The 118,949-nt window shown below is 38.8% G+C and overlaps 3 protein-coding genes across 7 annotated transcripts; 1 reads left to right on the forward strand and 2 right to left on the reverse strand.

The window, feature by feature from the left end:
• Positions 1-2,048: 2,048 nt before the first annotated feature.
• EIPR1 (EARP complex and GARP complex interacting protein 1) lies at positions 2,049-61,560 on the reverse strand. Of its 2 annotated transcripts, XM_015859354.1 has the most exons (10): positions 61,453-61,560; positions 52,618-52,701; positions 46,730-46,862; positions 25,181-25,337; positions 16,871-16,970; positions 15,654-15,790; positions 11,909-12,076; positions 10,488-10,655; positions 10,380-10,403; positions 2,049-4,259 (listed from the first exon to the last, which is right to left on the reverse strand). In XM_015859354.1, the coding sequence occupies exons 1-10, from the start codon at positions 61,492-61,494 to the stop codon at positions 4,085-4,087; spliced, it is 1,188 nt and encodes a 395-aa protein (XP_015714840.1). In that variant the 5' UTR covers positions 61,495-61,560; the 3' UTR covers positions 2,049-4,084. The 2 variants fall into 2 exon arrangements, with proteins under 2 accessions (XP_015714840.1, XP_015714839.1); XM_015859353.1 differs by lacking the exon at positions 10,380-10,403.
• Positions 61,561-61,577: 17 nt separating this feature from the next.
• TRAPPC12 (trafficking protein particle complex 12) lies at positions 61,578-104,420 on the forward strand. Of its 2 annotated transcripts, none has more exons than XM_015859351.2 (12): positions 61,578-61,660; positions 62,165-63,374; positions 65,266-65,382; positions 70,578-70,691; positions 72,169-72,307; positions 82,539-82,651; positions 87,752-87,824; positions 90,832-90,905; positions 99,746-99,844; positions 101,217-101,317; positions 102,009-102,096; positions 104,063-104,419. In XM_015859351.2, exons 2-12 carry the CDS (start codon positions 62,169-62,171, stop codon positions 104,303-104,305), a joined length of 2,367 nt encoding a protein of 788 aa, XP_015714837.1. In that variant the 5' UTR covers positions 61,578-61,660; positions 62,165-62,168; the 3' UTR covers positions 104,306-104,419. The 2 variants fall into 2 exon arrangements, with proteins under 2 accessions (XP_015714837.1, XP_015714838.1); XM_015859352.2 differs by lacking the exon at positions 61,578-61,660 and adding an exon at positions 61,669-61,739 and having other exon boundaries at positions 104,063-104,420.
• A 7,320-nt stretch (positions 104,421-111,740) lies between these two features.
• Positions 111,741-117,782, reverse strand: ADI1 (acireductone dioxygenase 1). Of its 3 annotated transcripts, none has more exons than XM_015859380.2 (4): positions 117,600-117,777; positions 115,280-115,399; positions 114,113-114,335; positions 111,741-111,942 (listed from the first exon to the last, which is right to left on the reverse strand). In XM_015859380.2, coding segments are annotated over exons 1-4 (465 nt in total). In that variant the 5' UTR covers positions 117,720-117,777; the 3' UTR covers positions 111,741-111,940. The 3 variants fall into 3 exon arrangements, with proteins under 3 accessions (XP_015714866.1, XP_015714867.1, XP_015714865.1); XM_015859381.2 differs by having other exon boundaries at positions 114,156-114,335; positions 117,600-117,772; XM_015859379.2 differs by lacking the exon at positions 111,741-111,942 and adding an exon at positions 113,396-113,983 and having other exon boundaries at positions 117,600-117,782.
• Between the last annotated feature and the right edge of the window lie 1,167 nt (positions 117,783-118,949).

Consider the following 118,949-nt stretch of genomic DNA (forward strand, 5'->3'; position numbering starts at 1 on the left):
TAAAAACGACAAGCAGCTCATTAATTTCCTGGGCTTCAGTATAGGTCAGGGTAATTTTAGCACTGACACCACAAGCAAAGTCCAGGTCAGTACTGAGGGGTATTGCTTCCCATTTCTTCTTTTCAATTTGAAGTTAGCAACTTTTTTAGCTAAAGTGAACCAGATTGTTATATTTCAAGATTTTCATTAAATGGTCAAGATTTCTATTGACTCCATTTAGATCATGTTCAAAATCCCCATAAGAATACAACTAATTCCTTTCTCCTTTAATAATTCACATTCTGGGGAATACAAACATGACTTCAAAATTATTTCCGTAATTCTATACCAGGCTCACATACTGAATTGCTGACAAAGAAAAGATTTCCAGCACCAAATCTGAAATAAAACAAATTTTTAGGTGGCAACATTGACAGTCTGACATCTTTTAAGGAATACCACAATACAGCTTCTCAAAAGCAAAACATACATGTTCTGCAAAACAAAACAGTCATTTAGGAGGTGATTGTTTGAAAACGTAACTACATGCTTACCATTCTCTCTTGAACGATGAAACAAGCCAGTGCAGGAGATCAGACACACCGCAATTTCCATCTCAGAAGAAATGATGGACACCATTGTACAGAAAGCAGTTTGCCTCCACAGTCTCCTTGCCAAGGAGCGTTTCACAATGTAGACGTTTTCCAGAATTCATACTGAGATTCTATAAAAATTTCACTTGAGATGTGAAGGTTACCTAAAACTTCCTAAAACAGAACTTACAACCAAAGTAAACAGTTGTGAGAGAAACATGAAAGAGTTCTATCTGAATCACAGACAGAACCTTATAGAATACACTTCTATTATTTCAAATTTCTTTCTTCTTCTTTTTTTTTTTTTTTCTTTAAGCTTATTTATTTATTCCTTTACTGGCAAATAGCTCACCCAGGAAAGCAACTAAAGACCAGGTAAGCACACAAGGAATCTTTCCAAGTATTCTTGGTGGTGTCCAGCAATTCCTGGTTCAAAAGGATTTTCTGAGCCTTTACTTTTAACAAACTCAATGCATTCTCCTTTCAAGTACTGGTCCACTGACTTTCAAGCCAAGTAAACTTGAAGGAGATTTGGATGTCTGTTTGGTGGTTGTTTGCAGAGGAGTGGGGATGAGCTGCAGCGTTATGGAGGAGTGCTGGAGCTCAACTGCATGCCTGTGAAGAGCAGCCTCACTTTGCATACTTGGAGCCACCACCTGGAGACTCCATTTTAACAATCTACCTACGTCTCTGTCTTTTTAGTTATCCTCATACACGCCATTCATCATTCCTGCCACCCCTTCCCTAAAAACTTTCCCAGTTCTACTGTATCAATTCTAAGACAGAATACAACAGAATTAGATACCGTATGAAGATGCACATAACTCTATGGCTTTACAAATATTATGTAACGTACACAGTACTTTATTTTCTTCTTTGCTTGCTTTCTAATAAATCCCCTTATTTAGTTAATTTTAATTTAATTAATTTTAATCTACTTTAAGGTGATGTTTTTAAAGATCTGTTATAACCCTACAATCTCACTTTCAAGCCATAACAACAGTAACTGGAGTCCACCAATGCATACCAATAATATCAGAGTTTTCTTTATATTTTCTGCATAGAATTCCATCTATCATTTCATCATCCAGTCACCCCATGATGTTAAGATCCTCCACAGTTCTCCACTCAGTCATCTTTACTACTCTGAATACCATTTAATGTAACTCCCCTACAATGTACAAAGGACACTGGAAGCCAGATCTAGTTGCTCAGAGCCAGGTCCAGATAGCTGAAAACGATTACAACTTGATCCTTCCCACTCTCCTGATTCTTCTGTAACTCATTTTATTCAAATTTGACCTGCCACTCCTACCCCTCTCAGCATTCACTGCCCCTCTTATTCCCTGTTACATGATATTACACACCATTTGACAGAACTAAAACAAAAGAAGATATTTTTGTTACTACTTGTTTGCAGGTAGGGCGGTCACATATAAGCTCTCAAATATTAAAGAAAATGCAGCTACATCAAAATTAGTCTGAAATCTGTCCCAGATTTTATTACATATTATAATCAAACCAAATCCCACATATGGCTACATGATTTCCTGTCACCTTCCCACTACAAGCCATATACATTAACAGACAATAAAATTTCATTAGACCTTTATTCCTAATGTTAATGAGGTTTTCAAGAGCTCCGCTGTACACTGAAGAAAAATCACAGGGCTTTTTGTGAGGAAGAAAAAAGCAACAGGGTTTTGTGTCTGAAGACTGAAAGCTCCACAGAAACTGCAGCTCCTTCAATGATTTTGATATTCAAACAACTGAAGCACTACTGAGTTAGAGAAGTAATTTTTCTTACAATGTACAAGTGCATAGCTCATGCCTTATTACAGATTGAGGCAATTTCAAACAGCACAAGTTTAAAACCTTAACACAGAAATGTAGACCATCAGAATTTCCACTGAAGCATTCACTCTGGAGCAGACAGGCATCGCAGTAACACAAACAAACAATAATACAGATGTAATTAAATTAACTCCCTCACATGAATTCTTCCAAAGAAGTTTTTCAAACAGCTAGGAACAGAATTCAACTTTGGACACTTTGGTCTGTAGCAGCCAGCAATACCCTCAGAGTGTGTTTCCACACACACAGTTGGGCACATTTCAATCCAGGCAGTGGGTAAGCACAAGCAGAGGTTAGGAGCAGGCCCTCCCTCCAGTATTTCCAGCAGTTACTATAGCAATTTTGTCAGGAAGCACTGGAAGAGGCTGGAATTGGTCTGTCCATTGGTCTATGCCAGTGGCCTTGGTATTTCCCCTTCAGAATAGCCTTAGAAAATGCCACCACAACCAACACCACCACACATACACAAGTCCTGAAGACAATAAGAACAAACAGTGATGTAAAGACAACAAGGGATAACTGCTGTTAAGTTCAGTCTAAGTATACAAGGAATAGGCAGCAGAATTTTCATCACGTTGAGGGGTTGAGGATCTATCAGTATGTGCAGGAATATATTACCACACCTTCCATCTACATTTCAAGTTTTCTGTGCATCCTCCTGCAGGGCAACATCTGTTATCAGCATTTGCAGCAAGACAGTCACTGACGCCTGGGTCACATGTTGCAAAAAGTATGATGTAGCAAAGGACATTTTGTGCTTACTTGAAAGTTTGCTACGTCATGCTGCAGAATGGCACCGAGTCAAAAGGATAAGAATGACATCACTTACAAACAACAAAAGGTTTTACATGTTAACAATGATGTAGCTCCAGAGTCCCTCAACATATACTACAAAACAACTAAGTTTTGCAAACATGGTATAATACATCACATGAGAATATAGGAGTTTTTGGTAGAGATAGATGTTTCTAACAATACATGCACAAAAGTGCATTTAGTCTGCAAATTACAGGGAGGGACTTTACTTTTGTAAAGCTTAAACGAAAACTCTGCTTTGATGGCTTCATCTTCATGATTAACATTCCTTCTTAGGATACACAATGAGAAAAACTATTTACAATACTAGACTAAATTATGACAACCTTTCAGGACATTCCCAACTGCATTTACAGTAGTTAAAGTGTGAACCAGAACAGTTAGCAGAATGTGACCCTAAGTACAGAAGGCTGCTTATATAAGGAAGAAAGATAAAATATTGTTGGAAATGACTAGATGACTTCTGTTACATGCACCTTGTTCCAGTCTTCTAAGCATTAACTCCTCTGTAATCAACTATATCTGCATAAAGCTAAAGTAATAAATCAGTAGTATGGAAAGCACCTCGCACCTCCAGAAATTCTGCAATCCCTAAACTCAGTGGCTACAAACAAAAAACTAAAGAAGAACAATAACCAGTATGGCCTTTTCTAAAATAGGCATCATACTTTCCAGGGTAAATACAAAAGACAAATTAGAAGCATCCATATAAGTACAAATTTTCTTAACAAAGATGTATATGTGTTTAATAAAAATGAAAGTAGATCCTGAAAAAAAAAATGTTAAACAATACCTACCAATTGTGTACATCAAGACAACAATCCCATCATAACCCAAACCAATTATAATAGTATGTGATATTTAAGAGCTCTTGGAACCCTATTAATAACAAGTCTCCCATCATAACTTAAAGAGGCAAACAGCCATGGGTCTGCTGAGGACCACTCAACTGCATATACGCTATCTTCATGTTCTTCATAGGTAGCTATTACACTGTCCTGAAGGGGCTCTTTGATCCTATAATTAAAAAAGAAAGAAAAAAAGAAAGAAGACAAGAAAGTAAGCGTCCATCAACACTCTTGATTTAAAATGCAAAGTTAAGCATCACTAACACCTGGAGCACAAGTTCCTATTTAACAGCACAGTAGTGTGGGTTCAAGGAAGTACCCTTCTACACCTGGTGTCTGCACATCCGTACATTTCAGATAACACAATCATGTAAAGTATAAACAATTATAAACATGCTATTCTCAACTTCAGTGCATTTTTCCATGTCTGTCAGTACCCTCTTGAAGCATTTCAATCTCTTCCACCCTTCCTCTCATACTTCAAGCATCAAAAGACAAGTGTTGTTTTTTCCCTTAATCAACAGCTTTTCCTGATCATGGTCCACCTTATTTGTTGCCAACTGAATTATTCAAAGCATATAATCTCTTACATGAGAGCAGGCAGATAAGTTTTGGTCCTTGACACTGTGCTCTCTTCTGTGCTGCAACCCTGGACCCATTCAGAGTAACAGAAAAGAAATAAAGGCACCCCTCCAAGCATGATCATTTTTCCTTCTTCTCAGACCTTTAGTTATAACACCAGATGCACTAACAATGCAAATTCTCACTTATTATCACATACTTCACCTCTCACTACCAAGTTCCTAGTCATCCACATCATCAAGAGAGACAGACATACTCTCTTCTGCAGTGGAAATATTTCAAAACTGATTCAGGCTTGTCTTTAAATTTCAAACCATTCAAGAGTCAATGGCTGTGCTCTGCTAGTTGAGAGCAGCCCTTCTCTTCCCCAGACACAGAACCACTCCCTTCTTTAAGGGCACCACAGTACATTGTTTTGTAGCTGCAGGGTAGGTGAGTTTGTAGGAAGACCTTACAGCTCCCTTCCTCCATAGAGAATCACTCCTGCCTCACAGCGATCAGCATCCACCCGCCTCCCTGAAAAAGACTTGTATTACAGCCTCAGTCCTGCCTGCAGAAAGCAAAGACAGAGGGCTTTGCAAACTACCAATCATTTAAACAGATACTGCTGTTGCAGAAATGAAGTGCTGATCACTCTTTGCCCTTTATCACTTCCCTCTGGAAGTACACATCCTTACAATCACAAAGCACACACAGCATTATGTTCAAATTGCTTGCAGGATATCACTGGTCCACCTAGCCGGCCTAACCAGCTGTGAATCTAACATCACAATTAAAATTCAATTGAATTTAATGAACGAACCAAATGCAGTCTGATACTACAGAATAGCTTCAAATATTTAGTTCCAAGGTCTATTATCATTTACTTGTGCTGCGTTTAAGGTCAACTAACAAAAAGGGTGCTGGCACAAACAACATACAGCCTCTGGCTAATTACAAAGAGTAGGACTGTTCTGCAATTCTCCTGAATGCGTCCTTTACTACAAACCATCTAACAGCAGAGAGCTAATAAACACACATATGCAGACACTTCATCTCCCACAATGTGTTTTTCTAACTTCCTGTTAACTGACATGCCTGGTTAACTGAAAGTTGGTCATGTCCCTAGACAGCAATGAGCCTCATGCAGTGCTCACCCACTTAGCCAGAACTCCATTATTCTGAAGGTTTCAAATGTCTCTCTGGAAAAGCAGGGGAGTAATGCATGGTGAATATTGCTGTCAGGGGACACGACCGACTTTCAGTTAACCAGGAGTCTCAGTTAACCAAAGGTTGGATAAACAAAGGACAAATACGCCTCTAACTCACACTAATTTCTGTATCTTCCAATAAAGCATTTCATCTAAACAATACAGTTTATCTGATTTATTTCACAGAATTCATAGTGGAATGAGTGTTTAAGACAGAATCATAAAGTTTGGTATTGCCATTTATAACTACAAAGATTAACTGATCTTTATTACTGTCTATACATTTACTTTCATACTCAACAAGACTATTTTTTACCTTCCCATACAAGAAAGTATGCTATCACATGGTTCTTCAGGTCACATGAGATCATTTTCTTTTACGGCTGTTTAAGCAGGTAAGGCCTACTTATTCTTTTAGCCTACTTATGCACATGACTGGCATAAGTTTGGAAAGTTGTCAAGAATCTAAGAAAATCCTAATGGAAGTGATCAATTGATGTGAAGGAGAGAGATACTATAGAAGATAATCAGAAGGAAAAAATAATCTCAATAACACAACTCATGAACAAGACCTGAAACAACCTGTCCAGAGGCATTCTATATAAACACTATGAGAGAGAAGAGACGCATCATTCAATTCTGTAATGGGCAATAAACCCAAAAGGTTTCTGCAAAGTGGGATAAAGAGCAGAATTCATTTTGTGCATCTGAAAGATTGCCCAAAATAATTAGAAAAGCAGAAAGAGGTGGTTTTCTCTTCCTCATCTCTTCAAGACAGATCACTTTATCCCATGCTGACTCTTTCAAAGAAAACATCCCAGATTCATTTGCATTTTAGCAATGTGAGCACTTTTCTGGTAATCCAAGACTAGGCTGGGGATACAGGTTTTGATGCTACATGAATCTAGGATACTTAAAAGTTATTCTGTTTCCAAGTCCCAGGGCTAAAACTATTTACTCTTGATGAATTTTTGTACAGCTTTTGCTTCTTTTTTTTTTTTTTTTTTTAATCTGTTAAAGAATGAACTCAGAATCTTAATCCCTCAAATACTAAACAATTTGGTTACTGCAAGAAGGTATACACTTAACAGCTATGACACTGACATTTATTTAGTCAAGGCAACAAATACTTAAAAAGAAGAACAAAGTCGCATGTATAAAAAGATTACATAGAAAAAGATGTTGGTGACAGCAAATACTAGTGGAACACAAAGAAAAGCTTATGTTTTACATCATTTTTACTACACAGATAATTAATTTATGTGGGCTTTGTTTGGCTGGCTTTTTTTTTTTTTTTAAACTATCTGCTAAAAATTTATTAGCAGAATTATAGAATTGTTTAAGTTGGAAGATACCATAAGAGTACCAAGTCCAACTCCTCTGCAACAAATAGGGAGACCTATAGCTAGATCAGGTTCCTCGGAGCCCTGACAAACCTGACCTTGAATGTCTCCAAGGATGGCGCATCCACCACCTCTCTGGGCAACTCGTTCCAATGCTTAACATAAACAACTTCTTATATGTAATCTAGATACCACTTCTTTCAGTTTGACACCATTTCCCCTTGTCCTGTAAAATCAGACCCTGCTATAGAGTCTGTCTCCTCATTTGTCATGGCTCCCTTTAGATACTGAAAGGCCCCTCCGGTCTCCCCAGAGCCTTCTCTTCCTCCAGGCTGAACATTCCCAGCTCTCTCAGTCTGTCCTCTCAGGAGAGATATTCCATCCCTTGGATCACTCCCATGGCTGTCCTCTGGACATGCTCCAACAGGTCTATGTCTCTCCTGCACCGAGGAATCCACATCTGGATGCAATGCTCCAGGTGAAACCTTACCAGCACAGAGTAGAGACAAGATCGCCTCCCTCCCTTTTGCCCTGCCGGCCATGCTTCTTTTGATGCAGCCCAGGATATGGTTGGCTTTTTGGGCTGTAGGGGCATATTGCTGGCTCATGTCCAGCTTGTCATCCACCAGAACCACCAGGTCCTTTTTGTCATAGCCACACTTCTTTCATCACCCAGCTTGTATTGATAATGGGAGTCTCCATAACCCAGGTGCAAGAACTTGCACTTGTATTTGTTAAACCTCATGAGGTTTTCCTTGGCACAGCACTGGAACCTCTTTAACATTCAACAGTTTGAGACTAACACGATAGACCTTATAAGTGTATTTCTTAACACTGTATACATAACATAGCAATAATTTTAAATACTATTATTTCATGTAATTTTATCTGAGAAACCATCCATTCCATAAATAACAGCTCTCAAAGAGGTAGAGGTACAGATCGCTCTGACTGCTGATTCCTAGATAGTGAAGTCTGACAAACTTTATTTGATGAGCACCCTTTGTAATCACTTGTTAAGCCTGGCAAGCTTGGTGAACTATTTTCCTCCTTACTACAAATTTTTCCCTGCCCTCGAAAAGCTTCACAACTTTCAAGTTTTCTTGTACTATTTCAAAGATTTTTTTGGAAAGAATTTAGTACCTTTTTCTCTTCTTGTATTTGCTCTTGCCTGCATCAACTGACAAGGCATCAAGCTTTTCTGTCATCAAGCACTTACGTTAAGCAATGTGTAATCTATACCTACATCCTGCATAAATTTATGACCCATGCCAGGCAGTGCTGAAACCAGACTGATTTCTCTTCGTAGCCTTATTCACACCGCACAACCCCTACCATCTTCTACAAAAGGAGAAGAGTTTTCATTTTACTATATAACACAGAGGTTAATTGCACTACTGACTTGAGAGAGAAGCCTGTTAAGCCTTGGATAATTGTTTTCATGTAGAGAGCTGTTATTTCCAATTACTGCTCATGCTAACAACCACTTACATTTGCAGAGCTAGAGATTCTGTTTTGTCATCATAATGTTTATTAAAGTGTTTTTCAGAGTCACCAAAAATCGTTAATTCCTTATCACAGTAAAGTTAAGGAGGATTTAACATAAAAGTTACTTGAAACAGATGTGATTCAACAGAGCAGCAAAATGTACGGAGTTCAAAATGCAACCAAAAGAGTAAATGCATTGGACTCTACAACAAGCCTAGTGGCCGTCCTTTCCCTTTAACTGCAGGGCAGAACTTTACAACTGCAGAGTTTGCTCCAGGTAAGCTCAGGTGGCACACTATTTTCTTTTTTACTCCATTCAGTAATGCAGAATTCAAAGATTTTTCAACTAGAACAAAATTTCTAAGTATATTAGCTAGCCATTCATTTCATTATAAATAGTGTTTTCTTACACAAGAAACAGCCTTCTGAACTGTTTTGACACAAAAACCTCATCTTTAAAAGAAGGAAATAGTTTTGTTTTGAATATCAGATTTCATATTTGTCTTACCACAGTAAATTAATTCATTACCAGATACACTGTACAAAGAAAGAAACTGCAGGGGAAAACTACACCTGGAAATTGCACTGCACCTGATTCGGCCCAACTTGTTTACGTATCCTATCAAGTGAAGTGTCTAACACCCGGTGTTCTCCAGTACCTACCAGAGTACCTATTTTTGACAGAATGCTGAAGGTTTTCCTTATTTCAGCACAAAGACACAACACAACTGGCGTACTCATCCTGGATGCATTTCACAATGGCAGTATATGCACTGCATGTTTTGGAACAATCAAAAGCACAGCTAGTGAGAAAAGAAGCTCATGAATATGGCTAACAGTAAAAGCAAACTCTAGAGGGAAAAATCAGAAGACTCCAAAGATGATTCAGAAAGTAGTAACTGTCCCTTAAACTGCTCACGTTCTAGGACTGGAAGCATACCCAGGGGAAATAGTGTGTTTTCCTGTTTCTATAACATTTCCTCTTAGTCGCTATGATACAGGCTGCAGAGACCTTTGATATGATACAGAGAGGCTGTTCTTCCATTTATATGATTGATGGAAGTAACCAAAGTAGCAGTGAAAAAAGCAAGAAAGGGACAGCAAACTAGTCTCTTGATCTGTATCAGCAGTTGAGATGAAATGAAGGTCAGTTGTGACAAGAGAAAAATCCTCAGGTAAAGTCCTAGTTACACTGCTTGCAAAACTATCTTCTGGTCTCCAAGATGAGATACAAGATGGACACAGACTCCCAAGGAGTTGGCATGTATGTGGAAAAATACACAAAAGAGAAACTTCAAAGAAAAGTTTCTTATTAGGAATAGAAGATAGCATCTTTTTTCGTACGCGTGCTGTCTATTCATTATCGAATAAAAATATTTTCTTAAAAAGCAGGTACTTACTCCAGAAAAGCTATCAGGAATAAACGAGTAGACTACTCATTCTCTCTCTCCCAAACAAACAACAAAACACCCCCTTTTAACCCAGATTATTATGTGTACATAACTTGATTCAGAGCTCCATTAAAGTGATCTTTTCACTCATCCAGATGACTTTAGGACTGGTCCTCAGCATCACCATCCCCCTTTTCCACCAGTGCAAATATAGTGATTGTGCTCATTTGATAAAAAGAATAGATTCCACCCATAACTGTGAGTAAAGAATCTAGTATTAATTACAACTACTTACCTGAAAGGTCTGTATACAAAAATCCTAGTCAGCAAAGAATAGCACGTTAACCATTTTAACACAAAGACAAACTATAACCATACTCATAAAACCCAGGAAATTTCATACTTCTCTTCTTGATGCTGTTCCTCTTGGTCACTCAGTTCATCGTCATCTACCATATGTCCAAATGGCTCAGAAGAAATTGATACCATATTAGACAGAATAACTCTACTATCACTGCTTCCCGTAAGGATCAGCTGATCATGAGAATGATTGTATCTGACATTCCAGACCCTAAGAAGATAAATCAGAAAGAACAAGAGGCCATGTTTGGCAGGTTGCAAGTGCATCAATGTTGTTTAAAATGATTTCCATCTTAAAAATAGAATTAAAGGTTCATCTTTGATTTGAATGTGGTAAGTACACAAAGTCTCATTCCAAAGACTATATTTTTGTGTTTTCATTTGGCCTTTAAGCTTCTATATCATTTGTTTCCTATGGAGTATCTTCAAAACTCAACAGCTAAACTTTAGGGACAAAAAAACAAAAAACAAAAACACACCATGCAGTGATAACCATTTCCTGAGGGTATATGCAAGATTAATGTTTGATACATAAGGAAAATATTTAAGTTCTAAAACTATAAAATCAAACAAAACACAGATTAGAAATCACCTATTAGACAAAAAACTCATTTTCACAATAAACTTTCAATCACAGTTTAAAAGAAAAGAAGGATTATATTTATCTTCAATTTTGATACTTTATATAACAAATTAATACTAGATGCTTTACAGATTGTGCTTCATTATTCTCCTTCCAGTCTTCTAGGAAAGAAAAAACAGCACATACAAGTATTCCTCCTGTTAATTCTCATCTTCATTCCCCTCAAAGTAGCTTCAGGGTTCAGATATCTGGTAAGAATTACTCTAACTTGTATTTCATTGATACAAACTGTTCATCTAGTCTTAACAAGAGCCTGCAAATTTCAGACAAGATATTCTCTTGGCTCCAATCTCAGGCCAAACGGGTATATAGAATACATATAATATACATAATGTATACTTTCAGAAAAAAAAAATGACTGACTTTCTCTGGCTTACAGGATGCAAAGAGTGCGAAAAAAGTGAGGCTGACATATCTACTACTCCACACTGGAAGGACAGATGGCAGCTGCGGCAACCAAAACAGCTCATGTGCTTTTCTGCATATCAGGTGCAGCAGATCATGCTGAAGTCTGGCAGGCACATCTGCATCTCATCTGCACCCCACAAGCCAACATCTCTGCTGTGCTTCTCAAAAGGTGTACCCAATCTCCCCAGTGTTAACAACAGCATCTTCCCAATTAGACTATAAGATTGCCTAAACTTCTTACTGACAATCACACAAGGAATGTTTACATGTTAAAACCTTTCCTCTGTGCAGAAAAAATGTTATCCAAAGTAGCACAAACGTAGCTTGCATTGTTCCTAAACAGTAAAATAATTAGCTGAATAAATGATATAAGCTATCCGCCCACAACACAGCATGTAGATAATTTGTTCTACCAGTGGGAATGCTCCTCTAGCGTCTTCACTGGTTCAGTGACATTTCTTGTGTCCCAGAATTTCACCTTGCAGTCATCTCCACAGCTAGCCAGGTAGTACTGTTTATTGGGATTAAAGTCGAGGTCTCGTACCAGCTGTCCATGTGCATTTTCTATGGAATATATCTGCCTGTAAAACACATAGAAAAAAATTAAATGGTCTGTAAAAATCTAACTGCAATCCATTGACAAGAATCTGTTTCCCTGGAAACTTGCATAATACCCTCAACACCCGCTGACCTCAAGTTCTCGGTGCTAGTGCACAGTCTGGGGAAACCCCAACTGTTAACTGCAGAGACTTATGTAGATTTCTCAGCATGCTTCAAAGTTTCCCTCTCTACTTATTTGTATTGAGATCTTCTGGAGCTAAAAATAAATATTAAATCCAGCTGATTCTAGCACAGCACTCCAGCAACCATACAAATATCTGTGACTAACCTACAATATGGTCATACTAAAACTTTTCCATCCCTAAGTAGTTATACCACTTCTATTTATTATGTCTAGCTCTCAGAATCACACAATCATCTGGGCTGCAAAAGACCTTCAAGATCATCAAGTCCAACCATCAACCTATCACTAAACCACTTCCCCTAGCACAACATCCACATGCCTCTTAAATACCTCCAGGGTTGGGGGACTTGGTCACTTCCTGAGGCAGTTCACAATGCTTCACCACTCTCTGCAAAGAAATTCTTCCTAATATCTGACATAAACCTCAGCTGCTTTAACACTTTCTCAAATCTCATCGCTTATCCCCTGAGAAAAGAGATAACACCCTTTCCACTGCAGCCTCCTCTAATGTAGTTGCAGTGATGAGATCTCCCCTCCCCTCAGCCTCCACTTCTGCAAGACTAAACCACCTTAACTCCCTCAGTCACTCCTCACAGGTCATGTTTTCTAGTCCCTTCACCAGCTTTGGTGCTCTTTTCTGCACATGCTTGAGCAACTCAATGTCCTTGCAGTGACAAGCCCAACACTGAACACAGTATTTGAAGCGTAGTACCATCAGCACTGCAGAGAAGAGACAATCCATTCCCTAATGCAGCTGGACACACGATTTCTGATGCAGGCCGGGATGCCATTGACATTATTGGGTACATCGCTGGCTCATGTTCAGCCAGCTGTCAACCAGCATCCCCAGGTCATTTTCTGCTGAGCAGCTTTCTGTCTCTTCCATGAGTCTGTACCACTGCATGGAGTTGTTAAAAATCAAACAAAGAACATGCCAACAGCCCTGTTGAATGTCATGCAACAGGATTTGGACTATCAATCCAGCCTATCCAGATCCCTTTGCAAAGCTTTCCCACCCTCAAGAAGACCCATAAGAAGAAACTCAAAGTATATCACACCTAGTAATCCTTCTCCTGACAGCTACTGCAATCACCTAGGATAAATGATATCACCCAGCTAACCAACTTCAAAACACTGCTCAAATTTTGAGAGACTAACGATATGACTCAGGTATACCTTTCTACCAGCTACTCCGGCAATCAGAATTTTACACTCCCTTCTCATTTCCTAAAACATCCTGATGAGATTTTTTTTTCTTTTTCAAATATAAAATACTTTCCCCTTCATTATTAGCATTTTTCATTTTGTTCTTGACTGCACTGCTCATGGCAAAGTGTGTGAAGTTTTAAAAAGAAATTCCATTCTCTGGCTACCCTACATTCAGTCATGCTTACCACGAAAGCCTTTATGCCAACTTAACTGTTAGTTTGACCACTTGATCAATTCCTCTCCTTTCCAAATCCAAATATTCTTTTTCACTCTATACAGCAATAAAGCATATATTCAATTTCCCACTTACTCTATAGATTAGTAGGATTACACAAGGCCACACAAATATTTTCTCCAACTAGTCATGCTCTCTTCTCATACTCTTCTACATTTTTTTTATAATTTATTTATGGACTCCAAATTTCCCTGATATAATCTCTCTAAACATTCATTCAGCCTAGTTGTTTTTCCCCTCTGCTTCAAGAGCATAACCAATCTTGGTTAAGTTTACTAATGATCAACTTCTTCCTAGTCTATTCTAACAGTCTTCTTTCCAACTTCTTGTGTTTTCTTCTTTGCTACATTCAATACCATTTACACTCTCTTACAGTTGTCTTAACTGTACTCTCACAGAAGCAGCTATTCAAGATGCTTTAGAAACTCTCCTCTTTGCTGGTATAGCAGTTTCCTGACCTTGATTTTTTTCTGCTCTCACAGAAGTAGCTATTCAAGATGCTTTAGAAGTTCCATTCCCCTCTTTGCTGGTATAGCAGTTTTCTGACCTTGATTTTTTTGGTGTTTTATACTGCCATAGTTTATATATCTCAGAGTTTAAACTCCAACTTCTAGCCAAGATAGCCCTCATCAAATATTCACATAATTCTAGTCATATTAATTACAGTGTGGTTGGAGATGAGACAATCTTGCATGTATTTCTTCAAGTACATTGCAAACAGCTCTTTGACATAGCCTTGTTCTTTTAAATTTGTTCAAGGGCAGTGAAATATGAGCTCCTGGTAAAGCAACTTGAATTTGGTAATGCCTGGACTATCTTTGTTACAAGTTATTCAGAGAATTAATTTAATACAAGATAGAGATGTTATTCTCTAACAAGACAGAACATGAAGCAGACTTCACAACATTTAACACCATCTATTAGAAATACAGGGTTTAATCTTAGTGTCCTACATGCTCTATGTTACAAACAAATGAACAGCCTCACCTTTCTCCTTAAACCTTCTCTCTTCATAAATGAGAATACACACATGTATCAAGTTATATTTTTATCTTTTTACAGGACTAAAAAAAATGAACTTTCAAATACAAGAACAGGCACACAAAAGGAGGCTTTTAATCATTATATTTGTATTTTAACTTTTGTTCATTAAATTAAACAAATCTATAAGGCAGAAGCATACAAAGCTGGCAAATATTGGGATTTACTGCAATACCCCTGAGCTGACAGGAACCTCAGAGCAAAATTTAAAGTCATCCCCCTTTAAGGCAACAAAAGTTATTAGAAGACATCAGCCTCCTCAGTTTAGCAATAAATTACTATGTGCTAAGGGATAAAGTGTACCTTAAAATACCTTGCAGAAGCTTTAGTCATCATGAAAACAGATGTGCACAACAACACTCCTTTACTTATCAAAACCACAACCACATAGGGAAGAAAACACCTTAACAGGGAGATTCAAAGCCTGAATTAATACTGATGATTTTGATAGATTTGGTAGTTTCATATGACTGGTATGATACAGTCTTCAATATACTATAGTATATTACTGTTAAAATCAGAAAAATGAATAGTGAAATCACCCTGTGAACTACCTTCAGAGATTAAAGTTAGCTTTGTACAGTATGCTACGAAGACAACTCATAGCATACTCAGGTCTGATGCTGCATCCTGGCTTTCAGGTTGATACACAGATTATCTTCATTCACATAATGCCTATGCATTGAAGAAGCAGTCTCAGAACTAGCACACAGTTCAGTAAAATACAACATACAAGTCAGATTTGGAACTGAGGGGAAAAAAAAACAGAAAAAGCTTTACTAAACCGTGAATACACCAGTTATGCAATCCCGAACATTCCATCTACAATTGATAGCTCTGCCACGTTTCTAATCTTTTAAAAAAAGTTAGGAGCAACAAAAAATTCCACCTCCTGAAGAAAAGCTTTTTCACTGCTATTGCTCTTTACCTCATGCTTCGTGTATCCCACCCGCGAACAGTGGTATCATTGGCTGTTGCAATCTGTGTACAATTGTGGTGTGGACTCCATCGTCCTGAAGTAAATCTTAATTGTCCTTTCCCTTCTAAGGCTGCAGAACTAGAGAGCTAACAAAGAAACAGAAATTAGCAACGTTTCTAAACGTAAAGTTGAAGTTAAAGTAGTTCCACTAAAGATAGAACACTGCACAATAGCCTAACATTTCAGGCATAACAGACATTCAAAATCCTAGTGTAAAAGTGAAGAAAACTAGGAAGACTGATTTTGTATCTCAAAGTAATTTTTACAAAGGCTTACACAGTGCAATGCTTTCAGAAGTATAGTGCTTCTTGATAACATAAATTAAGCAGTTTCATATCTGTACATGTTGAAACTTTGTACAGACAATATAGACATACAGCAGACATACAGCTGTCTTAAGCCAGCAAATAAGTATATGCTTTCAGTTTCATAATCAGCTACAAAAGTCTTATGAAACATGTGCATTTCCATGTCAAGACGCTGCATTTTATCTACAGGAAAAGAATTAGCATCAAAAGCTCTTCAATAAATGTACAGCAGCATACTTGGTTATCTTGCATGTGATATTCATATTTAGAAGTCTTTCACTGAGAGGCATTCCACACAAGCAGATTAAAGCTCTAGGTTCTTTTTGGATCTCCACCCAGACACAGAATGCATACTTTTTTTTTTTTAAATGTTCAGGCAACAAACAACATGTAGACCTAAGGACAGTGAAGGGAACTTTCATGCATATATGATCCTTGCATAACAGAAGGAAGCGTGCAAGAATCCTTCTGTAAAATCCCAAATGAGCATGAACATAAGCCATCCCACATCTTTAAAGGCAGAAAAGTTTACTATATGACTATGCAATGTAAAGGAAAACATGACAAAGTTTTCCTTTCCAAAAAAATTGCTTTTCTTCAGAATCAGTACGAAAGGGAAACTCTAGTAAAAAAGAAATAATTAATGATTAGGAACAGATAAAAATACTCAGTTACCTCTTCTTAAAAGCTATCAATTGATTCTGCATTAATTTCCCCCAGAGCCCACTGAAGACAGGATACTTTTGAAGTCACTAGTGAAGAAGTAGTTAAAAGTTGAGCAAGTCTGGGGTTGATGAGTACTGTTCATGCTACATTCAAGTATAGTATCAATTCTTAAAATAAGAATAAAATTCTTACCACAGCTTTGGCTGAACTTTCCTGCAAATCCCACAGTAATATGTTATTATCAGCCAGAGAAATGATCTTTTTACCATCTCCCATTGGTTCCCACATAACACTGTAAAACAAAACAATAATAATAATAAAAATTTTTAAAAAAATAATTTTAAAAATCTATCATTAGAACCAATTAGAGTCTGAACTGGAAAGACATTTGAATTTTGTGGATCCAATCTGTTTCAGCTCCTAAATGATTTTGACTACTGTTTCCTTCAGCTGAAACCGGCCCATAATTTAACTACAAAACCTGCAACTTTTACACATCACAGATGTACACTATTGCAGTGTCACTTACTTAAACTGCATGACACAAAATAAGGTTTGGTTATGGAATTTTTTGTCAACTCTAGAGTATGCATCCTTCTCTTTTCTTTTTAGAGTCCTTTGACATCTTATCAAAATTTGTCTGGAAAAGGAATGTCATCCAGTTTCCTTAGATGCTCGCCTAACTGTAAGAGTTCTTTGAAACCCATACTTGATTTGCTATCCATCCCATATACTGAATCATGAAAAATGATTTTGTCATTATAGCACAAATCACTTTGCATACATACAGAGAACAAAACAAAGGGTTTTACATGCACTTACTACGAGTAATTTAGCTTGAAACCATGAATTGCACTAAAAGACCTCTAAACCTTAGACCTCTGATGCAAACCTCTTGCACTTCAAGGCTGTCATCACAGTTCTAACACACATTTTACCAGTGGTTCTCCATCTGTGAGCTATACGTGAAGGAACAGAAGAAATCTTCAGTACTCTATTTCTAGCTATGAGAAGCAGCACGCACTGCCAGTGGGTAAAGGAAGCACAGCTAAGTGTATGCACAAAAACTCCAACATTTTGTTGGGGATTACAGAAAGGTTAAAAGGATAATACTTGTCATTTGATGAGAACAGGCTTTTGTACTCAATAATTCTAAAAGTTGAGCAATCTTCTATCTCCACAATGCAGTGAAAGACAGAGATCACAACTGATATGAGTAGAGAATATAATGGAGAAACTTTCTCCAGTCTCTGAATAACTTAAGTCTTTGGTCTAACAGTGTTTGACATGCTGTTCTCATCTTCAGTACACACATGAAGAAAAACTCCTGACAAGCTTCAAGAGATCACTAGAATATCACCAGATATAAACTTCCTTGTCTAACTTCTTGCATGAATCAGATCAGTCTTTGGATTGAAAAGATGGAACAGGGTTGCATGAGTAGATGCACTCTTGGGTAAGCAAGCCCAAGATCAGGCAGCCACTGGCTACATTCCTAGCTTGGCACTTGATACAGCAGCATTCATAGTGTAATCTCCAAATTTGCAGCACTTCTACCTTCCTAAGACCTGGATGATCCCAGATCCAACCCATGGGACTTCATTCAAGCTTAAAACAAAACACTAGGCAAAGGAAATAGCAAAGAACAAGAAATGGAAAGAAGTGATACACAACCTCAGTCACAACCTTAGCTATGAATTTCCACTCAAAATCCCCTTTGTTTCTTCCATGAACACATGAACAGTTTCATCACTTCTAACGTAGTATATTTAGAGAAACAAGAATTTGGATTTGCATACAGATCCATGAAACAATAAAGAGAAGCCAGACTGAGAAGACAGAACCATGTGGGGAAAAAAAAGAAAAAAGAAAAAGAAAAAAAAAGAAAATTAATGCCATTCAGATGAAAAGATTGGAACTAAATGAAGGTGTGCTGCTGACTCCTCACACACTGAAATTTTCCCTAAGGCAAAGGAGCAGATCAAAGAAAGGACTGGCTTCTGCATTGCCTGAAACCATGACCTGCTACACTTCACAAGCACCTAAAGGGATAAAATATCAATACCTTAGGATCTTCATCTGACCACACAATGAGCCTCCCCCTTTCCAAAATAAAGGGCATAGTTTAGGGATTATCAATTTAAAATACATCAGAATCATCACTTTCGAATTGATAGCTAAGAAATCTTCAAGATTCTAATAATAAATTTTTTAGTTTTACCTTCCCCCCTCCTTCCCCCCCTTTAATTTCTCTTGTATACTGCTTTAAGTATTATATTGGCATTCAGTATCATTATATGTAGAATTTCTTTCAATTAGCACAATAAAATTAGATTTCAACAATTAACTCTTCAAGTGTTCTTCCAGCCAGAGATCAATATTCTTGATGCCTGTTGATATATTTGCCACTTTTCTACACTGACCACTCACAGTCTTCAGTTATAAAAGCTACAGTGAAAGCAGTTTCTTTGATGTTTTCAAAGGTGGGAAGAAATTTCACATCCCTGAGTGTCACTGAGCTTCAAGGTAAAGAATTTTTATAGTTGAATAGTGTGCTAATTAGAGCCAATTATAATCCAGCTGACATTCCTTAGAATGAAAAGGTCTCTGCACACTCTGTCCTTGTGAGATGATCATTCTGCTCCTATTTAATTTATCACTTACGAAAGTTCATTGTTTCAAGGGTGTGGTTACAGTGATCATTCACATTTTATAATTTAAGTGATTATTCAAAAGACTCTTCATAACACGTTCAGCTGTACTAAGCATTAACGACTGAATATTAAACACATGAAATAACAAGGAAAAATATACTGAGTGAAAAAAGCAACTTACTTTCAAAACAATATCTACATGCTAGATTTTTATTTTTTGATGCAGCAGAAGTGGTGACAATCTTTACAAAAGAAAAGAGATAAACCAGGCAATACTGTTGTCCTGAGTGTGATAACAGCTGTTGATGCTTACAGCTTTCAGAAATGGACAAGATACTTGTCAAAAATCATAGCTGCCACTCAGAAAATGAGTGCCAACTTCACCACCACTCTTTAGAGACTCTATAAGCAGCAGATAAGGAATTATGTGTGTTTTCTTTTACCTTGTTTTGTTATTATCTAACTCCTGATGCTTCAGATTAGCTTTTAGTTTAAATAAATGTAAAAATTAAAATCTATAGAGAACATTTTCCTAATGAAGAAAAAGGAGAATTTAAATACTTACTAAAACGTACACATATAACAGACAATACAGTCTTCTTATTCTAAAAAGATAATTAAAACCATCTTTTACTAACACAATGAGCTTTTACAAATGAAGAACTCAAAGTTATCTACTATAGCCTAAAGAACAAAGCAACATGTGATCAATTTTGTCAGTGTGAACTGAAGCTTGGACAAATAAAGGTTTAATTGTTGCTTATATGTAGTTGCAGAAGTCACAGCTATTTATTTTTATAAGTAGAAAAATTGTGTTCAACTGAAAATTCTGCACAATGCCCAAGCATCCTATTATGCAGCAGAACATTCTGCAGCCTCCATGTAGCCCATCAGAAAAGTTAATGTATTAGGCATCCAAATATCCTTCCTTTCTTCACAATACAATAATTCAAGTTTAAAGGTGGTTATCTGATGACTAGGATACTTCTCTAAGAATAAGGGTCAGAGCGCAGCCTGGGATCCACCATTCTTATGCCTTAAGTACTCTACAGAGTGGGCACATTTCTTGATTAAAATAGTTCTGGCTGGATTTTGATTCTGTTGGCAGCCATGCTGTTAGAAGGAAATGTTTAGTGCATACAAGCTATGCTTTATCTCAACATTCTCATCCAGCAAGGTATATGCTGGTATTCAAGAACTCAAAACACAGTAAAACAAAAAACACTGTTACCTAAAAAAACCTGAACGTTAAGACAGATGAATTTAGGTACCTTTTCAGGTTAAGAAACTGCTAAGAAGAATGAAAAAGTTAAAGGCTCATTTGGACTAGACCCTAAAAGACACCTACCTTGTACTTGACTGTGGTTCCAAAAATTATTTTTACATTTGGACAAACATAATTGCTGCACAAACAAATGCAAGAGTGTTCTGATGACACAGGAATGCTACGTACTCTAAATTGTTTTTAACTTCTTCCCTTAAGTCATGAAAACTCTGGTGACCCCAGAAGACTTTATAAAGGAAAGGCAGAAAGCAAAATAAAGTGTTCGCCTTTGTCCATATTCATCTCACTGCATCCCCATTTACTGCAGCTGTGCAGTAAGACAAGCTTACACTGACTGGGCTCTCCTCAGACAGAGTCACACTTAAAGCACTGAGTAGATATTTGTAAAAATATAAGCATAATAAAGACAGCCTGAATTCCAGAAGTTCAGAATCTTACAGGAAGTATGGCAGTGAATTTGTTGCATGAAATCAATATATGGGAACCATTTGTTTTTAACTAAAAAACAAAAACAAAAACCATTAAAATAATATTAAATTTCTACTGAACTATTTGTGATTGGAAGCGGTGATCAAAAATGAACACCACTTCAGCTGATTAACAATCTCAAGTTTCCATCCGGACTATGTGTTCATTGCAGTACAAATTAGTACATTTTAATGTTAATAAACCTTACAGAAGCAATGAAAAATTAAGTAAACTAATTATAGAGGTTGTACATATGAACTAAAGTGACCAAAGCAGTCATGAACAATTACAGTTACAAATTAACATCTCCAGTCAGTAGCTTGACTGGCTTACCTATGTCCTGCATACGAAGGTTGAAATAAAACAGAACAAGCCTATGCAACAACAATTTACGAGACATTCAACAGCAAGACCTGCTCTCAGTAGAAAGAAAACAGTGACTTACAGTTTTCATACTGAAGACAGTAGGTAGCCATGCTCCACTGCGTTCATCTTTCAGCAATAAAATACACAAGTTCTACACAAGGACAGTCCTTGTGGAGTACACTAAGAGCTCTTACTGAAGAGCTTGCAGATCTTCAGATTGCAGTAAGTTGAGAGATTTAACCTAAGAGATTTTATTTAGTGCTGAGAATAGCTAAATTAAAAAAAAACACTTTATAAAAAGTGTCAGCTTTCTTTCAGTTAGGGAAAGTCTCAACTTATTCAGCAGTTAAACTAGGGAAAATCACAGCATAGCAAAAACTGAAATGGAAAAACTTATCTTCAAAGTTAAGGAGAAGTGAAATAGTACTATACAAACTCATTGTTTTAGAGTAACAATATTTCTAGACTGCTTTCCATACCTTGACTTACAGATCTGTGGTAAAAAACTGCAAAGACTTCAACAAAACTTTACTTCATTTACATCACTAAATTAATCACCAGTGGTAAAAACTTGACTGAACACATCTCACAAGCTGTACACGCCATACTTAATGAGCTTATTATATTTCCTCCAGCATTCACTTCACTATCAGATCTTGTTTCCATTAAGATTTCCTGTGCTCTACCTGACTAGAGCTGAATCCTGGTAAAAAACCAACGTTATAAACTGGACACACAACAACTTTTTATTATTTCATTAGCCAGTTGATACCATAATTCCCTAGTATTTGTAAACACATAAATAGCTTAATGTTTTAAACTTGCACAGTCCTAATGATTGAAAATTAACAAAAAAAGTAAGTAAATCAAAGGGATGAAAGAGACTTAAGGGTAATCAATTCCTCTACTACTTCTGGTCACATTTTAGAAGATGTGAAAGGTGGGAATACGAGAGGGGGAAAAAAAAAAAAAAAAAGAAAAAGAAAGATGGAACATTTCTATTGATGTATATTGTATGGATTTATTTACAATAAAAGCTAATTGAAGACTCAAGAGAGCAAATCCTGTAGAGAATTAAGGAAGAAAAAAAAAAAAGAATAAAGTTAAAGCTTTCACAGATTTAGAAAGGAACAAAATAAAATGGAGAGAATAATAAAGAAAAGCAGCTCATCTGTAAGTTACATCCTTAGCTCTTATACAGAACATTTAAAAGAAAATCTATATACCTCATTGCTGTGTAACACCAGTGGTGGGTGATAGAGGATATAATAAGCATGTGGAATTGAACAGGTGTGCAACAGCTATTCTAACAGGCTGACAATTATTTGAATCATCATCTGTACTGATATGCAGCTTCTGATAGGGCTCATTTGTTTTTGCATTATGTTAAGAAATGAAAGTCCTGTAACAAACAATTTTTATCAGCTAGGCAACAAAAAAAAAAAAAAAAAAGCCTGAAAAACAGTATTTTATGCCTTATACCATTTGACTGGCACTCCTGGTACTCATTAAACCTCCATATAAAAATCAGAGGGAGCTCCTTTCTCACAATTATATTTCTGATACAGCGGCATATCGAGTATTAAAGTTTTTACTTCGAAAGAAACATTTAAAATACTTTAAAAAACAACAACAACAAAAACCCACATGTGATCCTCCTAAAAGAAGCATTACTTCCAAGTTTCAATTTATCAGATACAGATCACTGAATTGTTTTGGAAACTTTTTTTGTAATAAATAAATAGTAAGGTAGAATTTTAATATATAAATCCAGATTGCTAACAAAGTTGCACACGACAGAAGAATTAATGTTACAAACATCACACCAGTAAATGCAAGTGTTACCCGAATACAGCCTGACAGTGTTAAAGTTCCTAAAACCATCAATTTTCAAATATTTAGGATTTAATGTGTGGGATACAAGGAAAAAAATCAACTTTGGTATGTAGAGAAGCTCACTAATGTTATTAGCTTTACCTACATTACATATGTATAATATGTTATATATGTTTGCAAACTACTTTTTTTCCTAACATATTCATCCCTTTCCAAATTTCTATAGCAACTCACAGTTGTTTGCTGCTTAAGAACAGAATTTTTCATTCCTCCTCTTTCTGGCCTCCTATGATTAAGCTTCCACTTATTTCTGTAATCTCTGTTCATTTTCCCTTTACTACTGTACCTATGTTGCCCATATGATGATCTGACACTCAACAGTACTAGCTAAGATGCATACAGGTACGTAACCTAATGAGAATAGCGCTCAGTCACATACACATGTAATGTTCTAAAAATATTCCAAAACAGAATACTGAACAAATGTAATGGAAACATGCCTTGAAGAAAACCCACACAGATAATGGGTAGCAGATATTTGTAAGCATTAGTACTGGAGCAAGGCACTGAAGCTGCTATCATGAGAAAAAAAAATTATAATTAGCTAAACTTATTTTAGCATAAAGTAGACTGAACAGCAATGTGAACCTGAATAGACAGTGACTGGTCTTTTCTACAGAACTGCCTAAGAAAATATTAACTTCTATTTACTTTTCTTAATGTTAAAATTTCAGTTCTAATCTACAAGGAGTCTTAGAACTCAGTAAAAATGTTGGCCATCAAAAATCAACTGATTTAGCTATTATTTCTAAATTCTACATTTTTTTCGTACTGTCCAATTAATCAAAATTTCACATAACTGGATTCTGAAAAGGAACTGAGATTGATTTTAACTATCTTTCCCTTTTGGTATAATGTAAAGTTACTCCTACATGCATATATCTAAGTATAATAAAATTACAATGGATATACCTCACACATCAGGTATCAGACACAAGAAGCCCATCCCACTCAAACACATAATAGTCTCAAAATTGATGCTGCTTTATCCTTGCCTAGTTTCAGATCAAAAATGTTGCATGTAACTTGCAAGAATCTGCTATAATATTCCAGTCTGCTTTAAATTCTTTTAAAAATTCTGAAAGAGACTCTGCAACTTGCACTATCATCTTCTACTCCACTCTATGAACAGATGAACAGGAATTGCTGAGACCACTGCAGACCATGTTCTCATAATTCCAACTTGTCTTGCCAGTGGAAGATGGCCTTGTAGTCCACAAACGCGTAAAAACAATACTGCAGCTGGTGAAATATGAATCAAGCGTGTTAGTGTGCTCATTCAGGAAGCAGCTGGCGCACATCACAAAGCAAAGGACTAGGATTAGCAATTTCAAAGAACAGAATGGAAAACAAACCTCAGTAATTCTCCCTCCAGTACTGCAACTCTCCTTGTCTTTTCTTAGGCCACGTAAAAGACTAGTTAAACAAGAATCAAATAATAAAACAAATTTTTACCCCTAACAAATGACTTACACTTACAGTCTTTGTTTTACGGTACTTACTCACCTGACACAACATCAAATTTATATTCCACAAAAACAATAAAGTGCTAAGTATTATACCTTTGTGCAGAGAAGGTTTTAGACGAGGGCAAGTGGGGAGAAGCACATTAAAACAGTACAGGCTGTTACTCCATATGTGTTTGCAGGACTATAATGAATGTTTTCTACCTATGAAATATCTGGGACAAAAATCTGATTTGTACTTTTTTCTTTAAAGACAATAGCTTTAAAATGTATAGTGTAGATTCTACAATATAAATCTGCACAAAACTAACAGCACAGGTCTTTCCTGTAGGCTTTTTCTAGGACTATAAAATATGCAGAATCCTACCAGGCCATATTGCCATGGGCTGTGTTGTCAAGGTGACAGAGTAGCTCCAGGGTTTGAGTGTTGCTTGATGAATCATCAGGGGATTCATGACTGCCTGATTCCAATTCCTTCGGCATCCTCCAAACAGCAGCACATGTCACGACTTTACTGTCTGAAGCTAAGCAACAGAGAATAATGTCAACAGATCATCGTATGGCAGACATATTTTGTATACAGTGCATCGACATTTACACAAATCTATAAGCAATGCACATCTCCTGTTTAAAAAATTCAAAAAGATTGTAAGTTGAATGCAAAGAACACAGAATATGGGTACAGTCAGACCTCAAGCTAGCAGTCAAGTTACTGCAAAACTCATAATTAGCATGTATGCAATTCAGCCTTCCCTGTTTGAAAGGTGATCATGAAAATATACCTGCTTTTAAGGCAAGTTCGCCAAGCATCAATCCCCATAACAATGTTAATGAAAACGACCCATAATTTATCTTACTTGAGGCCTTAACATCAACAACTGAGAAACAGTTATACTATTTTCCTTTCAAGGGCAATCTTCAGTTTAACCTATAGTATTATGCTGTACCTTTTTGCTACTAATAAGTTTACTAGAAAACTTCAGTATTCCACCCAAGTACACTCCTCTAACTCAAAACAAAAGCAGTTTCCAGAACTTAAACAGAACTCATGTGTATAGCAAAGTATCACAATATATGAAAAAGAAGCCAACTGTAATCAAAGGGAACAAACACCACATAGTCTATGCACATAAAGTATTGCCCATCGCCTCAAAATAATCAGACTTTGCATCAGTGCAGAATGTGAAGAGACCAGACCAGCACTGGACATGTCCACAGTGTAACAGCTTCTGGTCCAGGATTCAAAGCAGAAGGATGTGTCTACTGCTGCAGGAACAAAGAAACCAGCTACAGTGACACTGGGGAGTGAAATCTTTGGGTCGTTACCTTCTGGAAAATGCTTTCAAAGCAAAGTCCCAAGGATGGGAAATAATTAGTCAAATGTTTTGTATTACAAGGTGATATCACAAGCCTCTCTCATTGTTCTATCTTCAAGTGCTGATTTTAGTCTAGAGTACTTGATAAAAGACCCATGAACAGATGTGATCAACTTAGAGGTATGTTCCTATTTTGGAACAACTATAATGAGAGCGTTTTCAAGAATAAGGATGGTAAATCAGAGAAAGAATGACACTGAGCCTGAGAAAGCCTAACAGAAATGTCTCCATCACCAAGGTGACCAATCTGGATATTATAACATAAAATAGCCACTCCCACAACAAACAATAGCACGAAAAACAATGTCCATTTCTAACAGGAAAAGAACTTAAAGACACAGAATTCAAAATACATGAACACTAGGTATTTGATGAAAAGCACCAAATATGTAATATAATCATGTGACTATTTTAGCGTAATTGGAAGTTGTAAACAAATTGAATATATAGTATCAAGAGGCCATACCATTATCAAAAGATAAATAAGGGGTAATCCCTTATTTATTAGCACATAATTGAGCTTTTAATAATCAAAGTGCATGCTAAACAGCTACTTCCAAACCATCTGAGGGAAATCTTTCACTTTAAATCAATGTGCCACTGAAAGACGAGGAAGCAACAGCAGATGGCCACCTTTCTTAGCAAAGGGCAAGTCAATGCACAGCATGCCTTCTACTCTATACAAATAATAAATAACCTCAACAGAACACACAAAGTAGTTTGAGAAATTAAGATTTATTGAATGCTTTGCCTAGATAGTCAATATATGACAGAATGTTAAAGAACAAAACAAAGAAGTTTCTGGTGGATTAAAATTACCTAAAAGTCCGTTTTATGGATATAAAGTTTTAGCTTTTCTGCTATTACCATGACCTCTGTAAAGAACCACAAAACCAATTTTGAAAAGTTAACTTATCAGAAACCATCTTTTCTCTCACCATAGCATGAGTTTAAGGAAGCCTTGAAATGTCATTTTAACTCTCCAAAATATAAACATTTTGGCATTATGGTGGTATATTATTATGAGAAAGGAAAACAACAGTACTACTAATAATAAAGGTGTAGAGTGTCATTCACAATCAGATTCCCGTGTTAGAACAAGAACCTCAAAACAAGCAAACAAGCAGCATTTTGAAGACTGGCTGAAGCTGAAGAAAACATACTGACGTCCCTCCAAAATCTGATGCAACTTGGGCTCTTTTAACAATTTGATGCTTTGAAAATTTGTTGAAATCCACCAACAAAATGGATCTGCTTGAATTTTTCATGTATGTAGTAATTATATAAAATTTCTTTTCCTTTTTTTCCACTCCAAATTACAAACACCTACTGATGCTTATAAGAAGCAAATGGAAATGTACTTTGATACTCCAGGCAGAAGAAAAAAACAGATTTCCATACCTTGCAGAACATGTCATTCCTTGGTGTCCAGGAAATGCTGTGCTTTCCAGAAAGCTGCTCTGATGCTACAATGTACATCAGATGCCATTTGCCCTTCCAGATTGCAAGAGAATATTCTCTTTTTAAAATATAATTTAACCACACTACGCTTATTAATGGTCACGACTTTAAAGGAGTTACCAAAATTTTCTTTCATAATTCAATTTTTATCACTAAAATTCCTTAAGATCTGTATTTTAGCATATGTCTTTTAAATACAGTTTTACCTATTAAACTTTCTGCAGATCTCAACAGCAAAGAATAAATTACTGTTCTCTCACAATCACAATTGTTATATTTTTCTGTCCATAATTAAAAAATAGATATTTTATTTCTATTTCTCTTTTTTTATTAATATCAAGAAAGACTTAGTGGGGGTAATCATCAATTATTTTCCCTACAGACAAGAAAAAAATTAACAACAGAAACTAAATTTTCCCCTGCATTATGTCCCCTTACTGCACAGATCCGTTGGGTAAAAACTTGGTTTGCATCTATAAGCTCTCATTATTTCCCTAAAGCTAGTAAGAGATCCATACAAATGAATGGATTATTTAAATGACAATGCCAGTTACCCTGTCAAAGAAATGAAAACAAACAGATATTCTGTGTTTTAATTAAGTCATACCTATGCACCTTAAACCTATTCATACAGTTGGAAACTACTTTTCTAATGTTACATCATACTTAAACCAGAATTTTTATTACACAGCACCAATGCAAAAAAAAAAAAAAAAAATTGATAAGCTAGTGTATTAAATAAGTTGTTAGTGGGTTTAACTAAGCTTTAAGTAACAATTAAGTTACACCTTCATAAAGTGTAAGTTAGAGTTTCACAGGAGGGAGTCCTGTAACATTCCTGAACTGCTCAAAATGGCCAACCACGAATAAGACGATGAATTCTTAGGCTGCTGTCACTTTTGTTCCTTACCATTCAAGGAAAGTCTCTAGTCTAATTCACTGTGCACCTTCAGTATACCTCTCAGTAGTTATGGCTGGAGTAAGACACTTTCCCAACAGCAACAACTCCCTGTTATGCATTGCTTCCTCACACTCATTAACACGACCTCCTGGGCTGAGGCCACCATACTCACACATCTGCCAGAGTGACTATACACAGTTCCGTCTACCTAGTTCTGTTGAAATGATCCAAGCTTAAAAGGCACGCAGGCAAGAAGTCAGGAATAAGCAAATAGTCCCACATTCTTAAGAACTGTATTTTAGCGTATGTCTTTTAAATACAGTTTTACCTATTAGACATTCTGCAGATCTCAATAGAAAAGAATGACTGTTTTCTCACAATTGTTATATTTTTCAGTCCATATTTAGAGAAATAGAAATATATATATATATATATATATATATTTTTTTTTTAATTAACATAAAAAATGACTTAGTGGAGGTAATCATCAATTATTTTCCCTAAGAAGGAAAAAAAAATTAACAACAGAAACCCCACATTTTGACAGAATTGAGATAGAAAGAAACCGCACACACAGTTAATCTGGCAGCTCTGAGGGTGCAGGAACAAACTGCAGGAAATAAACTTCAGCGAGTTCGTCCTTAAGTTCGTCCAAAGCTTGAGAGAGTCACAGAGCTCACAGCCTTTTTCAGATGCCTACTTTGCAAGTTAAGCAAGTGAGAAAACCCTCTGCATACAGAGTGTGCAATTTGCAAAAGGTCACAACTTGGTCAAATCAATACCAATTTTCACCACAGCACTTCACAATGAGGGCTACTTCCAGGACAAGTTTTAGATTTCCACTACCATAAGTCTCAACACTGAAAAAGAGAAGTTGTAGACAGGTGAAACATCCTGTTTATCTTCCTACCTTCAAACACTGCTCCCCTTAGAGAGTTGTTCCGGCTTAATCACCTCTGAGAGGGAAATAAGCCCCTCGAAAAATAAATAAATAAATAGATAAATATGACATGTAAAGTTATCAGGGAGCTACTAATGACTGTACAAAATGAAGCACACAGTCTCAACTGCAAGTACTTCTTACTCCTTTATAGAATTATGTCACATACAACAGATCAATTCACTGAACCATTGCTGGCTGAAATGCAGTAACCATCTGACATTCCTAAACAAATACACAGTTATTTCAAGCCTAGAAGAAAAAAGAAAAAGGTGAATCTAAGAACACAGACTGCTGATTCCAGACATGATACATCTGCTTACGACACTAAAAGTCAGTCCCACCCTTGCAAAAATTTCAACTTCTACTATATTCAGATTTTTAAGCCAGAAAGAACTGTCTAAGCTGCTTCAGAAAAGGTGATTTGCAACCCCAGTAAAAGCACTAAGAAATGAATTGATACACAGATTACTGACACAGTAAATAAGAATAAACGCAGAAGGAAGAGATGCAGTCTCTGTAATCAGCACAGACGGTAAGCAGTCTCAATCAGACCTCTATTTGTTTTTGTATCACTGAATACAAAAAGTCATACTTTTACACAGAATCATAGGGAGTAGGAAGGAACCTTTAAAGGCTATCTAGTCCAACTCCCCTCCAATGAAGAAGGACACCTACATAACTGTAGGTTATGTAGGACCAGGTTGCTCAGAGCCCTTTCCAGATGGACTCTGAATGTCTCCACAGACAGAGCATTCACCACATCTCTAGGAAACCTGTTTCAGTGCTTATTGTAAAATAAAATAAATCATGTATCTAATCTAAATCTCCCATTTCCCTGTCTTATCACAACAGATCCTGATAAAGAGTCTGTCTCCTTCTTTCTTACAGCCCCCCTTTAGTTACTGAAAGGTTGCTCTCAGGTCTCTCCAGAGCCTTCTCTTCTTCAGTTTGAAGAACCCCAGCCTTCTCAGCCTGTCTTTGCAGAAGAAGTGTTCCACCCCTTGGATCACTTTTTTGGCCCTTCTCTGTCTGCATTCCAACAGGTCTGTGTCTATCCAGTACTAAAGACACCACATCTTATGCAGTACTCAATATGAGGCCTCACCAAAGCAGAGTAGAATGAAATACAGATGGCCAGAGATACCAGAGATGTAAATGATTCTGCAGTCAGAAGAAATCCAACAACGTTACTGTTTTCTCAAACTTGATTCCTTCACTCAAACTCTCCCTCCCCCCAAAATTTCTGACAGGGACAAAAAAAATCCACTTAAATGTTTAATGGTCTAAGATTTAACAGGAAAAAAAACCACCCTAAAAACCCACCTGAAACTACTATGTCTATGGAAACATTTCTTTTAGTCAAATAGTACTAAGACAATGACAAAGCAGAAAAACAAAAGGAACACTTGCAATGGATAAAAAAAGATAAATTGTCTTGAGAAGTATGGATCCTAATCAGTACTCAGCATTTTCAGCAGAAAAGAGGTTTGAGCATGTGTAGAAATCAACCAATTCTGTTTCTGCCTTATTCAATCAGGTGCGGATTGAAGACATCCTAAGCTCAATAAAAGTCAACCTGTACTATCACTTGTCCATGTTCTGCCTGCCTCCAGTTCACCCATGGCAGTTACCCTTCCAGAACTGAAGTTATAATCTTCCATAGGCAGCAGAGATATTAGAAAATATAAAGAAACCTATTTCAAGAAGAGTAACAAAACAATTTCAATTTTTACCATTTTATAACAGTGTTTAAAACAGGATTTCAAAACGTGAATCTTCCTTAAAGGTCTTAAGCAAAGTGATGCTTACAGGCAATGGTATAAAATGAAGGTCAAAACGTTAAGACAGTTAAATGGACATTCAGGAAGCATCATCAACCACAACCCATCCCGTAAGTGGATTCTGATCCCAATTACAGAGGAACACACCCGCCAACATTACAACACACAGCTGTTCAATCATCCACCTTTCATTCCTTTGGCACCACCTGCAGAATAAACGCCCCATGTCACTGAAGTATGCTCTGACATATGTAACCACCACACAGTGCACTTGTCATGGGCTTGCAGCAGTCACCTAAAGCACACTGAGGCCAGCACTGCACAGCCCTCCCTAATTACATCATTTTACTAAGCACTCCAACCTTTATGTTCAATCATTCTTTACCATTTTTCTTAAGCATGCGATAAACCACCCTGATTCATGTATCGTTTTGGAAGAACTAAAACAAAGACAGCTCCTGCTAGTCTCCTGCTTTCTTTTAAAATCATTCTGAAACACATTTTTATATGTACATTAGCACAGAAGTATTTTTACATTGATTTTTTTAGAATCAATAACTACATACATGAGATGGCAGCACCTACAGGAACAATGTTTACATTTTATTTCTGCTGTCATTCTGCTTCATTCCCCCGTGTTTAACCTTGAAATCCAAATGACAACGCTCCCTACTTCACTGCCTGCAGACATTCCCGCTGAAGCTGGAGGAGCTGAAGTATCAGTGCCTGACAGGGTTTGCTCTTTGATCAGCTCAGGTGGTGCAGAGCCAGCTGGCTGCAGTTATTCTGTTGCCCAGGGAACAACAACTCAAGTGTATACTTCCTAAATCCGCACAGGCGGCCCTTCTGCAGCTCTGCCACAGCAGCTCTTGCTGTGCGAGGCTGAAGTGGTGAAGCTGCTATAGCTGCAGCCCAGCTGGTGCCCATTAGTGCTCTCAGTATGACAGGAACAAGCAGCAAGTGTGCAGAAGCCTCTTTCTCACCACTGACAAACAGAGTTATCACTCTTCTTTATTAATGAATGTAAACATCCTTCTCCTAATAAAATGAAAAAATTCAAAACCAACATGATTTAAGTACACTTCTTTCTAAAGAATACCCTTTTCAGTTGATTCATAAAAAGATAAACCATATTCTCTTTAATCAACTTGTCTTTTAAAGGCAAAAGAAGATGAGGGGGAAAAAAATAACCCACCATTCTGTCTCTGGGTTAAGAATTTCAACCACAGCACTCCAAGCCCATGTAGCCTTTCACTTAACATATTTTAGAAATACATGAACTGAGGTAAAGATAAGAATAAAAAATTGTAGGCAGCTTAATTTTTCTTTTAATCATTGAAATGTATTTTTAAGCTACCACTGTACAGCTTCTTATTTTGTAAATGTGTGCACATAAACAAAGCAGAAATACAGCAGCTCACTATTTATCTTAACAGAAGTGCATTTCCAAGAGAAGCTGAAAAAAAGAATTCATTAATAGAAACCCGCTCCAGTCAGGTCCAGCCTACGCATATATTCATACAGAGGACATATTCCATGCCTACCTGATGTCTCATGACTCCAACACACGGAAAGCCCAGGGAAGTGGTGGAGTCGCCATCACTGGCAGTGTTCAAGAAGCATCTGGATAGGGAGCTAGAAGATACGGTTTGGGGTTTTCTGTAGGTATGGTAAAGGGAGGATGGTTGGACTAGATGATCTTATAGGTCCTTTCCAACCTTGTGATTCTATGATTCTATGAAAGCACTGCACAAACAAAGCTTTACTATTAGCATGCAGACCACAGGTGCCCATAAACTCACACCTAGTGCACAACAATACAACACAGATATGACTTGGGCTAGACACTGGCTAGACACCAGGCTCCCACATTTGTACTGTATTTACAAATGTATAAGGAAATTTTAAAACCCTTGCATGATGGAGAGAACACAGATAACAACCTAAAAGTGTGCAAAGCAGTGGGTATGATGTGAAGGAACAGGTAAACCAGTCCTGCAATATGGGACTGTGAGACAGAACCTGCAGAAAACATGCAGCCAGAAGGCTGAAAAAAATGGAAAAAGGAATAAACGGAATACTTTTATAGTCTGATGTTTCTCATGCCATCCAGAGGTGATTTGAGACTATTTCAGCACATACTTTTTTTCTCTGGGATGTGCAGATGTTTATATATCTGTCTGTGGGAGCTCAAAATTTACTGAATGCGCCTCTGGAATTCTGCCATTGGAGGACAGCCTAAGAGAAAAACTGTAACCCTCACTATACTCATGCACCAAACTTCACTCTTCAGGCAAAATTTGTCTACTGTAAAAGCTGCTTAGCAGCACTAACAGGCATGCTTGCTTTCTGAAACTTAAGAGAATCAGATCTCATAAGTCGCAACTGCGACTTATGGCATCTTTGATCCATCAAGCTCCCTCTCTAGGCAGCAGAAAAGAATGAAGATGGCTCTAACTACTTGCTTTTGTTTGTTTGCTATGATCTTCCTGGTACTGTTACCACCAGCACACCATAACTGCAGCATCAGGAAACACACATGAAGCAAGGTATCAGCTGGCCATACAAAAAGCACTGCTAGAGTTTACTCTGGGCTGAGGAGATCTGCACAACACACCAATAAAAGCCAATGAAGCATACACACTGGCTTCCATCATCACTAAGGCTAGTGAAGCAGAACACTATTATCAACATTGCCCTTTTTCGCATGCAGAAGTACCAAAGAGAAAGCTGCAGTCTCAGAGGCACTCACTTGCATCACCACCAAAGCCACAGCAGCTGTCCGTTAAGTAGGACTAGATGATAGCAATGCATTAACGTTCCCACTCAATGCTTTGTGAGATATTAAAACACTACACTCCTTAACAATTTAATGGCAACTGAGAACCACTTATCCCCTCCACTGAATCAGGCCATCACCAGACAGTTGCACATTCAGTGTTCTATTTAAGTAGCCTTTAGCCTACAGTTTTACTGCATGTGAGCTCCAAAGACAAATAAAGATGACTTGACAGTTCACGGTAATCTAGTTCAAATTGGACAGATGTCACTACATCCAAAATCAGTTGTTCATGAGGCTATCTCGAATTTGAAGGATCAAGTTCTTGATTTGAAAGGACAGGTTTACTACACCTTACATAAGACTTTTGCAATTACTACTTTATACTTAATAGATATCCAAAATAAAGCTACTCTATCAACATACATAGACTTTCTTTCAGCAATGGCTTGTGACTGAAACAATAGACCTCAGTCATAATTTGACTAAGTCTTCACATTACCTGGCTGACAACATTTCTGGGCAGATAAATTGCAGATGTGCTCCCACATCAAGCAAAACTAGTCAATGGAAGAAAAATAATATTCTAATAAACTGAATACAATTCAAGATATAACACATAATTGTTACTGAGAAGCTAGTAGGCCATTGTGCTTCAACTCTGGTAGGAGTTAGGCACCACACAGGCACTCACTTGCTACCCCTTCAAAGAGATAAGGGAGAGAATCATAAAGATAAATGCACAAAAACTCATGGGCAAAGATAAACACGATTTACTAGGCAAAGCAAAAGCTAAGTACACAAGTAAAGCAAACAAAGGAATTATTCACTACTTCCCATCAGTAGGCAGATGTTCAGTCACTCCTAGAAACGCAGGGTTCATCACACAATGGTTTCTTGGGAACAGAAATGCCACCACTTCATATGTCCCATTTCCTTCTTCTTTCCACAACTTTTATGGTTCAACATCACACCACCATGGTATGGAACATTCATTTGGCCACTCTAAACCAACTGTCCTAGTTCTGTCCTCTCCCACTCCTTATATAGCCCCAGCTCCTCACTGGCAGGGCAACACAAGAAGCTGGAATGTCCTCTGCTATGTGTAACACTGCTCAGAAAAAACTAAAACATCTGTGTGCTATCGTTTCTGTTTTCATCAAAAATCTGAAATGCAGCACCATACCAGCTACTACAAAGAACATCAAAGCTATTCAAGCCAAAGCTAGGACACAGCAAGATGCAGTATCACTTCACTTTCTGACATGAAGTGAAGTATAAATACTAGGATAAGAAAATTGATTTTGCTAATACAAGAAACACAAGTTACTAAAGATTTTATTATTATTTTATTCAATTTACCTGATGCCTCAAGATATCAAGAGCTAGTGCATCCAGAACGTCCAGAAAGGTCAAAGAATAAATCCTGTCCTACACTAGTCAGCCACTTTTACTGGAGCAGGCTGCTAATAACTATTTCGTTCTCATTTGTTTACATCTCTAAAGTGTTCATAGGAGAGAAATCCTGACATAACTTTTTAATGAAAATGGAGTAGAGAGTTACACAGCTCTTCCCTAAGTAGTTTGAAATTTAAAAAGAAAAGGCATAGAAATACAACAAATTCAAAACAAACCTGTAAAAGCCATCCCATGGTCAAATTTTCAGTGCAGAGACAAGGTACTGACTTCGCTGTTACTGACCAGATACACTTTATGCTTACGGCATATCTACAATCTCACTGGGACTGCAAACTCACAGACAAACACAGGCTATTCAGGAAGAGAAGGCTGAAATGGAAAACTGTTCTTTCTAAAGAACAGCAGATAGAATGGAGCTCTATCAGTGGATGGATCAAAGCCAGCAGAAAGTTGATAGTTTAGGAATAGACAGCAAACCAAAGTAGCAACATCTTGGTGGGTATCATGTTCTTTCACGAAGAAAAGACAACAAGAGACAACAGATAGCAAGAAAAAGCCTCCTATTAATGTGGAACTTCAATCACCTCACTGCCCACAGGTAGGAAAACAGAGCAAAATACAAGCAATTCAGGAAAAGAGCATCTAACATTGATGATGATCAATGAGACAATATGGGTGAGGTGTTCTGTTGGACTTCACAATGATGCAGCCACAAAAACATGCTCATAGATACAAAGGCTTCACAGAATCATCACAGTCCTGTAGGGATTGGAATGGACCTCTGAAGATCATCAAACCCAGCACCCCTTAACTAAGTTACAGGTTGCACAGGAAAGTGCTCAAGCAGTTTCTGAGTATCTCCAAAGAAAGTAGACTCTATAATTTCTGTGAGCAGCTTGTTCCAGTGCTCAGTAAACCTCAAAGTAAAAAAGCTTTTTCTCATGTTCATATGCTATATTCAAATATTCTCTGAATAGCTTTAAAACAAACCCTCTGAAATGTTTCAATTGAAGGTAAAATTTCTCTGGTTGATAATGCCAGCCTTTGAGGACTCTCGTGCTACACTTTGCACAAACCATCTCACGTACAAGGCAGACAACAGCTAACGTATGGTGGTATAACAATGGAAAAAATGACAACATTTTTTAAATCATGATAACAGATGGCAATTTCAGTGCATTGTTATATTTATGTTCATTTTTTGGCCAGTAGACCAGCAAAGGAGGGAGTCAGAAGGAATTTGAAGAATGAAATACCTTTAAGTTGAATCCTATCATATGCAGTACAAACATGGGGGCACGGGGGAGAGGGGAAGAAGTTATTTTTTCCCCTAACAATATGAGGTAATAGGCAACATTGATTAGATATTCTGAAAAAGTGGTAGGAGCAGATGTAAAATTTTAATCAAGGACATGGGTGAGAAGCAGGTTGACTTAGTCAAAGTCAGAAACTAGGAAAACCACCTCCATATTTCTCTGAACAAATGTGGTTACAAGACTTGCTTAAGAACTGCTTAATATAAAAAAATAAATAAATAAACATAGATTTATAAGATTGCAACAGGCAGACATACACTTTATGATCTGAATGGAATTAAGCTGCAAAATATTAGCATATACCCAGGCACCAGAAATCTCACTTTGTGATGCTGATGGACAGAAAGCTAAAGACACACTCAATGACCAGGACAAGAAATGAGGACAAGTCTGAGGAAACAAGCCTAGTAAAATTGAAGGAAAACACACATGACCTCAAGAGGCAGACGGATCCACTAAATCAAGACAGAAGACATTCTGTTCATTGACAACGGACATTAGCATTAAAAAAAGTCTTTTAGGCTTCTGTTTGATTAAGAACTCAGCAAGAGAAAACAGAAGGACTACTCTAGAATCAGGGAGTCGAGGTCAACAAGGAGCAAACTGAAACAAGAGAGGTCTTGATTGGATACAAGCCAACAATTTTTCCATCATTAAGACATCCAAGCAGTGGAATCACAGTTACTCAGAGTGCTTGTACAAATTTCTCTCCCAAAGCTTTTCCAGAACCAACCATGTAGGAACTTGAAAAACCTGATCTGAACTCACTGCGTACTCTGCTTCACATAGGATGTTGAACAAGAAGCCTTCTGGCATCCTTGACAACTCAGACCACTGTGCAATTCTTAAACTACAGAAAAGTGCTGTTTGTCTACTAGATGGCCACGCACATACACAGCGGACATCATAAGCTATGCTGAGCTGCAAGAGTCTTTGCAATGCCAGAAAAGGCAAATAGATATTAACCTCAACTTCTCTTATTCTGTGTAGCTGTCTGCTATTTCAGTAGCAGAAATATCTGCAATGATTCTTCAGTTTCTTGTCAATCAGTCAGAAATGCTTAAGGTTGTAAGATACAACCTAAAAACTAGGAAAAAAATACAAAACAATTACTGTCACATTCTAAGCATTTTAACTAGTTGTCATGTATGTGCTGAGGGGAACAGCAGGTTCTACAGAAACAATTTTCATTTTAAAATATAAACTGAAACCTACGTATCAGTAAAATTCAATATTATCAGGTGGTTAAACCTAAAACTAGATTTGTTACTTTACACATTAGAAAATATAGCTATTCATTAAGAGTTATAAGATGCTCAGGACATGAATTCTGACATTTATTAGATCAGTAGGAGAAGGGAAAGAAAGTATCTTTTGTGTTCATTTAAAAGCCCACCAGGCAAGCAAATCTCTTCAGCAAAAGCAGACTACATTTTCACTTTAGAAAAAGGACCACAGAATGAAATGTAAAAAACACAAAATTACAATATATTTTAATGTTTAACTGATGGAACTTGCACATGATACTTGGTTTCACTTGCATAATTCAGGAATAACTCGGAAGTCTGACACACAAAGGAAAATCCAGCTTTTAGGTTTCCCTTACTGACAAGATAGTGGGACAAGAGTGCTTAAATGTACTACAACACAATACGTGTCATACACCAAATGTTACTTACTGCAGCAACGTGCTGACTAGATATGCAGAAAGAACATCGGTGGGTTGGTTTTTTCTCTTCAGTTACTACACTGGACTAGTTCAATATTTGAAAACTGAACTAAAATAAATAAATAAATAAATACTTGGAGATCAGATCCAGAAAATAGTTTTTCTTGGTGTGCTTTCAAAGTAAAAAAGAAAAGGAATACAATGACATCTTCTAGTGCCAAAGGGCAACTCAGATTGTCTCTCAGTGCAAGTTCTAGTTCAGCAGCAGTTTATCCACTTTCTGTATTTTAGAAACATTCTTTTCAGTATTGTGACCATCCTGTAATACTCTAACATTTCCATACTGGTTTTCCATCATGTGCATCAGGTAGTCAACTATTTCATTTAACACCTCAAAGGAAGCCCTTAGATGGGAATGCTACAAGTGTCACATGACTAGAATATCTAGAAAAACAGTAGGTACAACCTAAAAAGAGCACAGAGAACAACAATAAAAAAATACAAGTAGGTCCATTACTTCCCTCAAACTACAAGAAGCTTCTTCCATACAGTTCTCCAGTAGTGCTATGGAGAGCACCGGGCAATATTTAGAGAGATTCATTCAAGTTCACTAGATCCCAGCCCACTTCTGCATTGTGACTCTATCACAGTGCTGGTCAAAGCTTTCCCTACACAGAGCATTTTTACTACAGAGAAGGGTAGTGAAACCAGTGAGGTCCACGTCAGCTGCTCTCTTCACTACTAAGCAGCAGAGAGCATCACCAGGAGCATTTTTCTAATTATCCCTACTGGTGAGATTTCGCTGCTGGAAATCTAACACAGTTTTATGCCGTGAAAAGTGTGATATGTTGCACTCAAAGCAGATTTGATGTTTGAAATTAACGGATTTTAAGTAAAAGTTTAATTTTGATTTTAAAAAGGAAAATAAAACAGCAGTTTTGAATGTGTAGGCTCTGAATCTATAAAAACACACTGTTTATACTGAATCTCCATAATTGCTGTGCAGTGGCACCTATCTTGTTTGCAGAACAAAAACAATAAAGAGAACATTTGCACATGTGCATGCCTGCATGCGTGAAAACTCAGATAACAGCCTCCTCCATTTGCACTTTCGCCCTCTGGTGGCTTTGTGTGTTCCTACATGTAATTGAAGTTAAATCCTAATTACAATAGTCAAAAAATACATTTGCACTGGAAAAACAAACTGTATTCCAAATACGTACTAATAGATTTGATTAAGAAACTGAACTCCTTAAGGCTAACAAGGGCAAGCACAAGCACGATGATATAAAAATTATTTTTCAAGTATTTGATTTCAAAATAGTCTGAAAGTTTTAACCAGCTTTATGAGTGTTGCTTCCTTTTGTCATTCACTTTATACAAAGAACACCTTCCTGGCAGTGGTGAAAAACTGACTTTAAAAAAAAAAAAAAATCCCTTAATTGTTATGCTTGATAAACTTGATAACCAATTTTGACCTCTACCTTCTTAAAACCACATTAGGTTCCCATTTCTCCTTATCTATTTAGGAGGTAAGTAGAAATCATCTCTAAGTAGCTCTTCATCTTTTCCCCCTAGCTCCCAAAGCAGAAATGGATAGGAAGTAAGTACTATGATGCTTTGTGATAGTCTTTAAACAATCTACAATTCAAAACAGAAGGAAAACACAGACAGAACTGAACATGTGCATTGATTAATTTACATTCTTTCTTTCCTGAAAGTTCACAGTCTTACTACAACATTCAGGTGAACTGCAAATAATCAGTTATGGAGGAGCGTAAAACAGAGTATAGCTTGTACATAGCAAACTACAGTTTTTTTGCCCTTTGGAAAAGGGTGCTGGATTTAAAATATAAAAATCAAAAGACATAACTCCAATTTTTTTTAGTCATTAAAGTGAAGTAGGTGTTCAATAAAACTGAAAACTCTGAAAGTAGAAGAATCAACAGCACTCATCCTGGGTTGCTCATTTCCTTGGTTATCCAGTCATCAAGACAACTCAATTTGTTTAAAAACATTAAAAAGTCAAGCAAAACTAAACTAAGATTTGGTTTGTTTGCCATTAGGGAGATAATGGAAGGAAAAGGATAAATAAAATAATTAGTTTTCCTTTTACTGAAAAGAGATCTTGCAAAATGGATTTTAAGTTCTCCACACTTAAAAGGCACAAAGGAGATTTTCTCTGATAGTTGTTTTAAACAGCTCCTCAACTGATATACTGCAGTCACACTTCCCCTCCTTGAAAAGAGATCTCTAGTTTCACTCTCAGTAGCAGTCAGAGCACACACAACGGCATACACCAACATCAACAGCATAATAGATGTTTATTCATGTTAACATCTGCCTAAGACTCTGCAAGAGTATGTAATAAATTTTCATTTCTGTAAGCGTGCATATACACCTCTCAAAGTACAAATTAACTGAAAGAACAATGCTATGGCTTGCCTACCTGAAATGTGCTAATTTGAAAGAACTCTTCTCTGCAGTCTTGAATTTTTCAAGAAAAACAGGACCCCGGGTTTCAGGGTTTATACCTTCTTAGAGAGCCATTCTCTTTATTTTAAGCAATTTTATTCACATTTTATTACTGTAGTGCGTATTCTGTTAACTTGGCAGTGTCCTGTGGTTGCACTGTTATGATGCATTTGCAACACTACAGCTCTGTTCAAGTAACACAAATACATAAACTTAAAATCGTAGTCTGATGTCCTGACACTATTCCTTTTACACTAGTAGTTCTAATTTCCAGCAAAAATAATCATTATCAGAAATACTGATTTAACCAGAAAAACAAGAACAGACAACTGCCTGTCTGTCAAAAACGGTTTATTCCATGTTAGGACTATTACGATCAGCAGTTTTTGCTCCTCACAAACTAGCAGTTAACCATTTTTCTGTTCTTAAATAATTTTCAGTGTTGACACACACTCTCTAGTGACAGCATCAGAACCCAATAGAATGGCATTGATCTGCATCAGGGGAGGGTCAGGTTGGGTGCTAGGAAAAGGTTCTTCACCATAGGGCAGGGGGTATGGAACAGGCACTCCAGAGTAGGGGTCATAGTCCCAAGAAGATGGTGTTCAAGGAGCACCTGGACAACACTCTGACATCAGGTCCCAATTTGGGGTGCTTCTCTGCAGAGCCAGGAGCTGGACTCAATGATCCTCAATAACCTGGGTCATTCTATGGCAGCTCCCTCTGCAACACCAAATTGTTGAACGTTTCACACATCCCATAACACTGTATTATGAATTGCTCTGATAAAGAGTGCATCGTTCGGCTTCATCTTAACCCAATTTCCTCAGACAACTCTAGTTGAGGCTATCACTATCAACTTACATTAAAAAAAATAGATTAGATGCACAGTAGCTTTCCCTGATGCAGAAAACTGCTGCAAGTCACCTGGACACATCCCTGTGTGACTTAATCTAGGTGGCCTTGATCTGACAGGAGGATTGGATGATCTTTCAAGGTCCCTTCCAAGCACTGACATTTTGCGTGCCAATAAGCCCATATAAATACTTTCATGACTCCTTCCAGTTTTATCTCCATTAATAAAGAGACTGCAAATTGAACTTCAACTGGGTGTAGGCTTTGTCTGCTTTTCATTGTTCAGATTTCTAAGTTAGTTTCCTTTATCTACAACCTTTCTGGCATTTTAGCTCACCACAATGAAAAAATTACCCTATATAACACTCTTTCAAATACTGAAAAACTTCTTTCAAACTTAATGAAATATTACACATAAGAAATTATTTTCCCTTAAAAGATGAATAGCTCTTGGATAGCTATCAGCCTCTTGCAAATCTGCAGATTAACTTATCTTCATTTTTATCTTCATTTTATATTGTGTATCAGTATATTTAATGGTTTATACCATTATTTGGAGAGTACAATGCTGACCCTCATCCCACCTCAGTACTATTCTTTACTAATATTTACAAGTTTATTTCTATCTCCCTCATTACCTTTCTCGTTCATGGTTTAAAATTGCCTTTACTGCAATATTTTAGAGAAAGTTAGAAATTTACAGGCAATTGATTGGAACCTGTAACAACAGAAAGAACAAAAATGTAAAAATTCTAGAATGCTTCTGACAGATTTTTTTTTGTTAAATTCTACATTCTCTTTTTTATTACTGGGCCACAGCAAACAAAGCAATGCAATTTCTACATTACGAGTAAGGTAACTTTAATGAACAATTGATATTACATACAAATCAACACGAACATTTTCTAAGAAGCAGCATTAGCCAGTCAAAATGCAAATGCAACATGCCAGCTTTTTGCCACTTTTCTGTAGCCCAAAACCCTATGCACACTGTATCTCCCTGAAACAAACCATTTTTTTAAGAAAACTTAATTTGTATCACACAGAAATTCAACAAACTTTTGAAGTTAGAAGACTACAAAAATCATTTCTCCCCTTAATGTTCACCTATTTGAAAGCTGTCAGCAGAAATCTAAATCATGCTCAAGAAAAAAATACTTGTTTTTTTTTATTTTTAATTCAGTTGACTTGCCACAATCAAGTGTAAAGATGATGCATCAATATGTCACAAAACTGACTTAGCAGTGCATATTTTATCTACATAAAGTATTAATATATAAGCATTAATTTCACAATGTCTTCTCCCCCCATCCTCAAAATATTCAGCCATGTTCTACCATAGCTTTTCCTCCTATACCTAGCTTCTTCCACATACTCACATACCTTTCTTCATCCAGTTCAGCAGTCTGGGATAAAATAAAGCTTTCATAATTCTCAGTACTCACAGAACCAAAGATCTGCCAAACTCATATTCAAAAACATACACCAAAATGTAAGGGGTATGGGGTAAAAAGGAGATGAGGGGAAGAAGGGAGATGAGGTAAAATTACCACTTACTTATACAAGTTATGCTAATAGAACACATGAAGATCACTAGGTTCACTGTTTGCTATGCTTGGATCTCACTTTCCACCACCACCAAACTTGTTTAAAACCTTAGAAAAATCATACTTTATTATCACAGAGATTCAAAATTAAACTTACAGAATTTCACTTGCTACTTAATTGGTTTTAGCATTTTATCTGTAGTGTTCCCAAGTCTTGGCTACATCCACAATATCATTTGAAAACAAGGCAATTTTTAATGACAAAGTAACAAATGACAAAAAGTAAAAAATTGGTATCACCTCTGATCAATTTAGTGGCTAACAAGGAAAGAAATTTTACTGATATGGATGAGATAGGGCAGCTGTCTCATAGTTTGTAACAAGATTTTGCTCCTTAATAGGTGCACAAGTAATAATAATCTACAAGTCCCACCTGCTTATGCCTATTTCACTTGTACTCAAAGGCAAGCAAAAATATTTCACATATTCGCCAAGCAGGAAGAAAATAAACCTCAAAAATTCCACATGGAGCGTTACATCATCAGATTCTACAGTAGTATCGCTCCTTTTGAAGGTTTTATACAATTGAAAACAGGCTCATGATGTAGCACTGGAAGCATACACTCTACAATAGCCACATTTATCAATAGCTGGAGTGCTTGAAAATAATTTAAAAAAACATAAAACAAAACAAACAAACAAAAAAAAACACTAAAACCATGAAGAACTTCCCCAGACAAGAGGCTCTTGCAACATCTGATCAAGATCCATGTTACTTCAAGGCCTCTCTCAACCACCATTAAAACACCAGAATATCATTACATCAGTGCTTTTGGAACATAAACAGTCTCAAAGTTCGCTCTTCAAAGCAGGTACATAGTATTAATCTTCAGTTCAGCCTTTATTTGTTCCTGAAACTTCTTATATGTAAGGTATATCGCTCCTCCCAGACAAAAAAAAAACAGGTGGATTTGTTAAAAATAAAGTCCTATTTGTATCTACTATTTTTTTTTAAAGTAATACAGCATAATCAATGGCTCTTCAGTTTTTCCATCAGCACTTAACCCTATTTCATTAACTTATTTCCATGAGCTATGAATTGCAAAATATGATTCAACTTTTCAAATTTCACTGCTTACTTAGGCAATGTTAAGAAACAGCTATTAACAACAGTTGCATATCACATCAATTCATTATCTGAGTTTCAACAGCAGACAAGATTTGCCTGACGTACACTGCTCAGACAACAAGAGATGGTCACAATACCTCCAACCTGATATCATTTGCCCAGTACTTCATGAAGGAAAAAACAGCATCTCTTTAAAATAATCAAACAAGTGCAATACATAAAAACAAATACATAAATGAGTTTTAAACATCTTGAATGCTTAATTCAGTTGCATTACTACTTGAATTACGTTGTCTGCAAAACCCAGTATTCCTTATTATTAGAATCCCTTGCCGTGTGCTTTCTGTTACAAGTATTGCTATTTAGATTCATCAATAATCATTTGAGAAACAGATCTTGTTTTCTTCAGAATGCTTATGGTTGATGGTTCCAAATGAAGATGCAAGAAGTACAAACGATAAAGCTTAACATTTCTAAAATATAAAATAAATAATAATATAATAATATAAAATAAAATATAAAATATCTATATAAAGCAAACCAAATTTAGAACACAAAGAAGCTAGAATAGAAAGCATACATGTGAATTAATAGGTCCAATAATGGAGATTAGAAATATCACAGAAACGTGAAATGTCGTGCTTAGCAGACATATTCATCCAATAAGCTCTCTTCCAAAGAGGTTTTAGCAATTAAAAATGCACACTGCTGTAAGGAATGTCCCCAGTGGCATGTTAGAGTAACAAGCCTTTTAATATATTAATTTCCTAAAAAGCAATATGAAGTTATATATGGTCATCATACCAGCTAAAACAATATTTGATTTCAAAAACAGATACAAAATGAATAAATTAAAAGCAGTTAATATTACTTAGTGAACTCTGTGGATCCCTTTCAACTCAGAATATTCCGTTAAATAGGACATTAGATAAATTAAGTACTGGACTTTAAAATCTCTCATCAACTTGTTGTTCAGTTATATAGGAGGAAAAAACAGAAGTGCATAAATTCCATAAGGTGTTTCATAACATTCTACAGAGTACAGTATTCCTGGAAAACAAAATAAAACAAACAACACTCCTTCCTCATCTCCCCTGTCCCATCGTATCACCAACTGAACAGCTCAGGAAGGCTAGAGAAACTTAATCTATAAACTTCATTTGGTTTTCTGCAAGGGAAACTTCATCAGAAGAACTTTGGGATATTCTTTGCCTTGGCAGTGATTGTCAAGAGAAGTTACACCCAGGAAGTCAACACTAAAACGTAAAATAAAATTAAAACAAAAGACTCACCATGTCAATACCCTTTCAGTGAACTCTCAGCCAGAATGCCCACTAAAGCCCTCCATCACTTTTATAATTGTTTTTAAAGATTCACAATTGACTCATGAAAGAAATTCATGCCATAGTACTTCTATTTCAGTGCAGATGAAATAGAACTTAGTAGCAATGGAACTTCTTTTTTTTACCAAAAAGTTGAACAGCGGGAATTTAAAGCTCTACAGTTGACAGATGCATGAAGTCTGAAACTCACTGTCTTTCTCGTGTATGCTTAGACTGTGTTTTCATGAAAAAATACACAAAAACATACAAGACTAAACAAAATTTATTCAAACCAACAGCACAGATTTCTTACTTGTTAGAGAGAAAAACAAACCCCCTCCTCAAATGATGCAAGGGGATTTTCACTTTCTTAGAACAGAGAATCTTCACATCTGCCTTACCTAGGAAAGATCCTTAATCTAAATAGCTGTATACTTAGTGTTAAGAGTATACAAGGCGCACTCCTACTGGTTCCGATGAAATATTTAGATAATTTATAGTTCTCTGTGGGCATATCTGCATTGACTGTTTGTATGACAAACAACACTATATGCAGACTTAATCTGCAATTTTAAAGAGAGCTTTATGCCGGCAAGAAATTTTGAAAGACATTTGCTTTCACTTTAAAAGTCAAACATATAAAACAATAAAAAGAACGAAGCCTAAAATAACACGAATAATTTACTTGACTTTCTTGGCATTAATCAGGTAAGCAATACTTTGGTTTTGCTGCTTTCTTTGATATGAACGCAAACATACTTGTAATCAAGACAATCTAAGGATGGAAGAAGGATGAGGTATAATTAATGGGATAGCAGACCTCTGTAAAAATAGGAGTTATCAACTCAGTATTTTTTAGGTTTTACACATGCCAGATGTTCAATCCTTGTGCCTTCAAAAATATCAAAACACTTAAAATTTTAAATTATTGGAATGGACTTACTTTTATTGTAGCAAGTTGCTAGTACACCTTTATCTGCAGGACTGGCACTAATGTGCCAGATCTCACCCACTTGATGAAGAAGCACATTTTTGTTTATGATGTTATTTTCATCATCAAAATCTATGATGTGAATCTGCAAATACAATAAAAGAGAACATTAGGTTTTCAAATGTTTTCCTGTGGGTCTTAATTATACACAATGACTGCACAGAACAATTTAACGAGAATTTTATAACTGATATCTACTTTAATTAATTGTTATACTAACAATTTAGTATATCATTGATTTCAAGCAAGATAGACTTTTCCAGAAAAACAAGCCATCTCTCTGTTTTGATGAAATACAGTGTTTATTCTTCTCAGTTCTGCAGCTTAAAGCTTGAAGGTGATTTTTCATATTATATTTAATAGTAATAACCCACTAGTACTGCAATTCAACACTTCTTCCAGCAATAAACAGAAATGATAACATCACAATCTTCAGTCAAGATGTCTGCACTAACTTTGTATACAAGCCATCACATTTAAATATCTTTTGATGAAAGAATGGGGGAGAGGGAAAGGACTTTGGTTTGAAACAGAAACAATAGAAACTTTGAGAGTTCTCTTCAAGCAAGCAGTCCTATATATGTGTCCATATATAAAACTATATATTACTAAAACATTTGGAAATATAATACATTTTAGACAACAAGCAAAGACAAAATACTAAACTGAAAGATAAGGAACCTATACAGTTTTCTTTTAAGAAATACTATGTCTTCATAAATCTATATCTCACTCCTTTTTTTCTTTTACGTCATCTCATTTAAGATTCGTTAGTAAAGTTGTGTCAACAATGAAGAGAGAAACAAAGACACCATCTTAACTACTGAAGCACCACGTAAGTCTTAACTACAAGATATAACAGAAAGTCTTTATAAAATAGAGAAACAACTAGATAAGTATCAACTCAGGATATACTGGTGATACTGTACATTTATGAAATGGCTGCTGTGTTATCTTTTTTTTTTGTAACCTCTCCTTCAAATACTCAACTGCTGAGTGCAGTCATCAGCAACTTCTGGAAATAATGCAGGACCTCATCACCTGTACTGTTCTTAACTCAGTCATCCAGGGCACATAAGCAGTCCAGCAGTTGATGAGCACGCTGTCTTTTCAAACTTGACTTCATTTGTTGCCCTGAACTTACAAATCTACCCAGGCATCAGGACAACATTCATCTCCTGCAGCAATTGCATAGCCATCTTTCTGTCCAACTTACAGAAGTCACCTTCCTGCCTTTCATAACTTTGCAGTCACACCCCTTAGACTTGTCTACAGCTGCCCTTTATTTTGCTGCTCTATATATCCCCTCCTGACCTACTCCGTGTGTCCTAAATCAAATGCTTCTGTCTCTGAAGAGAACTCTTCCTCATTTAATGGTTTATACCATTTACTCATTAATCAGAAACAATATACTCAGCCCCCTGCACTGCTTTCACCAGATGTATTTTGACTTTCTGTATCAACTCACAACTGAAATTGTTCATAAATAAATAGCTTGAAGATAAACTGCAGCATATTTATAACCCTGAAGTAAAATTTCCAACAGGCTCAAGAACAATAATTCCTATTATTATTTTTATACATCAAAACAATGATAATTGACTTTCGCATCTCCAACAAAAAAATCAGATCCACCAAAATTACTGAATTAGATGTTTAACAGATAAATAATGTGAAATCTGTGAAAATATTTAAAAGTAAGAATTGACTTCCCCTATGAAAAGCGCAAACAAATCTGCTTTATTCAGTTATTCTCCGTTATCTCCAAAGAAAAAGAGAGGGAAGGAAGCCTTCCACTGGAGTCACAGAAGTCTCATTTGGCAGCTTCACTGAAGTCTCTAGAGGTGAACCACAAATCAAAACTCTATTCACCCCAATTGCACATATGCTGTGCCTGGGCTGGCCAGGTTAAGAGGGTAGTTCAACACAAACTGTTGGAAAGCTCTTTCTCTGAAGCCTTTTGAAATCACAGATGACCAATTTCTCTTCTGCTGTCATGTCTTTGCCTCAGCTGACACCGTAGATATCTGGAAATCCTGCTGTAATTATGCTACATACCAAAGACAAAACAATTCCCACAGAAAATATAATAGTACCAAATACAGTACCAACATGATACCATGATACCATAATAGCAGAAAAACAGCTAGTACTCCTAAAACAAAGCCCAGTTGCACAGGCTGCTATTCTTCAGCTGCTAAATTACTATCTTTCTAACTTTTACCTGTGTAGTAGGGAAATGAGATTCAACTTGGAGAAATAAGTGCAGCATATAGATGCTACAGAAGATAATGACAACGATGGTAAGCATAAAATCACTCAGAGAACTTTCTCAGCATGACTGCACTGTCCTGAGTATGTGTCACCACAGTTCTTGTGGAACACAATCATTGTGGAAAATAACTCTTAACATCAGTAGCAACCCTAAGCTACCAACCTAGCTGCTGCAATTATGCTGAAGACTCTCTCTGAATGCACACAAGTCCAAACAGAGGAAAAAAAATAAATAAATGTAGAGATCTGAAGGCAAACAATTATTTGACGTCACTAAAACAAAAAAACAAAAAAAAAAAAAAAAATCTAGAGAAATCTCTAATTGCTACGGAAGTGACTAAGGCAGGAAGACAATTAAACACATTCAGAACAAAATTACTCTTTTTCTTCCATTACACAATCTCGATAATTTGTTTCCTTCCATCAGAGACTAACAGGGTACAGAGAGGAAGATGTGGGAAGCGTTTCAGTTTGAGTGGCCACTGCCATGCTCTGTGCCTATGTAATGCCATGCATGAAAACAATTATGTTGGATTCTAACTCAAGACTGAAGATAGCTCAGTCCTCAGAGAGATCAAAGACTAGGTGAAGTATTCTTACTGTACAGTAAATGCATTAAATTAAGAGCAGCAAATGAAATAAAAGCTTCCAAAAGGCCAAGTTTTTAAGGACTGTGCAAAATACTGTCAAAGAACAAGTATGCAACTGCATGAACAATTTCTCAGAAGTCACAGTGAACATAGTTTAAAAAACCAAAAACTACATTCAAAGATATGAAATGTTTGCTTCGGTTTAGAGAATTCCTCTAGAAAAAAAAGCACTCAAACCCCCAGATCAGGAGGGGCAGATGCTTCTACAACAGGTGACAGATATATAGACAGAAGGTGTAGATTTTCAGTGATCTCGATCTCCAAAGCACTAAACTATAAGATTATAATACAGACCAGCAGTCTGGACTGCTCTCTTCAATAATCACCTCTCCTCAAGTGGTATTTCAGTGGACAGTTTTCTCTGCCTCTCTTCCAGTTGGCAAGAAACTTCATGTTGCCAGTTTTCCTCTCCATTTCCTCAATACTCTATCAAGAACACACTGTTCTCCTTCCTTCTTTCTCCTATAGTTTTATTCTCCTTATTCAAGATCTCCAAACCACATAAGAGAGAGCAAACCACCACAAGTTGGGTTTTCTTCATTAGCTGCATGCATTCTGGTTTCCTAATTTCATTCACATTCTGAAGGTATGTAGCAAAGTTGTTCCACAGGAGTGACAAGATCTCCAGTCAAAAAGGAACAACTTTCATGAAGCTGTGCAGATCAAATACCAAGCACTTGACACTGTTAGTATCCCAAATACTGACAGAGTATCACATTTAAAAATGCTTTCCTTTGCCTGATAAGGAAAGCATTAACAACAAAATGTTTTCACCAGATTACCTATATATTACTTGCACAGAAATGAATCTCACTAAGGAAGAAATTACCTTGACAGCTGCATGACTGCTATTCTCTTACCTGCAACACACCTGGTTTGGGACTGGAAGGGAAGAAACATTCTGCACATGATGGAGCTGCATAAAGAATATCTCACCACGCAGCACTTGTTCAAGCACTGAAGGCTGCAAGCCAGTTCATAAGTTAGGTCAGGTAACCAAAAAAGTTTTTAAGCAAATCTAGAGAACACAGTGCTGAACTAAACAATAATGACTTGAGGCCTAAGGCATTTCTTAGGGATTAGCAACTAGCTAATGGAGCTGATGGCCTGAGGCGCAGCTAAAGGCCAATAATCCCCAAAGATCTGTTAATACCCTAGGAAGTGGCTTGCACATCTATTATTAATGGTATCACTGGGGTGGGGGGAAACAAAAAAATAAAAACATGTCCAATGAGGCTGAAATATGTATATGGAGATATTCCTAAAATAGGTAGTCTATGCCAAAAATTTACCTAAATCAGAACACTTAAATTACTGAAGATCTGCTGGATGCCAATCAATAAGCAAGAATCACTCTCTAACTCCTATTTCGGACTTTAATTTAATTAGTCAAACCAAGAAGTAAAAGACAGATTCAACTTTTAACCACATAAAGCTATTTATTCAGTAGAAAAGCACCTTAAAGCCAAATGTCTGAAGAGCATACAGGACAAATGTACACAATTTTTTTTTTTAATCATCTTGTTTTTAACTAAGTCCATTATGCCACATCTTTTGTTACTGGTTTCACAAGTATTTCCTGAAAAGTAAAGGAACTGAATACTCCATGCTCCTCATGCCTTTGAATACTTTTTTCCCCTTGAGTCTTAACTAGCATTAACATATGGTACCAAACTCAATGTCTTACCATGAACAATTACTTTTGTGGGCAAAACACACTGGGGGGAAGCTGCATTTTTTTGGCAGTAAATAAATGTAGCAACTAATTCAGATTGTGAGAAATCAGAAAGACAAACCTTAAAATCACACCTTCTCCCTCCCACTCTCTGAATTAACTCCTTCAGTCTGGAGGCTTCAAATAGCACACGAGGGCATGGGGCACTAGGGTTACATTCAATACGTAGGGCCTTCTCTGCCACTCTCCATCTCTTTTTTTCTGCTGCAGCACCTGCTCTCCATGGTCTGCAGTTCTATCTACATGCAGGAACAGGCTCTCCACAGGGAGCTGAGGATATCTGCTCCACCACAGAGTGCTGCCTCCTCTGATCTTGGCATCCCCTCTATTGTTTCTTTCTTTCTCTTCTTTGTTCCCTTTTCATCCATCCCAAAAGTTTTCACAGAGGTTCCACCATTTTATTGGTCTCAACTGTGCTCTTCTTGCACAGGCAACTGCAGGACGCACAGGGCAGCATCTGGCATCTTCCAGCAGAAAACCTCTCCAGCACCTCTGCTAGACCCACCTGAAGCCTACACCTAACACAGCTTTCTAAATGTTTTGCCCTGAAGATCATCTTCCAGTACGAACACACATACTGAAGTTTAATCATAAAAATGAAATTACTGTTAAGTTTGTAAGTGCTGTACTCTTAACCACAAAGAAAACAGCCCAACAAAAATCAAGCCATGATCGTCCCTGAAATTTTTAACATGATAAATTTATGTTCAGTAAAGACACAATGGATTACCGACAATTATAGGTTAAAAAAATAAATAAATCCATTTCATGTAGCTTCAGATACACAGCTATGCATATGCCAGGAGTCACATTAAAGACAATCAGGCACTAAAGAACTTCGTCGTACTTCATATGTCTTCCAAGGTTTAAAGACAGAACCAGAGAATCTAAAGATATAAATTAATGAAAGAACGGAAGCTGCTTTACTAAGCCAAACTGATTTAGTCATACAGTTTAAAACAGTTTAATTTTCCAGAAATACACACTCTCACTTATATTGCTTATCAATATATTTGCATACAATTAATCTACATCTACAACTTAACTATCACTTAAACTTCAAACAAAACTAAAGGGCAGGAAGAAGAAAAATAGATATTTGAAAAGTGATAAAATAAAATAACAACACACACACAAAAAAAAAAGCACACAAAAAAAAGACATTTGACCAAGCATGTTACCTGATTATCATATCTAAGAGACTGTGTTCCAACCAAAAATCTTATTGCATCTGTTTCTGCTGTCTGAGGTGTTAACGCTCGTGCCTAGGGAAAGAGAACACCATTAGAAGAGTCTAATTATTATAATTCGTTAATTTCAGCAAAAAAACTTTAAGCTTACATACCAATCAATTTTAAGCATCATATTTTACAACTTCAATACTTTGTTGTCCTTCACGTCCATTTTGCTTAATTCATTTTACTACAATTTCTCACATTTGTAACATACAAGGAAGACACAGGTCCTAAATACTTACCTGGCCTTTGTCATAAGAGCAATTCCTCCAGATTAATTCTCCATCATGAATTGTAAAAAGAGAAAGTAAAATAGAAAAAACAAAGTGGAACAATGAACTTGATTCTTAAGTGTATTGGATATAATATTAATAAATAAATGAATGCTGTTCATGCTGGAAGTTTGAAGGGAGTGGTGACGGGGGAAAACAATTCAGACTTAAGATGCTTGCATAAAAATGAAGGAATTCTTCTCCTCACCATCAAACATCAAGTTTAATAAAAAAATAGAAAGCAAATACTTTCTTTTTCAACACCAGAACATAATGGATAAATTTCAAATAATGATGGAGTTCTTGAATAGCAAGTCAAAGTTTTTCTTTACATAAAGCAAAACAGTCCAAGCCCTTGTCTAGCAGCAACAATAAGAACATAAAAGTACTCCAAACTCCATAAATGGCACACATAGTTCATATGCAAGATACAAAATATGATTTAGACAGTATTTTGCTCAAGATAAGCAGAAGAAGTTAAAAAAAAAAAACACATAATGAACTTAAAAAGTGTAAGCTAGTAGATCAACATTTACAGGAGTGGAAAAAAGCACTAGGGAACACAATTCAGTGTGCAGTTTGTGTTCAAAACATACTCAAATGTAGATCAGAGATAAGTATGAACCCGTATTAATTAGTTTGTGCTTTCCTATTTATGCAGCATTCCTCTACAAAAATCCTAGACCGTGTTTCCAATTGACAGAAACAATGAGCTCACCAAAAAGATTGCAGAGAAGCTTTTGCCTTAAACCGAATTTACATTTGCAGATCTCTAGCAAAGAGCTGCTTTTCATTTCTGACCTCCTTCCAATTATTTTCAAGATCACATTAGAAATAAGTCAACGGCTACATATCTCTTTCAAGTAAACAATTTTATTCTTGTTTCCACAAGTTGAGCAGAAGAGGCCTCCAGATATCTTGAATAAACATATGTAATAATAAAACAACAACAAAACGTAAAGAAGCTTCTCACCCCTTTCAAGTAGATCTAATCTATCTCCTTTCAGGAATGAATCAGGTTAGACACAAAGTGCCTAATATAAGAACTTCAACTACTGTTTATTGTCTGTCATGAAGAACTACAGCTTCCACAGAATAGAGTTCAAACTCATCAGGTGTTGACAAGTAAGGAAAATCTGAACCTTGAAATAAATAGCATTATGATGAACTGTCAGGTACTTCCTGGACAAATACATGCTTAATTTTGTCTACTCTGAGTTAAGTTTAGAAAAACAAAATGTTTTTTCAACAGATGAAGTCTTGTGATGAATAAAGTCTCTGCCTTTGTACTGTTGAGCACTGTTAAGAAGAGAACCCAGTATCTTTCACAAAAGCATCCTTCCTCACAATCACAGCAATTAGAAAATAAAAAGCAGAGTAAGAAAGAGTATCCATTAATCTAAATCGATAAAAACCTCTTATACAAAGCTAGTTATCCACAGAACACTAAGTAGCACATAGATCTGAAAGTAGTCTACCTCCAAAAATAGTAAAATTTTATTTACCAAGGAAATTGACATGCTGCGTGGCATTACATACTCACACAGCAAAGTCCCACCTAACTGATGTCTCTAGGCAATGCAGCAACAGAAGTAATTAACTTCATTTTTCAAGAACATGTAAGACTAGGGAAAAAAGAAAAAAAAAACACACAATGCAAGGAAAGAGTAAAATATTGTGATGTATGGAAAACCTTCTCGTTACACATTCAAATTTCATATTCACTGTAAACTTCAGTCAGCAATCTCTGTGAGGAAACGCAACTTAAACCAGGTAGAGTTTTAGAAAATTGGAGCAATACCATGATGACCTGACTGGGATGAATTGTACCAAGTATTTTGACAGCCTAAAGGAAGCTTATAAACATACAGTCAGAAATCCCAAATAGCTAACACAAAAGCAGATACTGCCTTTGAAAAGTCAATGCTAAAGACTTCTTAATACTATCTGCCCAGGAAGATGAACAAACCAGCGACCTTCACACCTCTGCATAGTAGTGTTCTGTAGCTTCCCCAACTGATTTGTTCCACAAAATTAGGGGTGACACATACACAATTACAAAACAGAAAACCTGGGCAATCTAACAACTGTCAATTCCACCTTGTGCTTTCAGAAAACAAAAGTCTCTACAGATAACAAGAGACACAAGCAATAGTTGTAGAGATCCAGGACACAACAACACTGCACTCCAGAGGGTCTCCCAGACAGTGTCTTCTACATCCTAGAGCTAGGACAGACTATTCTGCCTGCAGTCTCTCAAAGTAACAAAAACATTCCAAAGAAAAAAATGAGGTTGAGATAAAGAGTGTGTGAGAGGCTGAGGGGTTTGGAGGAGGAACAAAGGAAAACTACCTTAAGAATTCAGTGTAAGGAATACTGTACAAGTATACCACAGCATGTTATTTTGTGCTTAATTTAGAAACATCATTTCTATGTCATATTAAAAAAAAAAAAAAAAAAAAAAAGCACCTGCTATACAACAGTTAAAACTCAAATACTTTTCTTTTTTCCCCCAAAGGAAGGAGTGTACTCAGATATACAACTGAATAGACTATAGCAATGGTCACACTGAAGTTCAGTATGGGTCACAGACAAAATCTAGTTAAACACAATGAACTGGTATTTTCATCTATCGCAACCTGAAGTATCCTACGGAACCAAAAATTACACATATGGAGAGAGAAAACTACATGAATGCATACAAAAATTATAAAAAGCATTCATAATTTGTCATTTGCCCCCAAGACAGTAAATCTATTATGCTTTTAGCAGAAAAAGTATAAGTTATGAATGAACTTTGAACAAAAATTATACCTTTATCAAAGCAGAAAAAAAAATAAACCTGCAGCAAGAAAGACCAGCACCTTGGACAGAGACAAAAAAGAGAAGATGGGGGTAGAAACGAGTTACTTAAAGATAGGCCAACTAATTTTTTACTAAAAAACAAAAACAGAACCTTAGATTACTAATTTCACTCACTATCTGAAATCCAGTTCTAGCATTTCCCAATGGTTATGCTAGATTATTCAACACAGTCACCACTATTAGCTATGGATTTTCACCAGCAATGAACAAGAGTCTGCATGCTGTGCTCATCAAAACCTGCACCAGTGGAGGTGATGCATCATCCACCAACTCCTTGTGCTCACATCCACTGCTTGGTCTACATAAACATTCAGACAGCGCAGATGAATGTCAGATGCCATTTTCTCTGCATGGAAGATTTCAATTGAACATTCTTGCTTCATACACACTTCCATGTCAGACACCATTGTGTCAGATCACCCCTCTGCTGCCATCTGTCACATGATAAGGAAATGTTGTGGAATACAGGTTCAACCTGTACTGCCATACCACCATTATCTGCCTCTGATGTCGTGGGCCAACATAATAAAATAGGCAGCATTACTCCATGAGCAGCCCTCATTAACTATATTATATATTATATAACTATATTATGGCCTCAAGAAATGGCAGAAATATTATATGGCTACTTGCAAGGGCAGGAGAGAAAGGGATTGGCTTTGCTGATGTCCCAATCTGGAGGGAAAAAAAAAAAAAAAAAAAAGAAAAGAAAATCAAGAGGTTTTTTTTCCTCCCTCCTCAAGAAAGCCCCAGGATGATAACAGCATAAATATTATGCCTGCCTTCTGGCCTATTTTCCATTTTCAAGTAGGTACACTTTGATCTTTACCTAGATAGGACAGCCTTGTTTCTCCCATCCCAGCAGGAGACTCTCCAACCATAAGCTGCAAAAAGCTGCAGCAAATCCATCAGTGAAGATGTTGGCAGCACACATGCCCAGGTGACCCTCAGTGCTCTGACAGCTGCTTTCTCAAACTTGTTCAGAGCATAACAATTCCCACCACGAACACATTTAGTGCACTGACCCTATTGCACAGGCTGACAGGTTCTGTAAACCTTCCCAGCTACAAAAGCAATCCTTGCAGAAAACCTTGCATAGCACAATCATCCTTAGAAATCCCACTTTCTCACTGTCACTGTACACTTGCAACAAAGCTTAAAGGTAAACATCTTTAAGAGATCTTCAAGCTCACATAACAATAGCTTCATGCTGACAATGGGCTGTACCATACCTAATATTACTTGGATCCTGCTAATTGCTTAAGGGTCTTAAAAGAAGTAGTATCTATGTAGTCCAACTCTAGCATTAAGATCTTTGGGAGATCACTTAAGAGCGCTTTGTCATATACCTGTTTTTTTGTTTGTTTGTTTTCCTCCTCTCCATTGAGTCTTAGAATCCAATAATATGTTTGGCTGGAGTTCTATATGATGCTGTCACAGGTGATATGCTGCCCTCAAGAAGGGACACGAAGGGGGAGGCAGATACAAAAATTCACGAGAGAACATCCTTCCAGACTGGACTAAAATAAACAGGACTGGTGCTCATGAGGCATATGACACTGGGAAAGAAAAGAGGTTGAGGAGAACAGCAGGAATTTTACAAAGTCATAATCAGTTTCTTGAATCGATTTTCAAACTAAATTCTCCAAAGACATCACTAATGCTATCATCCAATTATTATCCTAGTTCTCTTTAGGCAACTTTCTTCTGTCCCACAAGGGATTGAAAAGGCTCTCCCAAGAAGAAGAGAACCTCACTGCAAACACAAGCCATAGTCTCCACACCTCCCATAATGACAGCATGGCTGAGCCTGAGAGGATGCAGTGATTCCCTGCTTACCATTGCAGGACAACAAAGCAAGATACAGGTTCTTCCTCCAGAATCACAGCTGCAATTGAAACTATATCACACTTAAGTCCTGAAATGCAACCACCACACATCTCATATCCAGGACTATAAGCACATCCAACCAACCTTAAAATAAGACCTGTAAAGTACTCCCAGGCACTCAGTAGTTCTTATACACCTATTTTAAATGTCACTGCTGAAATACTCAAACAAACTGAAAGAAACTATGGATCACTTGAAAACGGAGCTTATTCAACAAACATTAAGCACACTGAGTACTCTAGGCTATAGAGCAAACATAACTCCAACCAGGAAATATAAGAAGCAGATCATTTCAGTAACAAAAATAAATAGCAAGGTCACAAAATGATTGAGGTGGGAAGGGAGCCTTGGAGTTCACCTGGTCCAGTCCCTGCTCCAGCAGGGACACCCAGAGCACAGTGTCCAGCATTATATTTGAAGTTCTCCAAAGAAAAACTCCACTGCCTCTGGGCAGCCTGTGTCAGCGCTCTGTCACTGGAACAACACAGAAGCATTTTCTGGTAGGACTTCATTCACCACTCTCTCATAATTTAAGTTATTGGTAAAGCTTGCTAAGATTCTTTTCAGAAGCACAAGCCTTCTGTACTGAAATGTTCTGCAGCTACTGTTGCCCCGTATTCATCATAAAGATTCCCAGCCACATCACTTAGTCCTCAATTCATGTGGCTTCTCACACATCATCCATTACTCCGCAGTTATATTCACTTTGACTGCAGTTGGAGCATAGAACAACAATGGTGCGTCACTGTCAGGGGAAAAAAAAATCATGCAAGAATCACACATCCTAGAACTGACGTATACTTTTCATGTTTATGCAATGTTCACATAACTCACAGATACAGCAAAGAAAAAAGACCAGACATTTTGAGGATGATATGAACATAAATAGCACAAGGAAAAAAAAAAAAATCTGCAACCAAGTGGTAAAACAGGGGAAAGGAAATTAAACTAGTCCTGAACAGAATGAAATTCAATAATTTATTGATCAAAGTTTGTCGAAGTAGTTTCAAACAGCGAGTACTTATATGCTAGTATAAAGGCTCAGAATCTGTATCTTCCATTTATGTTTTCATGAAACGTGAACTAAGATACTCTTCTTCCATTAGGCTGTATTTTCATGAAAACCAAATTAAAAATAAATAGTATTTGCACATTATTCTAAACTGCCTTACTTAAAACTGGCCAGAAATTATGCAGAAAAACTTGTATTGCAGTGATAGAAGGAATTAGCTTCAGATTCTTAAACTTAAATACCATGCCACACTGAAGCAGATCAAACACATACTTACAACAGCCACATTTTTCCAGGCAGTATCCAAAATCAGATTGTTATTGACTCCTGGAGACAAACACAGGATGGGCAAGTCTGCAAACTCTAATGTAGCTTCTAGGTGCCCTGGGTTTGTGACATATAAATAATAGAAGTAAAAAGATCCCTCCCTCTCTATAAACGCTTTATCATTTCTAATCTCAGCTTTGAGTAAGCTTGTCATAGACATGAAGGAAAGACTACCAGGAACTGAAAATAAAAGAATAAAAAGCAACTTAAGCAACAAAAGAAAAATTCATTAAACAGGCTGAAAAGTTCTTCTGTAGACACAGTGCTTCTGACACATACACTGGGAAGAAGCAGTCATAAACCAGCTTTCTTACCCCCATCCTCTCTCTAAGTGCTCTGAATTAAGTGTAATTCTCTTTGATTACCACCATCTCAGTACTTTTGCTTCCCCAACCCACCAGAGCTGTTGCACACATTGCAGAAGGGAAGAGGTCCCCAAGAGATGTGTGATGTGAAAGGCTGAATAGTGCAGGCCCATGACCAGGCACACAGGCTAGATTTCCTATATTTCTGAGAAATCTGTCATTAAGACCTCCAAGAAAAAAGCTATGAATTTTACAAAAACAGAGGACATATTACATTCTACAAGAAATAATAGTTTCATTAATGTTTAAGTACAAGCTACACAAAAAACAATGGCAAATTATCAGACTTGAGTAGATTTAACTTGTGGTGCAGGTCAGTGCTACACATCAGCTCTGATATGAGAGGAAAACCAATCAGATATTTTTTCTAAGACAAATCTATTTGCGTAGTCAGCATCACAGAGCAAGCAATTCAGTAAACAGAGCACCAAACTTCATAAACAGAACCCTCACACATCACCAGAACACTTTCCATAAACATTTTAGTAATGAAAAAATGCACATAGGTATGCATTTATTTCATTACTTTGTATTACTGAATCTGCTGTAGAATGAAAATATTGCTCTGTGAGCCGCAGAAGAAATACAGCCTCTCCTATTACAACAGCAATAGGAGTAGGGAAGTTGTTGCTAAAAACAGCTGAGTAAAACCTTATTGTGGGAAGGAACAATGGGACAGCATCACTCTCATCTACCTGGCTGCCTTACTGGGTGTTCCCCTACAACTTATAAGAAGTGCACTGACTATGAGATTGTATTCCTCCATTATGATCAATAGAATCATAGAATTGCCCAGATTGGAAAAGACCTCAAAGATCATTAAGTCTAACCACAGCCTAACCATAGTAGCCTAACAGCCCTCTGCTAAATCATCTCTCTGAGCACCACATCCAAATGACTCTCAAACATATCCAGGGACAGTGACTCAACCACCTCCCTGAGGAGCCTATTCCAGTGTTTAACTACCCTTTCTGTAAAGAAGCGTTTCCTAAACAGGTTCATAAGGTAGAGTAGGACAGTCCAGGAGGAAGCTCAGTCCTTATATCCAAAATCACAGAACCATAGTAGTTGTAAGGGTCTTCCGAAGCCCACCTAGCCCAATCCCCTGCTGAAGCAGGTTCCCTACAGTGGGTCATACAGGCAGACATCCAGGCAGGTCCTGAATATCTCCAGAGAAAGAAACTGCACCACTTTTCACAGAATCACACACAGAATCACAGAATGACCCGGGTTGGAAGGGACCTCAAGGATCATGTAGTTCCAACCCCCCTGCCTGGCAGGGCCACCAAACATACACATTTACTAGATCAGGTTGCCCAGGGCCCTGTCCAACCTGGACTTGAACATTTCCAAGGACGGGGCATCCACAACCTCCCTGGGCAGCCTGTTCCAGGGCCTAACCACTCTCCTAGTGAAGAACTTCCCCCTAACATCCAACCTAAATCTACCCTCTTTTAACTTAAAACCATTTCCCCATATCCTGCCATTGTCAGCCCTTTCGAAGAGTTTACTCCCCTCCTGGGAGTAAGTTCCCTTCAGGTATTGAAAGGCTGCAATGAGGTCACCCCGCAACCTTCTCTTCTCCAGGCTGAACAAACCCGACTCCCTCAGCCTGTCCTCATAGGGGAGGTGCTCCAGCCCCCTGATCATCTTTGTGGCCCTCCTCTGGACCCTTTCCAAGGGTATATAGGGATATAACCAAGTACAGTTCACAACTTCTTGTTAAGTTCCATGTTCTACCCTCAGAATAGGAATGGGGCGGGGGGAGAACCTGAAAAGGAAGAAACAGCTTGAAGAACCTACTGGAGACTACTGGCATCTCATCCACACAGCACAAAAAAAGAGAAGGCTGCTAGAGAAGCACACAAGAAGCTGACAAGGAAGCAGAAGCCCAGGGCACGCCGGAGACACAGCCGAGCATCGCAGCAAAGGGACACGGCAAAGGAGCAGCCCCAGCGGGGCCTCTCAGCTCACCGAGGGCCTCAAGGAGCGGCACAACGGCTCCTACGGCTGCTGAAAGCTGAACCGACCCTCTTCCATCCGCACCCACCTGGAACTCCAGCCCGTAGATGACCGGCGCGTCGTCCTCCATGCCGACACACACCGCCTGCCTCTCCCCTCTGCTCCTTTCTGACCCTCGGCGCTGCCCGTCGGCCGCTTTACGGAGCGGACCCGGCGCAGCCGCAATACCGCCCTCCTCGGCCGGCGGAGCAGGCGCAGTGGGGAAGAGCAGCGGGGGCGGCGGGCCGAGCGGTGAGGTGAGTAGGGGTGGACGGGATCCGATGAGACGGCAGTGGGGCACGGGCCTGCAGGAGGGCGCAGAGGAGGATGAGGAGAGTAGGTGCCCGGGGTGCTGCGCCCACCTTGAAGCTCCGGGGGGACCCTGCGGAGGCCCCGAACCTGGACGGCCTCGGTCTGTGCGGGAGGGGCCGAAGCAGCGCCAGTGTCAGTGTTAGTGTCAGTGTCAGCCGTGCTTCCCTTCCTGCCTAGGCCGGATCAGTCCTTGCAGGCACAAAAGCCGCTGTCTTGCTGCGTGTGCTTAGGTGGATGTATCTGCCAGCGAATCCCAGCGCTTGGGGTTTGCTCGGAACGCTGTGGGCTGAAGAGAGACGTTTTGTGATTTCATTCCTTGGGCAGATATTGGAGGAAAAATGTCAAACGGTGACATGTCTGTGTTTTTAGTGTAAAAGTTACAGTTTTTGTTTGGTATGTGGTTATTTGGAGTGGCCAAACTAATTTCTGCGTATCCTTTCTCCCTTCAGTGCCATGGAGAATAGTACAGGCAGTGCTAAGGATGCTCAGAGCACCTTGGATGAAGAGGACGGAGGAAATGCAACTCAGCAGAAAACTCGGGAAGAAATCCTTTTTCATGAGGAAACCATTGATCTTGGTGGTGATGAGTCTGAAGGGAATGAAACTGTATCAGAAGATTCTAATAACTTTATAGATAAGCTTAATGAACAAATGATGGAGAGTGTCATTATTTCAGACTCTCCAAACAACAGTGAAGATGACACCGGTGAACTCGGTTGCCTGCAGGAGATTGTAGAGCAAATGGAAGCTAAGGATAACCAAAATACTCAAGCAGAAGTGGGCAAAGAAGAGCTTTTAAGTAATGAGAGTGAAACTGAACATGAAGAGACACCCAAAGACATCTCTGAGATTGGAACTGATGATCAGGCATCTTTAAAGGAGGAATCAATTCAGGAAACAGAGAAAGATGAACCAAAGTTGGGAAACAACATTCCCGTTGAAACAAAGCCAAATGGTATTGAGGAAAGTAAACTCGATGACCAGACATCATCGCCCAGAACTAGCAAACCATCTGCTGAGGTTGAGCCTATCCCTGTGTGTACTATTTTCAGCCAAGCAAACAATGCTAATGCTCAGCCACAGCTGTTCCTGCCTGATGGCTTCGAGCCTCAGATGGTGAAATCTCCCAGTTTCAGTAGTATCATTGAGACTCCAGTGAAGTCTAATCCACAGGTGGTTCAGCCCAGTCCTAGTCTAAGCAAGTTCTTTGGTGATACTGTTAACACTAATACTTTAGCTTCAGATTTTTTTGATTCATTTACTACGTCCAATTTTATTTCTGTCAGTAATCCCAACGCAAGCTCTTCAGTTCCAGAACAGATGTCCTCTTTGTCAAATGGTGGAGAAGGTTCCTGTGCTCAGCCCAACCCTACTTTCTCTGTGGGAAATGGGAGACCTGGAGCAAGTGGTCCTCAAGCATCACTAGAAACAACACAGTCCCCCAAGCCATTCTCACAAATCCAGGCTGTATTTGCTGGGAGTGATGACCCATTTGCCACAGCCTTAAATATGAGTGAACTAGACAGAAGAAACGATGCATGGCTTCCCAGTGAGGAAACCAGAAACGTTCTGATCTCAGTTGCCACACAACAGTACAGCACTGTATTCATAGACAAAGAGAATCTCACCATGCCTGGATTAAAATTTGATAATATCCAGGTAAGAGTCTGTGGTTGTACTTTGGTTGTTCGTTGTATTTTAGAAATGCTAAATAAGAGCTTTCCAATAACGTGTTTAATGTAGTGCTTTGTTGCCAGCTGCCCTTTTGTACTACTCACATCCTTACTAGAAAATTTAATGACACTGTCTACTAGTACCTGAAAGGGCTAAAACAAAATCTGAGTCAATTTGTTAGCTATATTGGAAACCAGTATTGACAGCCTACATAAAATCCAGAGCTGGATCCAAGTATAAATGCACATGTATGAAAGTGCATAAGTGGAAAGATGACATTACAGTAGGTCAGTGTAGTATATTTCTATGTAAGACCTGATGCAAAATCAGCAAGGGGATCAAGGGGGCTTCCTCCTGCTTTCTTTGTTGTTATTTATAAGCAAACAGGTTAGCGTAGTCCAGTTTTGAGGTTCTCTATGGTTACATGAATTGCATTACATCCAGTTATTGGTTTTCAGTGGCCTGCTGTTCTCTTTCACTGGCCAGACATCCCTTGGTTTGCTGTCATTGTTCTCTATGATTGTAGGGCTTTGGATTGCTTATTTAACTGAAACTATAATTACGAAGTACTCAAAATGCCAACTAAAGCGTTTTGGGAGGCATGTTTTAATGTTAAATCAGTTTCCAATAATTCATTAAAGTTTCAGTATGAATATGCATTTGTAAACTGGAGGAATGACATCTTTTTATAGGGGCAAAGGGGACTAGTTTTAAACTAGTAGAAAGGAGATTTAGATTAGGAAGAAGTGTTTAATTCCATGGTTGGTGAGGCACTGGTGCAGTTGCCCAGAGAAACTGTGGTACCCCATAGAGGCCCTCAAGGCCAAGTGGAATGGGGCCCTGGGCATCCTGAGCTGGTGGGAGGCAACCCAGCCCATTGGAAGGGGTTGGAACTGGGTGGTCTTTAAGTTCCCTTCCAGCCCAAGCCATTCTATGAATTAAGCTCTATTTGAGTTTCTTGATTAGCTTCTGAAATCTCCAGAAGTAGTAAACACAGAACTGCAATGGTCTTGGGCTGCAGTTGGGAAGATGTTGAGAAATATATAGCTGGGCAAAACTAGAGTGTGAAATTGAGGCACAAAAGTATCATGTACAGAATTACTCAGTTTATTGCTAGCAAAGCTGGAAGTAGTTCATGTATTTGGATGGTCTTCCTCCTAGCTGCTCTATTGTTCAAAATGTAGAATTAATCTTTCTGACTTCAGAAATCTATCTATTAAATGTCTGTCCCTCAGCTAGTCTCATTTCTTCCAATTACTGAGCTGCTTCAATAACCTGATTTCTCTGCTTCCAACAGTTAACTCCTTTGGAATTAAAAATACTTGTTGAATTGGTTGTGTGATTTAATTATTTTTTAATTATTTTGTGTGTGTGTGTGTGTGTGGATATTTAAGGTCGATAATGGATCATGTGCCACTTTATCCATTATAAATGTCTGGTAAAACCTTGCTTTGCAATATTTCTGAAAGGCATTTTGTAAGTCATATGAAAGGTATATCATGCATGTGTGTGTATATAGTCATGTAGTAGCCCTTTGTGGCCAGCACTGAGGGTGTGTGTATATGTATAGTTAATATGGTGATTTGAAGGTTAATAATCAGAAGGAAACAAACAAGCATGGGCATTTTTATGCTAATTGAAACCTAAACTTTAGAAGAAAGAATCTAACCACGAAACAGAGTAAATCTAGAAATTTTTGTTAAAGTTCTGCAAATATCTATACATTCATGTTCATTTCGCTTCAGAAAGTACTGGAAGATGAGTATTTACCAGGTGAGATATGTTGCTTACCTTTGTTTTGATATTTTGTTTTACCAAAATAATGTTTAATAGCGTCTCACTGTGTTTCTTCTTTTTTTCTGCCATGAACACAAAGGGAGATGCAGTAAAAGACTTAATGCTCCGCTTCCTGGGGGAGCAAGCTGCAGTGAAGAGACAAGTTCTAAATGCCAACTCTGTAGAGCAGTCATTTGTAGGCTTGAAACAGCTAATTGTAAGTACAAATGTTGATAATTTAATATATTTTAATGTCATGCTTCCCTCAACATTGCTGATAGTTAATGACTGAGAGAAGAAAGTTGAAAAGTGTCTATTAATCTGTTTGTGGTCCTGCAGAGGTACTAGCCAAAGTACAGTAATTTTCTTAATGGGAATGAAACTGGTATTTAAATACTGGTGTTAATGGATGTAATATTTTTTTTTTTTGTATGCTAAAGTTAGAAACAAGGCAATTTTAAGATACCGCAAGTTTTATCAGCTGTTAATGTTTACATAATGTAAATGGTTTCAAAATAGATTTTAATGGCTTTTTTTGTTCATTTCCATATGCATTCTTGATGTTTTCGCAGTAGTGTTTTGCAGAAGGTTAAGATGTACCATTAAGATGGTAAGCAAAGCTGAAGAGGTAGTTTCAAATGCTTCTATTTTTTTATTTCAAAGCACGGAAACTGCACTGAAATGCTTCCAAATAAAAGTTTATTTTTTTGTAAGTGAAAGGTTCTTTCAGGCCTTTAAATAGCTGCGTCCAGCAGCCTCATGAGCTTTGCCTTGTTCTTTCAACCACTGTGTTATATGTGAAACTCATCGCTATTAAATGGCTGAGCTGAACTTAATCTGTAGGAGATTGAAACATTTTTGTAGGATATTGAAACATTTCAGGCTTATTTGATTTCTGAAAAAAAATGAATGAAAAATTACTGAGGAAACGCACTTAAGAATCGTAAGTGTTAAAACAATTTGTATTTAGCATTTAACATTTTATTGTTTAGTTGCATTACATTACATGTAAAAGCTCCAGGAGGGACTTTTTGTCACATTAGGAAGATTCTAGGTAGTCTCTTTAAACATTGTTCGAGAAATTCAGAGTTATTTTTTGAAACTAAACCTGGAAAAACATACTGTGGTTTCCATCACAGAAATGATTTTACTGTCTCTCTCCTTGTTCTACTTAACTGGAAAGTTCAGAGGGGAAAAAAAAATCTCATTAAGAAATGGGGAAGAAAGGGCTTCCTTTCCCCACGTTATCTCCTTAAGAAGAGTTGGTTTGACATACAGGCAGAAACAGTTCTTTCTCTGTTTGGCCCAGTAGCTTTGTCCGTGCAAATTGTTTTGTGCTGCAAACCATTTTATACCTTAAGTACAGTGCTGCCGTGGGTATTGTTTTAGCTTTGAGTGTGCACTTAAGCTTCATAAGAGCATTATTATGGCTTTGGAATTAAAGCAGAGAGTGCAGGAAGCAATGTGCTGCTGTCACATCTTTTGCTACCTGCAGCAGATTTCTTCTAAAATTTAACTAATTTGAGGGTGTTTTGGTTTTGTTTTGTAAAATTGAAATCAGTCATTCAACCAGAAGTCAGTGCTTTTCAGTTTTCTGTACTTCCAATTGTTAACTGATGGCCGAGTATAGAATACAATGAGTTCTCAGTTTTGTTTATAGGACTTTGGACTTTGGTTTTAATTATAAAAATTAATTCAGTTTATTTGTTCCTTGCCAATATTACTGTGTTGTTTTGAGGGTTTTTTTTCTGTTTATTTCATTTTCTGAGAATCTTAATGTAGAAAACTTATTTTTGTCTGGCAGCAGTCTTAATAGGTATTTTGAACCTTCTTAGAACCAGTGACATTCTATGATAGATTATATTACTTAAAAGGCTGGAAGCCAGGCCAGCCTTTAGCAGCCACCAATGTTACTGTCTTTGAGTGAATTCCTGACAAAATATATCCAGGGAATGTTATCATTTCATATGAGGGGTCACTTACAGGGAATACTGTAATTAACGTATGGTTAAAATCTGGAGCTTTTACTTCGTACTGGTGAAATTTGGAATATTGCTGTGTAGATCCCACAAAAACAGGATTTTTCCTTACCTGTTTAGTATCCGTATGAATTACACATCAGCATAAAAAGTAATGAGATCACTTCTGTCATATAATTCAATTCCTTTCTACAATAGACAGCCATGTAATAGGTTCTATTTCAAAGGGGTCCACAGTGCAGAAGGGAGAAACATAGTCTTGGGTGAGAACGTGGAGCTAAACTCTATTATATTATTTATAAAGTTTGTACATGTGAGCTAGTGTCTAAACTCTGAAGTCAAAAGAGTTTCCAGTTACTGGAAACATCTAAACTTAGATGTGTAAATATGGAGCGCCATCTAACATGCCCAAGAACTGTAGGAAGATGCTGTACAAAGGCACCATCAGCCACTGGAACTAAAAGTAAATGCTGCTTCCTGTTAGGTTTGCTGGGTTAAAGTGCCCTAGTGATGGCATTCATTCAGTGTTGTAATGATTGTGAATTCTTTTTTATCTTGCTTTTTAAATGTTTTTGGTGAGTTGCTTTTTTTTTGTTTCCTTCCTCTCTACTGTTAACTTCATGTGGAGACACTGCAGTGATGTTTCTATTTCTCAGATTTTTTATATCTTATTTCCAAAGGCAAAATCTCCTGATTTCTTCCAGTTATCCCATAGTAGAGGCATCGTCTTAACCATCCTACAGCTCTTCTTGGTATCTCTTCCTATTGAAACTAACTGAAAATGTGCTCCTAGTAGAGCAATGGTAGAGTTGCTCTGCAGTTGAACCCGTTTTGCAACTCTGAGGCTTTAAAGAGCTGTAGAGGTCAAGAATTTATATATTTCAGGTGAAAAAAGAAAACCTGAGTGAAATGTTTTATTAAATTGTATAGGAAAATGCATTTACCTCTGACAGAAGTACATGTAATAGCCTGTCTTCGCAGCTTTGCTTTGTTTTGCACCAGCAAATACTAATTCTGCATACAAAAGAAAGTTGAGGTTATGTTAGTTTTTATTCCATATTTTACTTTAAGTTTTTTACCCTTGGTTGAACAAATAGCGTGGTGTTTCTTACTGGAGACCTTTCTGATATTTTGAGCTGTAAGGTGTTTGCACTAAACAAACCTAAAATAAAACTTGTGCATTTTGCTGTTATAAATACGCAATGATGGCTGTAAGTATGCAATAATTTCTTTAAGTTGCTAGACCAGGAAAGGGTTACTAACTCCATTTTCTTAACTGATGTGAAAGTGCCCTACCAATGTAATTTACAGGGGAGAAGAATGTCACAGCTAGTGGAGGAGGACATTTTAATCACTTTAATGGTGTTACATGTAGAGTTAATGACTCCCTTTGAGTCTATTTTCAAAAAAAAATCATATAGAGTTACTTTTGCATGTGATTAATGTTGTGTTCTTGCATATATTTTCAATTATAACAAACCTGGATGCAATGGTATGGCATACATATTTAATAAGTTAGGAACTCTCCTTAAAAATACAGGGGTTTTGTATTCCTTTACTTCTGCATCGGTCAGTAATTTACAACATTTTTGTAGCTGATTGATCAGAGACTCCTCAAACAGTAGTTGGGGGCTTGAGAGGATTAAGGACGGAAGTTGAATTTCTACCACTAAAAAAAATGTATCTATTGGATAGAAATGCAGTAGCTTACCTCTGACTCACAGCTGCTTTCCTGAGAGCATAAATAAAGTTATAAATTCTCTTTCTCTGTCAGGTGAGTTCACTTGTCATTGAATGCATATTCTTCAAATAACTAGTTTATATCTTCTTTCATAGTTTTACCATTTGTTCTCTCTCTTTTACACAACTTTCTTTGCTGGACGGTAGAATTCCAAGTGGATATTAGTCCTTGTTGCTGCCTCAGCTTCACTGCTTTCATTCAGGAAAACAACATATAGTATTGTATATGAAGAATAAATTGGCTACTTCTGCAGTCATGCTCTCTTTGTTCAACCGGAGTTCAAAACATCAAGCAAAATTAGCCTGGAAGAGAAGTCTGCTAGGGAGCAGTTACCTGTGAGAGGGTGATAGTCAGCTATTTGCCAGATTTGGGGGTTTATTAATATGAGTATATGAATATATTCACAACAGAATGAAAGCACAATCAATATACACAGTCAAATACAGTGAAAACTCTGGTAATTGAAGTTATTAGGACACAGCTGAAGAGAGAAATGATAAAAAATATTTTCCTTTTTTGGCTTGCATTGAGTCATTTTACTCAATTGGAAGTTGGTGTGTTTTTGTTTTGTTTTTCATTTCTCATTCTAAGAAAGATACTGCCTAAGTACTGTTCTCATATTCGAACTACTGTAGGATTCTAATTAAGCTTCCATGGGAGAGCTGCACTCCGTGACCAGCAGACAGCTCTAATTTTGGAATCATAAGGAATGCCATGTTTCATTTTCTAGCAAAGACTTCTTTTACGGTTCTCATCTGAATCTTGCCAGCTCTCTCCTGCTATATAGAAAAACTGGGTTTTATTTGTGTTTAGAATAGGATTTTTTAAATGGTAGTGTTTCAATTCCTAATCAGTGTTCCACTATTATTTCTAGGTCCTAACTCTTATTTGGGAAGAAAAGCTAAGCAGTTTGAGAGTCTAAGTCTGCTTCTGCTCTGAGCACAATAAGAAACTGATTTGTCTCTGCAGAAGAGGAGTTGGTGATGAATGTTTCTGTTTAAGACTGTTAGAAATGTGCATTGATTCTTGCTTTTCTTTAAGAGTATAGACATCTCAGAAGCTGCTGTGCTGTTTCATGATCATGTTGTCAACCAACTTCTACATTTCCAGTGGCACTCCATTTTTTTGTCTAGGATATGACAGTGCAGGGAAAAGATGAGATGGTCAGTGCACTGTGATAGCTTAGCTGCTCTTTAAATGAATGTGGCTTTAAAACAGGTCAGAATGTGAAACCTCATCACACCCTTTTACTAGGTGTTTCTCCATACAGCTGATTGCTCTGTTGGCACATTATCCAAACCCATGAAGCCTTAGTCTTTTTTAAACATTTTTCATTGTATTAGATATTTACACAGCTGCATTTGCACATAATAGGCAGGAGCAGTAGTAGGATGACAGTGTGACAATGCAGTGAGACTTGTGTAGCTGGGCAGGATCTTGTTTAATGATAGAAAAAAATAAGAATGGTTTAGTGATCTGATAATACTGCTTTATCTCATGCTTTGCTTCGCTTTTTCCCTGATTACACCTGGAGCTTTGACAAATGACATTGTGCTTCTTACCACCAGTTCTACTGATCGTGTCATTTTTCCTGATGGGTAGATGTAGCTCCCTTCAGACAAAACAAGCAGTAGTTTATTTTAGGGGGTTTTGCATATACATTTTTGCTACTTATTCTTTTCTTCTTCCCAGAGCAGTAAAAACTGGAGGGCTGCAGTTGATTTGTGTGGACGCCTGTTAACTGCTCATGGTCAAGGCTATAAAAAAAGTGGACTCCCTACAAACCATACAACAGATTCTTTGCAGGTAAGCTCAAGGTTATCCCCTTGTCACATTTTTCCAGGAGTTTTCACAGTAGAATATTTTTTTAACATGGTCAAACTTCTTCTCCTAATTTCTACCTACAGACCAGGTTTATTAAGGAATTTTAGCAAGCCACTTATTTCTCCTTGCTTGTGTAAAGTTGGTCTCCATTTTAAACAAAGTATTTCTCAAAAGTAAAAATCAGTCAACTGTTATTTTGGAAGATAGTGACAGATAAGAAGAATGTGTTTTGCTCTCAGAATACTCTGTGCTAAGGTCAGATGCTGCTATGGTGGTTTCCACCTTGATGGGAAGCTCATCTCTACCACACCCCACTCTCTTCCCTTCCTCAAAGGATCAGTGGAAGGAAATACAATGGAAGAGGGAGGGCTCATGAGTTGAGATGAGGAAAGTGAGAAATTCACCCATTGCTACCATGGGCAAAACATACTCAGCATAAGGAAATTAATGTAATATATTGTCTGTTGTTAACAGACGAGCAGTGAGTACTAAAAGCAAAAAACACCTTCCTTCCATCCTTCCTCTTCTACGTCTTCTCTAAGTGGCTCAGGGGAATCAGGGCTGCAGTCAGTCATAACACTTCAACTCTGCCTTTCCTCCACGGTCACACTCTGCCTCAGCTTTACGTGATGTCCTTCCTACACGATGTTGTCCTTCCCCAGCTGATCTCATATGGGTTTCCCACAGGCTGCTTGTCTCCCAGCACTGCCCCAACATGGCTCCATACCACAGTGCCTATTGTACAGGAACAATCCCAGCACTGTTCCAACAGGCAGCAGCTCCCCCAGCCCTCCTGCCCCACTGTTCTCCTCAGGCTGCAGCTCTGAACCATGCTGCTCCTGTGGGGATGTTCATGGGTTGTGGACTCCTTCAGGCCACTTCCACATCTGCCTTGTGGGCACCTTCATGGCTGCAGATGGAGATATTCTCCACACAGTGCCCATGGGCTGCAGGGGGACAAGCCTACTCCTCTGTGAGTCTCCTGGGCTGCCTGGAGAGCCTGTAGAATGTGACCAGTTGACAGGTCAGAGCCTGACCCTAGTAATTAGTTAGTTGAGTTTTACCAAAATCATAATAGATTTTAAAATTTACACAAATTCAGAAAAATAAAAGTTGGGTTGATATATGTTACCTGCTAAAACAATTAAAGAGAGGGGTTTTTTTGTTGTTTTTTTTTTTTAATTTTGAAACAGGCTATTAATTAAAAATCATTTTCAATATTTTCAGTACCTTTATAGGTAAATACAACACCAGTCCTCTGAGTTTTGTTTTAATGTTCTGCAGAAAACTATTGTATGAAAAGACATGTAAATCCCAGTTCTTATCTGCAAGTAACACAGAAACTCTTAACTTAGAGAGTTAAGAAAACTTAGAAAGTTGAAGTTTTATTTGGACATGGCTTGTGATTGAAGCTAATAACAAACTTTATCTTTTACTTTTTATGTATAATCATTTGTAGCTCTGGTTTGTGAGACTAGCACTGCTCGTAAAACTGAATCTCTTCCAAAATGCAGAGATGGAATTTGAACCTTTTGGAAATTTAGACCAGCCTGATCTTTATTATGAATATTACCCTCACGTATACCCTGGACGAAAAGGTGAGATACTCCATTTATGAAATACCTATTTTAACCATGAGTTCTTGCCCTGTTTTTATTATGATGATGATTCTGGGTTTTTTTTGTTTTGTTTTCAAAATCTAAAGCACTATTTAACTTCAGATTGTTCCTTTTTCTCTTTTTGTTTGGTTTTTTTTGCTCCCCAAGGAGGGAGTGTTTGACTACTAAGTTTAATCATTATTTGTGTTACAGTTGCTGGTAAGAAGTAAAAAGAAGTAAAGTTACTCCATCACAATATGGATGGTCAGTGTGTTTTGCGCTGTTGTTACAACATTGATTTGAGAGAGGAATGTTTTTAACAAGTAAATGTAATAGTGTTGAAGTTCAAACATAACGTTTTTGAATTTTAATAGTTAATTCTAGACAAAACTGTTAAAGACAAGAGCTTATACATGTAGAATCTATAGGTTTTCTTCCTCTTTGCATTTTCTGTATGATATTTCATTAAGATTTGAACTGATTGAGTATGATAATTGTTTTGGATAAAATTAAAACTTAAATGTAAAATTTACAAAATAATTTAAACTAATTAAAATAATAAGAATTTATTATGTAGCCTGTTGATGAATAGGAAAAAATGCACAGACTCAGTAGTTCAAGTTATTATTGAGTTATTATAGTTTATCTTGAAGTACAAATGCATTACTTCCCATTGCCCTCCTTGGTTAACTTAGATATTCCAGAACTGTAGAATTCTGGGTGTGAAGTATCAGTGTTTCTTAGAGTATTTCCCATAATGTTTGGAAAATGTTTTACTACACCTGTTATGTTTTTTCAGATGCAAGGACACTGTTGAGTTATCTTACCATTCTTTGACTTTCATAGCTAAACAATCAATAAACACTTGTAAAGAATATATTTGTAATAGACAGGGCCACCATCTAAAAAAATCCAGTTCATTGTACATAAAATGCTGGTTGTCTCAATGGGTTAACCAAAAATGATAAAGAGACTTTCATGTTGCTCAAGAAGGACAGTCAAGAATGTTCAGGATCTTTCACAGAAGATTCTTTTATCAGTTCTGTGATGCAAAGTATCGGTTGTAGCCCAGCAAGACCAATGTGGACTTCCTAGAAGGAGTCAGCATCTTTCAGACAATTGCAGGCAAAAATTTCCTGGCTTCCCTGGCTGCTTGAATAGCAACAACAGTCTTGTGCTTTCTTCCGCAAGTAGTCTAATGAACTCCTGTTATCTCTGACACGCTGTTTCTTCTATTCCATGTATTGCCTTGAAGTGAGTTCTTGAACCTTTTCTCTGTACTTCATTTTTCTTCCCAACTATTCAGTATTTTCACTCTTTACAAGTACTGTTCCTAAGAAAGCAGAAGACTTTGTATCTTTTTCAGTATTAAGAGTAAATTAAGGCCTATGCCTGAGTAAATAAGGACACTTAAAATCTCCCAGAATCAACTATTTTTTGTATTAATTTCTTCATTTCTTTCCACATCAAACTACAGTGGACAACAACAATAAGGTCAGAAAGGTAGTGCAGACTTATGAAGTATGCAAAACCAGTAGTTGAGTGATGTCTAGTTGCACTATATTCCAAAGGCCGAAATAAACATAAAAATAGTTTTTTCACTAGTCTGTTTGTCATAGAGTCATAGAATTGTTTGAGTTGGAAGGGACCTTTAAAGGTCATCAAGCCCAACTGCCCTGCAGTGAACAGGGACATCTACAACTAGACTAGGTTGATTAGGGCTCCATCCAGCCTGACCCTGAATGTCATGAGAAATGAGGTTACCACCACCTCTCTGGGCAACCTGTTTCAGTTTGGAGAGAAAGATGTTAAGGGAGACCATGCCAAAGGCCTTACTGAAGTCCAGATAGATGACATCAGTGGCTTTTCCCTTGCCCATTGGTGCCATTATGTCATCATAAAAAGTGACACAGTTGGTCAAGTAGAACCTGCCCTTGGTGAAACCAAACTTGTTATCCTGCATCACGTCCCTCTCTTCCACGTCCTTGTGGCTTCCAGGAGGATCTGCTCCATGATCTTCTCTGGCACTGAGGTGAGGCTAAAGGTTTGGTAGTTTGTTGGGTCATCCTTTCTACTCTTCTTAAAAATGGATGTGGTATTGCCTTTGTTCCAGTCACCATGGAATTCACTTGACTGCTGTGACTTGTAAGGATCGTTGAGTGGCCTGGTCACTTTGTCAGTGAATTCCCTCAGGACTCTAGGATGCATCTCTGGGCTGATAACTCTGGGATGTCAGCCTGTTGCAGCACACAGTGGTGTATCCCTATGGTAATGTATTAAAAAAATTTGTACTGGGATCACTAACATAAGAAGTTAAACAGTATGAAGGCAGTTTCTAGAGCCCATACAACTAAATGTTGAACAATACATTACTAGTTTAGGCTCTTTCCACCAGAAAACAGAAGACTGATTGCATGTTAGTGGAGTAAATATGATACTGTATCATCACAATCAGAAAGAAAATGGGAAAGGAGTAAAAAGGCAAAAGGGAAAAAAAGCCCTTCTACATACAGGATTCTGGTAAGGGGATTAAAAGCCATGTCTTGTACACATTTTTTTTCCAGTTCTTAAGTTATTCTCAACTATTGTAGCTTTTAGAACACTCATTTTGGTTGCATTAACTTTTCTGTAACTTACTGGTCTATTAAGCAGAAACAAGTCCAAATTGTCTCATAAAAAAATGAAATGCCATTTTAATGTTTCCTTTTAATCCTTGGCTCTTTCAGAGACACGCAGCATTATCAGTAGAATAGGCACGTTAGATTAGCTGGTGGGGCATATGAGAGAGTTTATATAAAGTATCGTAAGGAGCACAGAAGCAAAAGATGAACAAAAGGTCACATTTTAAAAGAAGTGAAATCAGATTTTTTTCCTTCTCTCTGCAAGAAAATTCTGGAAATAAGGATGCATATGTACTACAAACTGAATTTAAGCTTGCTGCACAAAAAACCATTATAACAGCGACTCCCCTCCCCTGCCCATCCCCCCAGGTGCTGTGTTGAGAAAATGGCTACTGTGCTGACTGCAGACAGGTATTTTTGATGTTTTAATCCAATATGAAATACTGTCATCAATAATTCTTGCAGCTAAGCTCAGAATTGGGTAACCATGTGGGCCAAACTGTAGTGTCCTTTCTTTCTGCTTGGAATTCCTACCTAGAAAAACTTGAAGATGCAAGACTCTTATTAGCAAGAATTCTCCCTGTTAACAGTAGGGCTGATCCTTCCTGACAGATGTTGATGTGCAATGGCTGCCTTTTAACTGCTATAAAATGTACACTCTCATTCAAGCAGAAAATGCTAATTATAGGGAACAGAGAAAATGGAATTTGGAAGATTTAAATCCATAATGAAGCAATTTAAGATTTCAGTAGGAAATAAGTCTGGTTTAATCTCTGGATCAAGCAGAAAAGATTGAGGAGTGAATTAACTAATTTAGCTGGCTAATACCAGGATCACAGCGGATTCCACCCCTGCCCTCCCAGAATATTGTGCACCTACAGGTGATAGAGATGACAAAAGGAAGAGACTGTAGAAATCAGGAAGGAAGATTTTTTTAGAATATTTGATAATAGAATAGTGATAAGGAAAACAGTAGTGGAATCTGTGCACAGTATGACTGCAAATGCCACATAAAATGTCAGGACAATAAGAGAGGTTAGCAGCATTGCTGAAAGAAAAGAGTCCTGGGAGAGCTTCAGAGGAAAATTAAACCAACCCTGTTCACCCTGTTAAGTTGAACTGATATGAGAACATCTTCCACACATCCTACTCTTACTTGGAATTTAAATTCTTTGTGGTATGCCATTCTGTGATGAATGATGAAGGGAATTCACTGCTGTACAAAGCTCAATTATAAGCTTTCCTTAGTTCAAGCACAGAAAACATAGAAAAAAATTAACTCATTACATCCCATATTACAGATATTTTGAATGTAAGTTCCTTTATCTGTTTCCAACCTTGGTGATTCTATGATCTGTAATCCAGTACTGCATAGTTTACTGCTAGTCAGAACAGAACTGCTTGATTTTTAAGCTTACTTTTCATTAATGGTTAGGTCACTACATCATCACACTTAAAAATCCTCCTGTGTGCTGTATGACAAGGCTGCTGGTGAAGTATCTAAAAGCGCATGCATATATATGCACATACATACACCTCTGTGAGTATACATCTGCATAAGGCAGAACGTCTTTTAAGATGTTCTGTATTTCTGTTTTATCCAGTGAAAGGAACGGTAAAAAAAGATAAAAATTACCATGAATTCCTAAGGATGGTCAACAGAGGTCAAATGTAAAACATCAAGACAGAAAGGCATTAAACGTAAAAGATAAAATTTCAATACATAACAGTAATTAGAGAGTAGTGCCTTCGTTGAAATCATCTAAACCCAGTCAGTGTGGTTTTGCTATATAAGAAGGCGTTACTTTGAGAGATCTGAGGCATGAAAAAGCAAAAAACCATTCTCCAGTAGTGACAAGTAAACATTTTAATTGCAGGATATTCTGCTTGTTTAAAGTATTTCCTTGAGATAGAATACATAAAAGTTGTGTTGCCTTGTTTAATTTAGTGTTCAGTAAAATAAAATAGAAGTTTCAATTTAAAATAGCTTTGGAAATGTCATCCCATGCTAAAATCCTCTTAACCCCAGTGGGCTATTACATGTATTACATGTGCACTTACACAGGAACAAAGAAATTTGTTACACACTTTGTCTTAATTTTGCGGCCTAACAGAAACCAAGCAGGTGAAGAACTTTCAGACGATATAATATTATTTTCCTCTTAAATTACTTAATCTGATAAGCACGTTTATTTCTGTAATAGTTTGGTGTTAATGTACTTAATCTTTCTTTCTTGTTTTGTTTGTTCCCAGTGTGACTGTGTCTACTGAAGCAAGTATAGGTTTTTTCCCCTCCTGTTAATCTGCTTTTTAATTAAGTTTTGTACTGAATTATACAACCTTCCCTTTTGACCTTCATAACACTATTGTTATTGATCAACTGGGGTCATCAACAAATGGCATACCTCCTCCCAACTGTTCTCTCGTTAACTAGATGATGTAAAGTGAAAATTACAGTGTTCTGTAGGCTCTCAGACATGGTTTATGATCTGCACCTTCCATCTGGAATGCATCCATTCCCATCAGAAACAGTTTCTTTGATATGCATATTATTGTTTCATCTGTTAACTTTTTCTTCCTATACTGACTTAGTTGCAATAAAATATTTATGTTCTGCTTGAGCAATTAGAACTTTAGAAAGGAGTTGGTATTCGAGCCCTTGAATTTCTTCTCATCACTAAGTAAGCTGAGCAAATTCTCTTTCTTGGGGTCAAAAAAGGAGGTGGGAGAAAAAAGAAACACTGCTATAGTTTTGCAGTCTGAAAACTGTCCTTAGTTCTTCGTTATTGCATAGAAGGCTTTGTCTCTTACTGTATGTTTTTACAGTTCATGGTACGTTCTTAAAACAGTCTTGATGGCCACATACAGCTATAGGATGTCTTTGTGGTGTTGTTGTTTTTTTTTAACCAAATATCAACACAAATTTGCTTCCATGGTACTTTGAGTTATCATTATGAAACCATTTATTTACAATAATGAAACTCATTATATAAATATATAAAATATTAAAAATCATACATATATCATATATATCATATATATAAAATCAGGCCTGTCTAGGCATCCCATCCCTCAGGCGTGTGCACTACACCACACAGCTTGGTGTCATCCACAGAGTTGATGAGGATGCACTCAATCTCACTGTTAGTATAATTGATGAAGATATTAAAGAGTATCAGACCCAGCACTGACCCACGGGGGACACCACTCATTGGTGATCTCTGTCCAGACACTGAGTCATTGACCACCACTCTTTGGGTTCAGTCCTGCAACCAGTTCTTCATCCATGAACAGCCCACCCATCAATTATGTATCTTTCCAGATTGAAGAGAAGAATGTTGTTGTATGGTACTATGTTAGAGGCCTTACCAAAGTCCAGATGGATGACATCAGTGGCTCTTCCCTTGTTCATTGATGCAGTTACACCATCACAGAAGGCCACTAGGTTGGTCAGGTAGGATCTGGTAAAGCCATGTTCATTATCCTGTGTCACCTCCCAGTCTGCCGTGTGCCTTAGCAAAGCTTCCAGGAGGTTCCGCTCCATGATCTTTCCCAGCACAGAGGTGAGACTGACAGGTCAGTAGTTGACAGGGTTGTCCTTTTAACCCTTCTTGAAAATGAGTGTGATGTTGCCTTTTATTCCATTCTCCAGGGACTTCACCTGGCTGCCATGACTTTTCAAATATTTTAGTGTGGTTTGACTACACCAGCCAGTTCCCTCAGGACTCTGGGATGTATCTCATTGGGATCCATAGATCAGGTTTCTCAGGTGGTTACAAACCTGATCTTCACTCACAGCAGGAGGGACGTTGCTTTCTTAATCACCTCCTGAACCATTGTTTGAGGGCTGTGCATTGAGCAGTTACGAGGGAAGACGAAGGCAAAATGTTGTTGACTGCCTCAGCCTTCTCCTTGCCTGTTGTCACCCTCCTTAGCTGAGAAATGCTGGAAATATTGTGGGATTTCTGAAATCAGAAGGATTGAATTATGTGCCTTGCAAGACAGAGTGCAAGATGTGTTTTGGTAGATTTGGGTGCAGTTTCTTTTTTTCCTTTCTACTATATATTTTTAACAATAGGAGTGGGTTTCTTTAGTGTCTTTTAAGCAGAAAAGAGGCCAAAAGATGTGCCTTTGACATGACAGCATGCCACATGATATAATGGCATTATAGACAACAAATTGAAGTATTGTTAATTCTTATGAGATCTGTTAACTTCTTAAATTAAAGTGTTAAAGTCAGCACTCTTATTTGATTGCTCTTTCCGTTTTATCGCTGAACTGAAGAAGCACTGGTGAGGATTCACAAGAGGCCTATTATGGTTTACCTTTGCCTTTTTCATTTCCCATTCACCCCATGAAACTGCTGAGCTTTTTTTCAAACCCATTGTACTCTGCCTTCTCTTCCACCATGGTGCACACACAGGTCACCTTGCTGAGTCTTTTGATAGCAAAGGTTCATAATCATCCGCCTTCTGAAAAGGTAACTGGCTGATCCTTCTCTGAATACAGTAATAGAGTACGATAATAGGTATAAGCAATGCAGTGATAGCATACATGAGTACACACTATTTTCTGTGTTTTTTATTCCTAGTTTTTACAGAGCTGTAACCAGAAGTAACAGAACTGTTTTGATGAATGGATCTCTTCACATGTGTTTTGTATTAATGCTTTATAGTTTTTCCCAAGAGGTCTGTGAAGTGTTATTGACACTTTAAATAAGCACTACTTATTGAAAGCTTTACCAAATGTAAATTTAGGATTATTCTTTTTAACTAGTAATTTGCCTTACTAATGTAGGAACTAAATTAGGTGTATAATCCATACCTTATATAATTTTGCTAAAACAGAGCTTACTTGGAGGTGGGAACAGTGGTAAACAGTAGTTTCATTTCTCTCTTTTTTTTTTCCCCATTACCACACTTTTGTGAGAGCATGCAGAACAGTTTGGGGCGTTCTCTGATAAAATATCCTGCTATTCAGAAGGATTATAGGGAAACTGGGGAAGAGGACAGAAATGGTGTTAAATATAATTCCAGCAGCCTCTCTAATCAGGCAGTGAACAACAGAAACTGAGTGGTTGGATGTGGTGGATGCTTACACTCAAAATTACTTGCAGGGTACTACTTATGTCACGAGCTTCAAAAAGAAACAGAAGAAACAGATTCTGCAGCTGTAATTCCTTCTGCATGAAACAGTCGTATAAATTCTAGCTTGAGAAATCATTACACTGCCTACCCTTTACAGTGTGGGTCAGCTTCTTTGTGGCTTTGTTTGGTGAGACCTCTCATCACATTTGACATACATACTAAGAGGCACACCTGAATGCTTTTTAGTCACATACTTTAAAGGAAAATATTCAGTGGTTCAGAAATAAGCGATGATACAATTCTGAATTCTTATCACAGCTGAGGTCTTAGTTGCAATAGGGAATAAATCAGATTCTTGTGATGTCTGGTTGATCTGGAGTGCCGTTTATTATTCTTACATCCTCTGGCACCAATTTGGGTGATGTAGGTTGATAGTGGGTTATTCCTTCCCATTGCCTGGGTCATAATCGCATGATTTCATTCAGCAATATATAAGATCAGTACTTCACAAAATACGCGGTCCCAAAAAGCGCTTTACAGAAAATAAAAGCATAAATTTTATTAAAATGGATAATGTGAGACATTTCATCTGCACTCCATTAAATATTCATCTATCTGTATGTTGAGCTGTTCTGTTACCAGTTCACGTTTTCTGTATGAGTGTTTATTGAGTTGACCTTTTGCCACATTTTACAAGAGAATGGAACGTTACAGCCTTTTTCAGAGTTGAGAGTGATAGAACACCAGTCATTAATAAAAAATGTTGCTAAAACTTAAGATTCTTTACATTCTATATATCACATTATCCAAAGCTTTACTACTTGAACAATTATTTTTTTTTTACCTTTTACTTGGAAATCCTGTAAAATGTAGCAATATATTCATATTCACGTGTGAGTGGTAAATTAAATTGACTTTCTCCAGAAGAACGATACCAAAATAGCTGCATTTGGGCACTGCTTATTAACAGGATTATTGTTTGAAGGCAGAATTAGAACTTGGTCAACAAGGGTGGCTATGAAGGTAACAAGCCTGGGGACAAGTTTACTTCCATAGATTTACAATGCAGATTCACAGCTTATGTCTGCCCAGCAATTTTACCATGGTTTTCTGGCTCAGAATTTAATCTTACTTTTGCCACATTTTCCTTTGTTTCCCCACAACAAACACACACACACTGACTGTACCTTCACCTGTGCCATACTAAGTACAAGTTAAGTATATAAAATAGTTCACGTTCTTTGTTGCTTCTTCAATAACCTTTTTAATTTCTCTCGAAAGAAAGGCAGTTTTGTTTTCTTAATCTCTGTTCCACGTGTGATGATGCATGCAACTTGTGTGTACTTCCTTAAGGGAACACAGCAGGCATGGCAGCCCTGGGAATAGTTAGCTGTGGAATAAGAGACTTTATGTAGATGTAATTGGCGTACTCTGAAGGTCATAATTAGTGAAAGGGGTTTGTGATGAAAATTTTGTCAACCTTTCAGAAAATGTCTAGAGGCAGTTACTCACTGTACATAGCATTTGCCTCTTTGACATATAAGCCCGTTAAGAACAGCTGCAGAAATCTTTTTAAAAAGCTCCTGAGTCCTATTTGTGAGAAAAGATGAGGCAAGAGGTGAGTTGAGAAGGAAATCCCCTTAGAATAAGTCTAAACTAAGCAAATGTATTACATTAAAATATTACAACGGTAGCATGCTATTTTGCAGGGCTTTTTTCCCCAATTATACTTGCTCCTATTTTGTTTTCTGTTGTTGTTGTTAGTAGCAGTTTATGATCATGTTCAGTGTTATTCTCCATGTAAAGGATACACAGTTATCTGAGAAGCAAGGTACTGGGATTTCCTTAAGTTCCTAAAACTGAAGTCAGCCAGGATGCTTATAACCTGCAAGATAATTATCTTTGGTAAATAGAATAATAAATATTAAAGCAAACTAATATTAAAATAAAGACATTTCTATTATTATTAAGCATATAAGGCTTTTATGTGTATATTATGACTTTTTAGCCTAATACTTTTAAGACCTACAACTCCACCTTCGTTCTTCTGTATTAATTATAAGATATGCATAATAATTAATGTTCGCAGTGATGTTGTAGCTGAAACTTAAGTTGCGTTTTTTCAATCCTTTATTTTACTTGGTTTGTTAAATTCTTTAATGAACATTTTACTTCCATGTGTGTCTTGTTTCTGCAAATTCGAATGAAGTGCATTTTTTTCTTGCCTTCTTAATAGTGGTTATGTATGTGTTTGCACTCTTAAAACATCTATCATTTAAAATGTATTTTAAAAGTATGAATATGTAAGTATATGCATTTATGTAGTATTTAAAACGTAACATTGCATGTTAAAGCTAGGGAAAAGGTTGTTAATTTCTCTTCTTTCATCAGGAACAGAAAATAATGTGAAGGTAAAATAGACCTTGTGTCATATATACTTGTAAGAAATACCTTTGCTATGTAGGCAAATTGTGCACTGCTTGTTATAGCAAACAAATTTAATGAAGTTAATTATGATTCTAGGTTCCATGGTTCCCTTCTCTATGCGGATTTTACATGCTGAACTTCCTCAGTACCTCGGTAATCCTCAGGAATCACTTGATAGGCTGCACAGTATGAAGATAATCTGCACCAAGGTAACAGCTTCTCCATGCACTGACCTTTCTTAATATTTAGGAAATATATTTTCTTGTCCTTGCAAAGAACGGTTTCAACTATGACATTTTTGATTCCATCTTGATAGAAATAAGGAGCTCGTTAATGGAAGTAATTCTTTTCTGTTTTATTAAGCAGCATCCTCCTCTCCTTTGTGTGTCAGAACAGTGGAAAACAGAGCTCTCTTGCTTGCTTGCTTTTGCCAGACTAGACACAGAGGACAGTATACAGACATGTTCAGGGACAAGTAGGAGGGTTTATTCCCTCACTCAGCAGCATCTAGCTAGCTGAAAACAATTATTGTTAATAAAATCATGAGATGTTTTGGGTTGGAAAAGACCTTAAAGATCATCTAGTTCCAAAACCCTGCTGTGAGCTGCTGTGAGCAGCCAGATCAGGCTGTCCAGGGCCTCATCCATTCTGGCCTTCATGGATGGGGCATCCACAGCTTCTCTGGGCAGCCAGTTCCAGTGCTTCACCACTCTTCACAGTAAAGAATTTCTTCCTTATGCCTAAAACTATCCTTTTTTAGTTTAGATTACGCCTAGTCCAGTCACCAGACTCTTGCGTGTCACTACACATGAACAGCCTTCCTAGTTTTAATGTAGTCACCTTTACGGCCCCTGTAAGGTCTCCATGGAGCCTTCTCCTCTCCAGACTGAACAAGCCTATCTCCCTCAGCCTTTCATAGGAGAAGTGCATCAGCGCTCTGATCATATTTACAGCCCTCCTCTGGACATGCTCCAACAGCTCCATGTCTTTGTTGTTCTAGGCAACCTAGATAGTACTCCAGGTAGGGGCTCACAAGAGTGAAGTGCAGGAATGATGAAAATCTCAGCTCCATCCTTCAGAAATAATAAACTGGATAGCTGGTTTTGGAGATGGCAATCATTTGGGAGTATAAATCAAACTGCTGAGCAAGGTTTGGGGATTGTGGGTTTTGGTTTTTTTTTTTATTTAGAAGACTACTATAGAAACAAGAGTGTGAAAAAGGGCAGCTTGGGAATAAAAATATATTTTTATAAGATAACTGGTGATAATTTAACTATTCTAAGTCATGTAGGGCTGTCTGGAAAACCCATTGTTTAAGTACACGCCTTGCTGTTTTTTTTAATAAAATGTTATTTGTCTATTAAATGAGTTCTCACCTGGAATGTTCAAGAATAAAGCACAAGAATAAAGCTTACAAAAACCTATGGCATAGCCAAGAAAATAATAGAAAGAATGTACACATTAATCTTAATATTTAAATACGATGCTTGGGAACCATTTGGGTTGTAACAGAATTAATTGGGGAGCTTTCAACCAAAAACCTCTAGTGTTTTGCTTCCCTACTTTAAAAAGTGGAAAAATAATCTTCGGTCATCCTTATTTACAGAAGGGCATAGGAATAGTCATTATGTAAATGAGATGATCTTGGAGTCATAAAAATTGAGAGAGAGAAAAGACCTATTAGCTCACCTAGTCTGTCTCTGTGCAATGCAAGGTTGTTTTCCAGTTTTTAATGAGCCAGCCTGTGGAGCTGAGGCCACTTCCCCTGGGAGGCTATTCCAGGCTAATGCTAATGCATTCTTATTGTAAGAAAATTTGTCTTCCTATTTTGTTTCTCTTCCTTAATGTGATTGTGTTATTCCTACCTGATACCTCTTTTTAACCTGCTAAATTCCCTCTTGCTTTTTGTTGTACACGTGCTTCAGATGCTTGATTAGCTATTCAACTTTGAGATCTAACCATATTTCCTTTGTCACTATTTTGGTAGCTCAGTCTTTTCAGCCCCCATCCTGTTTATATATTTCTTAACTAAATTGGAGGCTGAAATGAAGAACATTTTTTTCCCTGTAAAGGTAATAACATCCTTAGTTTTTCCAGTATCCCTGCAAATTTGTGATCACGATCTCATCTGATATTTTACATCTCTTGCCCAATAGTTCAGCATTTGAGAATAAAAAAATCTGTAATGCAGAAGGCCTAATGCATTTTAGGGGAGGAATTAAGTGAAATAGTTTTTGTTCTGTGTTATTGCTGGTCTCCCTGATGTGGGTTGCCACAGTGAATTGCTGACCTTACAAGTCTGCCTTGAAGTAAAATGGACTCCAAACAGTCCAAACGATAAGAGTAACAATAGTAATTCAGGTCACAAAAAATTTTCTTTTCCAGTGTTCAATTTAAAACATAGATATAATTATTGGAATGCTAATTCTGCTGAGAGCATGCTAATAAATGCTTACCCAGAAGCCAAAATGTGAAAAGAGCAACAGTCAGGCTTGAACTAAACTCTTCCCTTGTTTGTGCCTGTCTTCCTAGCTGAACAAGGGAGAGATGCATAAATTACATGCGTCCCACAGGGTGACGTGTTTTGATTTTAACCCTAATCCTTGAAGTGACAGGGCTGTACTGTGCTCTGTGCCAGCTGGGTGGAGCAGTGGCAGGTGGGTTAACAGCCTTGCTTCCTGAAAAAGCCTCTGCAACTGTTATCCTTGCAAAACTTCTCAAAAGTCTTCTGTGCCACTCAGCCATCTGCCACTCCCTCTGCAGTTCCACCACTCTTCTTTATGAGCTGTGGCCCTCCCTGCACACACTCCACATATCTCCTGCCCTTGTTTTAATTTAGGTTGTTGAGTTTTCAGTTTTTTAACTACAGATTGCTTTTGCTCTTTGTTTTCATTCGGCTTCCAGTTATGGTTCTTTGAACACTTAACTATTCTGTGTCTCATATACAATTTCAGCCTGGGGAGTGTTACTCGATCCCTTGTTTGATGAGTCTGTAGAAATAATGAGGCTGAATACCCAAAACACAATTCCAGAAGCACCCTAAAAAAGATCATTTTGAGTCAGAAGCAAATACTGATGAAAAGTGTGTGTTCATAAGTACTTACATAAGAAACCCATAGGTTGTATATATGTCTAGCTTAAAGTTAATAGTAGGACTTTCAAAGCTGTTTGTCTTTACATTTGAAACAAGGGTGTTTGGATGTAGACCATATGATATTGAGTTCTCCATCTGTGGAAAAGCAGGATGAGGGTATCTGTTAAAATTAAACATTTCATGTCATCTAACCCAGGCGACTTAGAAGAAGCTACCTGAATCATTAATGTTGTTATTAAACAACTCATGGAAAATTGAGGAAAGGCCCAAATACTAAAAGGCTGCAGATGATTTCCTACACGTAAGGAAAGGCAAAAGGAGAAAAACCCAGGGAATAAACCAATTAGCCTCAAATCAGCCCCGAGTTCTGTTTTAATTACATTGAGCTTGAGGTGACAGCCAGATATCCCCAGGTAGTATCGCTGAATGTTTAATGTAGTATTCTAATTGTATGTTAATATCTAATTATTTCTTTTCTGATGATATTAGTCGGGGCATTTTCAGATAAAGGCTTTCTCAAACAAACCTATTGTCTCTTTAAACAAGAAAATACGTCTCATTGTTGGAGGCATCTTGTTACATTAAGACCATTTCAAGAGTGAGAGCAGCAAGTCTTGTTGGGAAGGAGACCTGATCAGTAGGTGTTTTCCAGGGAAAGAGGCAGAGGGTGTTTTTTGGGTGAAAATAGAGGGTAGGATATTTTTGGCACGTAGAAGATAAGATCATCTTCTTTAACAGGTTTCCTTTTTATGCACTAGGTAGTTCAATTTTAAGCATTGTCCAAGTTTCTAGACTGTTAGACAGATTGGGTCTGAGATTCAGTCTTAGAGATATGCCACTGCAATCTCGTAATTTGCCACCTATCATCTGCACAGTGTGTCTGTGCCATTGTTTGCTTTGTAGGCTCTCAGAATTTGAGGTAAGGCAGCTTAGCTCACTATGAATGAGGTTTACACTAAATCATACAACCTTGTTGTGGGCTAGTGGTTCTTACCAGGAAAATTACCCTGGCTCAGCTGTCATGTGGGAACTGTGGTCATTTGATGCTGTGTCTCTCCTAGCTCTGAAGCTATTTGTAGCTGAGTTCATGGCACCTAACTTTAGGCTTTCACTTTGGTCTCTGAAAAGAGGTCGGTATCTCTCAGAGCGATTCCTTTCCACCTTAAGGTGGCATGAACTCACTTCCTGGAGGTCCAGATTTCACTCCATTCACTGCAGAAAGCACCCACACGCTGTCTGAGGCCAGATTAATTCTGCCTCTTTTTGCTTTTGAGTATTTCCTATGGTTTTTTTAAGTGTTTGTTTACAAACCACTGAGCATAACTGGAATGTTTTGATGGTGTGGAAAGCAACATTTTTTTCTTAGCCTGATGGAAGCTCTGTTTTTGAAAGTGCGCTCGGTCCCAGACAAGGATATGCCTTATATTTCACTAATTGTCTAACCACAGTGGCTGATTAAATAGCAATGGCTTTAATGGGTTTTTGAAGGAAATCTCAAGCAGAGCTCTACAACCAAAGTTATAAATCTCTAGAAGGACAGATGGAGTGCTTTGTGGGAACGAGAGATTCGGAGAAACTGCATTTCAAATGGAACTTTATATACATGTTTTCTAAGTGCATAAGACACAAGCTTAAGAATTGTACAAACTTGAGCATTAAGTACATACTCTCTTTCTCCCAATAATGTAACAAATGTTTCATTCACCCAACAATTTGGATGATCTAAAATCCGTAATAAATAGAGGGAAGCAATAAAACCCAAATTTTGAGAAGGTAACTAAGATAAGACCTAATGCTTCATTAAGGACGAAAGGAACAAGCTGTTTCTGAAACCAGAGCCTACGCTTAGGGTGGGAGAGTTAAGAGAAGATGGCTCCCTTAGAAAAATCAACTTGATGTTCTTTCCGGTCTTTAACATTCATACTCTGGCGAAACATATTTCGTGTTTTGTTTAACAAGATGTGTGTGTCCCTTGGGTGTGCTGGCATTTAATGTTCTGTAAGTATCATAAACCTGAGCTCTAACAACCTTCTACCATACAATGGCTTTCTTTGTGCGATTTATCTAGCTATGGTAATAATCAGTAATTTTGAACTGCATCTAGGTGAAACATTCCTGCTCAAATTGGTTTTCATATCGACTGTCATTTGTAGATCGTTCGCGTTTCATACATAGCACTGCTAAAACTCATGTTACTTTAAAAAATTTACTACAGATACTAGAAAATTTGGAACAAGGCTTAGCTGAAGATGGAAGTATGACTAACATCACACAGGAGAACAGACAAGGTATGTATTCTTCAAACATTTTTTCACAGGCTGTATGGTTTTATCACTTGCCTAAGCAGGCCAGGAGTTTTCACAAGATTGCCCCAGAGTTGTTAAAACAGTATTTGTCTTACCTCGTGGCATACTCAGCATCTAAAATGATACACTTCTATTTGCTGGAATTAATTTCACACTTTTACCCATGATCAAACTGATGCACTAAATCCGTTTCTTTTTTTCCCACTTACGAGAAACAAAGAAGATGGCTGCCATCCTTTAGTAAAGCATATAGAAACGTATTACTGTCACAGTTAGATCAGTGATTCATATTCAGTGTTGCCTCATTGGCTCCTCTCAGTCCTAATATCTAAAATTTGGGGAATTTCTCTACATTTCCTGCTGTTGTGCATTGGCTGTGCTTGCCTGGGATGTTGCCATACAGGTGTCTAATCTCAGTGCAGCTGTGTGGTACTTGGTGAGTCAAGCCTGTCAATTATTAAAATGAATTTCAGATCTACATTATTTCCAGATCTATATCTACAGTTTCAGATCTACATCTATATTATTTTCGTCATTTGTTATGAAATCACATGGGTTTTTCTTTCCTATTCCTTCTATCTAAGCTGGTTAACATCAATAGTGGAAGATGCATTACTGCATAAAGGTCATCTGGATAAATTGGTTGTCCAAGCATCTTTTTTTTTTTTTTTTTTTTTAATGGAATTTATACTAATGAGGTAATTTGTGTGCTCTTAAGAATTGAAGATGAGTTGACATTTTAGGCATAGTTAATGGATTAGATGAACCACTCATGGTGCCTAGCAATACGGACATTAAAAGTATCATACTGTTCAGCTTCTGCGAACAGTCCAAAGAAATCTTACCAGCTTCTTTGTGTGATGACATGAAACATGGAAATAACATGGAGAATGCGAGAAGTTAAGGTCTGCCTCTGAGGTGGGAAGTAGCCAGGTACAGCTGTTAGCAGAGTAATCATTTATTATGAACAAATCCCTCAAACTGTGTCTGCATGGAGTGGTGCAGTTCTGTCTTCAAGTTCTGGCCTTCAAGTTTGGCTGGACATAAGGCAGTTTCAGTGTATCGTTGTACTTCAATGAAACGCCATCTAGTTAAGCCCTAAGAAAGTTACTGCATGTGTGAGCAGTGTATGTCACAAAGGCATTTGCTCTCCTCAGAAAGGGTTAGGAAAAAACAGAGAATCTGGTACTTAACATTAATGCTCAACATCAGTCTTTTTCTCTCCATGTATCTGCTAATCTTCTTGCCTCTGTGTGCTTACCTCATTTTCCTATTACCTTTCTACTCCAGTTTTGTTCCTTCTATCCTCATTTTTTTTTCTTTTTTTTTTCTCTGTACCTTTAAAATAAAGTGTCAGATCCCCTTTTAGGGCACAGGGACTTTTTTCTTAGCTGTATCATAATCCTGTGTCCTGCAGGTACATGAGATTCTGGCCCCTCAGTGCTGCTTCAGAGCTGAGAAGAGCTCAGAAGGAGGGATGGGGTGAAAGGCAGCAGCTGCTGGTTGCCACGGGCCAAGGCTGCTGAAACTGCCCTGTTTGTGGGGACTGCTGGCTGCTGTTGTCAATGAAAGTTAGCCAGGTCTGCTCCTTAACTGCATTTTAAGCTACAGGAGACTGCTAATAGGTTTTATTTTTGCTGCTGTTGTGGGTATTTGTTACTTTTTTTTTTTTTTTTCCATGTGAGACCTGGGTAAAGCATAACAGGAAATTTTGTTTGAAGGCAGCCATACTTCATTATGGGGATCATGCTTAGTGACCAGTTCCCTTACTGCTGGTGTAAGAAGGTGCCACACCAGTCAGCTCATATACATGTCCTCTGGTCTGAAGCAAAGCGCCTCGTCTGGCAGTTTTATAACAGGAGGAGAGATAGAGCATTGCATCACCTGCCTGATAATGCATTCTATAAGATGCTGGTTTTACAAGTTAGCATACAGAGATCCTGTTGAAATGGGTGGCAGCATGAAATACAGAGCCCTTCACAAATAACAAAAATAAACGTTTGAAGTTTTTAGGATGGGAAGCAAAGAGGAGTGGACATGCCACCAGATTCTCTTCCTATTTGTAATGGCGTTTATGTGTGTTAAAAATATATATATCTGTGCAAGCTGCCATGGTTTTCATCCTGGGCTACAGTAAGGATGTAGATGAGTGGTCTCAGTTATCATCACTCTCATAGAAAATGCCCTTTTGCCCTTTCCTTCCCCTCCTCAAATCATTACAGTGACCTTGGCAGCTGATTGACTGAGACCCATTTACTTTTCAAATGCACAGAATGAGTGCTCCTGATGTTTATTTTGAGGATTAGAGGAATATTTCTAGTACTGATCTAGTGAAATAGATCAAGAAAAATAGGAATCTTTATGAAATGCTCTCTTAAAACATCAGGAGTCTGTCTGCAAACCAATAGAGAAGAACCTGCTGCTGCAGCTTTTAATGCCTGCAAGCTCCAGGAGCGCGGGGAAAGCAGACAGGCTTGGCAGATTTTTTCCTGCATAGCTCTATGTCAGAAGCAAGCACAAATAGTCCCAGACCCAGACAGTTCTCACTCTGCACACTTTGGCTCTGAAATGACATTAGTTTTGTTTGATTTTTGAGTTTATCACATTCAGTCCCGTAGATGATGTGTTTTTAAATTGTGGCTTGTTATCAATATAATCCTTTTAGGCACCTTTTGTTCTTAAATTGGAACATACGTGGCTTCTTGCAGTGCTTAATGCTTGGCCTGAGCTCATGGCTGAGCGACTGTTGGCTGCTCTGCATTGTGCCATCGTGTAAGGTCCCCAGAACCGTGTGAGTAATTCCCTCACAGAGATGCAGCATTTCTGTCTGATGATGCAGCATAGCTGAGAATTATAAATTCTAGGCTAAAACCCAGCGATGTTAACGAGGGGGATCTTTCAGAATCGTAATTCATAGGACCGATAATTGATTGCAGAAAAGAACCTCTAATTTATTTGTGCAAATTCACAAGCTGCTCTTATTTTGCAGCCTCTGTTCAGCTGTGGAGGTCACGTCTGGGCCGGGTGATGTACTCCATGGCAAACTGTCTGCTAATGATGAAGGTACGTGGGTGGCAGCAGCTGCAGAGGTACCGTATATTCCAGAATAGAACGTTGGAGAAAGTACCAGAGAATTACTGGTGTGTAGATAAGGGAAGAATACCTGACTGTACTTGGAGGCTTTGCATACTGAAGAATTAATTAGACTTAATAATGCCTTACTTAATAGATAGCTATTTGCAGTAATGCTCTTTGGGAACATATCTACTTATTTCTCCCAAAATCATCCTGGAGAGTGTGCAATAACAGTAGAGAATTTGCATTTTTAAATTGAATTTTTCAAACACTTAACTAAATGTTGTAATTAAAAGCAATTATGTGCTCTTTTTCAAAGTGTGCACTAATAACGTTGCTCTGTTTGTGTGCATTATTAATACTATAGACTTGGTATATGATGAGATCCAGAACATCTAAATACATCTTTCCTATCTCAGCTGTAAGGTATCTTCTTTTAAGTTTAAATCCTTATTAATAGGTGAGAAGAAAAAGAAGGGAATAAAGGGATAAGTAGCTGGCTAGCACTGTTTTGTTTTGTTTCTTTCTTGCCTCCCGCTTACTCTTTAAGACCCTTCTGGTGCATTTGGTGGAGCACAAGCTTCTCCTTGTGTTCAGCAAGCAGAAGAAATAAAACCATTTCTGTCATTCACCTCATGCTCAGGGAAATAGGTTTATCGCCATCCTAGGCTTGCAACAAACTGCTGTTATGCAGAGCTTAACTGTGCTTCACAAATTAATTAACAGCACAGACTCAGAGCAATACTGTCAGCACTATAATCTTCACAGACCACAATTTGCACTCCTTGCCCCCTGTTGTTTGATTGCCCAAGGTCATGCCAAATCTGACGTTCACTGAGCTGCTTTCCAAACTGGGCTTCCTTGATGCTCCATTCATAATACTGTAGCAGCACAGAAAGCACACATTTTTCAGGTGAGATACTATTACCAGATACTCCCTCACATGAAACATAAAATCCTTTTTATGCGAATTAGGGGGAAAAAGGAAATTTCTGCTTGTAATTACACTGTAATCAAATTATTTCTGTCTTGAATAGATGCAATTGTCCATTAAACCTTGAAGTATTTGAATAAATAGATAAGCGTTTGTTTTGAAGTGGGCACTTGACACAGGTTCAGTTCTTAAGGAACATCCTTTTTCATTAGGCAAGTGGAGAAAAGCACAAGTTACCATCTCAAACAAAGCAGACAGCAGAAATAAGAAAATGTTGGTAATCAGTTGTTTCAGTTTCACTTCAGTTTTGGCTGTGATTTCTTTCTAACATTTTCAGTGCTTTCCTTCTCTTGTGCACACTAATCCAAGTTCACTCACCGTTCTCATCTTCCTTCTGATTTGATCCTTTTAGTGCTGTTTTCTGTTAGCAATATGAATACGTTTGTGAATACCAGTTAGCACCCAATTGAAAGTAGTGCTTCAGAAATACTGCAGCTCGGATACTTCCTAAGGTCTGTTTAATTTAGGGCCTCGCAGATGTCAATTTAGAAAACTACATTTCAGCTGCAACCTCTGGGTTACCTACAGCTGCATGGTTAAGTGTAATTCCTCCCCTCTGAAATCTGCATCTCGGTGTTGGCTGTGGAGCAGTTGTGAGTATCACAGCTTTCAGACATACCCCTGTCTGGGCAGGTGGAGAGACTTAAAGATTTCTGTACACAGCCATGTTGCATTTAGAATCAGAGCCGGGTATCAACTTAATTTATTCTGCCTGCATGACAGATCTTCAGCGAAATAATTGTATTGCCTAATTATAAACTTAATTTTAAGACCATTCTAACAACCAGCAATACTGCAATCATCACTTCCACCTTCCGGAGTGCTCAGTTTAAAACAATTTCTTCAAATAATCTTTTAACACAATTCTTTTAATTCTCCCATGAACAATTATATTAATTGAATGGCATTCCACCTCTACCATTTACTTTTGCTGTTGTGTAAGACACTTTAAAAACTGAACGTTTTATTCAAGTATATGTAATAATTGGGGAAGAAAAAGGTGTTCGTTTTCCAAGTCAGTGCCATCTATTGCCATCTAGTGAACGTTTACAAAACTGCAGTGTGGTCATGTTTGATCCAAGTAGTATTGTCTAAATTGCGCTGTTAGATTAATAAGAATCATTATTTAAAGTTAAAGCAATTAAAACAGTGGTATATAAAGAAGATGATTATCTTTAATGGCCTTTTTTCTTTGCCCAGCGAACTTCAGCAGCCATTTAGTATGGAGCAGTCTTGTCAGAGCTGACTCTTCAAAATTAAACAGAGCAAACAAACAAAAGATCAGATGTTGGGTCTATGGCTCTTTAAATCTGTTTCGCTTCTCCTCAAAGCCAATTAGGTTTATTTCGTGTCATCTCTCTTTTGTGTTACTTATCTGACTCGAATTCTGTTTGTAGCACGGTAATTTTTATCTATTAAAATTTATTTGGCTTCTTTAGTTTCAGAGCTAAACATCTCGTGTAATTATTGAGGCGGTACATTGTTCTGAAAGTTGTGTATGGGGTGCAAATTGAATTTAACCAGACTTACCCACAAGCCAACAAATCACAAGTCTCCTTTCTAATCACAAGCCTCCTCTGCACTGGAGCCATCTCTTCTAGGCACTGAATTCTACCAGCTAAGCCCTCTTCCTGTCTGAACAACACTGTTCAGTAGCAGTTTAAGGCAGTCTCACTGCATGTAAGACTATATGTAGATTTTCTGTTCACCCCTTTTTTCTTTGAACAACATTTCTTAGCATCCTTCCTTTTCTACACAACTTAGTGTGGTGACTTAACTAAGTGACAAGTTAAAGGAATGGTGGATGTCAGTCATAGCAACTAAATCAGCTTTTATGTGCTCATGTACTGGGGCTAACTTAGGAGGTGGAAATACAGCAGGAAGGCAAGGAGAGACAAGTTAACGTGCATCACTGTAGACTTTGGTTTACAAGAACTGTGGGCTTAGGTCGCAATGGAACTGTTTCCTGAATATAGCAGCAGCAGAGAACATTGATTTAAAATGCAGCTGATGATGTGCATTGCTTCATTTCAACAATGTAATTGCAAAATGTCTGTCATTTTGGTAAATCACCATGGAAGTGCTTTAAGAACTTTTTAAAGTTCTTTTCATCTGAGCTAAAATTGCTTTTGACATTATCTTATCAGACTTCTACCTCTCAGAGGAATAAATACTTAAGTACTTTCCATATATATTATAAATGCACTCTAATTAAAGGCATGTTTTGCATTTTATAGGACTTTTTTTTGCCAGTGTTGTCTTAGCTTTGTAAAAAGCCTTGGAATCATTTTTAATTGGAATCTAAATACAGTTAAAACTCTATGAAGAAGGCGGTAGCACCTTGTACCAATGATGCAGAGCACTGATGCGTGCGAACTTTGTTTTCTTTATGATATAAAGAAGACTGCAAGAAACATGTATTTTGCCTAACTGCTGCAGTGTGACCCTCTGGGTTCATAACGCTGTGAATCTCTGCTTTCATAACTCCTCCCCAAGTGCACCAGGTAGAGCGGAAGGATAAATTATCCCTGTCCTCTTTTCCCAAAATACAGCCTTTATGAGTTTGTATAACTAACGCTGATTTTAGTCTATGGTTTCTGAACCTACTATCAGCATTCTGCACATCATGATCATTTATGCTTATTTGTAGATAGCATATAGTAGATAATTTAGGTGCTTGCAGTGAGGTTGGAAAAACACAAAAATGTAAAACGTGGTGACCATTAAGGGAAAGAGAGTTACACTGCAGTGCATCAGAGGAAAACCAGCCCCGCGTGCTGTTTTTGTGTAAGTGGATCCAGTGCCTTGACAGAACTTCTTTTGGATGAGTTTACTGAATTACAAAGCAACAGGCCCACTCTCATTCATATCCTGAACTGTGTAACTTTTCTCCTTTTGGGATTTCCTATGAAAGATGTGGAAAATCTGAAAGGTCGCTGTTGACAGAGGGTAAAGGACAGTGATAATCTGTCAACTCCACCTTTAAGCTTTAAGATCACAAACTGCATTGCTGGGTTTTTTAGTGCTGGTGCTGAATATTTCTTACTTGTTTCAACCACAACTTGTATTAAGCAAGGCTCCACTTCCCTTGGAGGGCTTCTCATTTATCACTTTCACAGATAGCTGTTCTTTTACCATGTAAAGCTGGGAATTAAAACGTGGCCTCTAGAACATAGCACAGCATCACATCTGCATTACAAATGCTCCTTCATAAGGGACTGTCAGATAGGGTATCTTTACAACATACCACAAATAGAATAGTTCTGGCAGTATATGGGGTATTCTCAAAGTCCAACTTCTGCCTCCACATTAGTGGGAGTATGGGGAAGTACAAGCATATAAAACTTGCTGTAGGTGGTAAGTTTCGTGTGCGTGTACTGAAGCAGCTACAAAATGAGATTGTAGTTGGAAGTGAGTCTGGATGCTCTGACTGTGCATTGTTGCTGTTTCGTGCTGTGGCCAGCCTTGTCTGTGCTCAGGAGTGGCTTTAGGCGCACATGGTTTAACCTCTTGTCGTCTTCAGGAAGAAATAAGTCCTGTTTTTTGACAGGTGCTGCAGGGCAGGGGGTAAATAAGAACAGGTGCTATGTGCTGTGCCATCACATAGAAACAGGATGTGATATGTTTCCTGATCCATAAATACAGGGCGTAGACTCTTAATGCCTCACTTCTACTCTCATGTTCTAGGAGGTGTGAATCTTATCTAATTAAAATACATACAGAATGCAAACAAGACAGTGTTTGATAGGGAATATAAAAGGAGAAGGGGGTCTGTTTGCCTGGCTAGGTCAAGGCCTTGCAGCCGCTGAGGCAGGGGCCTCTAGGATGTTGTTTGCCTGCTTGTTCCTGCCCAGGCTGCTGCCCATCTGCACTGGGGGCCCTGCCTTTAAGCTGGGCAGACAGGGCCCCCTCAGGCAGCTGCTGCAGCTGAGGCTTCCTTCGGGCTGGTCAGACTGAGCTGGCCACAGCACCTCTCTGACAGCTTAACTGTGCAGTCACCAGGGAGTTGTTTCTATATCAGTAGATGTATTGTAGTGATGCTGCACATCACTGTTGTGGGGACTGATGTAAAGCATGCACAGGAGTGAGCTGTGGGCAAGGGATGCGTTTAGACTGCAGGTTGAGAGACACCAAGCTGAAGTCTAGAATTTGCTATGATAAAATTATTTCTTCAGTAAGCACATTTTATTCTCAAAGAGGTAAAATTCGGAGTCACAGATAATCTTTCAGTTTTTATAAATGCCACTCTTGCAAGGATTAATAGCTAATGCAAGCATGGCTGAGGTTGTTCTAAGGAATCAGGTTGAAGAATGTTAGGCAGAACCCAACACAGGGGCACTCCACAATCAAGAAAGTCCTGTAGTGAGAGCTGATGGGAAGAAAAAATGAGCTTTTCCTAAGTCATAAACTTATGAGAAATGGTGACAGTATAAATTCCATCATGCTTGAGTGCTTGAGTTGTGGATGCTGAATGAATCAGAATTCAAACAGATATATTTTTACATACACAGCCTGTTTTCTTTGCTCTGAACTCTTGCCATTGCCATTGAGGAGGTTGTGGATTCTTTCTCCCTGGAGGCATTCAAGGCCAGGCTGGATGGGGCTGTAAGCAGCCTGGTCTGGTGGGTGGCATCCCTGCCTATACCAGGGGGTTGGAACTAGGTGATCTTAAAGGTCCTTTCCAACCCAAACCATACTATGATTCTATGAATAAGCATTGTTTGGCACACTAGAATTGGAATGAACTCTAAATGTTAATTGTTAGATGTTCAAGTTTAATAGTTTGATACATGCAGTATTCAAGTTATCTGCAAAATAAAGATCCTACAAAGTGTGTCCAGATTTAAGTCTGTCTCAGCTGTCATGGACTGAGTAATTTGTCTCATATGCAGATGAGATTCCAAAGACTTCTCTTGCTTTTTGTGTGTGTGAAAGAAGTCATTATGTTCCAAATGATGACCTGATGTACAGGTCAAATGGGACTCGATCATTTAAAGTGCCATCTCAGGAAAAAAAAAATCATAGAATCATAGAATCACAGGGTTGGAAATGACCTACAAGATCATCTAGTCCAACCATCCTCCCATTCCTACCACAAGCCACTAAACCAGATCTTGTAGCTCCTCATCCAGATGCCTTTTGAATACTGCCAGGGATGACAACTCCACCACCTCCCTGGGCAGCCATTCCAGTGCATGACCACTCTTTGAGAGAGAAAGTTCTTTCTTATGTCTAATCTAAACCTCTTCTGGTACAACCAGAGGCCATTTCCTCGGGTCCTGTTTGTTGCCTGGCAGAAGAGGCCAAGCCCCTCCTCATCACAACCTCCCTTCAGGAAGTTGTAGAGTGCAATGAGTCTCCCCTGAGCCTCCTCTTCTCCAGGCTAAACAATCCCAGCTCCCTGAGCTGTTCCTCATAAGGCTTGTGCTCCAGACCCCTCACAAGCTTTGTTAACCTTCTCTGGACACGTTCCAGGGCCTCAGTGTCTTTCTTGTAGTGAGGAGCCCAAAACTGATCACAGTACTCAAGATGCGGCCTGACCAGAGCTGAGTACAGAAGGATGATTACCTCATTGCAGATGATGGCCACACTATTTCTTATAGAGGTCAGGATGCTGTTGGCCTTCTTGGCTACCTGAGCACACTGTTGGCTCATGTTCAGCCGAGCATCAACCAACACCCCCAGGTCCCTTTCCTTTTCACAGTCATCCAGCCACTCTGCCCCAAGCCTATAGTGCTGCATGGGGTTATTGTGGCCGAAGTGCAGGACCCGGCACTTGGCCTTGTCGAACCTCATCCCATTCACTTCAGCCCAGCAATCCAGCCTATCCAGATCCCTCTGGAGGGCCTCCCTACCTGCAGGCAGGTTGACACTACCTCCCAACTTGTTGTCATCTGCAGACTTACTGAGGGTACACTCAATCCCCTCATCTAGGTCATCAATGAAGATGTTAAACAAGATGGGCCCCAGTACCAAAACCTGGGGGACACCACTTGTAATGGGTCACCAGCTGGACTTAACTGCATTAACCATTACCCACTGGGCACAGCCCTCTAGCCAGGTCCTTACCCATGGAAGGGTATACCTCTCTAGGCCATGGGCAGCCACTTTCCCCAGTAGGATACTGTGAGAGACCATGTCAAAGGCTTTGCTGAAGTCTAGGTAGACTACATCAACTGCCTTACCCTCATCTACCAGCCTGGTCACCCAGAAGTTATCTTCAGTACACTCTAGAAACCTCTTGGACTGCTTATTCTGTGCTGTATTGTATTTCCAACATATATCAGGGAACTTAAGTCTCCCAAGAGAATGAGTGCTGGCAAACGTGCGACTTCTGCAAGCTGCTCATAGAATGCCTCATCCATCTCTTCATCCTGATTAGGCAGTCTATAATAGATATATATATATATAGATATATCTATATAATATAAGTATTATAGGTCTATAATAGATATAATATAACCCCCTCAAAGATGTCGCCCCTGCAGGCCTTTCCCTGGATCCTTACCCACAGGATCATTCCCAACTCCAAGCTCTTCAACATCAAAACACTCTTTAATATAAAGGGCCACATCACCACCCTTCACTACCACCTTTCCTTCCTTGTCTATCCCTTCTGAAGAGGTTGTAGCCATCCATCACAGTACTAGAGTCATGGGAGTGGTCCCACCATGTTTCGGTAATAGCAACTAGGTCATAGTTCACCTGACACACAGTCACTTCCAGCTCCTCCTGCTTGTTGCCCATGCTGCATGCATTGGTGTAGATGCACTTCAGCCAAGTCATCTGCCTCACCCCCAGCTCAAGCATTGTTCCCCTAGGCTCATCTCTTGTAAGCCCTGTTTCATCCCCTTCCCCTGTTGTAGCTAGTTTAAAGCTCTTTCAATAAGCCCTGCTAGCTCCTGTGCTAGGATTCATTGCCCCCTTTGAAATAGGCAGGTTCCATGGACATGCAATGCACCAGGGGCACGTGGCCTCCTCTGACTGAGGAGGAGGTAAAGAATAAGTACCTCGAGCAGTAGCTGTGATCACATTAGGGAAAAGTTTAATGAGCACTATAATTTGACCAAAAAAAAATGTATGGTACAGAGTATGCCAAGATGTCTCTGCAGTTTTGAAAGATTATTCTTTGATATCTTTTTCTTCTAAACACCCGCCGGAAAATTCTTGTGTGAAGTTGAAGGGCAGAACTGTTAGGAAGCATCGGGTTAGTACAGCACAGTCTTCTGTCTTTGCTATTGAGTGGTTTTTACAAGCAAATACAGGCTCTGTGCCTCTGGTCTGAATTGAGCTGAGGCTTGGAGTGTGCCTGCTGTATGTCTTCCCTTAGAGCATGTAATGAGTTTCTCGTGTATGTCTGCCAGAGGCCACGTAGGCAGGCTCTAGTTTACTGCCCAGGTAGACAATTCATTGAATTTTACCATGAATAAGCTTGAGTGCAATAACTAACCATATATGCATTTCTTTCCTGTGAGAAATGGAAATACAGGTGTATCTAATCCCCTGCCACCGGTGACAATGCAGAGGGTGCAGGAGCAGTGATCTGTAGCGGGTCTCAGAGCCGCTGCCTGCCAACCTACCAAAGCTTTTGACTCTCATCCTAAATAATCTAATCTTGAGAGTAAATGTTCATCCCGGTCTCCTGTTTTAACAGTTCTTGTATCCATCAATATACAGAGAATCCAGTCAGCCTGAACTGATAGGCAGGAATTTTGTCCCATTCACATGATGCTGTTATTTTGCTTCTGTCTACCATTATCTTTGAAAACAAGGCTACGTTAAGGCTGAAGAATGCTGAGCTTAAACATTTGGTTGTGTGCATTTCACCCCTTAGGACTATGTGCTTGCCGTTGATGCTTATCACACTGTCATCAAATATTACCCACAGCAAGAGCCTCAGATGCTGAGTGGAATCGGAAGGATTTTCCTTCAGGTATGCACTTTGTTCTATATTTGCCAGGTAATACTGCTGTTGGCAGCTATGTAATGAATAGTTGTTGCATTGAAAACTATAGCTAAAACTGTCATACTATAGAGGCAGTGGACAAAAACAGAAAAGATCAGTACATAGCATTAAGTAATGCTAGGAAATACGAAGCACCTGTAGTGTTAAAATCACACATGCATCTATTGGCAAGCAAAAAAGATGGTGTATAAAATTATGCTGATGGTTTAATCAAAAAGCAATATTCTATGCTTACAAATGTTGTTAAGAAAGAGGCCTTGATCTGATGTGCTGCCAGCCCTGAGCTGATGCCTTCATATAAGTGGAAAATAGGGTTAAGAGAATGGAGAATTCAGGAGAAGATAGAGGCTACCACACAGAAATTGTAAGAAACACCATAATTCTGTCAAGAGTTTCCTGACCTGTAAAGCAGAAATTGACATGTAATGAAGAAACAGTGAGTACATTTTAGTCTCTGGTATTTATTGTATGTTTTTAATCGACTGCTTGCTGGCTCACCTATCCAAAATTGCCATTTAAGTAACGGCATTAAAGAATTTCAGAAGTGGAAAGCTGTCTGACCTTACCCTCTACAATGCTGCTACAAATGCAGAGTTAAAAGCAGCAAATAAATCTTAGGAGTACTTCAGAAAAATAATCCTGGTTTCCAGACAAACAGTAGACTTAAGCACACGGTGGTTGCAGGCTCCTGTTGAAAGAGTTGTGCTGTTCTCCCTAACCACTATGAACAGAACAAAAGGTGGCATAAAAGTGCAGCAGGGCAGAGTGTGTTTTGTAATACTAAGGGTATTGAAGAGTTCTGGAATGCCAACTTTCAGATCCTTCTTTCCTTCAGCCTGCATTTGCCAGTAGCCAGTGTTTTTCAGTCTGCAGACTCAGTGACCCATTGCACCGGGTCTGTTTTCTGACATGTTTTGGTCTGGTGCATTCAAGTGATTATGACCCAGAAGTGTTGTGCTGACTGAGCACACGTCCTGTGCCAACTACCAAGCAATTGCTTGCCAGTTGTCATGCTTATTGACAGCTTCTGGTTGTGAGCAGTGAGCATCTGTCATCGTTTCTTGTAGACAAACATCAAGTCTTACTGGAAGTCGTTCTGACCTCTGCTCAATTTCAGCTAATGTTACAAAAATGAGGAGGTGGGGCCTCACTGATTTGAATGTTCTTTCTCATAATCTTAGTGTGGTTCTTCAAGCAACTTGTTTGATAACAAATGTTAACCAGTCAGCGTGGTACCAAACAATTAGATAATGGCCTTCGATGGGTTTTCTTGTTCTTATCCTTTGTAAGAGATGTCATCAGTTTGGATCTCTTCTAATCTCTTCTCTTTACTCTCTAGATTGGAGACATAAAAACTGCAGAAAAGTATTTTCAGGATGTTGAGAAAGTGACTCACAAATTGGATGGACTACAGAGCCAAATTATGGTTTTAATGAACAGGTAGATAACTTAATGGCTAAATGAAGCTTGGAAGTACAGTTTTGCAAAGTATACATTATGAGTATTAAGCTACCTTTGAGACAGTTCTGTTCTCTTTCTTTCTTTTATGTAACTACATCTGTCTTAAGTCAGAATTAACAGGATATAGACCCGCAGGGTCTGTATTACATGGTACAGTAACAACACTTAGGAAAGGAGAAGCGATCTGGGGCCTTTATTCTAAAATCAGACCTGCTAGTAAAGTTACTGCTTGTTAGTTTCAAGGAGGGATGGAAGACAAAGCAGTAATTGAGCTGCACAATGGGTGGCTCCACTTGGAACGTTTAGCATGTTGGCCTGATATGTTTAGAAAATACAGTTCAGAAGTGCTCTGAAAATGATATAGCATAGCTAATTTCATAAGAGGAAATAATTCCAGGAAGAGAGTATATTTGTTTGAATTAATGAAAACACTGTGGAGACTCTTGCTTTGGTAGGCAAAATGTATAATAGCCAAATGATCTGAGTTGTCATTCCTTTTGTCTGTAAATCAGTGTCTCCTTGCCGGTTCAGGATTACAGCGTGAAGAACAAATGTCAGAAACTCTCACATCTATAATAGGAAAAATAAAAAACGATGTCCATTCTTTTTAAAATACATTCTCACCTTGGGTTTTGCAGGAGAACTCATTCATGTGTCACTTACTTTCTAGAGCATTTCTCCACCTCGGCCAGAATAATTTTGCAGAAGCCCATCGATTCTTCACAGAAATCTTAAGGATCGACTCATCGAATGCTGTGGTAAACCTCCAGATTGCTCCATTTATAATGAACGCCTTCATTATTGTTGTAATACCTTCATACATATATTTAATAAGTACCCAGAGTTGATATTGTGCCTGAGTTTTTTAGTATACAAAAGGGTAAGGTGCAGACAAGGATGGGAAATAAAGAACTGGTTTACACTTAGTTGTGCATATAGGCATTCCAAAACATTATGTTTAATGGGATCTTTGGGAGCTTTTTTTCCTGTTTTTATTTGCACTCACTGTTTTTAGCATAGACGTGCATGTCAGAAAAAGTAATGGCAGCTGCCACTGTACATGAGATTAACTTGCTTTCACACAGCATTGAAGGGATATTGTCATTTTAACACCTTGCACATCACAGCCTCTGTTTCCATCACAAAAGGCAATCAAAGAAGAGCAGGTTATTCACATTTTTCATTTACATGTGGCAGCTTCTTGTGAGTGGCTCCTGAGAACTCACACAGCTTACCCCTGCAGCCTCATCCAAGGCCACATAAGGACAGAGGGGACTGAGTTTAAGCAGCCCATGAATTGCATCATTTTGCAGGTGTGAAACAGTGCGTATGATAAACGGTGAGAAATCTACTAGTAAGGGTTCCTGAGGAGAGTGAAAAAGAATATTTGAAAGGGTATATTCCCTTATCTATCCGTTATCTACAGCTGTGAAGTATGAAAGTTTCTGCTGCTAAACAAATTATATATGGCTTTGTGGTGATGGAATCTGTTGGTAACTCATAAAACCTGATGTTTGGAAAAGAAAACGTGGAACCTGATATGATCATTTAAGATATATTAGACTGCCCTATTTACTGAACTTACCAGAAGTGGGTTGTAGGTATCTTTGTGATAGGGTCATTTCTTCCTGTTGCTCGTGTGGAACTTCTATACATAAGCCAGAGAGAAAATGTGTTGGAAGATACAGTGAAAATGTTAAAAAAGCTGTGAAAATGACAACATGCAGAGGCCTGTGAAGTTTCTCAAAGCTGATATCTATCTAGTGTCCTGTATTACAAAGACTGCTCCGAAAGAAATACCTCCCATTTTATTACATAGACCCACAATGTCAGAGGTGGCTATTGGTGGAATGGAAACCTTCCCACCAATATTCCATCACATTTTGTTGCCACGTGACAGATGGCAGCAGAGGGGCAGTCTGACAAAATGACGTCTGATATGAAAGTGTGAATGAAGCAAAGGTGTGGCTCTGAATTTCTCCATGTAGAAAAAAATTCACCCATCAATGTTCATCAGCATTTGCTGAACATTTATGGAGACCAAATCTTAGCCTTGAAAAAAGCAGGCTGAGAGGGGACTTGATCCAGGTTTATAATTACCTGAGGTGTGGGAGCCATAGTGGTGAGTCTGGTCTCTTTTCAGTAGTGTGTGGGGACAGGACTAGGGGTAATGGGATGAAAGTACAGCATAGGAAGTTCCGCACGAATGTGCGGAAGAACTTCTTTACAGTGCGGGTGACGGAGCACTGGAACAGGCTGCCCAGGGAGGTGGTGGAGTCTCCTTCTCTGGAGATATTTAAGACCCACCTGGACGCCTACCTGTGTGATGTGGTGTAGGGAGCCTGCTTTGGCAGGGGGGTTGGACTCGATGATCTCTAGAGGTCCCTTCCAACCCCTACAATTCTGTGATTCTGTGAAACAGCGAATGTGAGCACGGTGAGGCAGTGGGTGGTGCATTTCAGCAGTGGGTCACCTCCATTGGTGCAGATGAACGTGAGCTCACAGAAGTCATCATGTCCTACTGGCACAGGGTAAACCTTGTGAAAAGACGGAAAGGATATAAATACAGGAGTGAGAATCTATTCACGTTACTTGAGCATGCACAGAAAATAGTTCTTAGATCATGGTAAATTTGTTACTTCAGACTTCTTTTTTCCTTTATCATTCATGAATACATACATATGTGTATACACAGTTACTTACTTACGATTTGTTTTTCTTTAGGCTAATAACAACGCTGCTGTTTGTCTTCTTTATCTGGGAAAACTGAAGGATTCCCTTCGCCAGTTGGAAGGAATGGTTCAGCAGGACCCGAAGCACTACCTACACGAGAGTGTTCTCTTCAACTTAACAACCATGTACGAGTTGGAGTCATCGCGCAGTATGCAGAAGAAGCAGGCTCTGTTAGAGGCTGTGGCTGTTAAAGAGGGCGACAGCTTTAATACTCAGTGTCTCAAGTTAGGTTAGATCATTCCCAACGAAGTGTTTTCCTGCAGGGCTGATTTTAAAAGTTGTATATACTCTTGCTATTGTGTAAATGTAACATAAAGTCTATTCGGTTATAAAGAATCAGTGGCATTATTGTGTTGTCTCTTAATACTCATGTCATTGCGAAGACTTTGTGCTGACCTACAGCCGGCTTCACCCCTGCTTAGTTATTCCTTGTTACAATGCATATATACATACACTCCATTACTCAGATTCTTATTTTTGTATGAGAAAAAATGCATTTGACCTTATTCATTTTGATGCCTCCTTTTTCAGTAATTAGTGAGTAAATGATCTGAGCTAATTTCATCAGCCAGAAGTTACTGACCATGTATATTATGGAAAACCCAGTTCTGAAAGCACATTTATTCAGTTGCTTTAATAGCATGTGTCATTTCCCCCAGTCCAAATATTGACTACTGTACCTTTGTGTGTCCATTGCTCTCAAGTGAGGTTGTTAGATAACCATCATACGCAATCACAGGGTGGTGGTTGTTGGAAGGGACCTCTGGAGATGCTATTGCTCATTGTAAGTAATATTAGCCTTCCCTCATCTCCAGCATAGGTCACTTTTTCATCTGGGGGGATTTCTTAAGGATAGGAAGAAATCCCAGTGCATAACAGCCTTCATTGTATCCAGAGGCTGAAAGCACCAAACAAGTCCAGTCAAACAGTTTTATAAAGGCATTTAAATTAATAACACAGAGATCCCTACACATTCTGCTTAAGGTCCGGTGTCTTACTGCTTTCTTATGTGATCTCACTTCTGCAACTCCTGTGACTCTTGTGTAAACTGGATTTGCCTTTTCCAGTTGTAAGTAGTCTCAGTCACCATCACCCGGCAGGGACTTTGCTTCTGTACAATCAGGGGATAAAACTGCTTCCTTTGAAACTGCATTCAGTAGTGCCTTATGCTCACCGTGTGTGCAAATAGCAGCCTGTGTTCAGATCGCAGAGAATAAAAATTGATGATCCCAGTCAGAGTCAAATTAAAAAGAAACCAAACCAACACCCTGAAAACGTAATCCCCTCTTCTCCAAGTTTCTCTGAATTCTAATACATATGTATTACTGCACAGGGCTCATTTTGGTGTGTTTCTCTGTTCTTATTAGTAGAGGCTTTCACACAGATAAAAGCATGGTAGAGGAGACTTGGACCGGGTGACCTCCAAGCTCAGCAGGCCATTAAACAAGTGACATCCTGGTAGACTTGCAGAATAATTAAAATCTAAATGCAAAAGCATATTACCACTGCTGGGTGGATGCAAATCGTTAACTGTTGGTAAACTGTGGGGAGCTGTGTCCATGTGGCTGTATGGTTTGGGTGTGACACATAAAGAAGTGCTTGAATTTCCTGTGTTCAGGCGGTATCTAAATGCTGTGTACGTATACATGTTAAAGAAGACAAAATTCGTCCTCAAAACATTAATTACACCAGGAAATCCTGTTAAATTCAATGAATTCAGCTGAATTTAATGAGGGTTCCTGGTGTAAATGAGGGCAGAGCTCAGTTCTGGCACACAGCATGCATGTGTCATCTGTCAGAGTGAGAAGAGCTGGGGAAAGCATAGCGTGAGTGAGCTGATTGTTGCATGCGAGCCTTAAAGCTTAATGGGCCTTAAGAGAAGTTTTGCATTTAAATTTCCTCTTTTATTAAAAGAGCAAATACTTCAGACATTCAGATAATTGTATTATGCACAGAGACCCTGATCCTCCAAAGCACGTAACCAGCTCTCTGCCATTTCTGCAGTTCAGGTGATAGCAGCATCCTCCAACCAGCTGCTCACTGAGACGTTCCTCGTGCCTCAGCCCTCAGGCTGGACACATGATGTGCTCCCAAAAGGAACCAGCCAGAGCCAACCTCTCAAGTTGCTCAATGTTATGAGCAAGGGCCAATGAAACTCTAAAGGTGTTAGAATGTGGTCTTTCTATATCTGAGCTCCTCTATACAAAATGAGCTCCGAGGAAGGCGCCACTTTCCTCCCTGCTTTCTACCCAATTGACAGAACATTGGAAAACGTATTTTAACAGCGAGGCACCTCACACTGTAGGAGCCTGCATGGACATTTTAGCACCTGAACAGTGGTTCTGTGGTACCAAATGCAAAGCAGCACCAGCACCGGCTTGAAGGCGATGACTGTGAAAAGCTGCTATTCTACAAGTCAGCTTGGGAACTACAAATTTAGATTCCCATCTACACTGAGTGTGTAGAATGGTGGGCAGGAGGATGCAGCTGTTGCCTCATCCTGGCTGCTCTGGATTGATGCCACCTCATCCCATCCAAGCTTTGGGCATACTTGCAGACAATCCTCTGTTAGATATATATGAGAGTGCCCATGATTATTAAAAATAAATAAATAAATAGTGAAAAAGCAGAAAGCCAGCAATAACAGCTCACAATTTACCCACAAAGGGAGGAAAAGAATGGGCTGTTATTTAGGTTTAGGATGCCAGAGCTGTACAGCCACCAGCAGAAGCAGACTGGGTCCAATTTTCTACCAGTCGATGCGGCTCATTGATAGGCACAACTTACTGGTTCCCTGACAAGCAGCAAAGAAGGTAATTAAACGGCAGAGAACTTCTCAAAATTAGTGGGGGTATCCCACAGAGAGCAACAGCAGGAGAAGTCGGCATTAAAAGATGTCCTCATCCCTTTAAATGCTGAATCTTTGCCCAAGCATTTTAATTTCCAGCGTTTTCTTTCTTTGTCTTGTCTGGTTATTGACACAGTTAACAAAACGAGAGCTTGAGACTTGCATAGGATCCTGGGTTTTTCAAGCTGCAGGTATATCTGAGTGTAGTTTTGCAAATGCAAGATGTTTGGGGAATCAAATCGTAAAGTCACAGTGAGGGCAGCAATTCAGATCAAATACAGATCTCTGAGCGAGGAATATTGAAATGGTAACACTGCCTCATTCCCCAAAGTGTCGGTGTGTTTATTTGGCTTCAGGAAACAAGACAACTGACAGTGACCTTGCTTTGGGGAGAGAAGGGAATCTGAGAATTCCTATCATTTTCAAAGGACAAAATCCCAAGCAGATGATGTAATTTCTGAACATAGAACAGAACAGGTTCCCAGTGTCTGTCTGACCTAAATCTAAATCCACTGTTTGGAAACAAGGGACGTTCTCTGTTGTGGTGCTCAGCTGCCACCTCAGCCTTTATGTGCTTCTCTCTCTTCCAGCCAATATTAAATGATCACCTCTGTCATGAAACTGTCCCTTCCAATAGATTTTTAGCTCGAGCTAAATCTGGAGACAGAAACTAGGCAGGAGTGTGCCTGCTCTGCCAGCAGAGCTCGATGCTCTGAATACATGAAGGTTTTTTTTCCCTTCAAGCTCAGCAGCTGACAGCCATCCACAAGCTCTGCAACCACAGAAAGCAGCACAGCCTCTGCACCCTGCGGCGCAGGCTGGGACAGCCCTTCCATCAGCACTTCTTTCAGCCAGCTGGCTGAAGATCTCAGCTGTACACACCTACAGGCAGCACGCACAGGACCGAGTGCCTGGTGTGGATGCTGTTAGTTAACTGCAGTCTGGCTGTGACACGTCCCAGCATTAAGGCTTCCAGCTATGCCAAGTGAATCACAGCATCGTTTTGAGTTGGAAGGGACCTTTAAAGGCCATCCAGGCCAACTTCCCCGCAATGAACAGGGACACCTACAGCTAGAGCAGGTTGCTCAGAGCCAAATACACAGCTACCTTACAAGCTACAACCCCTCAGTGCAGTGCCATTCATCCTACCCTTCTTTTCTTTAATCCTGGAGCAGCTGAAATATCCCCCTCATCTGTGTTACTGCTGCCAACGTGAAGTTGCTGGAAACACTTACATAAATTTTAATGCTACTTCAATGCACTGAGATTTTCCACTAGCTGCAGCAAACAGACTCATGGTTTTGGACCAAAAAGTATTGATTTCACTTCCCACTTTTAGATATGTAGTATGTAGAGGAAAAAAAAATGCTATAAAAATAAACAGCATTTCTCATCTAAAGGAACTGCGTGTTCTCCCTCCACTCCCTGGAGTGTTTTCTATTAGTATTAACATTTTTCCCCCCAGTGTAATCTCCCATGCGAGCTCTTCACAGAATCCTTTTGCTGGCCCCAAATTGCTTTATTCCTGGCTGACAAAAATCCTTCTGGATAGCAAAGCTTTCAGCCTTTCAAGAACACCTACAGCACTAAAGGGCATGTGTTTAAAAGCGCTCAGTGAGACTCTCGCAGTCACAGCCACCCCTCAGTGACAGAATGCATTGTGCTATGAAAATGATGAATGGTGTTTGGCGGTGTTATCGTGTGTTATTCCTGACAGCCCGGAGATGGGAGCTGTACTGGGTGTTTACAACCCTCCAGAGAGGCAACAAAACAAGGTGGTTCAGTCCCGTTTCCGAGGTCACACTCTACATCAGTGGGATGTTGAAAGCAATTGCGGTCAGCAGCTCCTTTCCTATATCTATCCCCTCCTCCCCATGCTGTAAGTCTCTCACAAGCCAAGAGCGTTGCCTGGTCTCTTCCTGGTCTGTCATGGGGTAATGGTGCTGTACATGGAGAAGGAGGAATGGACAGTCTTGTGCTGATTTCTATTTAAAGGGAAGAGAGAAGTTAAGTTCAATTGGATACCATGGATTAAGAGCAGCACTGGGAGAAAGGAGTAACTGTACCTGGGAAAATCTCATACGTTTATTCCAGAACCAGGGTGCCTCTGTGCATTTAGTGCTGTACAAGAGGGTGCTTCAGTGATGCTACCATGGCTGTGGCACACAGAACCCTGAAGCACATGGCATGGCACAGCACAGCAACCATACAGCTTAGCCAAAAGATTCAACACCAACTAAACTTTGTATTTGATGGTAATTGATTAAAGACATAGAGATTTTGGAAAGGGTCCAGATGAGGGCCACAAAGATGATCAGGGGGCTGGAGCACCTCCCCTATGAGGACAGGCTGAGGGAGTTGGGCTTGTTCAGCCTGGAGAAGAGAAGGTTGCGGGGTGACCTCATTGCAGCCTTTCAATACTGAAGGGATTTACTTCCCCCAGGAGGGGTAATTCTTGAAGGGTGACAATAGAAGGATTGTGAAAAAGGTTTTAAGTTTGAATAGAGGGAAGATTGGTATGGATTGTTAAGGGGGAAGTTTCACTAGGAGAGGGTTAGGCCTGGCAGGCCTGCAGGGAGGTTTGGATGCCCGTCCTTGGAGGATGTTCAAGACAGGTTGGACGGGGCCCCTGGGCGACCTGATTAGTAAAATGTGGTATGTTTGGTGGCCCTGCCAGGCGGGGGTTGGAACTAATGATGCCTTGAGGCCCTTCATCCGGGGTCATCTGGTGATTTGTTACTCTTTTTCCATCCAGGGGTTTTAAGGAAAGGCGGGTCACAAAGACAGTCAGCTTGATGTAGAGTTTGGTGTGAGGCTTTCTCTTGGTAAGCGTGGGTTGTGCATGCACCTACTGCACAACTGAGCTGATGCCAGAGAAACTGGTGCACCTGCTCTTTGCCACTTGCAATCATCCAAAGGCAGAACTATGCATGTTTTTTTAACTCAAAGATTCCAACTTCTAAAAGAAAAGCTTTTAGTTTCCCTTAAAAAAATGGTTGAGCACTCATCCCAACCATTCTGTGTCTGCTGCTGAGGAGCAGCACATCCTGCACAGCTGGGAGGCATTTATTGAAAGATGGACCTGTGGGCTTAAGCCATCTTCGAGCTGAGACTGAGGCACACAATGATTATCCCAGATGTACGAAAGTGCATGACTAAGGAATAAATGCTGAATAACAGTCGATACAGTGTGTCATGTGTTTATATCAGCGACAAGAAACAAAAAAGACAAAAAAGAAAAATACCCAAAATCAAATTAATTTTTATTAATAAAAGGAGAAAAGTGCTACATTTTGCTGAGAGAAAACCAAAGCTTTATGTAATAGGCCAGAACGAGGGCGGCTACACGCTAAAATGCTGATTATGTATTTATCGTGTAGGAGCATTTTTAGACAAGATGAGTAGGGCTTATTCTCTTTAATTAAAAACAGGATCCTACGTAGTTCATTAGAATGATTCACAGAATGAATATTAATGTATGCTGCACCCTCCAAGTTACTGCCTAAAAAAACATCATGAAAAAAAGGGCAGAAAATGGATTCCTGAGCAACTGTAAATGTAGATGGCTAATTGGAACTGCAAGGCGTCTCTGAAAGGTCCTAGAGATAGGAGATCATTTGGCCAGAAGAAAGGAGGCCAGACTGTTATACAATTCAGAAATGGAGATATATGGATATGTGAGGACTAGAGGTGGCCAGTCCTTCTTGTTCCGCAGCAAGACTATGGATAATTAATCTGTGAGGGAGGGGTCAGGGGAGAAACCGTTATTTAGGCTTTCCTACAAGTACTGAAAGAAGCAGTGGATATTGGCTCTTCTCCAAGGTGGATGAACAAGATAGCTGGTGTAGGGGATTGACAAGAGTAAGTGGCTTTTCAGGCCAAGAGAGTTTGTGGTTGGATGTTTATAGAATTTTTTGTCATGATGGCGAGGGGGGGGGCACTGGATAAGGTTGCCGGGGTGTGGAGTTAATTGACCTGGAGAAGTTAAGAAAAGGTAGACATGAACAAGGAGGGGCATAGTGGGGTGGGATGTTGGGTGGATTAGTGGTGCTGTTCCTTTACTGTTAAATTGATTCTGATATCTGATAACAGTCTATTCAGAAGCCATTCTAGGCACATGAAATAAGAGACTGGAAACATAAGCTCAACACCAGTTTACCAGAGGCACGTTCTGCTGTGGATCACTGCGAATCAGAAGAGATAATTGGCTTGATGGGCGGAGGAAGCATGTGGATGGCAGTGAGGATTTCAACTGTTTCCACTGTAGCACTGTAGGTCAGGCTGAGGATATCAGAACTAAAAGTGGTGAAAAATGCTGGGCCATTGGACTAGAATGTAATAGTTCAGTTTAACGTCACTAGTCACAGTGACGTTCCTCAGTAGTCAAAGCAGGGGAAAAAATCACATTTATCTTCATAAACAATTTGGATTGTCAAAGTCCAGTTAGGACACTTGTCTAACGCTGTTGAAGGCTGAGGAGGAACATAACAAAGTTCCACTTAATAGAGGGACTTGCAGAGGAAGTCAGAGCCAGATTCTTTCCGAGGCAAGAAAACATCATAAGCTTGTGCGGGGGATTTGGCCATTAAAAACAAAATTCCTGCTTGTGGGACTGGCTGAGCACTGGAAGAGGTGCCTGGACAGGCTATGGAGTTTCCTGCACCAGAGGTTTTCAAAACCCAAGAGCTGCATGGTTTAATTTGAAGTTGGCCCCATTGATTGCTTCAAAGCGGAGCTGGATAAATGGCTCCAAATGACCTGTGCAACCTAAATGTTCTCATGAGGTTCTGTGAGTTCGATTAGATGTTTAGCAACTAGTAGTGTAATCAGTTGAAAGAACACCAATCACATTTATTCTACTTGGCTTCAGGCTCTTCCACCTGTCAGGTCTCAGCCATCATTACTGTGCTTCTTCAGCCAAAAACTTCACATACTGTTTCCGAGCAGGAAAATCATCAGCTGGCCTGTTGTATGCTGTCCAGACTGGTTCTCCAACAACGCCTCATGGTGCTTTCACATAGTTCTGTCAAAGAACAAGAAGTCACAACTTAATTCCTTTCTGTGGGAAATCCTGAAATTAACCTTTTAATATACATTTATGCAGCAAATTCTGAAACCATTTCAAGATGGACTGAAAACTTCATGTGTCCCAGAATGTTGTACCATGATGCTGCTGTTGCCAGCTCCTGCTGTGAGATTTGCACCTATGCAGGGAGATACGTTGTGTCACAGCCAGTGCCTCCAGAGTGGGCAGACAGTACTTCTGCTTTAACTAAAGAAAATGAAGTAAATCCTGCTTTATGCAAATCACTTTGCACCGGATCCACAGCACCAAGCAGAGCAGCATCTAATTCTATCTGCTCAGTTAAACAACCAAAATCAGAAGACCCAAGATCTCTACAAAATGCCTGAGGAATATCGGAAGCTTCAAAGCGAGGGCCACAAAAGCTTAATGCATAAACTAACCAAAAAACAACACTGTGGAGAGAAAAAAATCTCCAGATACCAAAAGTAGAAGAGCTCCTGCCACTAGTCAGCCAGAAACAGAATCACAGAATCACAGAATGACCAGGGTTGGAAGGGACCTCAAGGATCATTAGTTTCCAACCCCCTGCCTGGAGGGCACCAAACATTACACCTTTGACAGATCAGGTTGCCCCAGCGGCACCGTCCAACTGGTCTTGAACACTCCAAGGACGGGATCACGACCATCCCTGGGCAGCCTGTTTCCAGGGCTAAACATCTCGCTAGTGAAGAACTTCCCTAACAATCCACCTTAGAACCTTCCTCTTCAATTAAACCATTTCCTTGTGTCCTGCTATTGTCAGCCTTTCAAGAGTTTACTCCCCTCCTGGCAGTAAGTTCCCTTCAGGTATTGAAAGGCTGCAATGAGGTCACTCCGCAACCTTCTCTTCTCTAGGCTGAACAAACCCAACTCCCTCAGCCTGTCCTCATAGGGGAGGTGCTCCAGCCCCCTGATCATCTTCGTGGCCCTCCTCTGGACCCTTTCCAAAATCTCTATGTCTTTAACATGCCAGGTAAGAAAGCTGTGCTAGCAGAATGGAGGATTACATCCCACAGAAGTGCTCCAACCACCGAGTTATGGGGAACTCATCTCTACTGCCAGCTACACTACAGGTTTAGGTCCTACCTGCATTGTAAGCACTACTAAGTGCTAGTCTTGTATTTGTATACTCAGCAATGTCAAGAATAAAATTAGTCACCCCAAAAATTTAGCCTCGAAACCCAAGGGTTCAGAAGTACCTAAAGAATTTATGGGAGATTTTGAAGGTAACATTTCTTGACTAAAGTTCCCAAAGTGGATGTAAACATTCTTAACTCCTTGTAGATTCATTGCATAATCCATCATATATTGTCTATGTAAAATAGAAGCCTTAAACTAGCAATTGTAGCTGATTCACCGCAGACCTTAAAATGTAGACAGAGAAACTTGGGTATATCACCAAAACAGCATATATTTTTTTTTAATCTTTATTACTATTGCTATTTACATAAACAACAAACATTATCTGGACATCTGATTTGAATTCATACCACACTCAGGACTATACCAGAAATGGAGCTTTGCCACACAGGAGACAACAGTACACATTTCCCTATCTACCAGGGCTAATGCTAAGATTAAAAATGTATTTGTAAGAGTCCACAAGGGCAGGCACACAGATCAGGACTACGTGTGCAATCTCACAATCCATCTGCCAAAACACTCTCCAAAAGCAGGTCACCTCCTGTGAAGTCAGCATTCAATCTAGCATACGCTAGCAGCATGCAGTGGCTCTGCAGCCTTAAATCATTCTTTCCCTGAAGGTGAATTTAGCACTTGAAGAATGCCACTGCTGTACAAAGATATGCTCTGTCTGGCCCTACAAAGACACGCGACGCAGAGGGATCCATCTCCACACCGCAGCTGACAGCGGGGGCAATTGGGCGAGGGACAGCTGCAGGGTTTGGCTCTCAGGCCACTGTCACACAAGGTATGTGCTATGGATACACGTGGCAATGACTTGCAGTTACAGCTGATGAGATGAAGCTGAATTTGTGACCTGGAGACGATAGGTTCAAATGCTGTGAATTATTTAGTATTTTTCATATTCCTACTTCATATTTAATATGCTTTGCTAATGAACTGCAAAGTCTCAGGGCATGCAGTTACCAATAAGATATATACTCACATCTATTTGTCATCAAAACGTAGGGTAATTTATGATAACATACATTCTCATCCAGTGTAAATCGGTGATATATGCCAGCAGGGAGGGTTATCATGTCTCCTTTCTCCATGGAAATCCGGATCCATTTGTCATCCTTGTCTCGAACATCAAAATAGCCAGATCCATCTAAGATGTAACGAATTTCATCGTCTAGGTGTAAATGCTCTTCATAAAATGTTTTTATCTGGGGATAGGAAGTATCTATTAATACCAAATATAGGAAAACTGCAAAGGAATCTAGCTGAAACATTCAGCAAAGAAAACAAAGGCTTTCAGTGATGCAGTGATTTAACTAACAGATGAGATGAGCAGGGTAGCAGACCCAGGAGACTGGCTATTTCTTATCCATGCTAGCACAGGTCTGCCTGAAACACATACTCAGCCTTTACTGATTCAGTATGGCAGTGCCCTATCTTTGCATAACGCTGAGCTTATGCAGGGCATTTAAGTTACTATGTAATTCACCTGCCAAAAAACTTGAGATTAATGTAATGTAACAGGCTTAAAACAAACTGGTACAAGGACAGATATAATGGAAATATGGAAATGCAACCAGGCTGCACTATTCAGATCAGAACAGCAGTCCAGTGCCTTCAGGCAGGGAGAAACATACTCCTTCTAGAAGGCTCGAGGCCTGGCACTGCTTGTGTTCATCTGCTTCGAAATAGCCAAGCTGTTTGCTTCCCAAGTTAACAAATCATCTTGTAAGGGAAACATATCTCTCAAATTCCATGATGTTAACATTCATCCTGAAAAGATATATTTTGCAACAGCCAGCAGGATGTCTCAGCCTCCAAAGCCCATGCACAGCTGGCAACAGCCTGCCTTCATCCCGGTTAGGATCTCTGAGTACCTGCAGGGCTCTGAGTTTCAAAATGACACAGTGATGGAAAGTAGCCTAACAACTTTGCAGGCAACCTACAGAAGCAAAAGGCCCAGACCTCCCTTGTTTTAGAAATAGTAGCAACATTTATTTTACTACAGTTAAGGACTTCAGTTCCAGATGTATTTTAAACATGAATTTCATCTCTGAGAGTGCATGCAGTGAACACATACTAAAAAGCCAGCTGGACATTCTAGAACAGACTTCAGAGTGCAAATCCTCATTCAAAGTAAAGGCCTGCATACCTTTTCTTCATAATTTGGCAGCTTGTCTTTATGTATAGTCACTATATCCATCCAAGAATAATTCTCTGCTTCCCGAATCTCTTTCAGACGTGGGTCAGTCTCATAGTTATCAGCATCCAACTAAAAATTAAGCAGAAAAAAAAAATTGTGTTCAAACACAATCACTTAAAACACATTTCAAGATACTAATGGGGAAAAACAAAGTTGTTGTCAATGAGCAGGCAGATAACCTGGGTGGCTACGTTAGCTCCTTATAAGTACACAAGGCACATACCAGAGCCTTTCAAGACAGAAAAGGGAACACGAGAGCACAACTACCACATGGTCAGTAACGTATCAGATACTATTAAGTCCAGAAGTCACTATTTGGTTATCATGGGAAGACCAAAAATGATAAAAACCTGAGCTTCCAAAACCAGCACGGACATCCCATGTCAGCTTGTCACTGAAAACCACGCTTGCCTTCCCACATTGCTTCAACAACTTGGTTCTCATTCATGAGCCAGACTCATTGCATTTACCTATATCAGCCCCACAGAAGCCATTTGGGAAGCCTTCCTGTTGCTGCAGCCATTTCTGAGGTTCAGAAGTGCTAGAAGACACGTATGGGTTGGTACCAGTTCTTCCAGCACTGCTTTGTCACCCAGCATGACTTGCCTGCCAAGCACACAAGCTTATTGTCACACACACAACAGCAGCAGCAGCACAGCAGCAACAAATAAGATTAAATTAGAAAGTAATAAGTTTGAGGTCTTTGCTGATTGTGTCAGAAATTAATAAACTGCTCTGGATACACTTCACTTTTTCTGCTCTCATGCCAAATTTATGAAAGTGGAAGAGATGCTAAAAACAGACAGGCGGAAGGTTACCTGAGGTTTCAGAATGGTAAGATTTGCTATGGTTCATTAACTCTTGCAGCACATCCCTACCTTGCATAGCCTGCAGAGAACTTCAAAGGCTGAAGCCTCACCGCCAACACACATCCCCATCCCCACAAGGCACTGCCACTCTGCAGCACTGCTTGTGCTGCACTCCTCGAGCCCAGGAGGTACGATTATTGGGGAGAGAAATCCTGAGCTCTTAATGAATACATTTCACAGCTGAGGCATGGCTGATTTATGGTTTGTACCAGAAATTACCCATCATACAACTCTTCTGTTTGAACCACCCCAAGAAGGGCACTTTGAAACGTTTCTTACAAATCACAGAATCATTAAGGGTTGGAAAGGACCTGTGCAGACAGACCATCAGGTGCAATCCCCCTGCTAAAGCAGGTTCCCTACTACAGGTCACACAGCTAGACAGACATTCAAGCGGATCTTGAATATTGCCAGGGAAGATTCCACAGCCTCTCTGAGCAGCCTGTTCTGCTGCTCCATCACTTCCACAGCACAGAAGTTCTTTCACATGTTTATGTTGAACCTCCTGTGTTGGATTTGTGCCTTTTGCCCCTTGTCCTGTTGCTGCACACTGAAATGAACCTGGTCCCACCCACTTGACTCTCACACTTCAGAAATTTATAAGCACTGATACGACCACCTCTCAGTCTTTTGCAGGCTGAACAACCCCAGGCCTCTCACCCTTCACTCATACGGGAGATGCTCCATGTCCCAACCATCTTTCTGTCCCTCCTCTGGACTCCTAGAAGTTCCCCGTCTTTCCTGGACTGGGGAGCTCAGTTCTGGATGCAGTGTTCCACACAGATCCTTTGATGGGGGTTCTTTAAACCTGCTGGCTGCACTCTTTTTAATACAGCCCAGGATACCGCTGGTCTTGGCCACAAAGGCACACTAAAGGACCCCTAGGTCCTACTCCACAGAGCTCCTCTCCAGCAGGTCAGCCCCTGACCTGTACTGGTACATGTGATACCCAACCCAAGCCATTCTACCATTCTGTGACGTGCAACACAACCGACACACAGCTCACCCTGGCGGGCGCTACGCCTCAGGATTCGACCTCAAGCCACACGTTTGTGGCAGCGTTGCCGCCATCTCGACTGGGAATCGATCCAGGCTGACACTCAGACGGCTTTACCAAATAAACACCCAAATATTTATGACTCGATTTTACAACGTAGATGTAAGGGGACAGCACGTGAGATCATTATTTCAGAAACACGGCAAAGGCAGCTCTGAGGATCGCAGGTAGACAACGTGAGGAGCCCCCCCCCCGGCACAGCCCGCCCCTCAGCAGCCTCTCTCCTCTGGGGCACGGCGCCATGACGCGCATCGCCGGCGCCCGCCCGCCCGCCTCCCCGGCGTCCCTCAGCTCCGTCCCATGGCAGCCCCACAACGCAGCGCCGCCCGCCCCCGCCGCTTACTCTGCGGTAGGCGACACCGAGACGGCGCAGCTGCTCCAGGCTGACGGCGCGGTTGGGCTCCAGCCTGTGGGGAGCCCGCTGGTCCTCCTGGGACTCGTCCATGTACCAGGCCTCCACCATGGCGGCGCCGGCAGCTTTGGCAGGGCTGGGCGGCAGCGGCCCGCCCCGCAGCTGAGGTCGAGCCTATGGGGAGAGCGCCGAGATGTCGGGCAGCTCCTGGAGGCCTCCAGTTTCTTTTGCAAAAAGCACAAACGCAACCAGAACTTCAACTCCTACCCACTGAAAGCTGGGCGTTAAATGACAACACCTTCTGAAATTGCAGCTCCACACGAAGAATGGCTCGAACAGCCAACGCTCTCTTCTCGATCTCAAGCCTCTGTTAAGCCTGCTTTAGAAATATTTTTCACTTCCCATCCTTCAATCTGTTCTAGTCCTATGGGACATTCTCCATTTCCAGAATGAGAAATAAGCATTAGTAACAAGAACTGTTTCCTATTACATTTCTTGTTTCCACATTGCAGAAGTCCTTCAGGCAATAAAGTAACTTAACAGTGTGACCCTGTTGCTACCACTTACCAACTATTATCTTAACAGCTTCCTCAAAACTGCTGCTTCAACAAACAGATTCCCAGGCAATAGGTAGGATCAGCACATTTAACACTAGAGGTACCATCTGCAGATTATGACACCTTCAATACATTGTCTGTCACACTGCTTAACTGTTTCAACTAGAGATCTGACCAGGATCGCTACATGCTTTCCTCCAAGTCCAACTTTTAAAGCAAGAAAAAAGTTGTTATGTGTATACAAAGGTTGCTCCTAAAGTAACACCTCACATATTTTCAAATAAACTCAGATACAAAGAGCACAAAAACACTGCTTGACAGAACAAATCCTCAGCTACAAAGTAATGTTTTTCAACATAGCTGCCACCATCAGTTCTGTATTTCTGCCAACCTCCATACTTCCAGAGCAGCCCTAGCAAACGTGTGTATATACATACACATACACACACGTGTATGTATGTATACATACATATACAGGACCCAAGAGAACAAAATTTTATCAGGGTAAAGTTTTCATCATCCCTTCAGGTGCAGTTACCATACAACTCTGGATGACACAAAGCAAAATCTGTCTTCTGTTAGTTACCAGGCTAGCTAGTTTCCTAGCTCCATCACAATTCATGTGACACTAAACACCTGAAAGCATGCACTTTGCCTTGGGTAAGGATATTAAAAGGAATGAGAAAGAAATCAAGCTTCAGCAGCTCCGACAAACTATACAGCCATTAACAAATGCAAAAAAAAAACCCAAAACCCTCAGTGACTTCTAAGTTAAGCACTATTG

The sequence above is a fragment of the Coturnix japonica genome, chromosome 3, assembly GCF_001577835.2.
Source record: "Coturnix japonica isolate 7356 chromosome 3, Coturnix japonica 2.1, whole genome shotgun sequence".
Lineage (NCBI taxonomy): Eukaryota > Metazoa > Chordata > Aves > Galliformes > Phasianidae > Coturnix > Coturnix japonica.

Bases quoted from the DNA above. Each gene is read 5' to 3' on its own strand.
- TRAPPC12 (XM_015859351.2), top strand. From the start codon at position 62,169: ATGGAGAATAGTACAGGCAGTGCTAAGGATGCTCAGAGCACCTTGGAT. The intron at 90,906-99,745 runs GTACGTGGGTGG...TTCACCCCTTAG, and splicing joins ACTGTCTGCTAATGATGAAG to GACTATGTGCTTGCCGTTGA. The intron at 102,097-104,062 runs GTAAACCTCCAG...GTTTTTCTTTAG, and splicing joins TCGACTCATCGAATGCTGTG to GCTAATAACAACGCTGCTGT.
- EIPR1 (XM_015859354.1), bottom strand. From the start codon at position 61,494: ATGGAGGACGACGCGCCGGTCATCTACGGGCTGGAGTTCCAG. The intron at 46,863-52,617 runs GTAACATGCTTG...TTGTATTTGCAG, and splicing joins CTCTTAGATATGATAATCAG to ATTCACATCATAGATTTTGA. The intron at 16,971-25,180 runs GTAGGATTCTGC...TTTGTTTTACAG, and splicing joins GCCCATGGCAATATGGCCTG to TGTTATGTGGGAACCAATGG.
- ADI1 (XM_015859379.2), bottom strand. From the start codon at position 117,719: ATGGTGGAGGCCTGGTACATGGACGAGTCCCAGGAGGACCAGCGGGCT. The intron at 115,400-117,599 runs GTAAGCGGCGGG...CTTAATTTTTAG, and splicing joins TCGGTGTCGCCTACCGCAGA to TTGGATGCTGATAACTATGA. The intron at 113,984-114,112 runs GTGAGTATATAT...TATCGTCTCCAG, and splicing joins CGTTTTGATGACAAATAGAT to GTCACAAATTCAGCTTCATC.